We start from the raw sequence: 144,179 nt of genomic DNA on the forward strand, positions 1-144,179 counted from the left end.
AGCCTGTGTTTCTTTAATTATTAATTCTCCTACGTAAGCAATAATAGCTGTAGCCAGCAAATATATTATATGTTATTGTCTTTTGTAGATATTAGATGAGCGCCACAGATTACAGTGACAGGTTTTATGAAATTTAATATGATATTCGTTCATGAAGCATACCCTCGAACTCCACTCTAAGGACCACCTTGACATTATGGACTACTCTTAGCGGTATTAAGTGACCCCTACCAGCGGTTCTCAGCCCCACCTAGTGTGATTTATCCCCTTTCTAGAGGAGGGGAGGTGCGCATGCGCTCGGGTTCTCTCAAACCACATGTGTTAGGAGCATAGCTGCGTCAAGTTTGCAGAAATGCGAAGGTTTGGAGCGGAAGGAAAGTAGATTAATCGTCCATATTAAATCTTAAGGTTTGACAGAAATGAAGTTATATTAGAAAACTAAATATTAATTATTAAAAGAGTAGGCTATATATAAAAATCCTATATGGGGGAGCTCACTGAATAATATAAAGCTTTGTTAAAATGAACCTCATGTGTGGTCAAAAAGCAGTTATGTGTCTTTTACGCCTTGTTTTATCTGCTCATCTACATCCTCACACTACATCGCAGGACTTTCATTAAATAAGGCTACCGTGTTCTTTTGTCAACCTTTAGATGCACTTGGACACCTGTTTTTGTTCGCGCTGCTCACTGGAAAGTTTATTTTGAAAGTCTACTCGGATGTTGGACAATTCCAGACTGTCTGACTTGACCTCTGTCTCAATCGCGACGTTTAGCCAGCAGCGGCCGCTGAGTATCAGAGGCTGATCCTCCTCTGTGTCAGGGAGGCGTGCTGCGTGTGTTGTCACAGATCCACGAAACGCTGCTCGTGTTTTATTTCCTGCCCAACTCTCAGCGGGATAAAAAGCTCTCGGGCTCAGACCCAACATGGGTTAGAAAGAAAGCCACCTATGGATTATCCACTTTGCGCACTTCAGCGAGGATGATGGGGGGGAGAGAATGGACTTGTTTTCGCAGAGACATCCTGACAAAGACGGGGACTGAGAGGGACTAGAAACCGGGACTCGCTGCTTCTCTGTGTCTCGCTTTGCATCTTTTTAATTTTCTTTATTTTTTCTCATTTCCCAGTTTGTTTAGTTTAGTTTTTGTTAGTATTTCCCCGCGCGCGTGCGAGGCAGAAATGTTTGCAGAATTGCTGTGCGGCGCCGTGGCTCTGGTCCTGTATGTCAACACTCTGGGCGCCGATTTCTGCTACGATGACAGGTACTTGAGTGAATGAATGACATCCAAACGCACGGTGCTGTATCCACTAGCAGGAAACCTCATCAGTTCTGTAGAGAAGCGATGATTTACAACTTGGAGGAAGGAGGCATTTCATTGCGTCAGCATCAAAACAGAGCGTTGTGTCTATCACTACAAACAGTCCGCTTGAAGGCAGGTATCACGTATCGGTAGTTTGTGCTCTGAGGAGAAGCTGAGTGATGGAAATGTCCCACTGCTTTGAAAGTCACTGTCAGAGTCCACAGTCCAGACACGTGCTTGTTTGTGACATGTGTGGCAGCTGCCTTGAAAGATAATTCCTTTGGGCTAATATTTCAACAATACAGCTGATCTGTCTTGGATCACAGCTTGTTGTTTTTCCGTAAGTTGAAAAGTGTAGTCAGGCAGCGCGCCCGTACGCCTCAGAAATAACTTCTTCAAAGTCTCAAGGTCTTGAGATGTGCTGGGGAATCAATTGATCCCAACAGGAAAAAAAAACGTGCCTCATATCTCTGCAGCAGTTCCACACATGCACGAGTGTGCAGAGCGTTTTCTTATTCATTTACTTAAAAGAGGCAACGTTGTAACCCATTTCATTGGTTTGTGGGCTCAGTCGCTGTTATGCAGGGAAATGCATTACTCATAGCTGGCCTTTTGATATTTGATGGCTGAATGGTTGTCAGTGCCTCCGGCTCCTTACTCTCCATCCATTGCCTTGATGTAGGTCAGCTGCATGCACATTTTATGCTCCTATCACTGTATCAACATCCTATCAATATTACTACAGCCAGTATTCATAGTTGTCAGTCTGGGATGCTTTTTCTCTGAACAGAATATTGTGCAGTGCTGTGCATTTATTATATGTGTCTTAAAGAGAATACAGCTTAGTGTACAAACACTGAACGTGGTGTATTTCCTGCACATCTCTGCTCACTGCTCTGGATATAGAACATTTCCTGCTGAGCACATCCCCCCTGGTCTTTTTCTTTCTTTCTTTTTTTGCTGAAAGTGTGACACTTTTTCTTTTACAGTTGTGTGTTGCTGTGCGTTTTGCACTTGGTGCTTAGGTCGGGTGATTCACACACTTACATGATAGGAAGGTGGAGAGGTGAGAGCCGGCTGTTGGATAGCCCCTCCAAGTTTGAATGTAATACAGACGCCAAACCTTGATAATTCTATGAGGAGATGTTAACATAATTGTAAAATAATTATTTATTACCGCAGGAGTTTGGCTCCAAATTTTTTCTGGCTTTTTTGGTGAAACAGATGAGTGACCGAATTCGCCCATCCCAGCCGGGGTTTTGCTCTGACGTACAGTATTCTGTCTCTGACATCTTGTTCTATTGCAGGCTATCTGTCACATCCAGCGTTATCTGTTTTTAACACCGTGTGTTCCAGGCTTGCAATTAGCAGCCGTCTCCTGTCCCCCCCTGGGCTCCACCGAGAGCGAGGAGGGAGGAGAGAGGAAGGGTGTGTGCGGCGGTGCTGTATCATTTTAAGTACAACAGTCCTGGGCATACAAACTGATCTGACTTGCTAATGCTGGGTTAGGTTTGAAAAAAGATGATATCTTTATGCTGTCATTATGGAAAATACTAAATTTGTAATGGCAATAAATCAGACTTCGAGCTTGCCATTACTAAACACCCTGCAGCCTTTAGAGTGGATTTATTTAAACTGTGACACTAATTTATGCATCATTCAGATATTGTTTTTCATAAACTAAAAGGACACCAGAGTTACAGAATATAACGACGGCATGCCCCAAAATAAAGATTTATAGCTTCGATTGAACTTTTTATGGTAAACAGCTGAGGAGAAAAAAATAAATATAGCTGTTTTTCACAAGGCGGCATTGATTCCTGTCGGTGAAAAGATAGATTGTGTTTCTCCTTTGCTGCTGGCTGTGAAACTAATGCCCAGACTTAAATCAGTTTGTGATTTAAAATCAAAATTCAAGATTGCAGTGTGCATAAAATGCCTGGGAGGCACAAAGATGCCATAGAAGAGACACCTGAGGATTCATAGTCGCTTTGTAGCAGTGCTTTTTTTGTTTTCTTCAAATTCATTCTTCTCATGGTATCAGGAGTGCCTCGGTCACATGCGTCTTATCATATGTGTGTTCAGTGGTTACACATTAATAACTTTATGCCTGGTAACCAAGGCGGTAACCAAGGAAGTTCACATTTAAAAGGAGAGGGGAAAATTTTGTTTACACATGTTTAATTATTTTTGTCCAGAGTCTAAATAAAATAATTCCATGCAAGTCAGTTTTCTGACCCTGCAGCCGGTAATGCCCCTCATTTGATACGAATGACAGCGTGGAGAAGCGACCTGCTCGCCACGGCCAAATTCCCGCGGGGAGGGGGCTTTTCCTTTCCCTCCCTGGGACACAGTCATCATTAGCACATACACAGCTTTGACACCTGCACTGGAAAATGGGAATCATACGTCATGTAGTTCATATCAGCACTGCTGCAATCTACAGTTAGGGCTGAGCGAAGGAATGGGAGAGCTCAGATAAACGTCAGACGAGAAATACTGGTGCAATATTCTGTAAGCCGTGTGCACCAGGAACTCGCGTGATAATGAAAAGACCTCCGTGGTTTGATTGCAGGATTCTTTTATTCGGTTATAAAAACCTGTTGAGCGCAGGTTAATCAAGGTGACGGTGTTTTTAATGAAGCTTAAAAAGCTGCCAACTTCTCCATTTAGTAGCTGTAAACACTGGACTGTTTTTAAGATATATTTCACCCCCCAAACACACACACACACTGGCTTTATGGATTATTGTTCACTGTCAGGAGTTTGATGGATGTGATGAACTGCACCCACCTCATTTTTCCAGCCTCGTGTTATGGTGTACAATTTGACTGTGTGAGGATGTGTGAAGGTTGTGGGTCACGCTGAAGGACGCAGCCTCCCTGGGCATGGCCAGTGATTTATAATGGTCAGACAGTTGGTAACGGCGAGTCATCGTACAGCTCCACGCACTGAAAGTTTTATTAGAGAAGTTGGGATTGAGGGCAGAACCAAAAGCTGCTTTGCTGAGGCAGTTTATGTGAGGTTTGGGTGGTGACTCATGTTGACACCACCCAAATGTTATAGTAAATATGGTGAAGGAAAAAGAAACTATTAAATATTTGTTTTTAGTTCAGATTAATTCAAGTTTTCTTCAAGTTTAACTTCAGAGACGTGTAGACAACCTTAATCTGGCCTCTGAGGTGGAGACCAGAATACTTTGACCTACCTGCCCCAGTATAGGCTTGTCCATAGCTGTCTCTTCTTTGGCACAGTGTCACTGCAGTGATCTTGAACCCTACTCTCATAGCCTATACTGTAGGATTGCTGCTTAGCATTGTGGTTATCTTGAGGGCCCAAGGGCGGCAACCCAGCAGCCTGAATATCTCTTCTTTTTTTCCCAGTCAGGGTTTCTTAGCCTGCGCCCTGTAATTATCGTCCTGCCTGCAGAGAGGGACTCACGACATGGTTTCGTAGATGTAGCTACGCTGCTGTTTCTCTCTGCATCTTTTTTTCCCTCCGTCTCTCTTCCTTTCAGCTACCCCCCCAAAAACCTTTAGGCCCCCGGCTTCTATCATCCAGCGTCTCCAGATGGTCTCGTTCGGTAAGCAGTTTAGGGTTTTTCTCCCATCACCAGTTTCAGGGGGAGCATTTGAAGTGGATTCAAATGTAGGTTGTTTGTTGCTTGTAGTTGCCAGGATGGAGACATCAGAGTTCATGCTGACAGTCAGTGAAGATAGACAAAATAATATAATGCATTAAAACTCATGTATTTAGTTTTTCAAAGGGGCCATAATCACTGTTTAGAATAGATCGAATCTGTGTAATGCAACCAAAATGACAAACGTGCACATAATTATCACCTGACTCTGTGATACACAGAGCTTTCCAGCATTTTTCAACTCATCATTTATGTTACGGCCTTCAGATTAGCTGCTTTGATTCATTCTCACCGCTCTTATATGGTTTTCCATCACAACAGATTCATATTCCTCGATTGCTTTTCCCAGCACCAAGTATCAGACTGAAAAAGTGAGGCAGAAATAATATTGGAGTCAGGTTTCCTCTATTCCCGAACAATTCAGTTGAAGAAAATTAAAGCTCTTCTGTGTAAATGTGAAGAACTCTTTAATCTGTTAGTTTTAGGTTGCAGTGCTGTTCTGTTAAATTCAGTTAAATAAAACTTTACATATTAAGTCTTTTTAACTTAATGTCCTTTAACGGGAAAGAGTTCTCCACTCAGCCAGGGCTTTTCTAACATGTGGTAAACATTTACACGTGTTAGAAAGCATTAAAATAGACCCAAAAAATCATAGGTCTGTTTTTACCAAAGCTGTGATCTTTTCCTAAAACTAACCTAATCCTAACCCAGCAGTCATAGATGCAAACAAACATGAACCCCAATCTCCTGGGTCAAAGTCCTTCACGTTTGACTTGAAAGACTCTGTGATCTTGAAATTTTATGGACATTAACATATGTAATGATTCTTATCTTCAAAGTTATCGCAAATATATTAGAACAAAAATTTAAAAAAGGTATATTGCAAATTTAAATCAAGTTAAGAATGCAAAGAATTCGTTTTAAAAAAGCACAGATGAAAGAGCTGTAATGGTTTTCTTCAGTGCGACTCTGTTGTCAACGGTAAGAACCTTGGGTCCTGCATTTCCTTCCTTCGACTGCCAGACTGTATAATCTGCTGGCAGGATAGGAAGGAGACATGTGGGAGGTATCCTACTCACTCCTGGTGGCTCCACACTTTCTCTAATAAATATTCTAGCAGGAATGTTTCTGATTATCAGTTACAGATTTTTAGCTCCAGTGTGAGTCTGTTGACATTCCACGTGTGAGCGCTGCCAGTGTGCGGTGAATGTGACAACTTTTTGAAATCTTCATTACAGTATCTCTCAGATTTCCCTTCAAATGTACCAGAAAGAGAAAAGGAAGAAAGAAGATTCTTCTTTTAAAACATGACTCCTTTACACCAGCGCGGAAAGATCGGCTCACTTTCAACCACAGAAAGATTGGATCTCAATTTTCCCAAGTTCTCGTTTTCCAACAGATAGCCAGTGAGGGTAGAAATTGTTATTTTCTCTCTCACCACAATTGCAAGATAAGCTAGCCTGGCAGAAATTCGTTTGTTTCTAAAAATACCATTAATGAGGGGTTCTGATATGTTTCTTTTCTTTCCAACAAAACCCCACAGAATTGCTCGAAGCATGCGTCTTGGATGGAGTGAGTTCATATTCAGGGTAATAGGAATCAGCTGAGTAGAAACGATGCTACTCTCACTCCTACACACTGTCATTGGGCCCAGAATATGGCCACGCTGCATCTTTGTTACTGCACCGAAACTCCTGAAGTTCATTTAAAAAATGTTGGCTCTTATGTTGCATTCACTGTGGTGAGGACAGAAAGGGGGGAATAAGACAGAAAGACCTGCATATCTGTAAACATGCAATGGAGACTAAACTTGAGAAAGCGTTTCATTGGTGGATGTCCTAACATGTAAAAATGCACACAAAGAATATTCTGGTGGTTGAACCAGTAAAAAACATTCAGCAAACGGTCGTGTGGTTGTGGCACGGCAGGACCTGCTGATGCACTGAATGCTTCAGCCACAACTTCCTGTACAGCGTTTGCGGTCTGAGGAAGTTTGGGATTTTTTGGAAACTTTTTTTCCCCACAATGCTTTGTGTGACTTCTTGTAAACCACTAACTGTTAATTAAATACAAAGCAGATTTCAGCAAGACGGATTAAGAATCAATTTGAATTTAATGCTGTGAAATTTGGTTTTCGTATTCATGGTCTTTAGAGGATAAATTCTCAATTTTGCCAAGACTTGTGTATTCTCCCCGTACCTGCACGGGCGCTCTCTTGGTACTCTGCCTTCCTCCCACAGTCCAAAGATGTGCATGTTAGGTTAATTGTTTATCCTAAATTGGTCACGGGTGTGAATGAGAGCATGAAAGGTTTTCTATCTCTCGCTGACAGACTGGTGACCTGTCCAGGGTGGACCCTGCCAGCTGGGATAAACTCCAGCCCAGCATTTAGTTCATAGCATTGTTGTTCTGTGAGTATAGCCTCAGAAAACAATGACAACAAAGTGGCCTTGAATTTCTCTTACAACTATTAAAATATCCAGTAGAGCAGGGCGATATGACCAAAAATATTTATCACGATATACATTTGAAAATTGGCGATAACGATATAACTGACGATATAATTGATACGAAATACTTTACAACTCCACAACTTTATTAGTGCAAAAAAAACCCCATCAATGTATTTTCACTTAAACAAGCAAATTCCTCGCTGACAGTTTAACCAAAAGGCATTTCCAGTGGAAACTGGCCGACATATCCTCAGCATAACCATGTATAATATCCACAAAACCTAAAAAGAGGTTATACACACACAATACGGTAATATTATGTTGAAGCACAGTGCGTATCACTCCGCGAGGCTCCTGACTACGACAGCCGTAATGCTCCGACAATCCATCAAGCGGTGCGGCTTCGTAGCTTAGCAAAGTCGTACTAAAACATTTGACAGATTTTTGAGCGCCGTGCACATAAAATCGTTTCGAGGTCAGTAAACACAACCAGAGTTCATACATAAGGCACACGGGATTATAAGGGGCACTGTCGACTTTCAGAAAAATCTAAGGATTGATTTTAAGTGTGCCGTATTTTCCAAACAACACGGTAATAACGACGGCCCGCTAGCATGCGCTACCAAAAATAGTGCTTTGTTGTGTATCTGACGCACGAAAGCCAAACCAGTTCCACACCACTGAAGCTGCAGCATTTTTACAAACCAATTCTGGTTCATCCATTTCATTCAACGATCCTCTTTCGCTCTTCTCATTCTGCGTCGCAGCCATGTGTGTATGAAAACAAAGGCACTGCGCATGTGCGGCAAGTTTATCGCCGCTCGTCATCCACGCCTCCCGCTGAACGCGTAGCGCTACTTTGAAGTTTGTTTTTCGCGCTACTTGTACGGCACTATTGCCTGGCGGATGGACATGTGACCAACATACCACTCTTCAACCCTGATACTGTGTGTCTGATCACATGCCCTTCCGCCAGGCAACGTAGTGCCGTACAACAGCGGAACAAACAAAACAAATCGTCTTACGATATGACAAAAATCATGCACAATCTATAGAAAAGCCGCACCTGACTAAAAGCCGCAGGGTTCAAAGCTTGTGCAAAAAGTAGCGGCTTATAGCCCGACAATTACAGTAAATGCACTTAAAAAAGCTGCTTGTTTAAGTGGAAATACATTGATGTTTTGGGGGGGGGGGTTTGCACTAATAAAGTTGTGGAGGTGTAAAGTATTTTGTCTCGTGTCAATTATATCACCAGTTATATCGTTATTAGGGCTGAACGATTATGGAAAATAATCTAATTGTGATTTTTTGCCCCAATATTGCGATTGCGATATGCGATTATTTTTTAAGGTCTTTGTCTTCTGTATTATTAAACAAAGACAAGCAATACATCATATAGTATGGCCAATACTATATTACATTAATTTTAAACTGTTCTTTCCTGGAAGACAGACCTCTGTTATGATGACATGAGGTGATGCATGAATTGATGACTGACATTTTTATTTAACTTCTTCAATCACAACAGTATATTTGAACATCTGAGCATAAAGTGCTGACAAGGAACCCTGGTGTAAACATTAAAATGAAAGTCAGTACAATGTGCAGATTGCAGAAATATACATAAAAAAAATCAGTGGCTTTACCACACTCAGTTTTTCGACATCTGTGAACTACTAGACAGTCATTCAATTAAAAAATAATATTAAATAAATAAAACTAATAAATAAAAAATACACACATCTTACTGATCTCTGCAGTCAGTAACATTACACATAAAGTGCAAACATAATAGCAATTGTATAAACAACACACAAACACGCCTTTAAAGTTTAAAGGCGTGAAATTGGACGGTCTAGTTCTGATTAGCGTCACCGCTGTCTCGGTGGAGTTTAATAAACTCGGCCGTCTGCTTCTTGCTATCTAAAATATAACCAGACACTGGTGTAAATTCTCGACTGTCTCATACTTCTGTTTAATAAGTTTTCTGTTTGACGTTTAGTCAGCTGTGTGAAAACCAAGGAGGAACCCACCCGGGGGATTAATAAAGTTTTATTTTATCTAATCTAATAACTTTAATCTCAGCCAAACCGATTTACTCACGAACAAACAAAACACTGAAAAAAGCCCAACAATAACATTTTTAGGTTGTCTAAGTGACTTATATATTACGTTTAACCCGAGCAGCGAAACTCCGCGGTGATCTGAAAATGATGTGCCGGGAGTTGTGCCGTTCTCGGCCGCATCAGTAACCCTCGAGCTCCCGGCTAGCTGTCGAGCTGGTGGGTAGCAGACGCCTCTGAAAACGTCGAAGCACTTTTGCAAATATGGGATATCTTGATAAACCGAGCAGATATTTGATGTTTACACAGCTACTTTCTCGCCTGAAAATATGTTAAAAGTTTATTTTGTGACCCAGAAAGATTAGTATGAGTAATTTTAAAACTTAGTAGCGGCCGCCATTGCTGGAAACTGGAGTTTGGCTGGGCCGCGCTATGAATTCTGGGATATGGTAGTAATTTGGACAGCCTTCGGCGCGTCGCTGTGGCGTAATCGGTCTACAGGAGGATGCAGCCCATGAATTTGGACATGTCCAGAGTATAATCGCAGCCTTTGCGGTTAGAAAATTGCACTTGATCATGTCGCGATATTATCGCAAATGCGATATATCGTTCAGCCCTAATCGTTATCGCAAATTTTCAAATGTATATCATGATAAATATTTTTGGTCATATCGCCCTGCTCTAATTGTTACTAAATCTGATTAGGTTGTGCACACCAACAAGGCTGTAATGCTAAACCAGGTTTTTTTAAACCTAATATGTAATCCATCTTACACAGGGAGCATGCTCCTTCCTCGCTTCTGGACACACACAGGTCCAGATGGTGTCTAGACGTTGGAGAAACACGATACATACATGAGTCTTAAATACCTCTAATAGTTGATATGCTCCTAATCAAATGGCACGCTGTGATATCTGCATGCTAAAATGAAGGGAATACATTGTCTCATTGTAAGATTGAAGCTGATAATGAATATATAGCATGCCCACGAGTCCTTGAAAGCCACCTCTGTGCTCTCACCAGGCCAGATCGAGATACTTTATAGCTACTTTAAAATAATCAGGCTCTGAAGCAGGGTAATCACCCAACTGCCATGCAGTGGGATAAAAAATGGTCCATATGTAGCTGTCGGGTGTGCTGCCTGGTGGTGGATTGAGGCATTAGAGATCAGTTTTTAGAATACAACACAAGATGATGACCATAGTCCACTTTGAGTATTCTCATTGTCTCGGCTGGCTGTTTAATTAAAGTTGACAGACTGTCTTGCTTAATAGATCTTGCATGCACAGTGTACTGCAGACAGAACCACACACACACACACACACACACACACACACACACACACACACACACACACACACACACACACACACACACACACACACACACACACTAATTGCCTTAAACAATGTGTAATACCAGTCTAAATCCCACCCACGGTCAGTTTTGTGTGGCAGACATTCACGACCACAGTTCAGTGATGTGAGAAAGGCATTAACGCTGCCAAGAATCAGCGCATCGATTGGTAAAGGGCAGCTATAGGTTTTGCTGCCGTCGTTGTAAATATGTCTCAGATGATTAAACTCTGTTGGGCTAAGTTGGCAATGGGTCTAGACAAGGGTTTGGATTTCCAGGGCTAATGCTGGCTGATGGCTCTTAAGCCACGGCCACTCTCAGGCTCTTGGCTCTCTTCATATTAATGGGATTAACAGCACTATGGATGAGGGCGTGTAAGCAGAGAACCCCGAGCTATTAGAAACAAAAACTTCCCTGTCCCCCATATCCAACAGGGATGCTATAGTTTGGCCTTTTCATCAATGAAGAGGAAAAGGCTTCTTTTCACTGTGCCTCACCATCTCTGTGGCAAGAAGCACTGGCTCATTTCGATAAGGTTATGACACAAGTTGGCCGGTTCAGAGCCAGCACCTTTGTTCGTTGTAAAAAGAAAGCTTTGTGTGCTCCCTCTGTTCTCCCTGGACCCAGTGAAGGCGACCATTTGTCGCCAAATAGAGGGGAATTAATCCCCGTTTGTGTTGTCCTGTTGTTTATGAAGGACAAAGAATCAAGACCCCAGAGGTCACTGTTTGAACAGAGCAGAAAACTGCTGCAGCATTGTGCACCAAACCTGTCAGAACCAATTGGGCAATCCCATTACGGCTGTACGTGCTCTGTTACATGCTCTCAAAGTTCTGGCTGTTCTCAAGTGGTAAGAAGACAGAGGAATGAGGTCAGAGGATTCACGGTTGGTGATCCCAAAGAAGCCCGACTGTTATGAATATGCCAGCTAAATTATCCAGTGTCTTGGTTGTATTGCTGGAAAATCACGTCTGTCAGTGCACTCGTGACTTCCAAACTGAATACGAGTCACCTGCTTAAACAAAGCTGCCAGATACAGTAGGTTCATTTATTTGTTTAAATTGATCATCATAGCAGTTACAGTGTTTGTCATTTTCGAACCATGTTTTAATAATGAACAAAGTTCATTAGTTCAAAGTAAGAAAAGTTCATAGTCTAAGGGTTTTTTCACACCTTGTAGCTTTTCTCTGTGGTTTGTTTTCACACAGAGAAAAATCCAAGTGAATTCCACTAAAAATTACAGTGTGTGAGAATATTTAGAAAACACAGAATTTATGTTCATTTCATGGCTGCTAGCCTGTACAGAGCGTGACACATCTATAGTACTTGTAATGTACACCTGGTAGTCGCTTCACATCGAGGTCGGATCACGTTCAAACGAAGCGCACCGGAGTTCGAGCTGAGCCGCACCATCACCACGTCCTGTAAAGGGTCTGGGGCAGTTGTTTTGGTCCACACCTGAGTGCTCAGGGACGAAAACCAACCCGAGTTCAATTTAAATGCACTAAACACGGGTAATGTAGATGCCAGTGCTCTAACTACATTATTGCTAAAAAAAAGCAACATGGTATTAAGCATTGTTTTCAATAAATTGCATGCTCAAACAAGTCTTTTGTCTCACTCCCCTTCCTTCTTGGTGCGTGTTGAAGCTCAACTTGGAACCTTGTTAAGATCCAACCATGCGAAATATGATGATTTTTTTTGCCATTTTTCAAGTTGTCTTAAACCTTTGATCGGGACTGTATTTTGGTTCCGATGTTTGTGAATCAACCTTTGCTGCATTTAGATGGTGTGTTCGAGCAATGCTCCGTTGCTTCAGTTATTTTAACATTGCAGGGTTGAGGATTTCTGTCTGCTTTTCGTCAGGTTCAGGTTCATTCCTTTAAGGGAAACAAGTGTTAGAAATCCTCTGACTTCTGTTATTATTGTGGTTTAAGTGGTTTTCACATATGATTACAGTATCTGGTGTTTCCTAAGTGTAGTGAGTGAGTCAGATGCAGTGCAGTAGAGCCTGTGGTCTGGCCGGTTGAGCTACTGTGGGTAACCTGCTGCAGCTGCTGTTCCCCCTGGACCTTTAACACTGGGACTTAACAGAAGCCTTTTGTGGCACATATTCTGAAGTTGTGTGCTGTTTGCCATTGAGCTGAGGTTGTACGGAGGGCAGATTATTGCACAGTTCAGATGAGAAAAAGGAAATTGAGAAGGACTGCTTGTTTATGAGTTGTTGCACTCCTTTTCTATATATGTGGATGGAGAAGCTGACAGAGCAAATTGGAGACTGAATTCTTGCGGACCCGGACAGTCCCAGCAGTACGAGTTGCCTCCTCCCTCTCTCTTCCCTCACTTCCTACCTCTTACCAGACCACAGCAACGGAGGAAGCACATCTTTTCACAAGCTGCCTCTAATTGATACTGTTGAGCCCTGGGAACCCAGAGTGTGGTTTTAGCGCTCTGAAAAAATGCGTGCAAAGCACAACAGCCTGCAGCATGCCACCCTCTGGGACACCACAGGTTATTTACAACCACACGACCAGTCTGGTCCAGGACCTCATATAGTTTAAGTGAATTAAAAAAGGGGGGAAGAAAACTCCACCACACTTGGATGTGGCCTTTGCCAAGCCTTTCATCAAATAGCTTCACTGGGAGAGGGCAAGAGTTGAATCCAATCCAGAGCTGTAATCTTAGCCTTGGGGGGCTGCGCTCTAAATAGTTGTGTGCGATACGAAACTCCATACAAGATAAAGAAGTAGGTTCCTACTCTTTTTTCTGTTGGTACATGTGCTTTCCCCGGCAGCTACACCTGCAAAGTATTCAGGTATTTTCTTTATTTTTTTAAATAAATGATTTTCTGTATTTTGAATACAGCTGCGGGGCCATCAGGGGCATTTTTTTTTAAATTTTCTTTTTTGTGTTTGGACATGTAAAGGTGGAATTACCAAATCCAATCGAATGTGGTGTGAAATGACTGCTTCTAATGTAGCTTGTCATGGCTCGGTGAGGCAGACGAGTCTGACATCTCTCCAGATGGAGAACAGCTTGTGTTGTATAGTATTTCACGCGCGGGGCCAAGTCTGTAGTTCACTGTTTCTCTCTGTCGTTGTGAACACAATCAACCCGGTGACTGATTGATGGGATCGTGATTGTTTACAAGGTTGATTTCGGCGGTTTATTTTGGCTCGCGGCGCTGACCCTCGGCATTTGCGGCTGAGGTGTTTCTCTTCAACTTTGACCTTTTACGTGTGCGACTTTCGTTTTTCAGCCGTTCTGCCGAGTAAGGTCTTCATCTTCACCACGAGGTGGACTCGCACAGTTGGCACAGGTTTATTCCTGGTCAGCAGAGAAACATTTAGTTTAGCAAAGGTGTCCAAGACAGCTTTTCCCCCCTTTCTCCAACCACAGAGAAAGAAAACCACCATATCAAGCTCTCAATACTAAGGCAGTAAATTGAAGTCTGACTCTGGATTGTGAAAGTGTGGTGGTAAGTCTACATTTTTTTGCTGTGTGCAGGTCTTTTTCTGATTTAACTATGCAGTGCCTTATAATACTTACCTGATGAAATGTCAAGTGTGCCCCAAACCAAACCCCTTAGTGGCTTCTCCAAAAGAGTCCAGCATTTACAGAAGACCCACTTCTTGCCACCACATGAAGCTTACTGCGCCGTCTCGCAAAAAGACAAATGAGAAGAATGACAATTTTAATAAGAAATGTCTTGAGGCAAGTCAATAAGTGAGAAATCTTATCCTTTTGGCAGATTTCCTTCACTTGTGTAAAGAAAAATGCATTATCAGAACTGAACATGAGCACTTTCACTGCTTCCACCGTTTATTTGATGTAACGCCTAAACATTTCCTAATTAATTATACCCGTCGCTCTACTTTAACTGATAAGATTGGTGACTCTTAAACAATGCGAGTAAAGTAGAGCGAAAGTAAAGCAGGCAGGTAACCTACCTTCCTGTGCGCTCCATTGAGACGTGGCCCCTTTTCTTTGAGGAGAATAGACCTTGATTGGTGCTTCTGTTTTCTAATTGGCTAAACAACACATTCTGAAGTGCTGATTGTCCACAGGAACCCACCAGTTCATTGAGAGGTTATTGATTCTTAGCGAAGAGAAAAAGAAAAATCCTCCCATAGTTTCCCTGCGAGTGCCACAGACGGATGGTGCTTATTACATGAATAAGGATGTCGTTTGTTTCTTCCTCCAGCCGGTGCAAATCGTATTCATTCATTCAGCGAAGTGTAACCCTGCAAGGTAAAAATTACCTACTTATATTTCTGTTGCCTGCAGCGTCACAGTAGCCTACGTCTCCATTTAACACGTGTGGTCATTCCCCCTGTTTTTTTATGGCTTGATCCAAATAGACGCACTAACATGAGAATGTAAAATAATCTCTTTTGTGTTTTGCGTGTGATCTGTTGCATGTAGCCAACAATTATAGGTCAGATTTATAAAGGGGATTACTGTGTATCTGATACTTTACTGTTGGAGACGTTTGGCGGTAAATCCTGTGGATGAATGATGGATGCCAGTTGTCACTATGAACAGATGAGTTGGCAGGAACACACGCTGGCATGTTTTCCTGCTCAATGAGTTTTTAATTTGCGGTAACGACTTGACATCGGCAAATTATGGGTATTTGGAAATCAGAAAATCAGACCTCTGTGAAGGAGCGAAACAACTGTTTCATATACCCGATGAAGAGTGCCGATAAATTGCTTGTTTTACTTTCATGCAGCTTTGTTTTTCTTCTTCATCTTTTTTGGGGCTTATTAAAATATATTATTTAGGTCCAGCTTTCCTTAAACAGGCCGACTTTTATAAGTACACAAAATACATAAAAGAAGGTGTCAGGGTAAGAAAAAGAGACATGAAGCATTAGTCAGTACAGCTTCCACTTTTTCTACTGAGCCGCAGTTATTAGACACAATTTGCCTTCATGGCTAGTTTATAGTATTTATTTGTTTAACACATATAATTATCCCTGATTCTCAGTTTGGCTATTGTTGCACATTTGTATTGTTTTCAGTGTAATTGGCTGTTGTTTTCATAGGCACTTTGTGTTTTACACTAAATTACAAACTTGGCTCTCACTCCGTGCAATTACAATTTCCCCTTTGAGAGCCGCGATTAAGCTATGCTTGGGCTCCAGACAAGGCAAGCTTTCTTATTGCAATAATCCAAAAAAAATCTAGATTTTACATGGAAATAGAAATTATTTAGAGTAGAAATATGAATGAAAAAAAAAGCACTTTCTGAACAAATTACTCAAATTCCTGTCATCTCATGCTCAGTGTTGCCAAAGTCTAATAGTTTTTAAATATGCTGTCTGAGTATTGTTGGAAGGGACGCATGGTTAGCCCTGCCATCATCACATAATTATCATTATGAATGATCTCATGGCATTTAATAAGAAGACCTCTGGTTTTCTTCAAAAAGTAGCCTGTTTAACATAACATCCACGGTGTGATTGATAGAGAAAATGACAATTCAAAAAAATATTGCCTTTTTATTCAAGCAAGCCATCAGAACCTATTTTTAATCTCAACGTTGTCTTTTAAAAGTAAACAAACAACTGAAGGAACAATGGGCTGGGAGGTCGGTTCCTTCATCATTAATATGCAAATTCTCATGACCATTGACCAACAACCGCTGCAATGTACTGGTCATAAGATGAACCTGGAGTCAGCTGAGACTGAAGAAGTCACCTGGATGAGTGAAAACGCTACGTCCAGATGAACAGAATCAACTTTTGGGGATATTTAAACATGATCACAGGCGGGTCATTAGCTTCTCCTGAAAGGACACTAAAACTGGATCAAATCAAATACAAAAACCAACTAATAGGAAACGTAAATGTAGAAATAAGATGATGCTAAATTTGAAATAACAGTATTTCACAAGAAAAAAAATACAAAAATAACGTGCTCCATGGTCTACTAGGTAAAGTGTCGCACCATCACCACACAGTCCCAGCTCCTGAGTATGGACTGTCTCCCTAAGAAGCTTGGCTTTCTCTTGTAATAAAACAGACCAGTGCAGAAAAGAAATCAATATCTAAGCGTTTCACAATTTTACATCTTTTGTGGTAGAAAGAATTGTTATATATGTGTGTGTGTGTGTGTGTATATAAAAATGTTATTTTTACAAAGGAGCCCATTCTCAGACTTTGGTTTACTGTAAGGATGATTCAGCTGCAGCCACAGTGTAAAGTGGATTATTGTTTAATCTTTCAGTCTGTGGTTAATTGCCTGCTTTACTTCTCTTACTTTATTAAATCCATATCCTTTTGCGAGGGATTTCTTATGCCGGTGCATGTGCTATAGTCTGGATAGTTCTCCCATACAAATAAAAAAATAAAATCAACATCAGGCTTTTCTATATTCATGATTCTTAGAGTTGAAACAGAAAGCCTTGAAGGTAAGGTGCATTTGATCTCCAACACAGGTTTCATCACAGCATTGATGAGTGAGATGAAAGAATATCAGAACTGGTCAAACATCGTGTTCTTATTTAAAACATTGATCAAAGCATCGACGTGTTCCGTCCCAGTACGGGATGAAAACCCAGTTCTCCTCTGTGGGCATGCACAGCGTTATGGCCACAGCACAGTTACTCCCTCTGACAGCTCTAAACCTTCAAGCAGAGGTCACTCGCATATTCATAAACCTCAGCACAGATGACGTGGATGCCGAGTTCTAAATATTTTCACATGTGCATAGATATTGTGGTTTGTTGAGAATAAACAGCAACACAAATGATTTCAGAGTCAGCTGTTTCCTATATAAATAGCTCGTGGCAGATTTTGTATGATCCCAACGCAGAACTCGCTGCAGCGTGACAAGACGATGTAAAATCTGGAGCAGCTGAGAGCGTTCACCTTGTCAACGTAATAAAAACCACAATGATGCAAGTTTAGCCGTGTGTGGTGCAACCGCTGTCTGATCTGAATCCGTCTCCTGCCATCTTTGTGCAGTAGCCAGCATTAGTTTTACTGGAAAATTCGCCTTAAGTCTCCTCGGGATAAACTGTGTTCCTAATATGCTACAGTTTTCTGCTTTTTCCCCTTTTTTAAAGAAATAGAGGATGTTCTAAACTCCCCTCATTCACTAATGCTTAACAGGTCAGCCACACTTTCTAAGTAGAGAAGATCGTGTTGCATGTTTGGAAAAATGTGAAATAACAGGCGATGCCTCGTGGTGATTGTTAAGCTGATGCAGGTGAATAAGTTGTTCCAGGAATGCAGAAACACTTGCCTCAATCTTTCAGCAAAGATGACTAAATCTCATTTACGTCGTTCATAACTAGATGCACTGCTGTGGAAACATTTCCTGGCATAGCACCAGCATCAGTATTTTCTCTGGTACGCCTGCAGTGTTTGAGCTCATATTTACTGCGTTGTTTTCAGCAGCGCTGGTCTGTATTATAGGCTCAGGGCGATGTGTTTATGGCTGTTGGGACTGTGTTTATTTGTTCAGGATTTAGAGTTGTTTATTTGGGACCAGCAGCTTACAGTACGTCTATTCAGGCAATTTAGACATTTATGAGCTGGATATATATAAAAAAGAGCTTCATGTTCAGCAGACTTTACCTCGAGAGTTTTGGTATAGCTAAAACTTCTTTTGGTTTTAAGAAACTCGTGAAATTTCTGAGTTTGACTCAGAAGCAAGTAAAGGCATCCATTTTTGCTTCTAAATTAGAGTTCAGTGATTTGCTTAAAAATGTTACTAATCCAGGGTTAGTTTTAATTCACTAATTTGCTGCTCTAATGGGTACGTTTGCAGATATACTATCACTAAAGCACTTCTGGATGGATGCAAACTGCATTTCGTTGCCCTGTACCTGTGCATGTGCAATGACAATAAAGTTGAATTCTATTCTATTCTATTCTATTCTATACTGTATATTAGGGGTGGGGGAAAAATCGATACTGTGTAGTATCGTGATATTTTGTTTGCTAATAATGTATCGATACAGGGACAGCAGAAATCGATATTTTGTTACAAAAAAAGTTTTTGTGCTCTGACTTCAAAGCATGTTGATCCTTTTTCTGAGCAAGAATCCTGACATTCCTTCACTGTCCAAATGTGTTTAACTTGTTTTTTGGCAGCAATAAACATGACAGTTTACTTATTTTAATTTAAGACATGTTTTATTTTAATTAAGTTTAAAACTTTTTTATTTAAAGTAAAATTATATTTTGTTTTAATTTACTTTCAAATTCTTCAGTTGCTGAAGGGGCTGCATAGTTTTCATATTGCATAGTTCAGAATAGCTATAATTGTACCAGATGGTTGCATTCAGTTAAGTTGGACTAGACTGTAATACAAACCGTTCAGTTTGTCAACAATAAAACTGACTGAAATGAGAGAAAGACTGAGTGCGAGACTTTGATATTAGATAAAATCAATATTGATAAAGTTTACCTTTATGTACAGAATCTGAATATCGCAAAATATTTTTAAAAATTGCAATAATATCGTATCGTGCGTTAAGTATTGTGATAATATCGTATCGTGGGATGTTTGGTGATTCCCACCTCTACTGTATATTGTGTATTTGGGATTACTTAACAATTTTAACTCTGCAGATTTCAACTGAAAGAATGCTTTGTGCTACTTGTGGTTATTTGCATTCAGCACATGGTTAATTAACGTACCATTAAACATGCAGGTTACCAAGTTCTGTCTCAGCTTTCATAGAATTTAATTAATCGAAGCAAAATGATCTTAAAATGGGCTGGTTAATCAGACATTGTAAGTCATTGTGTTGGCTCCCTACATCAAGGATAACTGGTTGCCTATAACCAGCTATCCAGTACGGCTGGTACTACATGTGGCAGGATCCCTCCTGGCTTTGTGAAATGAAATGCCAACTACAGCCCTGAGGCATAGCTGACTGGAAGAGGGGAAAAGGAAAACCCATGACCCAACAGGAAGATCAATACTACACGATAAAGCTGTGGAAATGTTGCTGCAGCCCTTTGTTCTCATTCAGCCTTTGCTATCAACCAGCCTTTTTACCACATTACAGCTGGAATCTAATTGCCAAAAAAGACAAACTTATATCAGTGACATAGGCCATTTGTTTTCACTGGCCATGTGGTTTTTCCATTCCAAGGCCGAGAATAATTCTTTTAACTGCTCACCATTGTAAGTGATATCAAGGATATAAAATACAACGTGGATGCCCAAAATAGCCTTTTAATATCCAGCACCATGACATGGAATCACCACAAATAAAGGGAGACATCACACAGAAATCCCACATTAAAAGTTGCTGAAAAGATTCAAACTCAAGCCCGTCTTTACTATTAGAGATCGTTGAGCTCACATGTTTGGATCGTAGACTCATGTGGAGCAACGTGGTGTCCGTCCATTTTCCACCGTATACTGACATTTGCCTTCAGGCAAAGTCTGAATAATTTGTTGGTATAACATGAATAATACAAACAAAGGACACTGAGGCAGCGATGTTGTGGGCATGTTTTTTAAGTTTGGGTTCACCTTCATTTTGTCTTTGATCTATTTGTGGGTGCAGTGCACAGTCGAACCATGCAGTGTGGAATTTGGCAACATCATCTTCACAGTCAGCATTTCTCAGCCAAGAGAGGGGATAGGTCAATTGCAAGTGCACTTTTCAAGTCATAAAAATCCATATACAAGTATTTTTCTTTGGGGTTTTGAGAGAATTTTTCAGCCTCTGGAATGGCAGCTGAAGGTTTGGAGGGATAATAGCTCACTTTGCACCTCATAAAGTCCGTGAGCACACCTCAAGTGCTGCTGCTGAAGACCTTATGCTGAAGGTCTCTCAACTGACAGCCTCAGAGCAATCCTTGTAAGCTTTCAGAGGTGGAGAGGAGTGGTGTGCATCCTGTCTGCCTCCACACAACTGATACGTGTGTTTAACGTACTTCACCTTAAAACACACTTATAAGAATGATGAGACACTTCCATAAATTTAGAAAGTCATAGTTTAGCAGTCTTTTCCTTCTGGATGTCCACAGCTGCCAGTTGACTCTAAAAAGTGCCAGAAGGGTATTTCTTTGCCACAAATGCAGAAGTCTGGCTTAAACCCTCGGCTACTGAGCTGAACAAAATGTGTGTGCTGTGTGGCATTTTAACCCAGTTTGCATGACTTGAATTTTTAATATCTGCTGAGCTCCAGGAATGTACTCTGTTTCACTGAAATAACAGGGTTGGGAGACTGCAGAGTCTCATTGCATTTACTGCACTTGATTTTGTGGTTTGCAGAGCTTCGCTAACACCCACCAACATGTTTAGCACCGAGCTGGAATTGAACTTCGCTGAATGAATTATGACGAGATACACGGGCAAATGACCATTTGTTTGGTGCTTACTCTCACAGATGTGTACAGATTGGTGCTGTGTGAGTCTTTTGTTAAACTGCTCAAACGATTGGCAATACTGATTGATCATCTAAGCTGTAGGAAACACCAGAGACCAGCATTGGCTCTGATTAATGACCTTGATGTCACTTGCTTTGGTTTCATTGTTGCAAAGAACCGAGCTTTTCATCACAAAACGTGAAAATCATACTTAACAAGAATAAGAGTTTCTCGCCACGCTAGCAACTCTACGACAGTGCATGATTTAAAGCTAATTGAGTTCTTAACACACCCTTAGTTCATAATGAACCTCTGCTGAATACATTTCACATTTGCCATTTGCAGTGTAAATGCCCATATTAAAAAATGCTTGTAGTAACACAGCAACCACAGGACACTTAGATCCATTTATAAATTCACACTTGCATTCACAAAGTTCATATAGTTGGCTAGCATAATTCAGCCCTCACCCCACTGAAAGCAGCTGTAAGCATCCCAGTTTACCCAACTGGGAGAGGAATTTTTGGAAGCAGAACATGAACAACTTGTTAGCCACCGACTCCGCCCTTGGTGGAAAAGGGGAAAAGTTGAAACTGGCACAAGCTACAGAACTAGCATTGGTGGAAAGGTGGGACGGAGGGTGTGAACTTTTGCCCAGTGGTGCTTTGGACAAGAACCAATATAAAGAAGCTAATATGCTCATTAATAGCAGGTACAATGCAGATAGATTAAGAAAGTGAAAACATGTAGGGCAGGGGTGTCCATCTCTGGGCCTCGAGGGCCGGTGTCCTGCAGGTTTTAGATGTGTCCTTGATCCAACACAGCTGATTTAAATGGCTAAATGACCTCCTCAACATGAGGCCTGGTAATGAACCAATCATTTGATTCAAGTGTTTTGACGCAGGGTGAGATCTAAAACCTGCAGGGCACCGGCCCTCGAGGCCTGGACCCCTGATGTAGGGAGACGTGCTCCAAACTTTGTGTTATGTTCTAGTTTTTGTTGCATTTCAATCTAAAGTGAATTTGCTAAAGAGGCTCCCGAGAAACATTTCATAGATTTTTTTTTTTTATGTTTGGACGAAATGTGCAGGTTGATTAAAACATCACGCACCATGACAACACCTGTAACATTATTCTAAAAAGAAAAATGTATTTGTCTGCTCTTGGGTCATAAGTTAAGATATAAAAGGGAGGTGATATAGAGAATGTAGTATGCAGCCAAAAATGTTTGACTTAATCATAATTCTGGATTATATATGACTTACTAGGTAGGAGGCTGAAATGAATCCATCCTCCCATTTTTAATTCACTGACTTGTTTTAGGTCAAAACGAGCATAAAACCCTGCAGGTTCATATAACTGAATCCCACTGTTTTGTTTACATCTTCTTACCATTTTCCAGACCCTGAGGCAGCTTTTGGGTGGTTTGGGACACTTTGTTTGGACGACTAAAGCTCTCTAACTTAAAATATCTTAAAGTCAGTCACTTCACAACTTAAAAAAACACAATAGCTTGTGAGTATGGATACATGCTAGTCATACAATAGGCTTGAATATTTCATCACTACTTGCTCTTGTGAGAGCATCACAAACAGAGCCAGTGCAATTTCTCAGCACCTCGCCGTTTTGGTCAATACCACGCGTTAAACGCGCACTTTCTGTCAACATGGTATTTTTGAGATTCCGGCTTTCCCGCTCCTTCACAAGGAAATTGAGTTGACACAGTGAATTTCTTTCCATTTAAGCAACCTTAATACTTAATGCTGTTTTGTCTGCCCCTGGGGCCCGCTGAGTGCGCTTTGCACTTTTTCCGAGCTGGCACAGATTCTCATTACCTCTGGAAAAACTTCCCGTGCTCATGTAAAACAGTGTAACCTGAAGCTTGAAATATTTTGTGGGAGACTTAACATCGTCCGCAATCTGGTGTAGGTGCTCCCGCTTCCCAAGGCGAGTTGGATAGAAACAGTCCAGCAGAGGACGTAAAAAGAAACGGCATCTGTTACCTTTTAACACCTTTAAAATCTGGACAGATTAGCATCTTTGTTTTCTCAAAATACCTTTTGTTAAAATAAACATTGCTGTTACTTTGGCCTCTATCGCCTCACATGTAGCAGATATCAGGAAATGTGTAACTACTGTAAGCACTCTTTGCAGAGGTGAGGTTACCTGGGGAGGGCACAGGACTATCAGCTGCGCTGTTCTCGCCCATTCCACAGATTTTCTACTTCGACGCTTTATTTATGAACATCTTTAAGGATCGAGTCGTCTCCAAATAAACGCTGATGACACGGACCCATCAAAAGAACGGAATCGCAATATGTTTACAAGAAATCATCTGTTGTGTGCTGAAGGAAGTTATTTCTTACTCCCTGGTGAGAGAATCTATTTCCACCAGCAACTTGTCACGCCGGAGCCACCCGAACAGAAAATCTAATCCCAGCCTGCTGGATAATGGGCCTTTGAATCCTCGAGGACCAGCGATAGCAATTGCCTCTGAGTTCATTGGAAAGCAGTTAGAATTTAAAAATGTGTGTTTGTTTGGGTGTACTGTTGCTGTGTGTGTGTGTGTGAGAGAGAAATGGAGCTTATGTGAGTAGATGCTTGTGTGTGTGGTTTTTTTTTATGAGCTCTTTTGAGTGATTTCCCAGCGAGGGTGCGTTTTACAGCTGGATTCCTCCAGGATGAGTCTGACTTTTTGATTGAACAGCCCCACGGCGGCCTCTCAGTCCCCAGTCTAATGAGGATCACGTCTAACAGGTGGTCCCTCAGAGCACGGCGAAAAGAGGAATTAGCGGGTAATGCTTGTTTGCTGTGTGTGCGTAGAGACGGTTATTTATATTCCAGTAGCAAAACGTTTTTTCTGCATCCAGTACGAAAATGAAATCATCAATACGATATTTCTTGGACCGTCTGTCTGTCCAAGTTCTATACTATAAACGCTCAAGAAAACCTGAAAGGTGCTCTGTGTGTTGGCTGATGCTATTGACCACTGTGTGAGCAGGGCCGTGAAAACGCTGCCTTTTTCCCCGCCTCCAATTTGGACGCATTACAAACAGCAAATTTTATACAGGCGCAATTAAAAGTGTTGCTGGAAATGTGGTACAAGTGTTAATTGTTTGCAGTTGCAATTCCAGTTTATTCGCTTGTACACAACGTTCGTTTGACTTCACAATAAGTGTAAAGTGTTTGCGTGATATTAAGCAGTAATTGTGTCACACTAAGCAGCTACAAATTACTAACATACAGTACATAAAGCTGTTTCTATAAATTTCACAGTAGAGAGTACAAATGTTGTTGTTTCTCCACATTAATGCGATAGAAAAAGAAAAATGCCACACACGTAGCTCGCTGTTGTTTTTTAGGCGTTTGCTTTTACAGATTCATGTAGTCACCGACCGCAGCCGTTTAATCATGACTCGAGTATGCAGGGAATCAGAAACAAAAGCATATGTTTAGCAGGCCTTTTGTGAGATCATGAAATGATGGTGTGTTAGAATGCGCTCGGGGTGGGGTAGAGTTACATGCCCCCCTCTCTCTGGTGTTGCTGCTGCAGAGGACTTTTAATGCTATCTGATTTGAAAGCTTGTGCATAATTCCCATGGGGTTGTGGTTTGTAGGTCATTGTGCCATTATGGTTTGTTCCTGGTCTGTCTGAGGCAGGATGTATGCATGCGCCTGACTGTGTGTCTGGATGTGTGCGGGTGGGGGGAGGGGGAATGGGCACGGATGCTTCATCTCCTTGTCTGGTTAAAGCATCGTAGCTTCTCCATACGTGGAAACATCCAACCCACCCACCCCCCGCCGCCACGGGCTTGACCCACAAATCCCTCCTTCTAGGCAACAAAGGGATTATGGGGGGAATGGACTAATCTACTTCTGCGAATTTACGTATTTTGGTGTTTACCGCACAAACCTGGCATAGGCTTAATGTTAGAGTGGGAATAAACTGTTGCAAAAGTTGTTTGTATTTACAGTTTTTATTCTTTTTATTACCCAAACCTACAATTTCTGTGTTTTGTGCTTCCTGTGCAGGCGAAGGTAAAAAGCCCACTGCAGTTCTAATCTGAGAGCCTTTGTTTTCTTTATTTGGGATACTTGAGAAGGAACACTGGGCTTGTAAGGGGCCACCTGCAATAACAAATTACTCCCCAGTGTCTAAGAAACATCCAAAAGCAGCACTCTGGATGATTTTTGTCTTGATTTATTAATATTCTGCATATGCCCGAGTGTACTCCATGAATTATAGCTAGAGGTGCTGCAAGATGAAAATATACCTTTGCGAACAGCTTCCCAGCCAATTATATTCAGTAGCACATACCAGAAATGACAGTTTGTTACTCGGACGTATACTTGGAGAGCACCTTTCACCTCAGAATGGTATTTCTGGCCTGCTAACCTCAAGCATCTTTGATCTCCTCTTTCGGTTTATATCTGGATGTCGTGCCTTTATCTGACGGCGAGGTGGGAGTGAAATGATAGCGAGTGAGGGAGGCTGAATAAGGATGAACGTGTCACCTCGTCTTAGGCCAGACAGATTGCGCAGAGGCTTTCGAGGTAGCTGGCTCTGCAGTGTTGTTTAAATGTTCCTGTCTTGATGGTGTGATACAGCATCTCCCAGGCTAATTCAGACAGTCCAGAGAGAAATAAGCCATGCAGCAAAGGTTAGCACGCTGGAGTGACTGGAAGCAGATACAGTGAAGTCTTCTTGGCTGGGGTGACTTTATTGTTCTTCCCCAGAAATTCCCAGACGGTTGGAAATTAGCCTGTATGTTGTTTGCACAAACTCTAAAATGATTGTTTCCCCTCCACATTTGGCCTTGTGATGAAAGATGTGTGTGATACTCTGCTGGATGATATTTATCTTGGAGGGAAGAGCTTTGATTCTGCACCACAGGAAGAACATGTGGGCAGTTTTTCTTTTTATGTTGCACACAGCCGGATAGCGTTTGACTCATTTCCAAACTTAATCCCAGATGCCGGACATGGGTGGTCACACCCTTGGTAATGTTTCACAATGGCCGTTTAATGCCTGTTTTTTGTAAACCAGATATTGTTTTTGTGTTTGTTTATTTAACTGGCTGCCCACAGAAGTTAGCACTAAACTCTCATATAGGTGTTTCCTTTCCAAAGGATGCGACCCCAGAGATGCTCCCGTCCTTTATGCCTTCCATGATGAAAGCCAGACGGTGGGGGTGGAGCAAAACAATGTGGATCATGATCACATACTGTAAATACATGAAGACAATCCATTTGACCAAATCTGTTGTTTAAAATAGGCATTACTCTTCGTTACTTTTAGTTAAAGAAGATGATCTCTGTAAGATCAGAGCCTTCTTCTGTAGATGTGGGCGACTTTCTTAAGCTGACCGCCTTTTTGAGGTCTTCATCATAATATTCTGTAACAATATTTCTTGCCCACTTCATGATAAAATCACCTCATGGAGATCTTCGTGTCCATGAACCTGGGACTTTTACAAAACACTGGAAAAACAGACAAAATAGCTTTAAAGATAAAATGAACAAATTTACTCCTGTGTTGTTTTTCTGTTTAAAAAACTGTCTCAAAATATCCAGTTGAGTCGTTTTTTCATTAAAAAAGTATCTTAACAGAATTTCCAGTTTTTGTTTTGTCTGACTTAAACATCAGTTCTGACATATCTGCAGACACAGCCGTGGCCTGTTCGTGAGCCGATGGCCCTGAAAGATGCAGATATGGTGGCCTTTTAATAACTCCGAGGCCTCTCGCACAAGCGTGAGCCTCCCTGCTCCCTCAGCTCCTCTTTGCGCTCCGTATGAAATGAAAGGCCCTCTGGTGACTTGTTGATCTTGTTACTCAGAGTGTGAACGCACGGTTAGAATGACTTGTTCACTTCTTTTTTTTCACTCAAATGCAATTATGAGTAGCACAGACTTTAAAACTGGAGCTTTTACAGCTGCGTAACATTAAATATCATATTTTACAGCACTGAGACACACGACCCTATCCAAGAGCAAAAGGCATTTTCCATGTTGCAGTTTATTTAACCTTATCTGAGTTGAATTCAGATGGCTGGCTGCATGGAAACAGGAGTACTGCTGAGCTTCCTGAGCACATCCAGGCTACACTGAGGCATCCATCACTCTGTGTAATAAGCCGTTGAGTGCTGCTTGAAGTGTGCGTGTGTATTTGCAACACAGTGCTCAGTGCTGATGGATACCCAGTGACACTTGTAAGATACGGCCTAGACATCCAGGACGAGGACTGCGGGATCTCATGAGCAGCATCACCAGCCCGCTGCTCTGTGAACTGTTAGCAGCGGATAATGCGGCTCTAAAGCCTCTTGTGTAAGTGACCTGATCACCAAAGGCAGGGCAGGAGGGGACAGCGAATGACGTAAGTGTCCTCCCATTCTTCCTTCCAATTCTGCTCCGTTTTCTGATCCCGAGCACTCGAGAGGTCAGCTGCTCCTTGCCGTTGACCCTAATTCCTTAAGGAAAGGTTTCCTGGGAAGAGACACTTCTTGCTCCCTTCCCCCTTTTTGGCAGATGACCTGGAAACGGTACGGAGAGCAGCTGACGCAGACGGAGACTGCAGACGAGGCACTGAAGTGCCTGAACTGCGTCGCTGGTTTTATGGTGTGATGAGGGACATTGTTCCATCTGTTTCCTGCTCCTGAAGGCTGCAGCATTTGCAGGCAGATCAGGATGAAGACAAATGAATAAACGGAAGGATGAGTCATCGCTTTATTGTCATGTTATGACAAGTGTTTCTGCTTGAGCGTGTGAGGCTGGAAATATTGACAAGGCCGTTAAATAACGTTGAACATGTTTGTTTGTCAAGGATTTCTATAAACGAATGGGACAAACAATGGGCAGCGTCGCTGACGACGTGTCTTCCTATAACTCGGTTTCCGTTGTTGGCTTCATGCTAATTGTTGTTCTCCCTTCCGAAAGCCATTTGCTTATTAGGTAGGTCTTCTTCTTTCAGCTCGTCGTCTACCTCTGCACTCAAACCCATCTGTCTCTTTCTCTCATCGCGTTCTCTCGTCTTTCTTCCTCCAGCACCTGTCAAATCTATTGTCCTCCTCGGGAGAAGAGTAAACCCAGAGAGGCATGCTCCTGCGACCTGTTGAATGGCCCTCTCCCAACAGGGCAGGTTCCTTTGTTCCTTGAGCCTTTCTTACCAAGTCTTGAAGCAATCAGGAAGGGGGCATCCGTCTTTCCATTGAGGGAGGCGTGGTCCTTGCTGCTTGCTGGGTGTGATTACGGACCACACATGGTCGTGCTCCAGTAACTCACCAAGACCGGGGGCCTCGGTTTGTGGGCACAGACCCCGACTCTGCCTCCTCTCCTTCCAGCCAGCTTCATAAAGCACTCTTCTTCTCAGCCTTTTGTTAGGACCCTTTCACACAGCTGGAGCTATGCGGGATCCTTTGTCCTCCTATCTGGGGGCCCGGTGCCCCAGCGTCCACTCCCTCAGCTTTGTTCAATCCACCTACAATATGTCACCAACAAGTATTTCAGAAATGCAGTGAATACATGTCTTTCTGTCACAGTGAACAGAGCCTAAGTAAAGAAGAGGGGGAAAAGGTTTTTAGCTTCATGTTGCTCTGCTGATGATTGGGGCTGTTTATTGAGATGAGCTGATAGCATTGATGTAATAAAAGGACTAAACTACCATCTCCTTCGTTGTTTTTATGATCCTAGTGAATAAGGAAATTCAAATCTCATGTACAATTGCACTTCAGACAACGTCGCAGCCCGCATCAGTACGTAACTCCCATCACAGCTTTTTTGATCAAACCTGTAGACATATTTATCGTACTTGGGTGAATTAAAAAGCCAAAAAAACAGGCATCAGTCTTGCGTCTGCGTCCTTTATATCTGTCCCTCATGTCTCCACGTTTACTGCGGTGTCTGACTTTGCAAGCATAAATCTTTATGTGCAAAGTGCAAACCTTATTAAGTTTCCTTTTTTTCCTTGTATCTGCAGACTGGAGCCTTTTGATGTTTGACACAAATGTCAGTCAGGTTTTTTTCAGTATATTGCTAATTTAGAAAACTTCTGTCAAGGCCTGCAGCTAGCACCGGTTATTAACACGAGGCATACGGGATGTTAATTTATGTCACTTTATTTATAACCTTATTCTTATTTTAGAAGGATTTCTCTGTAGATATTTTAAAACTGTCATTTTATGGATCTCATTGAGTCATTTACCGGTTTGCTCTGGTTTACCATACGAATGGTTATGACTTATTGGTGCTGCCAGTCTGGCTGAAGAATAAAGCACAGCATACAGTTGTTCATTTCATCAGACCTCTGCACCACATGGTCCTTTATTGTTTCGCGGCTAACCAGAATTACACTACAGAGAAACCTCAAAGAGAACTTGGGTAGAAGAGACCTTGAAAAAAAGGATTTCTTGTTTAACCCGTTCAGGTCACTGTGCTGTCGGCAGCATTCAACGCAGTTTAAAACATACATTTTTAGCGTGTAAAATGTTAAACTCGCTTTACTGACCAACATTTCATTGCCAGACACGGTCTGTGACATCACACCATCTTTTACAAACTTTTGTAAATCTGTAACATTTATCTTTTATTTATTTTAAAATATGAGCTTACCACAGGGAAAATGATCCAATCGAGCAACTCCCCCTGTGGAGTCACATGGCTGATTATTTACGCAGCCTCTTTAGCAACCAGATCCGCCCTTAGGACAGAGACTATAGATTGATGTTGTGTGATACCTGCTCTCAGACACCCACCCAAACACATCGATTTCTGCTCACGTTAGTTCAAAGCCCGCTGACCTAAAGCTAACGATTAAAGCTAACGATTAAAGCTAGTGATACAGCCTCATCAACTGTTACTTTATTGATATTATTTCAGTGTTTTGTATTTTGTAACCCGGGAGTGTCTGTGTTCAACAGCTGGCTTTGGAAAGCCTGGTAGTGCTGACTGTTGCAGAGCAGCTCAGCATCTTAGTTTGGGATTCAATTTAGCTCGACAAAGGGAACTGAAGAAAATTGCCTCTGAATGTTATTGACTTGGAGAAAAAGATTAGCTGTGGAAAGTCTTTTGTGGAGCAGTGACAGCAGCAACAATACAATACAGAGAAGACATGAAGAAGACATGGCAGGAAACAGTACTGTTAATAGAGGAAGTTTCCCATTTTTTGCTATTTCAAAGCACAAAGATTAGATTAGATTGTTATGCTTAATTTTATGGGTCTTTCTCTGTTTGCTCTGGTAATTGTATCAGTGTAGCAGTATTCTTTCTTTTGTGATTAAAAAAGAAAAAAAAAAAGATTCATTCATCCATTTTCTTACCACCCGTCTAATTCAGGGCCATGCTGGGGGGCCGGAGCTCATGCTACACGAGAATGGAGCAAGAGGTGGGGTATACTGAGAAAGACCCACAGTCCATCACAGGGCTCACACAGAAAAGCAAGCAAACATACTCTCACACCTTTGGACTACTTAGAATGACATGCATATATTTAGACTGTACAAAGAAGCTGGTGTGCCCAGGCACAGGGAGATGATGCAAGAGTTCACTGTGCTAACCGCTGCCACCCAGGAGAAAACAGGACTGTCCAATAAAATCAAGGTGAGATAAGTGAATTTGAAATTATTCACCGTGTCAGTTGAGTGGGGTGAACGTTTTGTACGAAAATCTTCTGTGACACTGGAAAACAAAAAAGGAACTGTGTGTGGACAAGCTCCTCAGTAATAATTGAAGGTATGGCTTAACTGTGCCCCATCAGATTGTTTACTTGTGTTGATTTTTGCACTTTCGAAGTGGAAAAGTAAATGAGGAAATTCAGGGTCTGTAAAAAGCACAGGCCTCGGTTAAGGAGTCAGTGCGGTTTGTGCGATTTAGTGGCTGTAAAAATTCAAATGCGTAAATGAGCCTCTCACAAAAATCCAAATTGACACCATGTGGAAGACAAAGCATTTAAAAACACATAAGAGGCTATTTGGGTTTTTTCGTGGTTATGTTTATGAGTTTACGATGCAAAGCAGTCTCACGCAACGGAAAGCAACGCTGGAGATATTTACAGTGAGCTCCATTTGTATTAACAGACAACTTCAGGCCACGGAGATGAGCCTCGTTTTATTTCAGTCATTTTTTCCCATCTTCCATATTCATGGACAAACCTCGTTTATCAAGCAGAAGCTGAGACTGTTGTTGATCTTCAAAGTATTAACTTCAGCAAACTAATCTTTCGTTTCCAGTTTCAGTTGAAATTAATAACAGATTACTCTTCATCACTGTGCACAGCCTTACACTCACACTGGTTATCTAAAGGGAAGCAAACACTAATGCAGTCCAGTCTGTCATAGACAGATCTGTGCTGAGTCCTGACGGAGCACCGGAGGCCCATCCCTCCACATTAACACCGACAGCAGCCTCATTACTATCACGTGGCTGTTGATTTGGGCTCTCTGTGAATCTGCTACATGTGCATTCAATTAGCACTGGAGTCCAAATGGGAGCACTAAGAAAGGCTGGGTTGAGAGCAGTGTGAGAACACTGGCCTGTTGTCATAGTATCTAATCAAATTAGTCAGCGCTGCATCCTTGAATGCTGCCATTCATTAATGCAGTGATTCTTTATATATTTAAATTGTTGACTGCAGCATGTTTACTACATATAAGGCCCCGCCCTCTGCAGCTTTGTCATATTTGTTCGCATTTGATTGATCGCAAGACTTCTTGAAAATAGCCACTAACCGCTATGCCCAGAGAAGACGGGCTCTGTGAGCACGGCTGCATTAAAGGAGCTTCTTCATATTTAAACAGACATAGCCGTGAGATCTGAGACGAGGCGCAGCTGGTTCTAATACTGAAGATATAAGATGCTAGGGGTACTAAAGATGTCTTCTCCTTTCTGCTCTGTTGGCATTCTCAAAGGCCCTTCCTGCTCTTAAGCTCCCCTGCCATAAACATCACTGAACAGAGGTCTCTGCAGTGATGCTCCGTGATTCATGCTCAACCTTCGGGGCTGCTGAGTCTCGTAAAATGCCTTCGTGTAAAAAGGGAAGTATGATGGCAAAATGCTAGATAGATGAGCAAATGCACTCATGTGTTGCTTTTCTGCATACATGAACTCTTCCACAGGATTTTTCCATCTTGCTGTGGTTGTTCCATCCATCTGATGTGGGCTGGAATGAAAAGCTCCATGCTTCATCATACTCCCAACCCGAGCGAGAATGCCTAAATAGCCCAATAATGGCTGAAGGGGTCGTATACGCAAACTGAGGAAGAGTAGGTTCTCTGCTGCTTCGCAGTGTGAAAGATGCACCCTGAACACGAGAGAAGGAACAAGTCAAACTAATTTATTACCGTGTGCCCAAGAAGGTCAGAGCACGACAAAAGCCCCCTGTTGTGAGGAAGAGTGCTGTGAAGTGGCCCCCTCCAAGCAGGGCCTGTGTGACTACCACGGCATTAGACATGGGTCAGCGTTGGGGGAAAATGCAGTTGGAATAGTCTGAGGATAACAATTTTAGTCTTGTTGGGCTGTGACATTTATTTTAAAACACTCAGTGGAACTAAACTTAATGGAAACATTTCCAGATTTTGTCTTAATTTGGTAAAAAGCCCAAAAAGACGCCGTGCGATTGAATGTTTCAGATTAGCACTGACACTTTAAACATGTTAACATGCTAAAGCGAGCAGTTCCTTACAGAACAGTCGACACAAAAGAGAAGAGTTAGTGCCTGAGAAAGAGAGGGATGTGTGTGAGAGAGGGGAGTACAGGGGTGACCCAGCAGCTCTTTGCTGTCTCTCTCAGCCCTGCACATGCTGACAGATTTATTAGATGCAATAATCAGAGTTTATATCACTCAGCTCTGCACGGGCAGCTCCTCATAATTGTCTCTTGCACCTGGAATAAACCATAAACATCACACAACTTTACACTTGGCCCGAAAATGTGACATTTAGATGATTTACTCAGAATTCTGTGGCTTTGGACAGTGATTGAGGGTCCGTGTTGTCTTTTGAAGATCGCCAACATCATTCTTTAAAACGGAAAGACAATATTTTATCCTTGTGATGCATTTTTTCCCTGAACCGAAGCTATTCGGGGAAAATTTTACTTCTGTTTTTAAATGCACAGGTTAGTAAGCACACCCTTGGGATGCAGTACTAGATTGGCCGGATTCTTATTTTGTCAGTTCTGTTTTGGCCAAATAGAAGTGTGATTCACTGGTTGGTTCGATGGTTTGCTGAGCTGATCAGTATTCAGCTCACACCCTGCTGTGGCCATCCTGTACCCCACTGAAAGGCTGATCAGGGATGCTAGGCAGCAGGCAGGGGTATTCAGTGAGCTCTCTGCAAGCTCACTGGACGAGCCTGGCCCACTTCAGACTCAGTGTCCCAGTGTTTGCTTGTCTACTGTGCCATGAAATGGAGTAAGGGTCCATGACTGTGCCAGTGAAGCAATGCAAATACACTGCTCGGGGGGAAGACCTGGGGAGGCTTAGGAGTGCTGCTGGGTGATTTGGACACAGTGTTACTTGCTACACTCTGAAGACCACTTAGATCCTTTTGAATGAGTTTGTCTTTATTTTTTTATTGTGTGTGCATATTAAACATAGTTTTTAAACTTTAAGCGCAGATTAGAGCAAACTATCCACAGTACTGGAGTGCATGTCCATTAGAAGAAAGTAAGAATATAGATCAAAGGAAACGGGCAATATAAACTTGGGTGCACCACCAGTAATTAAACTCTTCAACATACATAGGAGACTGTAGAGCTAGGCTCAAATTATATCCACGTAATTGGCAGGAACCACGATTTCCCTCATCTCTAGCCGCCACTTTGCCTACAAAGCCACCGGCTCATCCACCCTTACCCTCATCAATTAAAGTGACTGAACGGGATCCACAGTAAGGAGTGACAATGCTCTTAATTTTCTTTTAATATTTATTGAACTTGTTTCCAATTTTCAATTCTTATCAATTACATTAAAATGAAGAAGACTGAAATATCCGTAATGTTCACTCGGGCCGTTTTAAGAAATGGTGTTATAAACATGCTAATCACATGTGTCAAGTGGAAGAAAGAAGCTATTCATTCATGACAATGGGGATTTTATGGTGGGCCCCAGCAGTGTGTTGGCTTCAGCAGATACCCCACAATGGCACTGGCTCTGTTTGTCTTCTTGAACTGTCGTCTCTTTTTCATGCATAATCTATGAAATCAGTCACTGGCTCTTTTAAACTGCAGTGATAATGAAATTTGGTTTAAGATGCAGAATGTGTGGGGATGTAAAAGCAAGCTAAATCAAATAACTTGTTTTTGCTCAGCTGAAATTACACTTACACGTTCTTGTTAATATTGTTTATAGATTTATTGTAGATCCCTGTTGTTGATGCTTGATTTGGCAACGATTTTACGCCAGATGCCCCTCCAGATGCAACCGTCCCCATTTATCTGGGGTCGTAACCAGCTCTATTTATTTCTTTATTTATCCTTCTAGTCAATTAAAAAGTAGAAAACGCACTCATGCATATACGAAGTGTAACCTAGTGGGAGAATGACCGGGTAGCGTGCTCATGAGAAGGAAAACTGGAAAGAACGTTTGGGGAACAGAGAGTGGGCTACCACTGCGTCTGAGTGGGGAGACCGAAAATACCAGTGAGCTTCGTTTAGATATCGAATCTCCACGATGACATAAAATTGGCAGATCTTCGCCAAACTCTCTTCTTTTTACATGCTGAAATCTTAATAAGTATTTTATTCTGAAAGGGTAACTTTGTCTCCAGTGTACCGGCGTCCAGGCTGAGAGTTCTTTAGTCTGATCTTCATCACCTGATTGAATTAGAATCCGATGAGAACGCCTGACTCGTACAAAGATTCCTCTTACTAGTAAAATTCAAGTGTTCCACTTTGTAAAATTGGTTATTGAAATGCTTCCTATTTGCTTCTTGAGTGCTGCTGAATATTTTTTCTTCATAGGCATACGAGGCACTTGGTACTTTACAAAAACCTTTACTCTTGTGTAATTTATTTCTGGTCACATGCCCAGCCTGGATGCATTCTGTGGGGAGAATGGTTTGCCTATTTTTATGTCATTTTCCTTCAGGCTTTGGAGGATTTAAAAAAGGAGGGGGGGTGGGGGGGGGGTTTAGTTTGGTCATACAGCTGTGTTTCCCTCATGGCTTCATCTCAAATTCATTGAGTACTTGTCATCAGGATTTTCCCTTTACATGTCCTTGGATTTCAATCTCCTTTTTAATATCCAGGCTCGTCTCCTATGTGCTGCTTAGTCTCAACCATAAAGAGCCAATCAATCTTGAATGTTCGATGGCCTTACGTGGAATCCTGCAGTCATTAGATGTGGATATTTTTCTCCACCCTGCTCCTTCTGCATTCTTATTATACATGAAATTGTTCCAGTAGCTCTTCTCTCTTGATCTGCCTAAGAGAGTAAGGAGATGGGGAGATTTCTCATGGATGTGCTGCTTTTATTCTGGGTTTATAATTGCATTGTGTGGTCATAGCAGACCTCTTCCAAGGCCGGTAGTCCACTCATCTTTAATATGTAATTTGTAACCAAACCCATGATAATAATCTTTGCTTCCAAAACACAGCATCAAAATGGGATTTTTCCCTGGCTCGTGACCCCTCGACCATATCTCACAAAATTCAGCCTTGTAGGTTCTCGCAGACAGGTAGACACAAAGAAAAGTAGGGATTTTTTTTCTTTCTTTCCAAGTCAACCATGAACAAAGAGTCTTTGACAAACCAGAAGGACTGACTGATGTATACGAGAATCGGTCCGTGCCCCGGCAGCTTTCAGAAGTGGTGTGAGAATGGAAATGATAATTTTTGTAAAGCGACGAGGAGGAGTTAGTCAGGCATGTGATATAAACAGACTCCATGCTGTCTTTATTTTCTCAGTTCAGCGGGGTCACACACACATTCTTGTTTTGGTGACCTTACACTTTTCTAAAAATATTGAGTTTAGGAAATGTTTTTAACATCTCTCAGGTTTCTAGTTTCACCACAATTATTCCAATTGGTCGCAGCATGCGTAGTAGAACACACACTCCAGGCTCACGAGCCTTAACAGCCTTTTTCTTCTTGTTAAATATTTCATGCTGTGTAAGTAAACACGCCGTTTCGTAAATAATCAAAAACTTTGCTCATATAAAAAACAAATCTCAACAGGGATAAAAGCGCAGTTTCTGACACGACCCTGTTTCAGTCCACATTCTGACAAGAAAACAAATGTGACCGATTAAAGCACGTGAATGAGATCCAGACAACTTGTGGAGGAACTGAGGATGGTAGCCAGAAGCAGATGATTGAGAAAGAGTAATGGGAGGTAGAAAAGTTTTTCTGAGGCTTCTCTTGTTAGTGGCCACATGATCCGTCTGTTCCTTCGGGAGTCGGAGTACAGGCTGGCGGTTGGAGGAGGAATGTGCTCTCGCCTGGAAAAGGCTCGCAGTGCACAGAGAGGTCCTTCCTGCTGCCAGCTCTACCGAGGAATGGGCCCAGCCAACAACAGAAACTGAACCTTCCTCTCCAGCTGGCCTCTTAGCTGGTGCAGCAATGGGGCTTCGTGATGATGATGATGACAAGAAGCAGTGGATTTATAATTAGAAATACACCGGAGAAACTGACCGTATCCAACCGTGTTCATTTATTGGGCGTGTTTGTGTAGTTGTTGCAAAGTGGATTGTGATGTCACACCTCCTCTTTCTCTGTATTCCTCGATTCCCTGCTTGTTGAGTGTGTTAGGTGCTCACTTGCCTCTGTGACATATAAGAAAGAGACAATCTCAGAAGTGAGCCCTGGCACGGTGGCTCAGTGGGTCTTTGCCTGCCTCACATCGGCTTCTGTCTGTGCTTTGCTGCCAGAAAAATCTGGTGTGGTTTTGAGGCGATATATATTCTATCTGGCCTCTTTGGCTCCACCGCACTATGCAATGGAAAAAGAGTACACTCTATCCAGAATGGCTTTGAGATGTAATTGAACCATAATGCCTCTTATGTGAGGATTTTGCAGAGGAATGAAGATCTCGCTTGACAAATGGGCCAGAGAAAACGAACTGAGGGGTGAAGTGTAGAGTTGGGCTACTGACTCGTGAGCCTGCTTCTTCAGTGTGACTGGAGAAGATTGGGAAAAAATCCAGTCATTTGTCTGCTGACATTCAAGGCATTTCTATTATATCCCTGTTGATTATTTCCATGCCCTTTCCAACATCCTGCAGCCTGTAGTTTCCTTAGATCCATCATAGGTGGAGCTATTTCTGCTCACCAGTTTCACAGAGACTGGGTGATGGATCATTTTGTGATTTGATGAATGCTGAAGTGCACCTCACCAAACTTCTCATGAGCTTTCTGCTATTGAGAGCTGGGCTTGTGCCAAGGTGTTCTGCTTAAAGTCTCAGAGTGGCCGAGGAAGCAGTTCATTACCTTTGAGACAACTGGGTTTTTATACATAAATTCTTCTCAAATTTGTGTTTATTTTAATCATATATTTAAAAAAACTGCTCGTCATGAGGTGTTGAACACTCCGTCTCACCTTCTCCCATCTGTCTCCAGACTAATCGTGTGTTAACCGTGAGGAGAGATTACAATGGGGTGCACTTGGCTTGTTATCACCTGTCATGCACCACCTATCACATTTGCAATTACACCGCTACGCTTTTTTTGATGTCTTTGTTTGATTTGAAGAGTCGATAAATCATCAGCAGATAAAAAGCAGCAGAGGTTTGACGAGCTGTCGGACACTTTGTAGTGTGACAGAAGAGATAGGAAATCAGTTTACATCTATGTAAGGACTCCCGTAGGGAGAAATGTGCCTTCCTTTGCCCCTTACTTGACCCCTGTCGGCCGTGCCCACAACCACTGACACACAGCTTGTGGCTAATGTAGCAGCATTAGGATAGGTCATGTAGCTTCAACCCTGTCAGGGGATGTCTAACTGGTCTTTTATTTGGTGGCCACGGCTGCCAGCAGAGGCCAAAATTACACATTAAATGTTTTAATTTGTACTTACTCATGGACACTTACCTCGATTTTTCTAAAAATCTGTTCCTTCGGTCTCTGCAGCAGAAATCAAACTGGTGTCGTCTCAGTCTACCGTATTTCTTAACTTCAGAAAATTACACACCGGATGTCTGTATTTGTGGGTTTGGGTGTGGTTCTCTTGCTTAAATCCCAAAGTGGTGGTGGCAAAGATGCCCAGTACTTAAAGTTCGCCGTTTGATTTTCTGTGTGAATGCCACATGACCACACGTTCAGGCATTGCCTGTAGAAACCCACAGCAGCAAATAATGTCTTCAGTTGTCACACGTTTGTTGAATGTCAGAGACCAGTAGTCTTTGTAGTACTCAACGCAACATTCAGATCAAATACTGATTGATCTGTCCGTGTAGATAACTATTTTCTTGTTTTGTTGCAATCAGAAGTTCTTGTCTGACCATTTTTTCTCTCTCTCTTTACAGCCGTGCAATTAAGACCAATCAGGACCTGCTTCCAGAGACGCCCTGGACAAACATCTTCTACGATGATTTCTGGGGCACCTTACTCACACACAGCGGCAGCCATAAGTCTTACCGACCCCTGTGTACCCTCTCCTTCCGCCTTAATCATGCTGTGGGTGGGCTGGAGCCTTGGGGTTACCACCTGGTTAATGTGGTCCTCCATGGGGCTGTGACAGGCCTGTTTACCTCACTCGCTCGCCTGCTGCTCGGAGGAGGACTGTGGAGCCTACTGGCTGGCTTGCTCTTCGCCTCTCACCCAATTCACACCGAGGCAGTGGCAGGTGTAGTCGGCCGAGCCGATGAAGGTGCCGCCCTTTTCTTCTTGCTGTCCCTGCTGTGTTACATACGTCACTGTAGGCTGCGGGGGTGTGCTGGGTCCTGGCGGCTCGTGGCCTGGTTCCTTGGTAGCTTGGGTTGCGCCGCCTGCAGCATGCTCTGGAAGGAGCTCGGAGTAACCGTTCTGGCTGTATCAGCGCTGTATGACGTCTGCGTTTTCCACAGGCTCAAACTGCGACAGATCATTGTGCTCCTTTACAAGGTAAACTGTTTGTTCTGTTGGAGGTTTTTGGCCATTCATGTTTGCAAAACAAGGTAAGCCTTTTAAAAGTGAAGTCCATGTTTAATCTGAACTGGGCTGCCCCCTTCCATATCGTCTCTTTGTGCAGCGATTCAGAAGGATCACTCAGTGCTCCTCTTATGTTTAAATTGCAAATTACTAATCCTCTCACAAGTGGGCTGTTTTTATGCAATGGACATTGGAGGTTTTCTCCATTTTTCTGTGTGTGTGTGTGTTTGTGTATTCAGATGGCGTGCAGCGATAAAAAGAGATGGAAATGAAAATATTTTTCAGGAGAAACAGCTAAGATAACAAAAAGCGATGGTCATTTTATATTTTCTTGTCGCCTTTGAAGCATCCAGCCATTAAGAAGCCCTTTTCCCCCAACAGCTCCTGTCAGAAGTATTTACTATTTGCTGTCTACTTCCTGTGACATCCCTGAATCCCTACCCATCATCACAAATTCAATGAGACATGTGCACAGATGTGACAAAAGTGTTCCAGAGGAGCCAATGAAAGGGGATCTTTCTTTTGGAAATGCTGTGTGGTAAGGAGGGACTGTGGTCAGCAAGGCCGTATGTAAAACATAAGACAGACAGATGAAACGATAAAAAGCAACGAAGAAAATGAGAAGCCTCTCCTTTTTAGTGTGCAGCATAGTCTAAAAATGATGGTTGCGGGACTCTAGCTTCATGTCCAAGCTGTCCTCTCATGATTTAAGCCTTATCAGACTCCCGGTGTTGTCTGGAATATTGCCCATCCATTGCGGCAGGCGGACAGACCTGCTAATGGCTTGTCAGGCATGGCTAGACCAGAAAGGAAACGGGGCCAAAAGGGCTGCAGGAGATGATGCCTCAAAGCTGACAGTTTTTCTACTTTTGATTGAAAGTCCAAAAACCCTGCTGATCCAATTGTCTTTGCAGGAAAACAAAATCCACTGGAACATAGTTACAGTTCTGGCACAGTGCAGGCCCTATAGATGTCTTTCATGGTTTGCCATAATGGTCAGCTAAATTGGCAAACATCACCGGGGTCAGATATGCTCTGCTGCTGCGCTGCTCATCCAGCGTAGCTTCTGTAGCTCGGTGTGTTGCCAAAGTGCTTTACATAAAAATGTTTTAAGCTTTTTACAGATATTAAAATAGAATAAGAGTCATGTATTTCTTTGAAGTAAACAAGGTTGCAAAATTAAAAAGAGAAGTGTTAAGATTTGTCTGCAGCATGTTTCTTTGTTTTTGCAGGAAATGACAAATAAAGGCCGTCCGTCCCATTGCTGTTACTTTGTCTTATTGGTGCTGAGCCAGTCAGAGACGTGTAAAATCGAAATACAAGGTTTTTTATCAGCTCTATAAAAGAGGACACGCCTGTGTAATGCTGCTACAATGGGTGTGGTGTGGTGTGTCAGCTTTTCTCAGTACTAAAGTGTTTATTTCTACTGTAGCTGTCATAACAGAATAAAGTCACATCTGTCATTTGCTTCAAAGATTGTCTTGCAGTTGTTTTTCAAGAATTGCAAAGCCACTTAAAAGTATGCAATTTATTAACAGTAAACTTTGCCCGAGTATCCTCGTGGTGTTTGCATCAATCAGATCACCTTTCTTTAAAGCAGTGTCACGGGTGCTCAGTCACTCAAAGTCAAAACAGCTTAAAACTGGTATGAAAAAATAACAGATCTTTGCAAGACAAAGAGAAGTCAGGTCGCAGTGGGTTATTGTGCATTGAGGAGACAAATAAGGAGCTGTGGGCTGTCAGGCACACGGGGAAAACAAAGTTTTTTTGAGGCAAGACTGTAAAAAAAAGCATATTTTTTGGAAGTGAGTTTGCTTGATTTTCCTAACTTTAGCTGACAACCATCATTATCGTAGCATATCATTTAGTCACACCACAGACAACATAAAAGCAAGAACAGCCAGAGACCTGTCATCATCACTTCAATCATGTTAACTCGAGACGTTTCCTTCTTATATGAACGTCTGTGATGAAATGCTGCAGTACTGTATTCTCGTGAGTACGTATGTATGCGAGTCTCGTGACCCAATCGCTTACCCAAATGGCAAACAGTTCATTACTGCACCGTGTACATTTGTCTCTCTCTGTCTCCGTGGAGCGAGGCAGTCACTTTGAGTAATGGTACGCGAGGGGGACTTATTCCTCAGGGCGAGTTGAGCCTTCAGCCGCCCATATGAAATTTAAATTGTATACAGCGTTGCAAATGACGATCGCAGTGAAAATAAATACAGTTTGCGCTTTAAATTGCGGGTTGAGATTTATCAGGTGCTGAAAATCTGGCTGCTAAGTACCCACAGTGGCACATTAATATTCTGTGATAAGAGGGAAACTAGGCATAAAATGCAAGAGAGAGGATCTGTCAGCCTGTCCTGGCTTTTTCCACGTTTGATTTCAAGGAACTATTCTTCATTCAGGTTAAAGAGGCGGGCTCGGTGAATGACTGACACGCCGTAATGGGCACTATATATTTTATCGCCAAGCTCCACTCAGCTGGAGTCATTTGACATTTAGTGTTGCTTATCTGATTGTGGCGCACAGTCAATTACATTAGAGTTTTATATCTGCTGCAAATCTCCCTTTGTGTCGTTGCGGCTTCTGTGTGCAGTTTAAAGAGTGCAGGCAGTCGAAACTCGGCGTCACTGTAATTCCATGTAGGTTCATAACTCATCTCATCGAGACTTTGACTGCAGACTCTCTGCATACAAATCAGAGGCAGGAGCTAATGCATGGGTATTATCTTGACTGATTTTTTTTTTCTCGTAATGTGTTGAAATTTGCATAACAGATCTGGGTGCATGAGAATTATGTGCATATGATGCAATATGTAAAACTAGAGCTACTAGTGTCTTTTTCTCTGAGCCTCATAATATACTTCCTTTCTGATCGTGCATGTTCACAGATCGTCTCCTCCTGTACTTTTGTCCCCCAAATAAAACAGTTCTTTCTCCCAGGCTTTGTGTATAGAAGCTGTTCCAGTGACTTTAGTTTGGAACTAAAATGAAATTCAGGACATATTAACTGCTGTAAAACTCTGGATGTGGAAAAAGGGGGTATGCATATTTGTAATTCAACTAGAAAAATTTGCATTTCCTGCGAAAATGCTGTGTGGATGCCGTAACGCTGAAGCTGTCAGCTGAAAATAGCTGAAAAAGATGAAAAGTTGCAAAAAATTGTATGGCGGTGAAGAACTGAAAATTCTGCTGAAAACAAGTGAAGAAGCAGAAATTTTTGCTGAAAAGTGGTGAAAAGCCAAAAATTCTACTGAAAGGGGTAAAGACGGAGAAATTTTTTCTGAAAAGTGATGAAAAGTTTTGCCGTGAGCAGGATTCAAACCTGGCCCTCCTGGTCTCAAGGAAGCTACTCATCTCACTGAGCCAAACTCATTCTCACAAAGAAGAGGTGCTGAAATGAGCAGAAGCTGCTGAGAATTGTGCTGATAAGAGGTGAAAAGGCTGAAAATTTTGCAGAAGAGGTGAATGAGCAGAATTTCTGCAGAAAAGTTTTTTTTCTGAAAACAGCAGAAAAAACTGAAAATTTTGCTGAAAAGAGTTAAAAAAGTTTAACTGTTAACTGAATGAAATGCTGCCATAAGCGGGATTTGAACCCGGGCCTCCCAGTCTGAGGACGGCTGTTCATCTCACTGAGCTAAAACCTAGGTCAACCCAACAAGGAAAATCAGTGACCCCACTGATAATGTGGAAGAAATGGGCAAAAAATATTGCAAAAAAAATTCAACATCTCAAAAAGTATAGAAGTTATGAGCACCAAAAGTCATAGCAAGAAAGAGCAGAATTTTTTAAGATTTGAACACCGAAAAACGTACGGAAGCAACTTGAAGATCAAGAATAAAGAGAAACAGGAACTCAATAGTGTGGATGCCCTTTGAGGCATCCACACAATTACTATTGGTTACCCACTTTCATACAAGAAAATAGGCTATTGCTGCTAAAGCTGGAAGTTGCAAGGGTTGATAAGCATATTTTTGCAATGTGCATAAAAAAAATCTGTAAAGAGAGAAAACCTAATGTTTAAATTCAATTATTGTTCATGAATTTGATTTATTTGCATTGTGAACATTGAATGTTTCACACATGTTGCATTTGGAATGAAATCAAAGTGTAGGACTCTTTCTGCTTATATTGCTCGCTGCTCTGAAAGAAAGACAATGAAAGAGATTAGAGGGAAACAATAGGTGCAGACGGTAATAAAAAAACAACAACAACAGGTGTTGCATGAGCGTTGATGCCAGATTCATGGTATCTGCAGGCGTACCCCTCGTCCCATCGCCCTCACCTCCAGAATGTAACATTGGATAAGCGGTTGTGAAAATGTCGAACTTACAGTTTGACATGTTTCTTTGAAGAATCTCGCCTTCCCTCACTTACTTTTCCTCCATGCAGTCATTAGCCTGTGTGCGATTACTGTTGACTGTACCAACACTTACTGTGTTAATATCTGTCACTACTGCCTTGTGCCTACCTTGGCTGCTAATTAGTTCTTTCTAAGACGTGTGATGTCTCCTAATACTAGAAAAAAAAAAGAAAAACCGTCATTAAATTGTTTACTCATGTTGACCTTTACAGTGTTGATACACACCAGTTGCTTTGTGCCTGATTAAAGCTTTTATGGCCATGTGTTGCTATGTGTCCTGCTACTCCAAAGGCAATGAGTTTATAGCATTCAAATGTAGCATAGTTGGCAGTGGCGCATGTGTGGTGTAACCACAGTTTATGTGGAAAAACGTGCTTTTTATGAGACTATTTCCTGCACAGTGTTAGCTAATAGGCTCATTTTCAATAAGAGATACTGAAACGCAATTAAGTGTCCTAATTTAGCTGAGGAAGGAATGCTTTTTAATGTGATCTGACGAATTTATTCCATAGAATAATGCAATAAAGTGTTTGTTCTTGGGACCTGGTGCTCTTTCTTTGTTAGCTCACCAATAAAATACATGTTTAGACAATTGAAGACAGTGAAACTGGCCTGTTTGCAAGTTCTAACAGTGGAGAAAAACAGGACCTGTTAGGACATATACTTCTCCTTCATGAAATGCCTTTCTTTTTATTTAAGGGCCCATTTTTCTTCTCTTTGAATCATGGCCATATTAAACATGTCCTTATTTAACCAAAAACACAGTCTTGATGTTTTTTCACCTTCCTGAAAGTATGCTGTATGAGCATTTTATGCGCCTGAGTTCTTAAGGCCCCGACACCACTGATACGACTGTGTCAAGAGCAATCCTTTGAAGCTACGGTGTCGGAATCTGATGCTTTAAGAGTGTAAAATGGATAAAGAGGAATTGTCTTGGTGATGTCATGTCAATATTGCACAAGCCATAGCAACTCCCAAGTGCACAAGAGTTCAGCTACATCTTTAAAAGAAACATGAGACAGTCCTCTGCAGTCACTTTCAACATCTGACAACGAGACCACTGGAAAGTCATTTCTAAATCTAGGATGAGACCCAGCTGGCCCTTAGCGATTGTCAAAATCACAAGCATCATTTTTTCCTCACCTCTTTGTTTTCTGTTCACGCTTGTATGGTAAGTGCACAAGCATAAGGCGTGTGTGCATGGATGGAACATGTCTGAAGGGTGAAAGTTTTCTTGGACTGAGTGCTCAGGTGTTGTGCAGGTGGTGGGTTCAGCGAGGCTTGACCTCATGAGACTGGAGGCGCATGTGGGAGATGTGAGGTCCGTGCACACATACAGCATGTACACGTGTAGTGCGTGTCTACATGCCAGTTTGTGTATGAAACTTATAGAGCCTGTATACAAATGTGACATCCATACATACCCTTGCTGTGCATTAGAAACACAGCCCACCCCACACATTTTACCTGGGGCTCCACAGATGCTCCTCCATGCTCTAATGGCTCCTGTCACAGTGTGATAGATGGAGCCTGGTGGGCTCAGCTAGTGCCCCCTGCCCTCACCCACCTGCTTCTCACGTGGGGAAATACATCCCCACTTCTGGTCTTGATTGGGAGACGGTTAATCGGAAGCATAGATAATGTAAACACATTCATAGAAAACCAGGATTAGTGCTTAGGCTGCATAATTTATGATGTTAGTTGGACATTTGGGGGAAATAGTATTTAATTAAAGACATGAACTGCTTTTATAAGATTGTTGTTGTTATTATACACCTGCAATTATATTAGCTTAGCTCAGCATAAGGACTAAAATAAAGAAATGGTTAGCTTAAATGTTAACCAGGAGAGAGTAATACATTGGGAAAAACATCATTTGATCTCAAACAGTAAGAAAATTAAAAACAAACAAAATGTTACCAGCTGAGCTTTAGAAGGGCTAACTGTGTTAGCTTTGACTTGAACCTTGACATCTTATTCCAAATTAACCACTTGCTGAAATTTCATTTTGGTTTTGTTAACATTCTCATAGATGTTCTCATCCAACTCAGTGATGCCAACACATTTAATCAAAAGTCAGAATTCTTATTTTAAAAAAAAATACTGGAAGTGTTTGCTGATACCTCGTCTAACGCCAAAAAACAGCTCACATGCTAGCAGTGCAATATGAGATAAATTCCACACGCGTACTACTGAGGCGGGCTTTCAGCCCTTGAATATCTTTCACTTCAGGCTAAAACAGTGCAAGTGCTACCACAGTGATGGAACCTGACTTTGGCTGGCTTTGGCTCAGCGTACCGATCATTAAACATAAGTGAACCTGACAGGCTCGTTGCCAGCGACAGCCAATATCGTGGCCCTGACTATGCTGACAAAAACAAAAAAGCAAAAGATTCATGCTGGTATAAAAACAGATGTGAAACAGTGCATGGGGCTTGAAATATTTCACACTGTCCCTTTCCTCGCTTCTTGCTGAAAACCATTTGTTCTTTTTGTAGCCGGCACGTCTCCGAATCGATAGCGGTTGTTATGTAAGACCTCGGCTCTAAAAAGGAACGTCCCACAGCACCAGTGTCCTACTCTATCCTTCAGTCTTGATGGAGATGTGTATGGATTTACTGTTCCTTCTGTTTCCCCAAAATCATTAAGCTTTCACAAGGAATAATTTATTCAGCCAGACGTATTACAGGGAGTCGCAGTGATGTAATTAACTTCAGTGTATTTGTTTGTTTGTTTTTAATGTTTAGTCAGCATTTAAAGTGAGCTGGCTCCTTCTTTAGATACAGTACAGTAAGGCTGACTGAGACTTTAAAGTTTTGCAAACTATAGTTTCAGTTTTTATCCGTGGCTCCTATTTAAGGATCCTTTTATGGTCTCAGCAAATCAACTGGCATATAAAATGAGTCAGTCAGAATTACATTTCGTCTAGACTTCCAGCTAACGTGCCGATATAAATGGACTAGCGCAGCCCTGTGTAAGCCTTCTATAGACACATCATCTCATGTATATTCTTGTTTTTGCCTCTCTTTGAAACGCTTGACTCAGTGTCGTTTAATTTAATTAGGGAATTTGAAAATGGTCACCAAAAATTACACCCCTCAGTTTTACATATAATATAGTTGTTTACAAAAGCGCTTTGTTTTCAGAGGTTTTGTGAGGTATGGTTATGCAAAACAATCAAATCACAGTCAAAATATAAAATGTGGAATGGCTCAGAGTGGTGTGGCAGGTTTACAGTACTCCTGGGAAATTTTCTCAAGTGAGTTGTTTGTATTCTTAGTACAGTAAATACAGCTTTTAGGAAGTCTAATCAAAACAAGTGTAATCAGATATCCAGGAAACTTTAAACTGCTGCCATAAATAAAATCATTCACATGCATAACCTGGGCAGCTTGCCACTGTACACAAACTGAAGCAGGAGAAACAAATGACATGAGGTCCAAATCTAGGATTATCAGCGTGGGCGTTCCAAGTAAGATGGACAAGAACTGATGAGAAACTGTGCATCTGCAAAAAAGGAAGAGGGCTGGAATGTGTTAGAAGTGTTAAAGAAGAGCGATGGTAATGGATGCAACAGCCAATGTCTGAATGTCGCTACCCATGAGCCTTCAATCACTGGATGCTATTTAGGAATACACCAAGCTGGTGATGTTGAACTCATCAAATCAGTCAGTCATGAAGGATCCCTCTGGGCATTTTCAAACCATGCAAATCATGTTTTCTTTTAGGGTTTGGGGGTTTTCCTCATCCTCAAAGTCATGTTGCATTAAAAGTCACACACCTGCATATAAGACCAAATTAATAGTGTTTTATCTGCACTAACGTTATAAGATAAAACTATAGGTGAAATTCATCCATAAAGATGACATCGTGGAGTCTGAAGAACTGATTGTTTCAGCTTTTCACTCCCAAACTACTCCAGTAAACTTTTCTCTCTTTTTTGATCTAATTATGTCCGTTTAGAGCTGCTGTTCTCCTCTCAGATTATATGCTCAGCTAGTATTGAAACAAAGAGTTTCATGTGGAGCCAGGAAATTTTCTTCCAGTGTGCTGAACTTGTGATTAAGCACATGCAGCTTGTTGGGCATGCTAACGCAGCCAAATGTTGCTCCTCAGCTGTTTGCCCCTCATTTCTGGCTGTTCTCTCTAATAATCTCCCGTTCCTTCTTGTTTAGCTGCTGAGTTGCAGGGTTTTTTTGTCCTTAAACATTCAGTCATCCGTTTGGTGTGGATGGAATCTGGCCCACACCCAGTTCTAGTTTCTCTGTAATGACACACTGGATTGATTGTTGCAGTGGTAAAGCCAAGCCACATTGAACAATCCATCAGTTGTAAACATGGGTTCAGATTGTGAGACGAAGCCTCTTCAACGATGTGATTTGTATTGAGGCTTCAATGGATTAAAGATACCTTTAGAACGTGTTAACTTAGCTGTAAAATATGTAATATCTTAAATCCTTTTATTGCAAAAGAGATGTCAGACCTGCCTGGTTTCTGTGCCAGCACATCTGTTAATTTTTCTGTCACTCCCCGACTCATTGGTAATCTCACCATACAGCTGTACTGAGATATTTTATTGAAGACCTACGGAAAGATGTCTGGGATGCCTGAATATTAAAGGTTTTTTTCCTTTTCTGTTTGATCCTTTTCTTTGTAATGTTGATCAATAATTCACTCTCTAGATCCCCATCTCTGCTTGGCCATTTTTGATTTAGTGTCTTTGCTGAAAACTACAAATTAAAGTAATTGCGTGCTTCTTTGGTGACTTTTATGATTCGCCATGGATTTTACCAGATGACGCATTCTGTGAATTGTGTGAAACAATGAGCTGAATCACTCAGTTAAGGTCTGGTGACTGTACTCATCACAACCCCAGTCTTTCCCTTTGAACGGTGTCCTGCTCTCCTGCTTCTTAAAAAAGTCGTTACTTGTGAGTGTCATAGTTAATCTGCCCTTCACTGAATGTGTCTTTCACTGTGATAGAGTTCACTATCGTAGTGAACGCAACATAAACGGTGATTTTTGGAGCCGTCTTTGTGTACTCAGGCCAATGAGGTGTGTGTCTGTTGTGCACTCTTTGATGTCTGTAGATTATTGTTGGTGCCGACATGTTTGAAATGGGTCGATTTTCTTTTTTTGTGCTTGTTTGTTCGTTGCTTTTTGTCTTTTCTCAAAGAGCATTTTGAAGTGTTTCTGTGGCCGACTGAGAGCAGGAGTCTCACTCCAAGATTTTCCTTTTTCTAATGTGTAGAAATGTTTGTACTCAATGAAACAAATAAGTGCACACACAAAAATACTGTTGTGTTCAAGAAATGTGCACATGAGCATATTTACTGTGGTATGTCAGTGAATAAAAATTATTCTAAATCAATGCAAACAGTTTCACCTTTGGGTAGAGTGCAGACAGTGCTGAGAGAAGAATGAACCCTGCACTGCTAAAAAGAAGGAGAAGGTCTGACTGTAACACCTGAAACAGTGCCTGAGGAGGAAAATGGGCAAAGCACACCCTCCCATAGTGTCTCCACGGCAGTGAGGATAGTTTAAATTAAATAATACATTTACATTTAATAAATTTAAAAAAATTCTAACATATTGAATTTCCCCTAAGACTCACTGTAAAAACACGACATTAAAAAAGGCTAAAAAACACTGGAAAACTATGACAAAGCATTTGTAGTAGTAGTAATATAAACAGAGCTCCATAGTGCAGTGGTTTACACATTTGCCTAACAAGCTAAAAATGCCCAGTTCAATGTCAATCACTGATGTGTGCTCATACATACATTTATACATATTTTATAAATATATACATATTTCTGTACATTGTTATCTGTATATGCAAATTTCAGTTGCTTATGTATATAGCACCACTTTGTTCCTTCATTCTATATTTGATGTACCCCTTGCTATAAGAGCTGTATAACACCCACATTTCTCATCTATGGGATAATAAAGGTTTATTCTATTCTATTCTATTCTATTCTATTCTATTCTAAACAGACGTAGTTTTGTGCCCTTCCCATTTAAGAAAACGGTGTGCACTTTTGTTTAAAATGATGATATGTGAGTGTAGCAGTGCAATATGAGGGTTTCAGTCAGGAGCAAGGTGCTCATTCAGACATAAAGCTGATTCGAATACTGTCAGATTAATGGAAATGTGTGAAAGGAGTGAGACTCACAAACAGCCGTCAAAACAAACTGATGATTCAGCTCAGATTAATTTTTAATTGCTTTTTATTTTGTGTCAACTCTTCATCATTATTACACAACAAGTCATCTTTTTGTTTTTTTACTTTACTCGGCTTCTCTCATGCTTATTACTGGCCAGTATTCACAGTAACAAATGACATGCTGTCACTATTTCTGTGGGCAACTGTAACAGGACACACCAGACAGAGTGGTTCAGAAAGTGGTTGACAGAAGGAAGAATACAATTTCTACAACCAGCATGTGACATTCCTCCGACAGTCTATCTGCTTAGATTTGGACCCTGCTCTGGCTTTGAGTCATTCATTCATGCACCGTAGGAGCTTACTGCCGCTCTAAACCCAACAACACAATGGCTCTGATCTCCCAAATGCATAGTAATGAGAGAGAATCCAAGCATGTACAGAATAAATCTAGTCTGGACACAACTGGCAACATTTTTACTTTTTTTTCATTTATCTTTAAAGTTTCGAACTTGTACTGTAAGCAGCGCGGGGCACACACACGTCTCCCTCCAGCAACAAAAAAATTCCCCCCCTTCAAGCTTGAATCAGCATCTTGTCGCAGCGAATCTGCAGTAGCGGTCACATAGTCTGGTTGGCCCTTGCAGTACAAATAAATATGGGAAACGAAAGCCCAGAAATCGGGAACAGTCGGTTTATTTTTCAAACCATTTCTGTGGTTTCACTCAATAAATATTGTCTGTGAAACGTTAAGGCTTTGAGTCCACTTTGGTTTTCCATTGTCATTATGTTCTTATTGTTTGGGCAGCCTGACCATTTTGCCTTTTCCAGTGTGTATACAGAGTATAGAAGGTGATTTTAGAGTCGTTTCATTCTTTGTTTCTCAGATGTGACCCAGCAAATAAACTGGGAAAAACTTCACAAACGTCACAAATGCAAAATGGCAGAAGTTAGTGAATGAAATGAAATTTTGTTTCTTCATTCAGCAAGTTTGTCATCCTCCTCGTGGATACAAACAGTACCTTCCTCCCTTTACGTGTAGATTTCATCCTCTCAGCTGCTCCCTCTGATTGTACAGAATAAGGTTCACCTTCTCTGTGCCATTACAAATCTATAGATGTCTGATTGCAGTTGATGACAGAATAAATGGGAGAGAGTGACTCTGTCTGACCTCTGATTGCAGCATGAAAGCATGACATGTTTTAGCCTTTTACAGTAAGGGCCTTTAAAGCGGCTCAGTTAGAAACAGAGTGAGCGAGGCTGGAATGTTGACTTAATGGTTTTGAGAGAAATGGATCCCATGTTGCTGCAGTGATTATGGTTAATAAAGGCTGACCGAGAGAGCGTGAACTGGCATATTTTGTCATGTATTAGTTGGAAATATTCTTGCTCACATTTGCTTGCTTTCATCATATAAATTCCAGGTTTTTCCACAGCAGGTGATACCACAGAACTTACAAATGAAAATGTTATTTTCACATTTAACATGTCAGTGTCTTTGATCAGTAGTGTGGTGGGATTCCCCTCCTGTAGGCCTCCTTCCCACTTTGTCTTACCTCCTTCTTCATTACAAACATATCTCTCTCACTGCAATGTACTCCACGTGTTTTGAATAATACTAATCATCATCTTAGTACTGACCAGTATTACAGTGATTATCAGGCAGCCATAAAACAGAGTCTCCGTTTTACAGGTAAATTGATGCATGGAGTATTTCTTCTTCAGTCACCTTTCTCACTCACTATGTGTTAATAGACGTCGCAGCAGATGGCCCCGCCCCTCCCTGAGCCTGGTTCTGCTGGAGGTTTCTTCCTGTTAAAAGGGAGTTTTTCCTTCCCACTGTTGTTCATGTGCTTGTGCTTGTTCATAGGGGGTCATATGATTGTTGGGTTTTTCTCTGTATGTATTATTGTAGGGTCTACCTTACAATATAAAGCACCTTGAGGCGGCTGTTGTTGTGATTTGACGCTGCATAAATAGAATAGAATTGCATTGAAATTACTGTTCATGCTACACAGTTGCACTTGTCTTTCTCAGATCAAGTCCGCAGCTTGATCCAACTAACTTGTTATATCTTACAATACATTTCAATGTACATTGCCCCTAAGTAATTTAACAGTCACCAAAAATTTGTAGTTGTGGAGGAGTTTGAAAACGAGCCACGGATGTAACTTTAAACGTAAAAGCCAAAGAGCATAAAAAACAAACATTTGTTATATTTCTTTACTATAGAATAAAATAAAAGGGTTAAATAAATAATAAAATAAAACAGTTGGTGCACATGTGAGAGAAAATTGCGAGCCGCTAATTGAGCTTTATCATCAGCCATCTGTTGGTGATCCATAACACACTGTTAGGAAATGGACAGGCTCGTATCTTGTCTTACTTGCTAACTATCATGTTTTACACCCAAAGTCTGTCTAACAAAGGGAGAGCACAGCAGCTGCAGCAGCAGAGAGATAGATGGTAAATTTGTGGTCCATCAACCACAAGCTTGATTAGTTGATCCAGCAGTTAAAGATCAAAGGCACGAGCACAGAATGTATCCATCAAGCCTGCAGAAAGGTTTATGCAGACTTTTTAGGGACTCGTACTAAATTCGAGCTTTCTGGGAGTGTGTGTGTGCACATGCGTGTGACAGAGGTAATACTCACTGATTGGTACCCTGAGCTCATTTTTTCTTTCATTATAAGTCTATCAATGTGAGGCAGGATCTTGATGAAAGGCCTTCTGCAGACAATTGATCTCAGTAATGATGAAGAGGTGGGGATAGGTCAGACATGCCACTTCTTTCACTGGATTTTCAGTTAGGTGCTCGCTGAAGTGAAAGCCAGTCACAGCGCTGCATTTTGATGGGCTACCTATATGTGTTGTGTGATTGATTTTTTTTTCTTTTATTCTCTTGTGCGATAGAATAATGCCCATTTACCAAATGCAAAAAAAGGCTTGTGTGTACCTTGAGAAAAGAGCGTTTTTCTCCAAACAAATTAATTAAATTTCTCCCTGAGGTCTTTCCACTTTTTTGCCACAAACCTTCATTCACAAAACTAAATGGATGTTTAAAAGAAAAAACCTGATTGAGTTTTCTTCTCAGTCAAATGAACCTAATCAAAGTGGAGACATGGAAAAAGGCAAGCACAAACAGGGATTCTGTAATTGGCCTGTTTTGCATTTTATCTCCAAGGATATTTTATTCACACGCATGCCTTATAAAGCCTAAATTGTTTCAGTTCTCAGCTGATTGCTGCTAAAACACAAAAGAGAAGAAAAAAACACTGCCCCATGCCTCCTACAGGGTTGTGCTCAACCACCTATTTCAGACTAAACTGGATTATTGACAAAAGACACAAAGCGGGAACGCCTTGGTTTTCCTGCATAATAGAGCCGTAGCGCCCTGGGAGCCGTTGCCTGGTAGTAATTGAACTTATGCCTTTGAACAGTAGATGTTTTTAACTGGAGGCATAGTATAGAGGATGCACATGTTTGTTTATTCCAGAGATTATAGCGACGGGGTTCATGTCCCAGAATATATACATTTTCACATTTTTTTCTTTTGCCACTTATATATTTTTTTAAAGGTCAGTGCATTTGGTGAAGTATGCCAGGAGGAGTAATGGAGTTACAAATGTGTACTGAAGCAAAATCAAAGGGCTGTTTTATGTTTTGGGTGCTGCCCGAAGACTTCGATATGCATAGAAAAAGTTGAACCTCAGTGCAGCACAAGAATTTGCATGAAACACCGCCTCAGTCTGCAGCACTGGCATATGGACGTGGTTAAGGAGGAGGTGTCTGAGTGTTAGCTGCTCTCTGGGAAGAGTCGAGGCATATCTGTTTGTCACATTTCCAGGTACGAATGATTAGAATTTAGGGCTGTCACAGGTGAATATGGACTGAACTGAAACATAGTTGCCACTTCATTGTCCAGTAGACAGCGATCTGCATCACGCCAAGAACAAAAATTATTTGCAGAAAAGTACACTGTAAAAAAAATCGTGATATAAAAGTATTTTACAGTTTTGTACTGTTCTTCTAGAATATCATTAAATTCACATAAATAGACTGATTCTATATTTCAAATGTAAATTAACGTTAAATCACTCTAAATGTAATAAAGTATAATTTTCTTGTTTTGTAAATGTATCTGTCTGTACATGAGCATATTTAGATAAAATACATTCACAAATGCATCATAATTTCACAAATATTTGTCCGTTATTTGAAAGATTGAACTGTTAAATGTAATTCTATGGAAAAATATATAAAATGATTCGTATAAACTTTTTTTACATCAAATAATAATTATTATTATTGTTATTTAGGGCGATTGTGGCTCAAGAGTTGGGAGTTCGTCTTGTAATCAGAAGGTTGCCGGTTCGAGCCCCGGCTCGGACACTCTCGGTCGTTGTGTCCTCGGGCAAGACACTTCACCTACCGCCTACTGGTGATGACCAGAGGTGAATTATAAAGTGGAATTGTAAAGCGCTTTGAGGGTCTCATAAAGCGCTATATGAATGCAATCCATTGTTATTTAAACCAACTGTGTATTTCTGTACATTTACGTATTATTATTCATATTGCTGCATTCATTGACCTTGTTTATAGGTAATTTCATTGTTTAATCACATTAAATTGTTCCTAATTTAATGTTTAAAAGCACTTGAAAAAGGCAAAATCCCATGCAAAATTAGGGCAACAAACTGTATTGTCATTACTGAAAATAACCGTATTTTCATGGGAAAGTTATTTTCTGTTATTTTCTGGTATTATTTTGGCGCCCCAGCTGCCGGAATATTACCGTTTTTAAAGGATTTTTTTTTTTTACAGCATAATTCATTAACAGCACTGAAACCACCTCAGAGGACATTCGATTGTTGTACGAATCGGGCGCCGTGACCGAGGACTCTCAGATTTGAACGATCTGTCAAAAACAGACGGAGCTTTTCTTCCTGTTTCTCCTGCAGTGCTTTAAGTTTGCAGCTTGGTAGCGTCTTGTTAAGATTTGCTTAAACCAGAGTCATCTAAAGAGTCTGTCAAAGATCCTCATAAATCCCAGCTGGATCTCCCTGAAGCAGTCATTGAGATGTATTAACACTGCTCAGCAAGCCTCTCTGTTAAAGTCTGCTCAAAGTACAGCCGCTGGGCCTCAAAGACCATTTCAGTCCACTTCATTTCTTTGCAGGGTTCCTGCTCACCTGCTTAGATTCAAAACTGGACGCAGCTTCTGTGATTTTAGAGATGATTAAAAGTGCCGGGGAAAAGAAGAGTTCATACGAAGTTCAGATGACAGCTTTTAAATCTGGGCTGTGGGGCAATCATTTTAAAGGACTGCTATATGTATAAGTGCATCTGATTCTCAGTGCTACCCAAAGCCAAAAAGCATGTAATTCATTCACATGTGCAGTGTGCAGCTCGCTAAGAACTTATCATGAGACAGACAGGTTATTCTGACTGGTATCGACATGTTCATTTTTGGGACTTCTTGCAGAGGTAATGATACCATGTATCATGTCTTTGCAGCAAATATGAACTAATGGCACAATGACTGACAAAGTAAAAGCCTTTGGTTCTGTGCAAAGGTGATACATCTCATGCTGACTCTAAAGCTCCCCAGTTAACACTTCTCACTTGTTTGATTTGTTTAAAATAAAATTTAAAAAGCTGTTTTATTTTTTAGGTTTAATTTAGGCCAATCAGCTGCTAGCTGTAGCTTCATATTTGCATATTTGAGGATCTGTCTCATTTCATTGTTTTATGTTTTATTTTGACCAGTTCTGTGCTTCGTCCAGCAGCGAGCAGATCATAGATAGTTTCTTTTTTTCTTTACTAGACCTTCTAACCTTTATTTTGACCTTACCACAGACAGGTGGTTAGGTCAAAATAATTGTCATTGCTTTTTATGAATTTGTCTAGCCTTTCAACATAAAATCTAAACTAGATTGATTTTTGTTTCACTTGAGTGGTTCATCTATTAGGATCCTGCACAGCGACTTATTGTTTCATTTCCCTAATTTGATGTCATTTAATAGCATCTAATGAAAATTTGTCTTCATCCTACCGTCTGCCCTGGATTTCCACAGGGAGCTGACCATAACGCTTTCAACAGTTGCTCAGATTAATGAGAAACTGTGGTCTGGATCTGACCTTTTGTTGCCAAGCGCCTAAACGACTTATCCAACAGTGGCATATCCTGGCACATCCCCACAAAATACTGAATCGCTGGGGGTTGATGTCAGGCCTCCGGTGAAGGGTTTGACAGAGCTGACCTTATGTGAGATCTTTTTTTTCATTCTTGTGATATTTCCCCAAACTGTTTTGAATAATATATCCAATATTCAGCTGCGAGTGTGTGTTGTTGTTGTTGTTGCATAAGGTGAAAGAAGCCATTTGGGAGTTGATTTATTTAACTCTTCACTGTATCACACCAGTGGGAGTTGTTACAAAGTACTTCTGTTGGTTTGCCTTTTATGTACGAGTCTTTTATATTCACCCTCTCCATCTCGATGCGCTGAATGTGATATTTTTCGTCTGTAGATCATTTCCATGGTGTCGCCTGCTGTGTTTTAAGCCTAATTTCCTGCTGCCTTTGTGTGGCAGCGACAGCTCTTTGTATTTGCAGTGATCATTAGCAGACAACAGCTGTCCCCAGAGGTTACTGAAGCCTTTCTTCACAGATACAATCTGAAATGACAACGGACAGGCGAGAAAATCAATAGTACAACCCCTAAGCAGTGGTGGCATGATGTCTATGATCACAGATGAGACATCATCATCCCCTTTGGCGTGTGGAGAAGGAGAAAGATCACATTCACTGTGGGTTCAGGATTGCCTTGGGTTTCAGCTTAAATAATTGGATTACAGCATCAATGATGCCCTGGTGATTTATATGCAGGTGGCTGAGACTCTTTGGGTGAGCTATCAGCCAATAGATCATATTTTGATGATCTATATTATGTGCGTTTGGGGTGTGAAATAATATTTTCAGTTTTTCATTAATTTTATTTCCAGGCCGTGTACAGGTTTCTGCTGTAGGACACAAACATGTTTTTTTTAAGTTAGACTTTCCAACATTAGCACATTAAAAAAGGTCGGTTGGTCCTAACTTTGGAACAGGCTCGTGGAGAAACAGAGCCAGTAATTCTTCAACGCTGTGCCAGCAAATGATTAAACAACCAAACACGCTATAAATATTGCATCGGCATTTCCACACAACATTTGGGAAAGTGTTTAATATTAAGCCTGTAACACGATGAATGGAGTTTATGTAGTTGTGTTTATTTTGTTATGTCTGCAGAGGCCATAAATAGAACATTAGGATGCAAGGTCACCTTTATTTTGAAAAATTCCCAAACTGACACAGTGTTAATGTTCTGGCTTTAATAAAACTTTATGTGGTGTTCCTCCTCTTGGAAGGCATGAAGTTCAAAGAAGGGAAAAAGGTGTCACAAAACGTAATTGCTTTTATTTCACAGCTTTCTGTGGAAGCACACACTGGGCACAACTGAAGATTTTGATGAAACACATTTCAAAGCTGCTCCGTTTAGTCAACGCTTTAGGAATGGTTATTGAATCATTCACTTTCCGATGACTCGCTGCGTCTGTAGTCGAAGCAGCGATTCTGTTCTTCCACTCGTTGGTCTGGGTCAAAGTGAAAGTAAAGGTCCGAGAGTCGCAAATGTACAGTCACTGAGAAAACAGTTGCAGTGTGAGCCTTTAATGTTTGCAGTATATTTTGTAACATTTCCTACTTTCCTTTCCTGCAGATTGACGGTATAATCTCTGCTTTTGGTTTTCTTTGTCTTTCAGAGAAAGAACGCCCACCTGCTGCTCAACGTGTTTCTGCTGGCAGCGTGGGGATTCTTCCTATTGGCCTGTCGCTTCTACTGGATGGGTAACAAACCTCCAAACTTCTCCAACTCTGACAACCCAGCGGCTGACTCGCCCTCGCTCATCACCAGGACCCTGACCTTCTTCTACCTTCCTGCTGTTAACTTCTGGCTCCTCCTCTGCCCAGACACACTAAGTTTCGATTGGTCGATGGATGCCGTGCCTCTGATCAGGAGCCTTGCTGACTGGAGGAACTTTCATACAGTTGTCTTCTATTCTGGTCTGTTGTTGCTAGCTTGGTTCGGCTTGTGGACACATCGTGCACCGAGGGGAAAGGACACTAATGGCAAAGTGCATCATTACACCAATGGCAGAAATGGGAGCAGTAATGGGCACAGTTACAGTTATAATGATTATGAGCACGTGAACAATTCCAATACGGATGCTCACATAAATAATACGCAAAATGGGACCAAAAAGCACTATGAGAGCAGGACTCTGCTACCTACCACTGAAAATGTTGTGGTGTTCTCACTGGGCCTCTTGGCTATCCCTTTCCTACCTGCCACAAACTTGTTTTTCTATGTGGGATTTGTGATAGCCGAGCGAGTACTGTACATCCCGAGTATGGGCTTTTGCCTGCTGGTTGCAGTGGGGATCAGGTCCCTCTACATCCGACTACGCCGCAGATCATCCAGAACAATGTTGGTGTACTCCAGCGCAGCCCTGGTTCTATTTTTTGGTGTCAAAACAGTTTTGAGGAACCAGGACTGGCAAAATGAAGAAATGCTCTACAAGTCAGGGATTTATGTCAATCCTGCTAAAGGTAAGATGTGTGCCTTTATTCGTATATGTGTAAACATGTAAAATCACACACACTTTATATGCAACCATTATATTTATTTGTCTGAATAATTCAAAGCAAATATTTAGGTGAGGTTTGATTATGTGCACCGTCCATTAGTTTGCTATCATCCTGAATAACTCAAATAACACATTTTAACTCTCAATATTCTTACGAGTCTAGTATTATTCTAATGAATACAACAGAGCTGTACTTTTTGATCTGACACTTTTCTTATACTCGGCATGCAATCTGTTTAATTGGAAAGGCACCATCTGTGACTGGCACCTTTAGTAAAAGATCAAATATTCTAAAGCTTCATATTAAAGGTCATCAAACAATGATTCTTATCCAAACCGAAGCTCTTGGAGCTGCTGAACGGAGAAGCAGGACAGGGCCCCACAAAGCAGCAGAAGGGCATGTTGTGTTAGCTAATTTCCCTTTCAGATTCTGCAGCGGCGCTGAGGCATGACAGCTGTTTGTTTTGGCAGGCCATCAGCCGAACCAAGGAGCAGAAATGTCCACGACTCACATTCAATAAAGTTAATATGAGATGAGAAAAGAGCCCAGTCTCATACACAAACACACACACACACACACACACACACACACACACACACACACAAAGTGTGAAATTGTGAATACACAGAATGTTTACGACACTTTTTTCACTGAGCATTCAGAGCAGGTGAATGAAGAAAGCTTTTATTTTTTTCCTGTTATCCTAGACACTTGTGTGTTTTAAACGCTGCACATTACAGCAGTGTAACCACCCGTTAATGGATTTTATCTTCCTATTGAATGAGTATTAGAGAGGGGAGATGGAATAATACCTCAAGGTTAAAAAGTACTACTCTTACACATTTAGAGCAGCGTGCACCTCATTAGGCGCATCTCTTGAGTCATAATAGTCTTTTATTTTTAATACTGTACACTTTATAAATTATTCCAAAGCAAATTGAAGAGATGCTAATGTTGCACGCTGCCATTAAGCATTAAATCCCATTATTGTACCTTTTTCTCTTCGTATTTATTACTTAGTTCATGTTTTCTGGATGTATTTCCACACTGCAGAGTATCTGCACAATATGTACAAAACATCTTGGCAGCCTTACATCTCCTGTCAGTTACTGCTCTTTGCTATTTAATGCCGTTAGCTATTCAATGGCGCTGTGGTGGTCTTCTTTTCATACACACTGGAAAAACTGGTGGTTTATACACAAAGCTCCCCCGGTGTGCCATCTCTCTTCAGCAGTACTGTCTTGGTATGCCAGCTGCAGCAGAACAACGTCCTCCTCAGAGGTTAAAAGGCACTGAAGCCACGGCAGCATGAGGCTGTGAATAACAAAAGAAAATGATTACTTGCCATAGAAATGTTCCTCCTGCTGTTATAATTCACCGACTTTTTTCTTTTTCTTTTGATTAACCTTTTCTTTTGTGACCCTGCGTGACCCGTCAGCATGGGGCAACCTTGGAAATGTCTTGAAGAGCCAGGGAAAGATGGAGGGGGCGGAGCAGGCTTACAGAAATGCCCTGTATTACCGCAGCAACATGGCTGACATGCTCTATAACCTGTGAGTGTTTTTAATCACACTTATTGTTGCATTCAATATTTTCGTCAAACATTGGCCCCAAATTTTTTATTTGTTTGTTTGTTTTTAATCTGTTGATGCTACTGTGCATTTATAACCATCTCATTGTCTTAAAACGTGAATGAATGATTGGAAAAACTCTCCTTTCTCATGTGTACATTGATCAGAGCTCCTCTGAGAGGAAGTGCCGTCTTGTTTTCAATTCCCCGGGGCGCTGTCCGCCTGACAGCGTTATTAATGATGCTGTTTTAGTCTGAGGGGAAAACACAAAACACCGGCCAGTACTCAGTGTGATCAAATGTCTGTGGTTTGCGAAACTGTTCCCTTCACATTTATCAGCTGGCTGATGTTGGTGTTTAATCATAACAGAGGCTTTAAACTGAAACGATCTCCTCTTTAGAGTTTTTAAAGCTCTAAATTGTCAGAACTGTCTTTTCCTTTGTCTGCTCCAGTGGTTTGCTGCTACAGGAGAGCAACAAGTTCTCAGAGGCACTTCACTACTATAAGCTGGCCATTGGGAGCCGGCCAACTCTGGCTTGTAAGTACAGCTCTCCTTTTTTTATTGACAATCTGCAGCACTTGTGGTCGTGGTTGTGCTGTGTCCAGGCAACAGCGAACACTGGCTGTGGTTATGTGAAGGGAAGGGAAGAGGTGGCAAAGGCCAGTGTGTGTACAGCTGAATTAAACCTTCGGTGCAGCTGTGCGACTGCTTTCAAAGCCTGATATGTCCACAGATAAAGCATAAACATTAAGTGATTTATTATGATTGAAGCCATGGTGCTTCTGTTTATTTTATTCTTGCTTTGTACATTTACTTATTTTTCTCTCCATTGTCCTGTCCTCCTCTGCTTTGTCTCTTCTTCTCACCACGAGTTCCTCGCAGTTTTATCCATTTCTTTTGTTATATTTTCACCTCTTTTCTTTTTGCTCCCTGATTAGTGTAAATCACATTCTTACCTGATCATGAAATAAATTAGCTCCCCGTTGTTCTGCGCATCAATCAATGACAGATAAACAGACAATCCTGAAAGTTTCTTCCTTTATTCCCCAGATTAATTATACACCTAATCAAGATCACAGTTAGACTAGAAAATTTCCATTCAGCGTGCAATTATCCAATCTGTTAACGCTGATAACAAGGTTAATTAATTACCCTAAGCAGCACACGTTTTGAAGGCGGATGAGAATGTGACAGCTAATGTGTGTTTTTTCAAGGTTACACTATTACTCACTGGCTAATTGGGAGCTAACTGGGCCAAACTGTTAGCTCCCAATAGTGCCTTTGATGAGGCACTATTGATTTGTGTCACTTTTTTGAGAGAAAGAATCAGTTGTTAGAAGGCTGACGAAATTGGAAAAGTTTTCCTTTGTCTCTGTTTTTCTTATCTGCCGTCCATCGTCTGCACAGCCTGTCGTTGGGAAAAGGGTTCAGATATTTACCATCAAATGCACAACAATAAGCAGAATGGGTAAAATTGTTGTAAGGTGGAAGAGTGAAGAGTAGAACATAAGCATCAGGATAACGATTTTCAAGGACGTTGGAGGGAAAAACAAAAACAAAAAGGAGGTTTTTTTTCTAGCTATTTGTTTTTGATTTGATATGTCCTGATTGATCTTCTGTTTCAAGTTAATTTATTCCAGCAGCCAGACTTGATAGGGAGTTGTTTAGAGAGGAAGGCCTACAGAGACTAATTACCCTTCAGCTGCGTATTGATCATTACTGTAGATGCCGTCTTTGACCGTTCAAGAGAAAGTTTAACGTACATTCAAAGTATCCCGCGGGACGTGTGCAAATATCAAACATACAGTAAAGCTGGAAAAGCATCAACAGTAGTTTAATGAAATTCATATGAAAATGATTTTTTTAGCCGTTGCTTCAAATCAACAGAGGCAAAAACAAGGACTTTGTTGGGAGAAGGAATCCTGGATCCCAGATAAATGAGCCACGCTACAATATTATGTGCTTTATCACTTTATATCACTGTGACTGGAGCGTCTGATGCCAGTTTATCATTGTAAGCACAATTATCACTGAGCTTTTATCGATCGAGTGAAGCGACAGGAACAGTCTAAGCTTTCTGTTTGTGTTTCGTTTGATCCCAACAGCAGCCTACTTGAACACAGGCATCATCCTGATGAATCAGGGTCGCCTAGATGAGGCCAAACGCACTTTCCTGACCTGTGCTGATATCCCAGATGAGAATTTGAAGGACCCTCACGCCCACAAGAGCTCAGTCACAAGCTGCCTGTACAACCTGGGCAAGCTGCTCCACGAACAGGGACACCAGGAGGTAATGACAGATTGCAGATCTCGTATGCTAAGAACATATTTAAGGCAATAATAACCTTATAGCATGTCATAATAAAGGTTAAGGATACAATAAAATACACCAAGTGGAGGCAAGAATACTGTTTTTTATTTATGTGAATTCCCCCCAAAACCCGCCCTTGAAACAGGAAAAGGAAATGTCTCAATTGCATTTGCAGTAATATAAATCGTTTTTTTGTCTTATCTTTGTTTTTTATATTTGTCTAACAAACAGATCCATTGCTACCATGGGAGTTGAAACAGTACTCCTCTGCATATGTAAATGTTGGAACCGAACTCAGTGAACTGAGATGAAATGCAGGCAGTTACCCAAGCAGCCTTTTGGGGAAACAAAAAAAAAAGCTTACTTTTATATGGACATGTTACAAAATGGTCTCAGTCATAGGGGACAAAGCGTATGTGCAGATACTCCTCAGGCTGTTTCTAACAAATTTTCTCTTTCATGCCCCAAAAGACCTCCAGCGCTGGCTAAAGTAACTGGTTTTCCACTTGCTGTACATTTATATTGAAAATACGCGCCGATGCTGCTGATTCAATCAGGAATGAAGCGGTCCTACGGCCGATTCAATAAAGGCCTTTCTAAATTGTTGGCATCCTTGAGGAACAGAGCATTCCCACTTCCTCTGACCTCTAACCGCAACATTTGCTTCAGCAATAAAATACTTTCAGGTCCTTCTGCCATTTAAACTCTGAGCGAGTCTGAGGTGACTTGCCGGACCAACACATTATACATGCTAAAGTCAACAAGCGACACGGCTCTAGTTGTCTTAACAGCCGTGACACTGAGGATAGAGCCTTTGTGCTCAGCTCTGTATGAAGCAGCCTTCTGGCGACCCCCAATTCCACGCTGTGTATTCATATTGTCATGGCCCCGGCTGCATGGGAGGAATGACGAGTTACCCCAGAGCCGGCTTCTCTAGCGGGGTCTCTGTGCTCTCTAATGCAAACGTCCCAAACCTTCTTTTTTGTGTGTTTCATTCACAGGAGGCCCTCTCTGTGTTTAAAGAAGCGATACAGAAAATGCCGCGACAGTTTGCACCGCAGAGCCTCTACAACATGATGGGTAAGAGCTGCTCGTGTTTCAGGACCATGAGCGTAATAGATACTGTTTTTACTGTGGAAGAAAAAAGTCTGTGGAGGTCTTGGAGGTATTATCAGCTGGTCATCACACATTTATGCTTCACAAAACACAAGAAAAGTACAAAGGCCGTGTACTTCCTGCATATTGTGTATTATTTTGGACTATATTTCTTTATTCCTTGCATAAACATTAAAGATCTGAGATTTCCAGAGCAGGCTACTATAAAAGGCAGTAAAACATGAAAACTTCAAAAAATCACTATTCAGGTCCATAATATCCTGTAAAAAGAAAGAAAGAAAAAATATTTGTGAGGCACGGTGTCATAAAAATTAGTAATACGAGCCAAAAGCAGGATTTCTGTTGGTGTTGCTGAGATTTTTTGGGGGGTCAAAAACAAAAGTTAGATAAATACACGTATAGCAAACTGTGCTAATTTAAAGGAACGAAGGCAGTGTGTGATCTGATTCATACAGTTAGACAGAGGTAGACAATCGGAAGCTTTACAATGTCATGTTAAACAGATGCTTTTCACTGCAAGAGCAACCCAGCTTGTTGCATTACAGCTGTAGAACAGCTGCTTTCAGCCTCATTATATCTGTGCACTCCATTGCTTTTTCTTTTTTCTCTGCCCTTCCTGCTTGTTTTTCTCTCTCTGTCTCTCACACACACACACACACACACACACACACACACACACACACACACACACACACACACACACACACACAAACACATATGAGGCTACTTATACACACACACAGAAAACCTGGAACAATAAGTAATCCAGACTAGGCAGTGCCACAGGTTTGCTTATGTGTTGGCAAAATGCAATGCGACGGAGCTCCTGAGATTATGTCAAAATGTTGATGAAAGCTTCAGGCCCCATTAAGGAGCAGCGTTGCGCCTGTAATGGAGGCACCGAGCCACAGATCTGTGATTTCTGCAGCTTAGCGTTGTTTCCTCGCTGAGCTGATTTGCACATTTGGCACACCTGCTCATATCTATTTTCAGTTTCACTCACTGCGCTGCTCTCATGCTGTTTGTCAGACGCCAAGGAGCAGAAGCTTTCATCAGAGGCGGACCTGGGTGGTAATCTGTACCATGCTGGTCTCGCTCCAGCTCTTTCTGGTTGGCTGAGGAATGTTCCACTCCGAGGAGCTGGTTTTCAGCTCCTTGGATTCGATGTCACTTCTAATTACACGTTAATGTTTGTGCTAATCTCAGAGGTACAGAGGTCTGCTGCCAGGAAATGGAGTCAAGTAATTTGGCTGCTTTTAAGCCAATCAATATAGGAAGAGGTCGTGTCAAAATGGACCAATATGTGCATTTTTAAACAGCTCAGCACCTTGGATTAGCTATAAGTCACTGCAGGTTAGATAAGCCTCTATATAAACATGATGATTATTTATTAACCTTCGAACTAATAATTCAGTATATACATTTAAAATAACCACCGGTGTAGGACTTTTACACACAGAGGTTTTCATTATGACCCAATGGAAATGGAAAGCTTGGTGTAATGCTGCCTAATCCACTCTGCTGTTGATGGGAGTTTTGTTATTATGTAGCTACAATCTGATGGAAACATGCAGCATGAGGCTGTAATGGTAGAGCAATAATAGCTACACACGGGATCGCTGCAGCAGGTAGCGCTGCATGTTGGATTTTTACACCTGACACAACCCCAAAGGGATTTTTGGCTCCTCTCATCATCAGAACAGGGATCTTTCACTAGTTAACCAAATGTGTAAACCACTACACTCTATAACTGGAGAAAAAATAACATATTAACATGTTTTGGAATAAAATTAATATGTATTTGCATTATTTACATGCATGCATGCATGCGTCTGTGTGAAAGAGGTATCTCTATGTTATCACTTATATGAGGAGGTGTGTTTTCATGAGACTAAAAGGCTGTGGGCAGGCGTATGTCACCTGTTGCTTATCGCTGTCTTTTCAGTAAAGCGATTAATCTGAATCCCCACTGAATTCAAACCTCAGTCTCCTCTTGTCTAAACAACTCTTTCAGTCATTTGGCAGTTCATAAGACTTGGTGTAGATTGAAATATAAACCATATTACAAGTCATATTTTAACAAGTGGGCTTTATTCACACTTTCCCCCTAAATACATCATGATGTTGATTTTTACTGTGTTGCGTTACCAGCCAGTCAGTTTTTTCCAACCATGCGAGGGTTGCTGGATAGCTTTGTTATTTCAGGTGTTGCTTTAGCAGGCAGAGGGTCAGATGTGGTGGTGGGGGAGGTATCGGATGATGTCTGACAGGTCAGGAAGAGTGAAGGAGGACAACGGGAGAAATCTTGTCCTATTGTTCTGTAAGCATTACGGTGAATTTCTGCTATAATCAAGCACACTTAGCTGAAATGAATTACTTCAGGAAAAACCCTGAAATAAGAGCATAAATAATTTCTTCAGTATGAATCTAACATGTTTAAGCAATTGCAACATCCTCCAAAGCCTCTTATTACTCCATGTGTTTAAAATATGATGAAAGTGCTGGAAGAAAAATCATTAAGTTTGATGACTGGATTATAGTCTGAATTTGTTGCCTCCCTGTAATAAAAATCAAAAGAATAAAAGACAGCTGTGTGATGTTTTAACCTCTGACACTTGAATTGATCCCTCATGTGACGCTGTCTTTGCCATCACAGGAGAGGCCTACATTAGACTGAATAAGCTGACTGAGGCTGAGTTTTGGTACAGAGAATCGCTGCGAGCCAAGCCAGACCACATTCCTGCACATCTCACTTATGGGAAACTTCTCGCAATGACGGTAACGTTGTTTTTGTTTTGATCCTCCCTTATCTGTGTTTCCATTCAGTTTGCTATCATACGTTCTAGTGAGTGTTCTGATTAAACACTACCCTGCGACCAACTTTATTATTTAAAGGTGTATCCCACATTTAGTGTTTGGTTTATGAGATTAATTTAAAGTTAATTTCTACTTTTGCTGTTTTATAGCATCTTTCTTTGCTTTGGAGCAAATACATCAAGTTTCAGGGCAAAACAAACACACTGATGTCCTCGGGGTCATTTTAGCTTCTCTGTAAAGTTTAATCAAACGAAATGACTTCCTGATTTTGTCGTGCCTCCACATTTGCATCTTTAATGTGTTACTAGAAGCTACTAAAACAGTATTCTTAATCAACTGCCTAGAGAGCGCTCGAATCTCTACACTAAATGGAAAGAAAGCTAACACTGCCCGGCATCTTCCAGGTCAGCAAGTGAAAGTGAAACCTGTCTTGTGTTTTACTAATGAAAAAAATGGAGGCGTCTCCAGTATAGGAGCAGTTTCCAGAGTCCTTGAGTTTATGAGGAGCTGGTCGTGCAGTCGTTCGGTGATCGACTGCAGCAAGACGTACATACTCGGAAAAGAGCTGAGAAAAAAAGTAGTCTGATCTGAAAAGGACTGTCAGAAGACAAATAAACAAGTCAGACAGAGGCTTGCTTAGAAGGTCAAAAAAAGGGTGGAGGCCTTGTGTTCAGCAGACACCCCTTTCATCCACTGCCTGGGCCCTAATGAGAGGAGCCGGCAGCAGTGATATCTGGATTTCCAGCAAACGGCTGCACTCTTCCTGCCCCTTTTTTATTTCCTCCATGGAAACAGAATTCTTTTCAAGTTTGTTTCATTTATAGTTTTTCCTCAATCATCATTTTGTGAATATCCTCACTGATAGGTGGAGGAATTTAACAGGCAAACCAATTTTTCCACAGTTTTTAGACATAATGTTACCCTTTTTTGTGTCAACACATATAAAACCAAAAGCCTTGGAAATAAACTTGAAGTCAGTTACCACTTATATATCTGCATGGCACTGGCTACTGCCAGTAGCTAGTGAGCATAGCATAGCACATGAATTGGAAATAAAAAGCTTGGCTTCGGGGATCACTAATTAACACGTTATTTTTGGGCTGTTTAATCCATACAAAAACTGAGGTGTAAAAACCACACTTTGTGGTGTTATAACATTTTTATGTGCCAAAAGTTACTGAACCCAGCCAGGAAATAGTTTGGCATATACCCCTAAAGAAAAAAACAAAGAATGTGTCTTTTTTTTTTCGTGTGTTTTGTATAGACTGTAGGCTTGGACGGGCCGACTGCTTCTGCATTTTTTGAGTCTTCAGAAAAACCACAAACTGTCTTTCATCTGAGTTGCTGAAGTGCTGTACAGTTGTGGATCATTGTTATTAGTCCTCTGCACACTGGCGGTGGATTGATTTGCCGTTCTGTCCGCTGACCGGTTGCCAGCTGAAAGAATAGATCAACTGGCAACGCAGATAAAACTCACTTATTAAGTTGACATGATCCCTGTGAAAAATTCAATGGAACCAAAACCCATCAGCAAGGATGGTTTCAGGGAATAACTCAATACTTTAAAGGAGAGTATTAAGACTTGGTAAAGTTGATTCAGAGAAGAAGTCTGTGAGCTGTGAGGAGAAACTTAGGAAAGTGTTATTGATTTGGGGGAAAGTAGAGTTCAAACCTTCGGGGATAAATCTCTGTAGCTCTCTGACCATGATGGATGGTTTAGGGGTCTTGAACCCCTGTGATCCCTTGAGTGCAAATGAAAGTGCGATCAAAGACGGGATCTAACTTACTTGGATAGGCTTACAGTGACTCTATTCTTTAAAGGAATTTCTGAAAGATTTTATTGAAATGTGTCAGACAAATGTTACCTGTGAACACAGGCTGTTGTTTAATATGTACCGACTCCGGCGTTTAATGTGATCCAAAGCAGTGCAGGAAGAGCAGCCGTCTGTCACCTCCCACCTCTGCCCTCCCTGTGCAACAACTGTGAGCGATGAAGACACTTCAGATGCTGTCAGGGACTTTGAGGTTCAGATCCCTCTGGGAGAGGCTGCAATATAAGGTTTAGCAGCAGGGTCAGAGAAGGGTGAGTGGTGGGTGGCGGAGCGAGCCTTTCTGTGGCTGCTGAGGCGCAGAGAGCAAAGAGACGGCGTGGATGGTGAGAAGAACAAACAGGGGAAGAAAGGGAGAGTTAATCACACAGATCAGTATTGCATGCTCAGCCCTGCTGACCCCCCTGCACCTTCACCGACACCCTAAAGAAGCAGGATGTGTTGTTGGTTGTGCATAATTATAATTATAATGCTCACAATATTGGATTCAGTCATTCACTTGTCATTTCCACAACTAATACAGTACAGGTTTCATTCATAATAACCTCGACACTCACAGAGCCAGGGATGCATCTGCAGTTTGCCCAATGTTATCAGGAGATTTGAGGTGTGAGGCGTGCGCAACTGAGCTCAGCGAGTATGCGACAAACAGGAGAATATTGCACAATAAGTCACCTTGCTTAATAAGTAGATATCTGACAAAGCTGTATTCCCATATACTCAGCAGATGTTTGTATGTTTGCATGCTAAACTAGTGTTGGACAATGACAAACAGACTTTAAACAGATTCTACTTACCATTAAACCTAAACAGCCACATCAAACTATCTTTTAGTTTGCTGAGAAAGCCAAGATACGATATCTCCACATGGTAGCGACTTGGTTACACCTTTAGCTCATGTCCTAAAGCACATCCTGCTTTATTAACTGTTTTACAATGACCAATGAAGTGATATGTTTACTGGAGTAATAAACAGAGTACAGTCATCATTTATAGACGAGGTTCCTTCCATCCCTTTCTCGTGCTGCATTGGTCGTACCTTAGATGAAAGCTATTCCTATTTATTGCCACTCATAATCATAATCATAATCATAATCATTTCGTCTGATTAAGGGGATTCGGTGAAATTAAAAAGGGTAGCACAGTTATTAATTTTGACCTATAATAAATGATTTTTTAACAAGTAATAAAAAAAGAAAAAAGTTGTTACATTTTTGAGGTCCTACCAACATCTCGCTTATTCTGTGTATGGTCTCTGTTAATATTCTTAATGTGTCACAGCCCACATCTTTCATGCACTTAGACCTAAAACCCATTTCAGTCTGTCAAAGTTTAAGCTGTAGAGGTTTAATAACTGTAGGTCTTTGTTGAAAAAAGCAGCTGGCGGTAAAATGTCTGCATTCCCCCATCTGTGAATATAAGTATAAAAATACACAAAAGTGATGCTTTTCAGAATAAAACTTCAATCAGCTCTGTTAAACGTGTCCTTGGCACAGGCTTCATTTTCTGCAGCATCAATGGAAACTACACTCAGATGTTTACATTAGAAATTTCTGTATTTATTGAATCTACCGCTCACTGAAAATGAAGTCTGCAGTCATTAATACGATATAGGGCCCATTCCTTCTGTATGACTGAACTGAAGTTCTGCGCTAAGTGTCCCACTCATTCACGTTGTTTTTACTGGCTTTGCATAATCCAGTAATGCCTTAGTATATTAGTCTTCATGAGAAGGCTTTATCTCTCTCTCAAATGCATACTGATGGCTGCATTATTAATGCATCAGCTTTTATCGATGAGTGCACATGGTTAATTGTTGATCAGATGACATCTGGTGCCCAACTGAGATCAGCGATGTGTCAGAGTCCCAGTTGGCACTTCTATTGGCCAGCTGCTCGGTTCTGTTAGAGCTGTGATTGGTTACATGTCACAGTGTAAAGGGCCTGAGGAAGCTTTTGCGGTCTGCAGGGCTTCAGTGTGTCTTCTTCACATCATATTATGCTCGCCCCCCCCTCCGGTATGGATTCTTTCTGGAACATAAAAACAAAAATAAAAATCATATGTGTTTGTGTGCAGTACACCTGTACTTGGGGCATTATAGACACAAGCCTTTCTGTTTTCTCCTCTTCGCTACTCACTGTCTTGTTTAATAGCAGTTAGGCCACACACACTGACAATCTGCAGCTATGCTCCGGAAGTGCTCTTTGCAAAGATAATATGTTTAATGAATGAGACTTTACCCTGTCTGGTCTGCTGTGCTAAACGTGACAGCGTCTGCTTTTGTGGGACGACACATGAGCCTGACAGAGTAACAGTAGCGATCCGTGTGTTTCGTGTCTATTTGTTAAGATTTATTGTTAGAGTACGTCTGTGGTTGGAAGAGGGACATTAGGTATACACAGAGGTATTTTGGCTGTTGAGTCGAGTGTGGTGTTTTTAGACTGAGTAGCTTTGAGGAGCAGTTGAAACAATAATGACTGTGTTTAATCCATCTCTCTCAGGGGCAGAAAACAGAAGCGGAGAGGTACTTCCTCAAGGCCATCCAACTCGATCCCACAAAAGGCAACTGCTACATGCATTATGGTAAGCACGGATATATATTTCCCTTCCAGTCTGACTCACACCAGATTTCTTTTTACATTTCAAATATTTGATTTGGAAATTTCACGCATACATGCTGCACTTGTGCAAGACGAGCACTTGTGCACCTTAGCCGGTTGTTTGTACAACAGAGTTGGCTGACCCTTCTGCCATTTCTGTTTTTATTCTTTTTGATTAGTCGAGAGTCACAGGAAGCAGGGTTGATTTCCTTAGATTGTTCACTGATTTGATGGGTGTACAGAACGTGACAATTTTAGCATATGCCTCTTCTCAAGCTTTCCATTAATCAGCAGTATTACCTCCTGGATTTAATTTCTTTCATAGTACCTTTGAGTTTGTAAAAGCATTTAAAGCCTTGTCTTTGTGATCACCAGGTCGCAAGTGACATTTAAGGAAATTGGTTAATGGTGGATTTTTGCATTTTGTTGAGTACTGTGTGTGTAGGTTAATTATCCAGCCAATCAGGATATGGATTGCATTGATCCGAGCACAGAGACGGTGTTATTTCAAGAAATTACTAAACGGTACTAATAATAAAGGAGATATAATATCCATATGGAACATCCATATAACATCATTTATCTTATTTCTGTTGGCCCAAGTAAAAATATGCAGCAATTAATTTCTATTTCTTGTTCAGATCACAGCTATGGTTTAATTTACAAATATATCTATTCACAGCTAAACACATCAGATCTGCCATATACTGCTGGGTTTTCATTACTTTAGATTGACTAAGTTGTTTGTTTTTCAAAATGTTTTTTGTTTCTGAGACCGAGTGTCCTCAGGCCTGAAGAAGACTCTTCAAAAAAGGTCTTAGAGTGCACTAAAAATCATGAATTTAATTTAGCTGTGTTTATTTGATCATTTTCACTTGCCTGCCTTAGGCAGCAATGCTAGTGATGTGTTTTTTCCTATGTATTAAAAAAGGCATACACTATCCTGCTACAAATGGAGTTTCAGTCAGCATTATTAGAAGTGTACTGCCTCATTTGGGGCTTTTGAATTTTAGTTAAAAAAAATATGTAATAAGTAAAGAAGTTAGCTGATTATTGCTTTCATCCATCTATTCTGCTGGTTACTAAGGTAAATGAATCACTTCCATTGAAGAATTGAGTCATATATGCCTGGGAATAGTATTAATAGGTGATACTTTTATGTTTAGACTTGCATTTCCAACTACTTAGTAAATTAAAGGGTCAAGTAAATTAATTACGCATGCATTTATTTATTTCTTGTCCAGCCTAATTGTCACATGAAAACCTCGCGTGGCGTTCCCCAGGGGTCAGGTCTTGGTCCCATTTAATTCTCTTTCTATACACTGTGTAACATAATCTGTAAATAATATAGTGTTAATGTTAGTTTTAACTGTTAGGATACTCAACATAAATAACATGAGTTTTTTTACTTAGCCCGAGTTCTTTTTCGTGTTGCTCGAAGGAAAGAAAAAACCCCAAAACGTAGAAATCTGTCCTCCAGCATTAGCTAGCCCGCTCACAATCTGGGTATGAGCTTAAACTGACAAAGTCGTACAGCCGTACTTTCTCCAATTAAGAAATAATGCAAAAGATAAAAATTATTATATTTTAAGTAAAAGCATATTATTTTTGCTGTTGTGTATCAAAGTCGGGTCCGTTTTATTAGTTGATGTGTTTGTCTCTGACAGATTTGATTTCATTTATCAAAAACAGTGCAAAACTGCAGATCTGGAGGTTTTTAGTGCACAGTTGCAGCCTAAAAACTCACTTAAAATACAGCTCTTGCCTTGTCCTGCACTAAAGGCTCCAGTTTCATCCACAGTTATTAAAAAAATGCGCTTGGGTTCACTTGGTGGTTTAGCATCCTGGCACAGCATTGGAGCTTACCAAAATCAACAGTGTATTAATTCCCCCTAAACCTGGCTCTTACCGAGGGGTCCGCCCCGCACTCGGCCTTGTCAGGCTTCTATAATCCCCTCTCATTAGGCTGGTCCACAGAGGTTAACTGCAAGGAAGGCGCACCCGTAATAAGACATAACCCTCCTGCTGAAAACATTTTTATCCAAAGGGAACAGATCTATCAAGGCTGATAATCTGAACAAATGAGTCTGAAAGATGGCCAAGGAGAGATTTTATGCTGCACTTATATTTAATGTTTCATCATATTGTCACAAGTGCAGACTAGTCTGTCCCTCTGCCCAGGCCAAAAGAAACACTGCGAGGCCGTGTATCCCTACGTGCCCCTGTGGGGATCCCAAAGTGTTTTAATAATGGTGCTGTTCCCTTCTGCCCTGCCAGGTCAGTTTTTGTTGGAAGAGTCACGGCTGCTTGAAGCAGCAGAGATGGCAAAGACAGCTGCACGCCTTGACAGTGGGGAATTTGATGTGGTCTTCAATGCAGCCCACATGCTCAGGTATGTTTTTGATTGGCGTGATTTTTTTCTCTTTCTTCAGGTTTGATGATTTCCTTAGTGCAAGAGCATGCATAAAGACACTGGATGTATTTTATTCTGCCTAGATGAGATGGGTGGGCCACAGTTTTCTGTGGCTGAGTAGAAAGAAAGCTGTGTATGAGAGAGGGAGGTCTACTGTCTGCACGTTTTATCCAGGGGCTTACACCATTCCTCAGCCTCTGTGATTTACTTGGCTATACTTTGTAATCCTCTTCTCTTGCTGCAGTGCCAGCTCTAGAACTCCTGGTTTATCTTAGTGTGTAGTGTAGCTATATATCTCAGAGGGCTGTCTCTCAAATTACATATACCACTCTGTCTCAGTCTTCCATCACTGGCCAGTGCTCATATTTGAGTGCATAATTACAAATTAGTGCAAAGTTCAGCTGTTGAGGCTAAGCAGGAAAGCCCACAAACTGTTGTTTGTGAATGAGAGCCATGTGTGGGATTGTATAAATACAGCTATGTGCCAACTTACTGAATGCTTCCCCCCTCCCCCTGAATAAACCTCCAACTTTATATTAGCCAGTGTAGCGATTTCCTTGTTTAATTAGTCACCGTGGGCAACTCTCTGCATATTTGTCAAAACTACGACTGCCAGCTGTAAAGAAAGATAACTCGTGGACAAGTGCTTCGCTGGACTCACCAGAGATCTGCAAAGTTACTGTGCTTAAGAGTACATCAGTGCACTCCCACTCAGCTTTGTTCAGCGTACCTCTGCTGATCGTGTAGTATCTTCACCACCAACGGTTTCAGGCGTAGAGAGCCTCTCCTAGAGTCCAAACTCCTGGCAGCTAAGTGAGCATCAAGCAGCGCTCGGGTTGAACTCATCTCCGCCTGCTTGGCATGGGGTCTCACTCCCTCCACAGCTCGTGTTCTTTATGTGTTTGTCTTGGACGTAGATGTGGAAAGCCCATCGGTTGGTGGGGACACAAGTGAATCTGCACAGGAGAGGGGAAGAGATTAAAAGGGGGAGCAGTAGCTCTCAAATTTGCAAATGTCGTTTATTACCCCTTTGGGCTTTTGGTTTTGACTATTTTTCTTTCAAACTAATAATTTTCATCTGCTTCGTTTTAAGAGTTCTTTTATTTTTTTCACTACGAATGTAGGACAGGAAAAGTTGGGCAATAGTAAGGCCAAGAGGTACATGCTTGTACTTCCCATGAGTATGTCAAATGCCAGTGAAAGTGAAAAATTACACTGTGAAGTCGTAGAGTAAAGTACAATCTGTAGATTTCCAAAGGCAGCCCTGGGAAAAGCAAACATTATAAAACACACAAGCACTTTATCCACACGCAGTTTACCTCATACCATAACCCCTTAGTACTGTACGCTGCTATCGTGCCATAATCTTAAACCGACTATGAGACCAAATGTAAATTTTGTGAAATATTTGATGACTGCAACTAAGTGTTGAAATTGCAGCCCAATGTCAGGCTTACAAGCAGAATTTGTCTTTGTTGTGATCTCCTTTTTTTAGGTGGCATTATTAGACAACAAGATCACTGGTTTTTAATTATGGACAAGAACTTTTTATTATTTTTTTATTTCATTAATGCCTGTTTTTGTCATCAGCCTCTCTCGCAGTTCCTGTGCTGGTATAGACTTACAATAGCTCCTATTCCAATGGTCGGCCTTCACTGTCTACAGTGCTCTCACAACCCACAGTCAGACGGCTCTAGGAGGTCCTGTAGCTCTGCTGGTTACAGTGTGGCAGCTTTCCAGTTCTCCTCTCTTAATGTGTTTATAAATGTGATAATGATATTATGGAATTAGATTTGTGCATTTTTCATCTCTGAAGGATCTGCTTTCTAAATATTATGCTGGCAAACAAACATATGGTTGTGGTTGGATGTGAAAGCCACATTTATAATCTCAGGACAAATTCAGCAACTCGAGTTGGTGTTTGGATCCCTGTTGGAATGTAAAATGCTTCTTTCTGAAACAAAAAAGGGAGAAACCCAGCCATAGCGTATTCTTCTGTATATCTGAATATGTAAGCAAACACAACGTATAACTTATTTAAGATCCATTTACAACACTTTGGCAGTGTCAGTTGACCCACTGTGGTCACAGACTTGAATATATCAACAACTACCATAAAGTTTTGTACAAACAGTCTTGAGAGGAAGAACGACGACTGACTGGGGGGATTTTTTTCTATAGCACCACAATGATCTTCTTATTCACGGCGTAAGCTGAAGTGAACTGGAATGGACTGACACCAAATGATCACTAAACGTGGACACCCGTCAGAACATTAGCATTTAGCTAACACCAGTATGTAGCTAACGTTAGCCTCAGAAAGCTACAAGCTATTTGCATCGCATTGTTTTTCTGGAGGCTCTTTTCCTGCTATATAAAATATAAGGTATAGGTATTTTTTTCTAACTCTGAATTATAAATCATCTCCTTCATCTGTTAAAATTAAAGGATTAAGATTTCACAAAACCAAACATAGATGTATACGCAGGTCCAGACTTTTCTCTGGAACTACGCAGATGACGATCTCATAATAAAGCACGACAGCCTAAATGAAAGCATGGCTATAAAAGCTTCGCTTCCTTTGATCATTCTGACTTAAGGGGCTCCACAGCCGGCCGCTGTTGACTCCGTCCTTGACTATGTCAGTGTTAAATTGTTTTTAATTGGGCAATTGTTACCATAAGGGCACAGCCTGAAGCTGTGTGTCATAAAGGTGATTTCTGATATGCCAGAAAGTTAACAACAGGAAGTGTTTTGTGACCGAGGAGCCACCGGCTTATGTGCAGTAGTACAGTGGGTTATGAAAGAAGATGATGCAGCCGTGTTGTAACTGTAGTTTTCGTGTCAGGAACAGTGTGTTTCTGGTTCCAGGGACTCATGCCGACAAGCCATCTGCTCAAAAATCCTTTTTGTCACAATTTGGCATATGCAGCATATTTTGGAGCATTCAGTTTGTACGCTCTGCTGTTCTGTTTTGGTTTTGGGGTTTTTATTGATGGTATGATTACGTTTCTGTTTAAATGGTGTTTGCACAGTTTAACTATCGCGATATCTATCAAGTGTTGCAACCCACATTTTTCCAGACTAAATGTAAACAGATATGTACAGTGAATATTCCAGATGAGCCTCGGTTTCTTGGTATGCAATGAACTAGATGTCCTGACCTCAAGGTTCAATTAGAACAGAAAGTGCTTGCAGTGCACTGCTCAGCACAGATGTTATCGAAAGATGCTATCGAACGAGAAGCCTACGGGCGATTGGATTGGCTTTTCTCATCCCTCATGCTGTTCCTCTGTGTTACTTTCTCACTGACCCTCGAGCGCTAGTAAACACGAGGGGTTCAAGGCCTCATCCGAAGCCAGCAGCAATAAAAATGAGTAATGACCGCCTCTCTGTTTTCCTTTTGCAGACAAGCCAGCCTAAATGAGGCAGCCGAGAAGTATTACGGACAAGCAGCGAGCCTGAGACCCAACGTGAGTAAAACCACAGCTAGCTAATCTTCCCCCGTTACTATTTACTCTGATGGACAATGCGCAATCGCAGTCTGGGTGGCTTTCCAGTATTATTACTCTCTGATCTGCTTTTGCACAACACCATGCATTGTCAATGGAGCTCAGACAGATGAATGCTAGGTTTTTACTATGCCCAGAGATTTGCTTGTCCAACATCCATCACCAACTTCAAAGGAGAGGCCAGGGTAAGCAGAATGAAAAGAATAATGATAATAACACTGAGTCAGGGGACTGTGACGTCTTGAAAATGAATGGGATCCAGTCTTTGAGAGCTCTGACAGGGAGGGTCAAGTTGTTTAAGTGAGGGTCACAGAAGGAGCGAAGTATGTTTGGCATGTGGTCACCCTGTTTATTCCTGCGTCTTGATTAAAAGAAATCAGTTTGGGATTAATGATCAACTATATCTGAACAATGATATACAGACAAAGCAAAGTCTAGTGTTAGGACCACATAAACCCTGGGATAACACAAACAAATACTGACAAATGGAGCAACCAAAACTTGAGTATAACAGAGGAATTCGATGTTTTTTCCATACATGACGAAATTCAAAGAGCGTAACTGTTCAGATCCCTGACCGTTCCCACTGATACTTTTTCTGATGTCTAAATAATTACTGTTAACTGCCTCCACCCAAAATGCACAGCCAGCGTTGATTAGATGTTTATAGGCCGCTTATTGTGCTCCACATTGCCGACAATAGACCGAGGTAGAGCTGCTGTGTTTTCCGTGTGCCCAGCTAAGTGAGGAATGAGATGTGAAATACTGTTCTTTAAATAACAATAATAATAATTATACATTTTTTGCTTTTAATGAAACCCGTCGGTATTGTACATCAAATATTGCAGTTTTGATATATGACAGGATGATTTATGAGCATGTTTAAAGCATAACTGGGTTCTGAAAGGTTTAAAGAGTACAAACTCATTATCGATAACACATCGATTTTGTGGAGTCTCACATCAGGTTCTTGTCATTAATCCATAACAGACTCTTACATACACAACTACAGCCAGTTTGGAGTTAACAAGTTGGCTTCAAACTGTTTGGAGAGTGTATGAAATACACACAACACCATTTCTGTGTCAGTGTTGTTCAGTTCGTCTGTAAATTAAAGTCTCGAGATGTTTGTGTACTCCGTAGTCCTCGTCCACATGCAGTTGCATCGTTTTGCCCCTGTCGGGTCCACTTTTTGGGAAACTTTTTGTTATTTGTGTTACTTTACAGCTGAGGCATTATTATAATTTAGCATCTTCATCCATCTTCCTTACCTGTATCCTTTGTTCTTTCCAATGTGATTTGACTTAAGCCACGTACGCTGTCTATCTTCATTTGTCATTTCATGCTTTACTGCGACTTGACTCTTTGCTCTCCAAAGGCCCTGGTGTTTTATATTAGGCACATATGTCTGCTTGCTTTCAGGGAGAGAGGACACTTCCTTCCATTCAAAGGATTTAACAGTCCTACAGTTCCCTCAATCTAGATAAACTAAATCGGGTCGGATGGTTGCTTAGCATCAGTTGCTCTCTATAACCTATGACATCTGCCCTTTCAAAGTTTCCAACTTTATATGGATAGTCTTTGCTTAAATGGCTATTTAAAGTCATTGCAGCCAGGTCATTCAACACCTGGTTTTACACTGAACATTCACAACCTCTATAGCATATGTTGCTTTACAGTCTAGGCTAATATGCTCTGCATCTGGACATGCCTCTGCTCCTGCATGCCTATTTCAGCGAGGGTGGGGAGGCAGCGAGGTTACAGAGCAGCAGGAAATGAGAAAAAAATAAAAGCTTTTGACAAGCCAGTGTTCTGCAGTGTGTTGCAAGGGCTAGGAAGAATGCAGAAACGGGGGTATAAATCACAAACGGCTTAGATATATGAAGAAGGGGGAGAAGCAAAGGCTTTTAGTAGTCTTTAGCTTTGAGTCTGCAGGGTAGACTTAGGAGGGAAACAAAATTCGGGGATTGCTAAGTTATGCATGGGTGAAAAGAGCAATCTTTGAAGCTATGCTGCAGCTGTGCTAAGAAGAAAACCAGCACTCTGTGGATTTTCTACCCAGGAGTCACTGCACAGTGTTTCACGTGTTACACCACTCATCAGCAAGTGTCCTGGGGAGCGGTAAAAAGTGTGAATACAAGCTTTGTTAGCTTTCTGGAAAACATTTACTTCTATTCTCCAGGATCCATCCATTCAAACCCTGACTTTGACTGGACAGAGTTTGTTTGTTAAAGTCTTACTGCCCACCTGCTTCAGTGAACTCACACATGTATTAGAGACTGGGGCAATGACATTTTTTGTTTTTTGTTAACACACAATACATCAATACATTGTGGCTCCGTTTATGTGTCGTCACTGTCACTGTCAACTGTGTCCATCTGTATAAGAAAAAATACTTTGGCTCACAATTTTCAGACTTTTAAAATGCACCAACTTGTAAACTGAAGCCTGGCGGTTATTCTATGATTTAAACATCCAATGATGGGTCAAAAAGAAGGTAATTTAGAGTGCCTCAGAACTACCCCAGCCATTAAATTCAAGAACCCTGGCTGCTAGCAGAACAAATTTAGTTTTGCCAGGATGCTTTAAATTAAAAGAAAGACCCTCTCCAACGAGCTACAGTAGAGGTCTTGGTCGTGTCAGTCCTTCCTTTGGGCCATGCATGTGTTCTATGTTTTACATTTTATGTATGTCTTTTATCCTGTCTTCCTTCTCTCACCCCAACCAATCACAGCGGATGGCCCCGCCCCTCCCTGAGCCTGGCTCTGCCGGAGGTTTCTTCCTGTTAAAAGGGAGTTTTTCCTTCCCACTGTCGCCAAAGTGCTTGCTCATAGGGGGTCATATGATTGTTGGGTTTTTCTCTGTATCTATGAAGCGCCTTGAGGCTACTTGTTGTGATTTGGCGCTATATAAATAAAATTGAATTGAATTGAATTGAATTGAATGTGTTTACAGCAGAAAATGGTTTTCTCTCAAGGGGACTGTGGTATAGTTGGGCTATACTGGTTGAATTCTGCCAAAGAGAAAAGCACTCTCCTTCTCATTAAAATGGAGATCATGCATGGAGCATCACTCATCCTACTCTGGCACTGGAAAAACTGTGAAATGTTTTGTAAGCGAACAGTCCAGCAAACGGCATCGTTCACACAATTCCTCGTAGTTGGGAATATATGAGACAAAGGCTAACACTCTTAGGAGAGCTTCTGTGCTTAAAAGTGTGACACTTAAACTCCAGATTCACATTAATATAAGAATGTAAACTGTCCAGTTATTCATCTGGGGTTGTTTATTTGGAGAGTTACTTAAATGTTGATATAGATTCAGTGTCATCTATTCAGTTTTCATCTATTATGATTTCTCCGTTCGCTCTTTCAACAAGAGAAATACTTTGGGTTACCTAATGGACCAAAAGAAATTGTTCACCTCTTTAAATATCATAATCATGCATGTTTTAAGTCAGACGTGCATGTGATGATCGTTATAGTAAAAAAGTCTTTCTTTTTTTTTTTTTTTTAACATCCTCGTATTCTAGGAATTACAATTATAGAAATCACAATAGTCCGAAGCAGTAGCCTCACTACACGATTAGACATGTTTTTCACATTTCAAACTGAAATAGTGATCAGATGTGGCCCTTCCCTAGCCCTGGATATCCTCCTGACATGATTGCACCCCAGACACATTTCCTGTAGTTTGGTCCTCATGACTCACTCATTGCACCGCTGATGATTTTGCCCCTCGGCACTAACGGGAATAAACAGTATATTCATCTCAACCCACTTCAAAGTCGCGGTCGCTCCCTCTGACATCTACGGCCACAGACAAGACACAGAGACACGCAAAGCAGCATGGTTACCAAACTCCAAACAGGGTCTGGGTGATCAGACGAACAGAAACCACTGTGTTAAAAAATTTCTTTCTTTATTTAAGCCTCACCTCTGGCATTTTCTCTTGCTTTTGTCATAAGAGACAAGTTACTGTTACTAATTTTTTCCATTTCCATTAAATTATGTACATCCCAAAGTGTGAACAGATGGACTTTATGTGCATTATTTATCAGCCCGTGGATGTAGTAAAATTTGAATTTTTTATTAAAACATATCTCTAGTTAAAACACTGTCCTTATGTGTATGTTAGCTCCCGTTTGCTATGTCCCAGGCAGCTGTGTTTGTACCAACTACACTAGTTTATAAACTGTTGCATTGTCTTTTGAGCTTAATCTCTGAATCCAATTGGTCTTACCCTAAAATAACTAAAATAACTAAGATCGCTCTCTTTTTTCTTCTTAAATTTCAGTACCCTGCAGCTTTGATGAATCTTGGGGCAATCCTCCACCTCAATGGGAAGCTGCAAGAAGCTGAAGCCAATTACCTCCGAGCACTTCAACTAAAACCAGATGATGCCATCACCCAGTCCAATTTGCGTAAGCTGTGGAACATCATGGAGAAACAGGGCTTGAGGACCACGAGCCCCTGAGCTCAAGAGATCCCGCCTACTCGCCATCTGCACACCAGACCCGGGAAAAGGACAGCCTACACGCTCCTCATTTGCTCCTGTCATCCAGAAAGGATGGAAGAGACTCAGGGAGAATGTTTGCTCAAAGAGGCCGTGACTGTACCACACAGCTCTCCTAGTGACTCCTGAGCTTCGCATACACCTCAGGCCAGCAGCTTTCCTCACAATCATTGCTCACAGTTTGGCAGACGTTATGTGGTATTTGGACTTTTAAGTACTTTTTTCAAAATTAAGGCTTTTTTTCCTTTATAACTAAAGCACTTGAAGTAAGACCAGGTACATCCTTTAACATTTGAGATGAGTTATACTTAAACTAAGCAATTCTGCTGAAAGGTTTCTCAAAAAGAATTGTTGAACTGGGTAAAATTTAATATTAGAGATAAAAGAGAGGAAAGGATCTCATAACGCTGCACTGGGGGGGAGCGGGTAGTTTCCAACACCATTAAATGAAGTTCTTGGTTTGACCAAATACTCCACTTTGATCATGAAGACAGTACATGAAGAACTAACAACATTCAAAATCACAACTTAAATTTATATCTCAACTCTCCAGCTTGTGTACTGATTCATAGTCTCGGTGATGAAATTTGTTCATTAGAATATACACACTTTGCTATTATTGCAAACCATTTGTAGCACTCTCCTAATATTCGGTGACAACTTGAAAAAGGGAATTGAATTTGTTAGCCATTGCAGCACAACGGTAGCCTCTGCAAATGTTCCGCTTTGCAAAACCCAGCATATTTTGGCAGTTAAGCTCAAAAAGTGAAGAAAAATTTGCATTGTAATGACTTAAAAGGTGTAATATCTTTTTCATGAGTGTAGCAGGAAGTGTTTTTATCATTACAGATCTTCTCTGCATTGGTTAAGAAGTCACCATGGCAGTTAAGAAACTATACATAGAAATGTTAAGCTACCTTCCTGTGGAAGTAACAGACAAAAAATAGGTAGGTACTGTAGATTCAGGTACACCGCCTTGCTACATGCCCGAAGCTTTTATAGAAGAGTGTGTAAGGACCTTAAGCAGATGAAGGAGTTCTTCTAACCAAATACAAAAACTATGCTGATGCACACCTTTTAACCACAGAACAGTGCACAGTCATGGTGCATTTGAGGGAAATATTTTAATGCCTTTATGTTGATATAAGTAAGTTTAGTGTGTGTGTGTGTGTGTGCGCGTGTGCGTGTGTGTATAAATTAATTCTAATATATACCTACATAGTGTATAGTATCAAAAAAATCATCGAAAGCAGCAAAAAAGTAGCCAGACACGAATTTGACTGCGTTACTGAGCAAGTTTGGCTTTTTACATTATTACAGTATTTCTCACATTGTCAGTCTTTCAGTCTCATTTGTACATATTCTGTGTAATTTGTTTGTTTTATTGTCAGCAAGTGAAACAGCACCTTCCCAGAGGTATCAGCATGTACCATATTTAGAATAATTTGTTTGTTATTGGTTCACAAACCTCTCAGCTATCCGTGTCCTTTGTTTATTTCATTTTAAGTTATTGCTCTGTGTTAACTAGCAGCAGAACCAGCTGGTACTGTGTTTTTAGATGTAAAAAGAAGGAAACGACAGCTGTTATGTTTACTCCTGTGGTCATTATGGAGTAAATACCCAGTTATGTGGCCCGTCGTGGGTAAATACAGAGCAGCGTCTACAACGAATGGTAACGTTTTTTGAGTTTATGTCATTTGTTACAGTCACAATGCTATAACACCATTCTGTTTTTAGCTATGATGAAGATTCACAGTTCACATTAATTCCTAGCACCGTATGTCACACACATCAGACATATCGTGTAATTATCACATGTATATATAAAGTGTTTATGAAGAAACACTGTCAGCTTGTTTTAATGAAGGTGTTTGAGAAAAAAAATGTTTCACTCTGTGTCTCTGCTCAGGGATCTCAAGCGGTGGGCTATTGCAGAAACTTGTTCACGGAGCGTTTACTAAATTAAAATTTATTTTTGAAAGTTGTTGTATTTGTATAAATTATCGAGCGTTGTAGCCCCATTTTTTCTCCTTTTTGTATTATAAAATGAACAATGTGCCAGAGTAGACCTTTCTTCCCAGTGGTGTTTCTCTTTGTTTTGTTTGTCTGCTTATCTGTTTGTTTGTTTTTCCACAATAAATTGATGGTGTTCTGCTTTGACGAGTGCCTGTGCAGCCATTATTGCTGATTAGGGATGGGTATCGTTTAGGTTTTATCCGATACCGGTGCCAAATCGGTACTTTTGAAACGGTGCCAGTGCTCAAACGGTGCTCAAACCGGTGCTTAAAGGATGGAGAACACAAAATTGGTCCAAAAACCTCTCATGTTCAGCTGGTTTTTTGTAAAAAGATAACAATGTTAGCCTTTTCTGCAGCTATGGGGCATATATGGTATCACTCTTGGCTGGAAGCAGGGGCTTAAACAATGGAAAAAACACAAACTTTATCCAAAAACCTCTCATGTTTAACTGTTTTCCACTTTTTCTTTGGTCATTTTAGCCTTTTTGTCCAGGGTGAAGGGAGTATCTGCCATCAAACAAGAAGACAGCCGCATGTAACTACGACGGCGTTTGCTAGTTCACCTTACTGCATTAATGTAATAACGTGGTTAGCCTACTCAATGTAAATTACACACGGACAACATGAAGCTACTCACGCAGAGAAGAACGGCTGCTGCTGCATCATCATCCTCGTCATTTCTGCTACACTGGCAGGGCTAGGGGCCAGGACTCTCCCCTTCGGGTTTTTGGGGGATGTTGCTAACTCCGGGTCAGATAACAGGCACCACACCCGCAGTAGATGTGCTCGGTGTGAGGTCTCACAGCAAGCTATCATACGGCGCATTTCTCGGCTTTAAAAAAAACGCTATGCGTCGCCAGGTGTTTCATCGGATTTGAGGTGTTACCTCCTTTGACAGTATCACAGTATCAGCTTAAAGCACTTGTTGCTGCTGAGTTTGCATATTTTGCTGTGAAGTACAGCCAGACTTCTGACCGCTTCGCCTTGGGCATTTTTAATCTGTAGCTCTGCTCTAGAAGAACGTACGTACCTGGCCCCGCCTACTATCCTCGGAAACGTAAAATGATTGGCTAGAAGTGTGTCACAGCTCAGGAAAAAAAAGCACCGAAATAAAGCACCGAAATGTGCGCTGCTTTTCGGTCTGGTTACTACCGTTTATGTCAGAACCGGTGCCATCATAGCACCGGACACCGGTACCCATCCCTATTGCTGATAGTGTAGGTCACAGATTGATATTAAGGTTTTGCCAGTCACACTTTGGAGCAACAGCTTGAGTTTTACATCAAATTTCCGTTGTATTAAGCGTTAATGGGGTGATCTTCCATGCTGTGGAACAGCTTTTACAGGGTATATAAAGTTGCCCCCTGTAAATTTGCTAAAATGTGTCATAAAATCAACTCAAATGAATTTCCTCTGCTTTGATCTTTGTACAACAAAGGAGACATGTAAATATTGCCATATGGAAGGGGTAGCAGTGTGGAGCCACATATGGTCGGTGTGTTTCGATTCCACCCGTCCCACAATTCAGACCCCGTTGACAAGTAAAGGGCCTTTCCCTGTGAACGAAGCAGTCTGCCTTGTGATGTTTCTCACATGTTCTGCTTGGAAGGTCTGCGTCCATGAACCGAGCTCACCATGGTGCCCAGATTTCCTTATCGAGCTGGAATGCATGGGCGCTGCTTGCACTCACAGTCCAGTTTGGCTCTTCTTCTCATAACACAGGTGCGCTTCACTTAATCTCTGCATCAAATAGCGAAAGTTGACAGTTTGTTGGGTTGTGGAGTCACGCCGCAAATGCGACGTAGTTTTATTTATTGCTATGTGAAACAGTAGGCATTTGACTGTCTTCCCATAGCTTGCTAACTGTGAAATTACACGTCAGCTCACATAGTTACCATTCCCTAAAATAGGGAATGTCATGTTTCCAGTGGAGTCTGCAACCAGACAAGTAGATTTTTATGCAGTTATTAAAACAAGGCAAACATGAACTTCTGATCATAGCACTGGTAATAAGGAAAGGGAATAATAATAAAAAAAGGGAGACATGGTGGCGCGGTGATTAGCACTGTCGCCTCACACCTGGCCAGGGTGTGTACACGTTCTCCCCCGTGTTTGCGTGGGTTCTCTCCGAGACGTGCACTTAGTGTGGTTAGGTTAATTGGTAATTCTATATTGTCCATAGGTGTGAATGTGGGTCTGTCTCTATGTTTTAGCCCTGTGACAGACTGGCGACCTGTCCAGGGTGTAGCTGTGGTAGCTGGGAAAGGCTCCACCCCCCACGATCCTGACAAGGATAAGCAGATGGAAAGAAGGGAAATGGACAGATTATGACAAGGCACTGAATTTTCAGGAGGTTTGAACAAGTGAGCTGACTAAAATAAATAATGTTTAATAATTGTTTAAATCTGCTTATTAATTATTTCATCCCATTTTTTTAGTCATAGTTGTTTTTGTCTCAAAATACTTAAGAGTAAACCCGTGCACATGTAGGAAAGATGTAAAAGTCTAGAGTTAAAGCAGGTTAACACATGTTCACTGCAGTAATGCACCTGAATCCAGGTTGTGCACCTGCACTGTACAATACTCTCCTCGCTTGTCTGTTAGTGTTGCCAAAACACTTAAGCTAGTGTTCCTAAAATGAGGTAAGAAGACACACAGTGAGCACATAACTTTGGATTTCTGTGTCAGTGGCCTTTAAGCAAACAGTAGTGTTTCTGGGTTCTCATCTGCCTTTAAAGCTCTCAACACGTGGGTGTTTATGCAAGCACATAATACTGCGAGTTCTCATTAGTACTTCGCAGCTTGGATGACTGTGGCACCAACAAGGCCAAATCACTGACAATGTCATTATGCGGTGCAGAAACCCTGCAAATTGATTTCAATTAAGAGTTTTAGACTGATATAAAGTGACATGGCCGTACCATAAATTATACAGAACTGATTTATATTTCATGCTAAAAGCGACATTTCTTTAACAATGTATGTCAGAATTGCTTTTATATTTAATTAGATGTAAAAATGGTTTCCCTGCTTCTTTTATACGCTCCACATTTCTCTCATTGTAAGAGATAAAGGATTGTCTGAAGCCAGGCCCCAAGGAAATCAGAGTCATATGACTTCTGCTCTTATGACTTTAGTGCGCTTCATTGCTTGATATGATCTCTCGCACTCTCCAACTGTTCAAACTGGGAGAAAGGAATTCATTTTATTATGCTGTGATCTGGCAAATCTGCCTGCTGTTATCAAGCAAACATTTCGTGGTATGTACCGATGGACTATCGCTACTTTGATCTCAAGCACCTGAGCCAGGCGCTCACAGCACCCGACCAAGCTTGTTTGGAGTGGTTCACTGTGCGTGATGCAGAGAAGTCTTCCCCTCTGGACCCAATACCCACTGTTATTATTTGATAAAAGAGGCATTAGGATGAAGCTCCTCCATGAGATCTAGATTTTGCCTCATATTATTGAAGCGTTTTGATGTCCAGAAAGGAAATTGTCTTTCTTTGGCATTTTACAGCACATGTTGTACTGCAGCTGTTTATACAGGAGCTACTGTTCCTAAATGCAAAGAGGTAAAATGAGATATGGTAAAGTATGCAGATTCCTTTTAAAAACTTCTTTACCTGAGTTTTTATAATTTGTAGAACAAAAAGAGTTAATAAAGGCTAATTGGCACTAAAACCACAATTTTTCTGGTTTTTGCATTCTGCTGATATATTGATTACAGCATATGCACAGCCATACAGAGAACCCAGCATGTCTGTAGACTCTGTCGGCTGTAGTTTTATTTACCGTATTTTTCAGACCATAAGGTGCACCCAATTATAAGGCACATTAAGCGAAACAAAACAGTCAGATAAGTCAAACTTTACTCAACTCATTCTTCTTGCTTCCTCCACTTCCGTACCATTGATTCGTTAATGCTGAATTCTCAGTCAGCTGCACTATTCCCATGTTGTTGCAGTATATTACTGACTAACCTCGTATTGTGGATGAATTATCTCAGTTGTTCTCCTGACTGAAGTTTGGTCCGTTTACAGCATCCTGCCATGCAATTACATTTGTCCCTAACCATCGGGAACCCTCACGTTAACTTTTATCGAGTGGAAAAAAGTTGGCGTTCATCCTCCAACTTTTCTGTGTTTATGCTATGCTAACATAGCTGTGTAGCTAGCTACCACGTAGCACATCATTATATACCAGCTAGCTCAACTTCAGTAACCCTACAAACGTCACTGCTGTTTAGTTTTCTGTCTTCATTTATGTTGGAAGTGAGAGCAGAGCTGTACGTTTGAATTTTTCAGAAATCTCTCAGTCAGAACATGCTATATCATGTTTAGGTGGAAACTAGCAAGCTAACTTCCTGCTAACTTCTAACTCTGTTAAATTTAATAAATTCTGTTTTCATCGATGCCTGAATGTTAAACTTAATTGTTACACCTGGTAAAGCAGCAACACTGATCATTTTATTAAAGATGAAAGAATTTAGACAGTTTTTCACTCTCAGTGATGCTGCAGTGTAGTGATGTGTCGGTCGCGAACGAAATGGCTCTTAGATGTGAACGACGCGAGCCGGCTCCTTATCGCCAGCTGCGTTTTTTCTTTTTCTTTCTCTCAACAGAGCGGGAGGGAGAGAGAGAGAAAGAGAGCCAGGGACAACAACATCACATTAGAAAGGTATAGTAATCATCCACAACTATTTTCAGTTGCGGATGATAAAGGATTATTCATGCAGGCCCATATGACAGAGAATATGCATCTTCTTTTTGTTTTCATATTTTAATTTATATTTAATTGTGTTGTGGTTTGTAGTGTTTTGTGTTGTTTCATTTTTTCAAGGAAAAAGCTGAAAATTTAAATAGTTAAAAGTTGAACTGTGACTAGTTGGTTTTTGTATTATATGATTTATTTATTACATTTTATGTGGAGTGAATAAATAAAAGTATATTTACGGTGGCCCCTAGAGACAAAGGACGTACAAACTCCAAAACACGTAAAAACTCAGAAGCATGTAAAAACTCCAAAACACGCACAAAAGACAACAGAAGTGCTCCAGGATGCTAGGCCCAGTGTTGAGCTTTTGTTACTTAGTGGCTACACAAGTCAGCAAGTACCAACGACCGGATTTGGTGTGTGGTAGTAACAGGTAAATGAACTTTTTTTTTTTTATTATTTGAATATATATGAGTGTTTGTGTATAAATACACAACACACATATGCTTTCAATTGTTTAATTTAAGTGATCTAGTAGCTCTGTTTTGAAGTTCAGTTAACTCTAGGAATGTGTTTTGGAGTTTGTACATGCTTTGTCTCTAGGGGCCACCGCATATATTTATATATAAACATATATAAATAAAACCACTTTTTTTTACATTAATAATTCCTTTTGTGCATAATTTTATATTATTGTTAATAATTAATTAATTAAAGCAACAAAACAACCTGAAGAGCCGGTTCGGAGCCGAAAGAGCCGACTCTTTTTAGTGAGCCGAGCCGAAAGAGCCTGTTCTCTAAAAAGAGCCGGAAATCCCATCACTACAGCAGTGTTCGTTTGACTTTGGGACCTGAAAGGGTCAGAGTTTAGGACCCAGATTACTCCGCGAGGCCCCTGACTATGTTCCAACAATCCATCAAGCGGTAGCTTACCAAAGTCGTACCAAAACATTTTTGACAGTTTTGAGCGGCGTGTACCACATAAAATCGGTTTGAGGTCAGTAAGCACAACCAGTAGCGGTTTTAGATACGGGCGACACGGGCGGTTGCCCGGGGCGGCATCGTGGTGGGGGGTGGCATCACGGGCATCGGCAAAAAAAATAAAAATAAAAATGCTCGTACTCATGCTGCTCCGACGTCAGCGAGGGAATGGCACAGGCACCGATCGGTTTTCTATCGCCCATTTGCTGGGAGTAAGGGCGCCCTCCTGCTGCTTCCGGCAGGGGGAGGAGAGGGCGGGGCGGCGGGGGATTCTCTGGCTGGAGCAGCATCTAATAATAATCAACTCGCAAAATAAAACAAAATAAAAACAAACCAACAAACACGAAAACACCAGACATTATAATACAGACTTATAATTTGCACCGATGTTTTTTCGAAATTCTGTACACAAAAAGTGAGCGCGAGAACCCTCGGTGCGCCTGCTCGCTGCTGAAGTCAAAGTAAACTTTATTGTCCACTACATACAGTCCAGTATATAGAGAGACGAGACGACGAGGTTCCAGTTACAGCAGTGCAAGTAAACAAACAATATATATAAGAAGAGTAAGAAAATAAATATACACTTTAGGACTCGGGGTAAAGGGATCAATAACAATTTAAAATTTACAGTTTGATGATTTAAAGTCTCACACACAACCCGTCAAAAGGGGAGGGAGACCTGCTACTTCCAAATAGAGCGCATTTCATTTATAATGTTGTAAATCCAAGCCCGTTATGTATTCATGATTTGAACCTTGGGTTGTGTGAAATCCCAGAAATAAACCTTAGACAAAGTGAATCTGTGAACTAAGGTGTAGGTCTGTTAGATCATGTTGTGGTGATCCTCGGGTTGAGGGATGGGTGTTCATACTGGAGTGCAAAATTAAAACCAATGGAAGATGGACAAGAAAAGTTCAAAGCCATCAGGTCCTCAGTTTAGAAAAAATAGAAGAGGAGGAGAAACGAGCAAAAGATACAGGTAAGCAGATGTGTCATTGGATAATGGCAGGTCATCCTGAAACAATCAGAATCAGAATACTTTATTAATCCCTAAGGAAGTTATGTGGGTTACAGTTGCTCCGAGAAGAAATGGTAAAAATAGTAACAGTAACAGACTAAACTCCAAAGAAAACATTATATTACAGATTTTAATATTAATTAGTCATTGTTAATTGTTGATTTGCCCTGTTCTAATTGTATGACGAATTATGATGGCTGTTTGGTGGCCATTTGCATACTATGCATACTCTCTCTCTCTTCACATGTGTGTGTGTGTACAACAGTTTTTTGTTAATGTACAATCCTTAATATGTTTTGTGTGTGGGAGGGGGGGGGGGGGGGGGCAGAGGGAGTGTTCGCCCAGGGCGCCAAACAGGCTAGGACTGCCACTGAGCACAACCAGGATTCACACATAAGGCGCACTCTCGATTTTTGAGAAAATTTAAGGATTTTAAGTGCTCCTTATAGTGCAGAAAATACGATACTTGGTTTTTCTCTAATGTGTCCAGAAAGCACCAAGTGAGCAGACCATGAGTGCACTGCATGCTCGAAGACGTATATTATTCAGCGATGATTTGTTCTTTTCTCTTTGCCACATAAGAACATAATTCTATAAAACAATCAATTAATATTCTCCTCACACAACATTGCAAGTTTGTCCCCAAACTATTCTTTCTCATGAATCCCGACTACATTCATTTAGTATTAAATGAGAAAACATTCATCAAAGTGACACTGTCAAATCCTTCACTTTTAGGATTTCATGCATGTTTGCGTGCAGTGTAATAATACCCAAGTGGAATGAGTTTTTGATGTTATCATTGAAATTAGCGTACAGAGTGCTCTGGCACACCGCAGGAAATGAGCACATCGGGTGGCTCTCTGTTGTCCACGCCATAAATCTTCTTTTCAACACTTACAGCGCTTGACATTCGGCTTTAGCTTTCACACAAGCAAACTGACAAGGCACTATGACACTATGTGTTATTAAAAGTTTAAAACTGAAGTTGCTGATTCGTGTGATTCCCACAAATCAGATTTAAATTTTCAGTGCCACGTCTCACACAATCCTCCAAAACCCTAAGGAGTTGTAACTAATAACTGATAGTTGTTGATCCACTCCAACAGGGCATACACTTTATCCCTGTAGATACCAGCTACTGCAGCGAACACACATTCATGCCTGCGTGTACACGATCTTGCATGGCTAGTTATGTGTGCTTGTGCAGGTGGACATGGTTTGCAGAAAAAAGGAGTCTGAGACACAACCCAGATCCCCATGTCCCGCAAATGGCCACCCCTGAAGACATACAGAGAGCTATTAACAAAGAAATCCCAGAGGCTTTCTAAACTCACACATCTCAGGAAACGGTATCGTTTTTTATTTCTACACTGACACAATGTACTTTGTCTTACTTCTTCCCCAAATGCTCAAGCTGGAATAATACCATTTTTTTGTAGAGCTATGACCGCACAAATGTGTGCGTATGTTGTCTGTGTTGAGGCGAAGGAGAAAGCAGGTGCGGTCTGTGCATATCGAGATGTCAGGATTGATTAGTTCCAGAGAAAGAGACAAGATGGGAAGTTCCAGTAGTGTATTGTCAAAACAACAGGCTCTTCCCCACACAGCTGGATTTCCACTCAGACCGTCACATGTACGGCTCACAGGCTTAGAGGATCCGTGGGATAATATTTATCGGTGAATGGTGTGCGAGCCAGTGTGGGCTCTAAACTCATTGCTGTGCAGCAGCATGATAAAAAGAAATTACTCATCTGACCGGGGTGATTCCAGGTGATTTAACACATGCTGATAGCTATAGCGGCGGTCCTCGGTCGCTTAAACCAACAGCGCTACTAATCCACTGCAGCGCTCGTGAGATAGGAGATCAATAGGTTAACAAAACTGGGAGGATTCTGTTTTATTGACTGTTTTCTTTTCTGTATTGCATTACAAAACACTTTCATTACTTGATTCTTGGCACAAGTTTAATTTAGAGTCAATTACAAAAGGGTCCACTGTTGATACTGTACCTTTGAAGAAAAGGCTGCAGATCCAAATGTGCAAGCTTGCCTTATCATCTATTTTCTTTTTGGGTACTTTTGTCACAGTTATGTCATACATGTAACTTCCCTTTCTGCTCTTCCATAGTTGAATAAGGATGCTGTATGGAGGCAGTACTATTTTTAGTGACGGATGAGATTCTGTTCAGAAGGGTGTAACAGGACACGGTAACCACACAGTGACTCGCTCTTAATAACTATTGTGATTTTTTTCTGGAAGGATATTCAGAGTCACGCGTCTTTCTGCTGTATTAACTGTCAGCCAGTTCACCACAAACATCACATTTAATTGCAGTGATTTGGAAGCCAGTTTGACGTCTTTATGCTCACATCCAATCTGAATGCAGATGTGTTTCTTATTTATGCCACTGCTGCTGCTGCCAGAAGCTCTTTACCTGGAATGGCTTTTGCTTATATGCACCCTAGACTTTGTTTATTCTACCTAATATCAACTGAGAGGTGATTTGCAAGTTATTCTTTTTTTTACATTCTGCTGCACATCCTGCAGGATAAGTCCAAATGTATTGTATCTTCATTTGCCATCATTTGCGTTTGTGCCAAAACACATTGTAGTAATTTGCACTGACAGGTGATAGTTTTGTGTATTCATAGATAAAAAGTGGTGTCTTTCCTCCGGCTCAGCAGCGCATCAGAACAAACTAAGTAATATTAATAGAGTTTCAGAATGCAGCTTGAGTCTTAATTTAGTGATTTTCTTGCACTCAGTCATTCTGCTATGCCTTTGTCTTTTCACTTCATTACTTCATTGTTATTTCCAACCCTGCCAATACCCTTGAGCTGCTTTCCTTCCAGTAAGATCAACTGATCTTAATTACTTTCCATCTCACCTGTTTCCACCTAATCAGCCTCAATATATTTACAAGCTCCTCTTAACTAATGTTTTGCCAGATTGGCTTTATTCTTCTGTCATTGTTTTTTCTTGTTCCAAGTCTCTTTATTTGTGCATATTTTATTTAAATCTGCCTGCCAACCTGCAACCAGTCTTATGCGTCATCCTTTTGTATCTGACTGCCTTAGCATCGTGCATTTCTGTCCAGTATCTGAGTCATGAAACAGAAGTTCTTTCACTGAGTGATTCATGACGCAAATGGCTAAGCCTCTACAACTGGGCAGGTCTCCCATCTGTCAGCGTAGTGTAGCCTTGTCACTGGAGTACAGCCACCTCACTTAAACAAAGGCTCCACTGATCTCCTGATTTCTCCTTCCTCCATTACATAATGTGGTCCTAATGAATCAAACATTAGAAGGTAATCACAGTATATAAACACCAATAAACACCCACTTGGTAACTGTCAATGGAGAATCTGTAACTTTCAGTCACAGCTATGTTTTTTTACGTTTTAAGCTGTTGGTGGCAAGCTAGTTTGAGATTGGGTGCAAAAGATGTTCACTGGAGCTGGAGCATCACGACATGCAGGATGACTGCTGACAGTTCAAATAGAAAGTGACATATATGCACATGTATGCTTTGGTGAAGGCTGTAGAACTAGAGAGCATGAAGACACATAACTGATGATCAATGTTTGACTTGACTAGAGCATATAAGAAACTAAAGTTAAATAAGCCACAGTCTCAGAAAAAGAAATATTGTTATGCTTTGTCCACCAATTTTTTTCCACATCTATTACATAATGAGATATGGCCCTGGAGCTCACCTCTCCCTGGCCTTAAATACTTCTAATTGCTGATGGGAGTCAGCTGTACAAAAAAAGGTGGCACTTGAGGCAGGAGAGACAGCAGGACACACCCACACAAGGGCAACTACAGGAGGAGGCCCTGCTAGGGCTGTAACAGGCTTAGACGAAGTGTACCTTGTTATCTGAAAAGCAAAAACATAGTTTTCTTATGCTGAACAACAAATCATAAAGCACATTTTCATCCCCTGAAGTTTGGGTATTTATAATAATCGCTGTTGACGGGACACTTACAATTATATATCGCAATTTATCTCCAGAAGCTTCTGCCAACATGACGTGTGCTTTTGAGACAGGCTCTGGGATGAAGTGGAGCGTTACCAGATGACTGGGAAATGAAATGAAATGGTGAGGGATGCTGCCAAGAAGGTGTTTGGTGTATTCTCTGGCCAAAGCAAAGATGACAGGTGGACGTAGCGATGGAATGGCAAAATACAGGAAAGCACTCAAAGGAAGAGGATGATAAAGAAAAAGTTTGATAGTCAGGGAGATGAAGAAAGTAGACAGGAGTACTGGAAGCTGGACATACAGCAAAGAGAGAGGTGGCAAAGGAAAAGGCTCATAATGAGTTGTATGCAAGACCACTAAGGAAGGAGAAACGGGCTTGAATTAATTGGCTAGGAGAGATCGCAATGGAAAGGATGAGCAGCAGGATAGGGTGATTAAGGATAGAGATGGAAATGTAATCATGAGTGAAGAGAATGTGTTCAGAACATGGAAAGAGTATGTTAGAGAAGAGAACAGAACAGATGGAGGAAAATTAGTGAGTTAGTAAGTGCAGAGGCAGAGAATTAGTAAGAAAGAAGTGAGGCCAACCACGAAGAACGTGAAGAGTGGAAAGGTGACCGGTTTGTCTGTGAGAGAGGGCAATGAACTTTTTAGACTGTTTCATGCACTCATCAAAAGTGAGAGGATGCCTAAGAAAGAAAAGTTGTCAAGAACAAGGGTCCTGTGAGAAGCTGTAGTAACTGTTACTGCTGGTATGACTTCATGCCAAGAAAGTGCACTACAGATGAAATGTTTGGTTTGAGAGTGTTGATGGAGATGCACGGAGAAGGTCGGAAGAAGCTTTAGTACAAGGGGTCTGCAGCCATAGAGCTTTGACCTCAGACCTCAATGAGCTAATAAAAAGCTTTAATAGTTTTTTTTTCAGTTGTGCTGTTTCTCATTTTATTAGCTCATATTGTAGATATACTTGACAAGTGAATTAATTAGATATGTTGGGCAGTAGAAACTGGCTTCCTTCCTCTGCAGTTTACTGCAGCCATACTTTAAGCAACACAGCACAGCATTCTCTCACTTAAATAATTACCCTCATGATTCTGTCTTCCCTTCTGCTGAAGTCTATTTCTGTGCTTGCAAATCCATGCATGTGTACTCTAAAATGTTGACTTGCAAACTGAATTGAGGTCTTTGTTTCTGTGCTCTCTCTCTCTCTCTCTCTCTCTCTCTCTCTCTCTCTATATATATATATATATATATATATATATATATATATATATTATCAATGTAATTCTTTAGTGTTCTTAGTATTTTTTGCAAAAGTGCCATCAGTCAGCTGTTTCGTGGCTGGACCCCCTTAGAGTAGAGTTGCCCAGCTTATTTATCCTTAGTGCAGTGGAAATGGCTGATTAGGTTCCTCAGAGACCCATTATAGCAGGCAACCTGTCACACTCAGCCACTGCCACCATTCATCATGCAAATTTAGAACACGACACTACACTCAAGTCTGCTATGGTCTGCTTTATTATACCCGGATGTCAAAAACCAGTAAAAAAGAGTATACTGCTAACAACTCTGGACACTTCCTTCAAAAAACACCCATAATAAGAGAAATGGGACACCAATGGGTGAATGTCAAAGCAGCAACAGGTTTCATATCAATAGGGTTTGGTTAGGCAGCTTTGACACCCTCCTTAGTCCTGCCCTGTATCCCTCCTCTTTGCAGTAGCTGACCCAGGGAGCTTGGTCTTGGACAGATGGCTGGCCGCTATGTGTTATTCTACACTCGACTGGTGAAGGAGGTAATTTGCAAATAGGCTTCAGGATGCTAAGCACTGGGGTTCCAGTCTAGAGGCCTCCTGACAGATCTGATATGAATTCCAATGGAAAATCTCTCAAAGTTGCGGTTTGGACATCTACCAGTGGGCCTGCCTGAGCTCCAGAAAAATCCAGGGGTCTGTTAATTCTGATACAAACAATATGTTTCCCTTTTCTGATACACTTTTAACATGAAATTCTCACGTGTTGATGATTATGACTATTTACCACTGGAACTTAAAATCAGTGACATGACCACCAACTTAGACGTTAAAACATTTGAGAAGAAAATACTACAAATACCTTTCCTGCAGCAGATTCGCTTGTGTAATTGTTTTGACCATCATTGTTTCTCTTGAAAACTTGGAATCTGCTTATCACAGAGTCTCCATGAAGCATTTGGACCTTTAAACGTTTGAGCATGAAGAAACCATTACAGTTCATATTTGAGCCAATGAAGAGTAACCCGATTTACATGCAAAACCACATTTCACTTCCCTGTTTGCTGAGATTACACCTGATTCACATCAGTTAGCTTCACACACATGCAGCCTCTTTTCTCACATGGAAAGATCAAAAAAACTGAACATCGGCTCTTTTTTGCTACATGACTGATTGTAATTGTTGCCTTTGATTGTGTGACATTTACCATTCACAGCCATGCAAGTAGTTTGATGCTAATCACGAGAGTGCTACTGCATCTGTTGTCAAACCAGTCAAACACAAGATACCAAATGCAAAAGCTGTAGATTGTGGTCATTTACAGCATGAGCGCAAGACTAATGAGGCGGTGCCTTGTAAACACAGTCCACGTTTTGTGAAAAATGCCTGTTGTATATTGAATGGGGTTGAAATAATAAGATCCAATGTGGGGTCCAGCTGTCTGCTGTCATGACACACCAGAAAAACACTTTTTCTTCTTTTGAGTAATGTCATATTTTCCTCTCCTAAAGTCAGATGTTGTGTACAGTAACAATTATTCATTTATAGTATCAGTCATGACATGAATGGATTTGATGTGTTATTCCATGCTGGAGGAAAGACTTGCCGTGGAAGCAATCAGAAGATGTTTGGTAAAATAATATTTGCTTATTTGTTTTGGAACTGAGACAACTGGTGGTTCACTTCTTACCATCATTGACATTAAGGCTGTCAGCAGCTTTACAGGCACTTGAATTCAACAAAAAGTCTCAAGCCTAGATTACACTCAGATAACCGTAGTTATTGCTGTTATGTTTCCTTGATGTCTGCTTGTCCACTGCCAAGGTAGCTGCATAGTTGGTGCATTGTAATGTAAATTTACCACAGACCAGGAAGGTATGTACACATCCACACAAACCTTCACACTAACAGTCTCGTGATGACATTTACATCACTGAGACCCAAGTAGAACCTACTGGAATCATGGACATGAAAAGTATCATCCCTGTTTTATATGAACAAACTTTAAGACTGTATAACAATATCTTACATGTTGCATATTATAGAAATGCAATGATTTAATACACAGGCAATTAAACTGTTCTTGGTTAGAAGTCACCGTTATAATATTCTTATTTGTGGTGCAACATACACTACAAGAGGTAATTACAATCTTTTCTGGTAAAATTATTTCTAAAGAATTAACTGCATGGATTTAGATTAAGTCGGTTTACCAGGAACCTTAAAAAGCACATTTCTATGCCTACACATTTGTAAAGGGATTACATCCATGTGTCCTAGGAAATGCCTGTATCTGTCAAAACTGCTGATGGCCAGTACCAAAACCGATCCCAAGAGCAGAGAACCCAGAGTGGAGGCAGCAGAGAGTTTCAACAACCTTTATTTTACTAGATGCAACCACAATGATAACATGAACTGACACAATGTGGCATTGGACGTGATGATAACTTGGCGTGGGCCAGGAAGGGGCACAGGAGCGAATCAGGTAATGTCTAGTGGTCACACTGAGTTCAGTTTTGTGTTTTAAACCAGTTAATAGGATTTTAAAATTGAATCCTGCTTTAATAGGATTTTCTAGGGGAACATACTGCTGGCCCTAAATTGAAAACTGATTTATGTTTTACAACTTTGGAGTTTTTATTCTCTGTTAGTTAGAAACATACAGTAACTCTTTTTTTTTTAATCTTAGCAATGTTTTAAAGATGGTTCTTTGATTTCTTTACATACAGAATACACTTTGTCATCGCAGAGTGCACTCATCAACGTATTTGATGTAAAACATTTTGCTCTGTGTGCTTCTGCAAAATGTGGTTTAACCTATGAAAGATACTGTGGACAGCGAGCTCTGTGACCAAGAGAAGAACCAAGTATTGCAGCAAACACACAGTTTAGAAGTTGCAGCCACCCTGTGCACTACTATCACTGTTATGTTGCTAATTGTCTTTTTTCTCCACGTGAAACTGACACACCCCAATGAATTTATGAGCATTGAATTTAAGTGTGATCTATTCTTCATTAATTTCAAACTTCTTTGAATACATCAAAACCTACACCATCCGCACAAAGAGGTTCATTGTGCAAGCGCTGCTGTGTAATTATCCCAGGTACGGTCAGCTTCACAGAGCAGCTCTTTGTATGATGGACACCTGGTGGAAATATAAATAGGGAGGATGGAGGTGGTGGAGAGGCAGAGCTGCTCTGCGCTCTGAGGTTTCTTTTTTTCTCTGTGTGATTTACTGTTGGATTTAGGGCTCTGCTTAGACTGAATACATTAGTAGACAGCATGTAAGTAGGTGTGGCTTCACTAGAATCCAACAACCCTTTTGATCCAAGTGCCATTTGGTTTGCCAGACCTATGACCCGACAATGATGTCCAGTGACCTGAGAGGTGCTAAAAATGTTCCCAAGCAATTACATGTTCACCACAATTTCCTGGAATTCCCAGAAGATCATAAATCACTGCTGGGTCAGTCAACTAAAACGCTTGTGTTAATAGAACCTCAAGAGCAAATGACCCTTCAAATCAACATCTGTGGACCATGTTGGACAGACTTTCCAAGCTCTTAGTGCTAGACACCATATGTGAAAGGTGATGGTGATTCACAAATGACTAAACAAAGATTTAATGTGCAGGTGAAATGAAAACAAAATTATATTCTGCCACCGTGGGAGCTGCCTCGAGGGTGTTGTTATATTTTGTTCTTGCTGGCCTTTTCCTCAGCGGCTACACAGGCTCATGCAATGACAGTTGTTGAGACACCAGATTAGCCACCACAATTACAGCAGTTTAGCTAATCAGATAATGTGGAAATCAATCTGTTTTAATTTTATTTACAGTGCTGTCCAAAGGTCTGTGTGGGAGCCACCTTTAGATTTTGCTACCAAGGAGTCAGACTTTCTTTTGCTTTTCTAAAGTGACCTTGAGCACTGGTCTGCTTTTTCACTCTTCTTCAGTTTAGTCCTTGTACCAGACAGTTTTTAGAGAAATGTTTTGGTTGTTTGTTAAGTCATTTAACACTGAGGCACAACTTAGCAAAGAACCAATTTTGAATTGTGTCTTTAGGCACATTTTGTTCCCAATTCTTTAGTTGAACCCAAAAAACAAAAAGGCTAAAAATAACAGGATTAAAACTGCATCATTAGCACCAATGAGGCAATAGCGAAAGAGCTATTAGGTTGAAAGCCTCATCAGAAATAGTCTCAGTGGAAGGGCAACTGTCAGGAAACAGGAAGAAAAGGCTGGGATATGTCAGATTACACAAGAAATGAAAATCAGTCTAATGGAGCGATAAATCAAACTTTGGCTTAAATCGGCATAGTTAAGCACAACAGTGAGTGTCTGTAACAATCAGTAAAACACGGTGGAGGCTTGGTTTGAGCCTTTTACACCATGACAGTGCACCCTAACAAACGGCCACTCCACCGCTATCAGTCATGGATCGGCCTCTCCGGATCCCGGACCTCAACATTACGGAAGCAGTGTTGGATCATCTTGAGAGAGAACACAACAAAGAAGAGCTTTGGGATGTCCTTTAATGACAGTCCAAACTTTGCACGATACTATCCACAGCCCCACTTCATATCTCTCATAATCATATTAGGGCAGCGGTCCCCAACCCCCGGGCCTCGGACCGGTACCGGTCCGTGAGTCGTTTGGTACCGGGCCGTGAGAGTTGAGGCTCAGGTGTGAAATGTATGGTTTTCAGGGTTTTTATCGGTTTTCAGTGTTATTTTCTTATCGTTTTTATCATTAACTCTGTTTTCCTGGGTCTTTTCACGTGTGTTATGAATAAATCTTCTTTTTTTCGGTACCGGTACTAGTTTTATTTTGTTGTATTTATCCGCGACACCTTAAAGGCCGGTCCGTGAAAATATTGTCGGGCATAAACCGATCCGTGGCACAAAAAAGGTTGGAGACCGCTGTATTAGGGCACTTTCAATTGTAGAGTGTCAACAATAATTTAAAGGAAATCCTAACTCCTCATCCGGTCAGGCTGTGTCAGAGTCACCTTAAACCCATTTGTTCAGATTCCTCATTCACTAAAGTGAGTTACTGTGCCCATCATCATTGCTGAACATGTAACCATGGTGACCACGAAAGACTGTGTGTGTGTGGCAGCAAAGAAAATGCTGAGAAAGGCAAATGGAAGAAGATGTTTTTAACATTTCCATCCAAACCATAGCCTTTTGTCTACACTCACCCAAGCAGTTCTAGCGCCTTAACCTAACGGAGCATCATTATTGCAAGTTGAATTCTGCAATCCAAACTAATAACAACAGAAAAAGAAGTCAAAAATAAAAGGAAAAAGAGCTGCAAACGAGTAGCCAGAGACAGGCCCCGGACTCTTCTGAGGGTTGTGTAATTGTGTCTTGTATCTTGAAAAATCCACAGTATTTTCCATTTACACTAATAGGGTGCCCTTTGTGTTAAAATCCGTATCTCAGAAAATGTTGTTCATATTAAAATACGAGAAAATAGTCTCTGACCAAGACTGAGAAATAATGCTTAGAACCGATGATGTGTTTCACCAAGCATTAGGTGTCAGTGTGGAGAACAAACTGGTCATCTGTGAGGCTGAAGCACCGTCAACAACGTGACTGGTTTGTGTTGAAGAACGGTTTCGGTATTTGTGCCGTCGTACTGGCACGTGATGCTGAAGAGAACAATAGCGGAATCGTTTTCCCACACCCAAACTTTCACTCTTCCATTCTGTGGTTTTGGAAGTTTGATCTTCTTGTTTGGAGATATAGCATAAGATTATGTTATATGAGAGTAGCAAAAGCCTTGAAATGACGGCCTGAACCAGCTCACAGGCTTTGTTTCATAAACACCGGTGCTGTGGGGGGATGATGTGTGTCTCTGTTGTTTGCTTTCATGGAAATAAACTATTGCAATCAGTAAAAGATTCAAACCATTTTCTGTTCCCGGTCCAACTGAAATTGTTAGAACTTTGTAGGAAAGATGATTGTATAAATCTGTAAGGTAAACACAAACATTCAACAGTGCCTGCTGCCTCACATGAGTACATAATATCTTCGTGGGGGGATAATTTGTATGATCATTTTGTATAGCAGATGAAAAAGAGCCAACATGCAAACAAGTTTTGGTTTTTTTTTAGCATTTTGCCATCACGTCAACTTCCTCTGCCAGATCTTTACATGTGCCTGATGTTATCAGTGAACAAACAACCAGTCAAAGGAAGATAATCTAACAAAGCGAGCTTAGCATCAGAGATCCGAGAAGCTTTGCCCGGATTAACCAACGAAGATCGAGTTTCTTATCACATTCTGCACTAAACCAAAGTGGATCCCAGCTGCTATGCTGCGATTGTCCATACTGTAGAACAGCGGTCCCCAACTCCCGGACCGGTACCAGTCCGTAAGTCGTTTGGTACCAGGCCGGGACAGTTGAGGCTCGGGTGTGAAATTTATGGTTGTCAGGGGTTTTATTGATTTTTTTTAAATAGTTTTTTTAGCGTTATTATCATTAACTTGATTTCCCGAGGTCTTTTTCCCGTGTGTTATGAATAAATCTTCTTTTTTTTGGTACTGGTTTTATTTTGTTGTATTTATCCGCCACACCTTAAAGGCCGGTCCATGAAAAAAGGTTGGAGACCGCTACTGTAGAACCATGTACACCTCTACTTTTGAAAGCGTGCTTCTTTTCTGGTCAAATGTTAATCCTTCATAGTTTGTTTAGACACTCAAAATGTGAGCTTAGCTTTCGTTAGCATACTGCAGAGGCATTTCAACGAGGGCTGGGTATCGTCGCTGATTTCTAGAATCGATTCGATCCACGATTCGATTCAATTCGATTTTAATCTGGGAAATTTTGCCTCAGACAGTCAGAAATATTATAATTCAGATCAGTACATTTACATATTTTTGTATCTATAAAAAGGAAGCTGACACTCGCAAGACTTTATCAAAGGTGTGAGCATCACAGCAGAGGCCTTTGTGTCAAAGTAGCTGAAGATAAAACACAGAAAAACATGAAGGTGATTTTCCTGGCCTGGGATTTTATAAAAATATTCTGCAGTACATCAAAAACCAAAGAAAACCATTAATCAACTTATGAACATTACCTCTGAAGTTACAGCGGTTTTGTTAGAGACACGGCTAAGCATTTTGCCTTTTGCATAATTTTAAAACGTTTAAATTTGTTCAGAAGCCTGTTGAACGGCAGAAATTAGGTTTTATTTTCGGAAGTAAGTAAAAGGGAAAAAAAACATCGGCCGACAGCCTGTAAACAACGGTAGACTTGTGCGTGACAAGCAAGCGAATAATGCAGAAAACAGATTTCGGGGATAGACGGGAAACTGTTCTTGAAGAGAGAGAGAGAGAGAGAGAGCTGTGCATGAAGTGTGATTTTTTTGTGGTGAAAGCAAAACAGCAAAAGTCAGAGTGAGTCCATGACGATGTTTATGTGAAGCGTAGTTTGGATCTTCTTTTGCTGCTGTTCGGTCAATATTGTTTGGAGGGAGATCAAACTAACAGCTTTAGAATCAGCGCAAAAAGGGCGTAAACACAAAGCGCGGACCCGCCGAAACATCAGAATCAGCGAGCTGTCGGCTTTCAGCCCCGACCGTGTCCCTGCCGTCGGGTGAGAAAGGCGACATCTCACTGATTCTGATCCGCAGGGTCTGCGCTTTGTGTTTACGTCTTTGTGCAGAATCTGTGTACCTGCTCTCATCTACTGTCTTAAATGTTTGGTGGTTGTCAAAATTTTGTGACGTTTCACCTGAGATTCTGGAATTTGGGGCAAAATACATTTATATAAAAAAATTGATTCAGGAGTTTAATGAATCAATATCACGTTATCCAAGCCAGAATCGATTTTAATCGATGAAACGATTATTAAAACCCACCCCTAATTTCAACAGTTTGCCACATGCAAAAGCTTAATTTAGGGTAGGAAGGAAAATATTACAGGAAGGTGATTGTGCTTTTAGAGTCTGTCGTGTTTTAGAAGGATCGTGGCAAAAGAAAAACACGTTCTACTCATTTGGTAGAAAGAAAAGGTACAGTGGAGGAGAGAAATTATTAACTGCATTAAAAAATGGATGCAAACAAGGACAGAAATGGCATTAACCATTCTTTTTTTGCATGACTCTGCCTCTCAGATGGATGGATGGATTTTGCATGGCTGAATATAAGAGGCAACTATATTTTGTGTCTACTTCAAGTAGTTTGAGGTTTTGTGTTAGCATTTACTATCATTATCACACTTTTTGACAAAAGGCATATGTCTTTGCAGCAGTAAGAGCGTAAAACAAATTGTCTTAACCTTCAGAGCTGATGGTATCAAGCATGACTTACAGTTGCACCCAGATTCAAGGCTGTGGCATGCACCTCTGCACATGAATCAAATATATTAGTTTCCAGTTGCTCTCCTGATTTACTAAACACACTTGTCTGCACGATCATCAACAAGAATTTGACGCTTCACCATCTGTGTTTTATCATCGGCATCCTTTCCCATCACTGCTCGCAGTTTTTTGGATAAACAATCCCAAAGGTTAACACGGGGGAGAAAAGCACAAATGCATGAACAAGGTCTGGTTCAGTAATCAGCTTTAACAGATGTCCACGGCTTCCAAGAAAAAAAAATCATTTGGGAAATAAATACAGCTTATTTCTTAAAAGGTTCCCAGTAGGCATGACGCTCCATTTGTAGGAACCGGTTTTCCGAGAGGCGAAGATCTACACCGTAGAATAGCGAGACGTGTTTGAAAGGCTCCTTTTCACCCACACCTGAGTGCTTACAAACTGGCAAAAATCACAGATTGCCTAGTGTTTCATCACAGCCTTCATCCAACACAAGCACAGACAAACCTATAGTGTGCTTGGTTTTCCAAGACTTGGAGACCACATTCTCATGCAGACATGGTTCATTATGAATAGGTTTGTGTATTTAAAATTAAATCACGAGCCTCTTGTTTCTCTCTTATGTTTGATAGTTTGCAGAAGCCTAATTCCACACGGAACACAAAAGTACTGTTCTTAAATGCATACTGTTCCAATCTCAAGTCGATGTGCAGCTGACCCAGTCTGACACTTGTTGCATTATTTGTTATTCGTGAATAATGAACCAAACATCACAGCAGTCTTGTGTAACCCTTTGACACAGCAGATACAAAAATGTGCACAGTTCATTTTAGGGAGCCAGAGGATTATTCATTTCTCTCTGTGTGACTCTTCTTCAAGTGAAAAACTGCAGCCAATACATGGATGCTTTCAATGAAAGGTTAAAAAAATTCACCATTAACATCTCGTAAACGCTTCTTGTGAAAGTAAATAATATTTCATTTAACATTTTAATGATGAACGTGTGTGAAATGCCCTGAGGAGCAAGAGAAAGTTTCTATTTGTGCCAAAACTAAACAATTGTCTATTTTTTAAATTCTTGAACTGCGTTTCTTTTGTGACAAAAGTATTTTAACAAAACACGTTTGTGTTCATCTCGCTCCCAATAGACCGTATTCGTGTGTGCACACTTCACTAGCTCAGAATATTGGGAAGTGAAATAGACCAAAAAGTCCTTTTGGGAATGCTGCTTTGCCATTTTGCTTCATTGTACTAGTATGCAAACTTGAATATTTGCAGCATTGGGAAGGTTACCTTAAAAGTGTATTCCACTACAGATTACAGATTGCATGCCCCAAAATATTTTGTAATATATTCTGTTAAGTTACTCAATGTGAGTAACGTATTCTGAATACTTTGGATTATTTGATATATTGTCATGCTCTTTACAACCACATGAATGTACTATTGCTGTGGGATTTATTACTATTACTGAAGGCTACTCGCCACTGAGCTAACATTGTTAGTTAGCGTTAGCTGAGGTTAGTTCATAGACTGCAGGCTGTCAGACTTGATGGATAGCATTAACAACTTGCTAGCTGCAAATAATCATGTGCAGCTTTGAAAGCAATAGCAACTAGATTTTTGAATCTTAATATAAAATGAGTAACAGTAGGGTGCACATTAGGTAAGGCTGCACTTTTTGCAGTGATCTCGTATGAAAATCTATTTTTCTATCAGTAATATGTTTCATTTCTGTCTGCTTTCAGAATTGCACATGATTATTTACAGCTAGCAGGTGTTAATGCAGCCTTCAGTAATAGTAATAAATCACACAGCAACAGTACGTTGAAGACACTGAAGTGACATATAAGCCAGGTAGCTACCACAACTAAAACAAGGTAATTGCAGCACCGTAATGTTAGTTTTATTTTATTTTTTAAAACATACTTCCAAGATGTAAGAGAGTTTGCATTGAACGGTCAGATTTCGCCCATCACTTTCTTTTTTAAATGTAAAGTGGTGTCAGAATTCCTTTAAAAAGACAGGGAAACAGCCTTACTCTAACTATGCTGGTTTAATTATGTCTGTCTAATAAAAAATATAACTTTGCATTGCTTGCTGCCTTTGTGTGCGATTAGTAGGTTTGTAACCTGTGCTAACTCTCAGCAAGGGACTAAATATTTTGCTAAAGCATCGTAGCGATGTGAACAACCTTTAATTGTGGGGTAATTTTACACATTCTTCTTTGTTTGCCTGAATGAAGCTGATGCTGCCCGCTGTGAATCGTGTTCTGCCCACTCACTAAGTTTCTCTCTGTGTTAAAATAAAGAGCTGGCTTTCACACTTGTCATTCCTTTGCTAATTCAAGATCAGCCTTACACTCCTAATTACTCACTCATTCATCCTCTTCACACAGTCTTTCTTCCATTCTGTTTCACTGCAAAAGCAGCCAGGAATGCTGGGAGAGTGTCCTCATTATAGTGGAGACAGCAGTTTGGGAATACTTCTTCAAACAAAGGTTTGGTAGCTGCTTTACTTGGAGAGATACAATCAACCTTGGAGTGTCCCTGTGGGGGAAACACTAAAGCTGAGTTATGCGGCTGAGTGTGGGAAGAAAAGTGTAATAACTTTCACCTGAATGCTTCCACTCTACCAAACACCACGGGTTTGTCATTCACAGGCATCAGACCCCCCCCTGTATTCAGAAAAGGAGGCCTGCAGGGATCTAGCACTAATGAGGCAGCAGGCATTTCTTTGGCTCGCTACAAACCGCTGTGTGTGGACCCTTTCGCTTGACTACAAGCTACACCCGGTACCAGCTACTATTTCTCACAGTGAAAAGGATTCACAATTAATGATGCAATTATGCTAATGATGTTGCCAAGCTACTAGTTTGCTTCTCCTCCTACTAAGTATCAACGCTATGAAAGAATAGCACAGCGCAAGCATATAGACCTTATATTAGACTATATATGAGTTTATTGAGAGATGGGGTGTAGTGCAATGCTGATAATAAATTGCTTAGTTCACATGAACATAGATGGTCCGCCAGGTAGGTGTACTGAAATTTATTTCGAACGATTTCTATATTCCATATTTGCTCTGTGACATTGTTCTATATTGCTATAGCCATAGCAAATATTCTTGCATGATACTGCATTTTCCTTTTATTAAGCAAGGCCCAAACTTTTCCAGCCACCTTTAATTTGCATTCACCTCTGGAGAATGTCTGATTTACTTTTTCTTGTCATTCATGGAAAATCTGTGCTTTTCATCAGACCATATGTGTCCACCTTGGCCATAAAGGCAAGTGAAAAGGCTTCATAAAAGGCATGCGCCATTATGCATAATTTCCTATTCAATGACAAATGACCAATTAATGAAAAGAGGCCAGCAACTGTTTGTGATGTCGCCATTACGGTGGTCATGATGGAAAGCCAAGGGAGTAAACCATGTTTTCACTGGCACCTCTACTATCACGTAATTATAATCAGTTTATTTCTTCTATTTCGACTCAAAACCAACGCTTAATTTTGTTCACAGTTGAGTTAACCTTCCAAATAGCACCATAAAAATGTGCCAGTATCAACAGCAGACAAGTCAGCAAACTGTTTCAAGCATTTAGGAAATACAGTTTCAAGGGAAACTGTTATTAAAAGCATTTTTTTTCAAAGAGTAATCCCGCTTGTTATTGTACACTTTGAAAAGCGTAGAAACTGTCTCAAGAAAAACATCTAAACTTAACATCTCTTGGATTTTATTCACACATTTGGTAAAAGTACATTAATTTAGAGCAATGCTGAAAGTGCTTCAGATGTGTTTTCTTCAGAAAGGAGCTCTTTTGGTTTTAAGCATCGCTATATGTAGTATAGCTTAATTAAAAAAGTTATGTAAAGACTTGGATGGATCCAGAAGGAGCTGTGTTAACCCTGTTAAGTGTTTTAAGTAGCATCATTTGAGTCAGCATTGCAGCTAATTTAGGAAGTGATCAAATTTCCACACTTACTATTAATTCAGGGCTACATAGCAGCTAATTTAGTCAAACAAATTGTAGGTAGCTGAGTTTCATTGTGACTGGCATATGTACCAAGTTTGAATCCACGAGTCTGGCATTTTGGTTCTTTCTTTTTGGTGTAATCTTATCCTGTTCCAAAGGGTAGGCTAAGCCTAGCACTGACATGGTTAGCAAGGTGCATCAGTAAGTCACCTAGCAAACCAAAAGTTAGCATTTAGTAAACTCCACTCTAACGCAAAACGGCACTCCTTTGCTGTTAGAAAGCTCCCTGTTTACATGTTGTTTACTTGGCTAGAGTGTTATGGTTCATTTATTGATAGTATTTGTGCCATAGACATTGATATGTCCAAATCAGCGGTCCCCAACCTTTTTTGCACCACGGACCGGTTTAATGTCAGACAATATTTTTAGGGCCGTCCTTTAAGGTGTCTCGGATAAACACAATAAAATTAACTGATCCGACTAAGACAAAAACTGTGGTATTTTGTAAATATAATAATAAACGCGAATTCACTGTGTAACTGTGTAACTTTATTAGCAGCGTCCTCCTGAAATGCACCTACAACATTGAGAGTAACATCCTCCTCTGTGCCCCTTAATGCAGCGGTCCCCAACCCCCGGGCCTCGGACCGGTACCGGTCCGTGACTCGTTTGGTACCGGGCCGCGAGAGTTGAGGCTCAGGTGTGAAATGTATGGTTTTCAGGGTTTTTATCGGTTTTCAGCGTTATTTTTTTATCGTTTTTATCGTTATCGTTTTCACGTGTGTTATGAATAAATCTTCTTTTTTTCTGTACCGGTACTAGTTTTATTTTGTTGTATTTATCAGCGACACCTTAAAGGCTAGTCCGTGAAAATATTGTCGGGCATAAACTGGTCCGGACCGCTGTCTTAATGCTTTCTGGTTGCTATGGTAACATGTAAATACACGGAAAAAAAGACGCAGGGAAACCGAGTTAACAATAAAAATCCTGAAAACCATAAATTTCACACCCGAGCCTCAAACGACCAAACGACTTCAGTCCGTGGCCCGGCGGTTGGGGACCGCTGTCCTCCATCATTGAACTCACCATTCTATTCTATTCTATTCTATTCTATTCTATTCTATGCTAATGCTGACGCTCCTTGAACACAATACATAGGGACTCGATGGCTGCCGGTCTGCCTTCTCACTGATAGCCAGTATATTCCCCTTTGTCCTCTCACCAGCAACCTGTGTTTTCTTGGTTTATTGCTGTGTGTGAATGCGAGAAGGTGGGTTCTGCTTACATTATGTTGTGTAGGTTGAATGATATTGTGTGTATTTGTTAACTTGTGAGTATGCTAATGCTATCTTATGCTAATGCACTATGCAAGCTATTAAGCTAAATGATGCTAGTTATAAACCTTGTGTGAGGTGATTGTTGAAGTTGCTGATGGATGTGGGGGCTGATAGTTTCCTCCTGTAATCTTGGTTCTAGACTTATGTTTGGCTGCATTGAATTAGTGGGGATAGGTTAATTTATCTATCTAAATTGCCCATAGGTGTGAATGTGAGTGCGAATGGTTGTCTGTCTCTGTGTGTGTTAGCCCTGCAACAGACTGTCGACCTGTCCAGGGTGTACCCCGCCTCTCGCCTTATGACAGCTGGGATAGGCTCCAGCGCCCCCCGCGACCCTGAAAAGGATAAGCGGAAGTGAATGGATGGATGCACTGAATGTTTGACGCATGGTGTGCTTTATGTATCATTACTACAGACCACAGCTGAATGAATCAACCAAACTTGGAATCTGCCTCCGTGTTCTTTAACTGGAACACACCCACCATGCCTTGCTACTCTAAATCAGCTACCCTCCCGGAGACAACAGTCTCTCCATTTTATTTGCTATTCACTGGACACAGCCGTAATTATGCACAGGTTAAGACCTTAATACAGTTGGACAGAGAAATTTATAAAATTCAAAAAAAAAAATCCCCCATGAGGTTAATAGGTAAAGACATTATCTTTTGCATCAGGCTGTAAACAAGTTCATTTATGGTGTAAAGTGGTCATGTTAATATGGGACCTACGGGGACTGACTCATATTTGGAGCAACCATCAAGCAGTCGTTTAAAGAACTGCAATATTTGGCACTTTTGCTTCAATTTCTCACATGCCTCGCTGAAGTTTTGCCACTTTGTTTTGTTTTTTTTGTGTGCAACGCTAACTCAGGTGGGGGCTTGTTATCGTGCTTTTAACGTAATATATCCTCATGTTAAGGAAAACAAGGAAACAGCACATTGAAAAGCTAATCTTATTAATAATGTAAAGCTGTGCAATCCTTAAAAATGTTCTTTTTCTCTCACGTTTGTTTTTATTTATTTATTATCAGTACGGCTTTGCACAGATACAAAAATCCCCCCTGGTTTCACAAGCTTGTGAGTTTCACGGTTTAGAAGTCACAAGCTTTTGCAGAGTGAAAGTGTTGAAGATTTTTTTTTTCTGTACTGTGCAAGTGTTTGTCTTCATTACCATAAGCTGCAGTCAGTTGCCATTGTTTGCTGTCTTGGCTTTGGAATCATCTGAAATGTTCGATGGCCAAAACAGTCAGCTTGGATACGAGCAGCTAGTGCCAAACTGCTGACCACGCCCACTAAACAGCAAAATCAAATCAACACATTTGTTAAATACTTAAACTAAGCAGCTCTTTTCATTACAAAGACAGACTGAACACAAGGAATTTGTGATTTTTTTTATGCTAACTCAAGACTTACTGAGAATAATTGTTTAAGCATTTTTGACAGTGTACCATTCAAAATTAAAATAACTACACAGTGCGCAGCCAAGCCTGTAAACTATAATTCAGAAACATTTCAGTGCTGATTCTCTTGGGCGGTTGTGTTTTGATTAAACTGAGAACAGCAGTAATTGGAAATGTTACACCTGTGAGTTCCTGCATAATCATATTCCCCATGTGAAGATCTTTCTACTCCTCCTCATGTTATTAGAGCCAAACTATTTGTGCGCATGAAGACGTTTGTATAATTGTTTTGCTGTGGTTCATATGGGCGAGTAAAGGTTAATTATATAAACAATGCACACGGGATTTCTAGTTGTCAGCAGCATTAAAATGTTGAATTAACTGGCTATTCATTCTGTGACAGCGTAGTAGGGACATTCCAGGTAACGCAAATAAAATATGGAGAGGGAGCAGGAATGTAATACATTTAAATGGAAAAAATGTATATTCTCTGAGATTAGTGAGTCATTTTTTCATGAAACAAAAGCTGTAAAAAAAAACACATTTATTAGGCCTGCAGTACATCATTTAATTAAATCTAATTTATCATCCGGGAAACCCCTGCAATTTTATCCCAGAATCACCACAAGCATCACAATATTGAAGCAACATTGCCATTAATTAGACTTGGAAAAATAATATTGATTTTGCCTTTTCTTACTCACACCTGTGTGTCATTCGCTGTTGACGAGGCTCTGTGGTGTTTTCCTTTGCTTGGATCAGGTGATCTTAATCTATCCAGTTACGCTACAATAGGCCTCGGCTGCTGACAGCTTCCCATGATGCACCGAGCATTTTTTCTTCGCTCACATCTTTCCACTCTGTGTGTTTATACGCCACTTTTCATTAATCATCATCATCATTTGTCCTGTCCTGCTACCCTGACCCCCAACCGGTCGCAGCAGATGGCCCCGCCCCTCCCGGAGCCTGGTGCTGCCAAAGGTTTCTTCCTGTTAAAAGGGAGTTTTTCCTTCCCGCTGTCACCGAGTGCTTGGTCATAGGAGATCGCCTGATTGTTGGGTTTTTCTCTCACCATTTCATTTACAATAAAAGTGTCTTGAGGTAGCTGTTGTTGTTTTTTAGCACTATATAAATAAAAGTGAACTGAATTGAACTGCCAGGCTGATAAAGCCTTTGCAAAGTGAGGCCATGTTGTTCACTGACCAGAAAAATGCAAGCAGAGCATTTTCCCTCATAAAAGAGAATTTGTGATTTATTTATTTTTTTATCAGACACATTTACCCATTGACCAAGCTCAATAATAACGGTCTTAATAACAAGTTGTAGCTTTCAAAGTCACAGAAACAGGATCATGTCTTGTAGTTTCTGCATTTTGTTCCAAGACCTTATCATTTTATTAGTTTCTTGCATGATGCTTTTTGCTCATTTTGTCTTTAACAAGCTCAATGCCAGGTTCTATTCTGCTTCACTAATAATAACTGTCACATTACGCAACATTTAAAACCACACTACACAAACGGAATAATAGCTATCCAGAGCCTTACAATCAGTCAGGAGAAGAAATGAATACTAACTAATGGCAGACAATCCCGTCTGTGTTTGTAAGAGCTTGTAAATGTTGGGGGGAGTCTGCTGAGGGGTTCCCATGAGATTTCCCTCCAATGAACAATAGCAAGACCGCCACAGTGTTTGCTCTTGTCAGTCACCTGTCAGACGACAACACAGACCAAACATTCAGCAGCAGCTTGAATCAATACCAGATTATGATGGGAGGCGAGTCATGCAGCAACTGAGCTGCCTCACTTCTGTCAAGGTGATACAAAAGCAAAAAGGCTTGTGACCTTTTTTTTTTGTAGATCTTGGAGTAAAATGGCTATACGGGTAAAAATGCATTCAATCAATTAATGTATATTTCACTTTAAATTTAATGTTAAACTATATAATTTCATTACCAGCTCTGTAAGAACAAAGTGCAATGTCATCTACATGAAGTTGTACTTGGGGACTACCATGATTAAACTTGATGTTTACTCTTCACCATGCTAGGTCGCATTTCAATCAATCAATCAATCAATCAAAGCTTTATTCGTCACATGCTTTGCATTTCACACAAAGCCTGTGATTAAAAATAAAGAATACAAATTTAAAGTAGAATGGGAGGCAGAGCCTTCAGCCTCCAGGCCCCTCTTCTGTTGAGCCACCTCCCAGTTTAGATTGAGGGAACAGACACCCTCTCTACGTTTAAGAAGATGCTTAAACTTTCCTTTTTGATAAAGCTCTGCATGTATTTCTGGCTCTCCCACACTGTGTCTTTGTCCTGTCTTCCTCTCCCCGAGTGCTCCTGCTTCATGTCTTTCCTTTTCACATTTTCATATTTTTCCCTAACAGGGTTTCTTTGACCACCTAATTTACATTTCAGTGGCAGTTCTTGGAGAAAGACTAACAAGGAGCCTTCAAAGGCTTTGCCCAGGGCTTCTATTCAGATGTGTTCCACTGTTTGACAGATGAAGCACTGGTCAATCCCCACTCCATTTCCTTTTTCTATTGTAGGGAAATGCTGTCTGGCTGACTCGCTGAGCGAGCTCCATGTCTTCAGGTCTATTACAGCTTCACAGAGCACTGCTCCTGCTTAGACTGAAAGCATGATTGCAGCGTGTGATGACGTTTGACTCAGTGTGAGGCAGAAGTTTTAGTCTGTTTGCCGTTAGGCAGAAAAGAAGGAATCTCCTTAACTGAATCCAGGGTTCAAATAGGAACAATAAAAAATGTCTTTGTGTTATAAACAGGAACACTAACACTGCAACAGGTGGCTTAATGCACACAGATAAAGATCTCTGGCTTAGAATGATGAGTAACCAAGGTAAATGAGTGTCCCCTGCCCATCTTTTCAAAATGTGTCCCACTCACACTGTGACATTTCAGTCATGTCCCCCATAACAGAATGTCAACCTGGGCGCTGTATACTGGGCCATTAATCTTCCTAATTGAATAAAGATGAAGAGAAACCACTGTGATGAGAAAGGGCAGAAGAGTGTCTGGGGTGTGATTTAATGACCCGAGTGATTTATGGCAGAGGATAACACCCCTCTTAGGACTGTGTGGGTGGCGTGTCAGAGGACAGCTCACAAAAATGCCCTTTCCACCGTCCTCCCTTTAGTACTCAGGGAAAGCGCCCCTGTTGCACCTGAGCATCGTAAATTTCAAGCCCACAGAAGAGAAGACTGGCCCAGAGTGAGGAGCAAAGTTTGTTTCGTTCGTGGCATGCGTAAGTAGTTGGAAAGGAAAAATAGCATTGATTTGATAAATTAAGGTCAAACATTTGTTGAATACACTCTTTTTACAGCTCATTAGTATACAGGCCCGTGGCACTGACCTCCCACATCATGAAGACCCTGGAAAGGCTCATCCTGGACCAGCTGCGACCCATAGTAAGACCACACCTGGATCCCCTTCAGTTCGCTTATCAGCCTCGTCTCGGAACTGAGGACGCCATCATCTACCTGCTCAATCGTGTCTACACCCATCTGGACCAGCCGGCGAGCACTGTGAGGGTCATGTTTTTTGACTTTTCCAGTGCTTTCAACACCATCAGGCCGACCCTCCTGGGTGATAAGTTAGCAGCGATGCAGGTGGATGCTTCTCTGGTGTCCTGGATTGTTGATTACCTGACAGGAAGACCACAATATGTACGTCTCCCACAGTGTGTGTCTGACAAGGTGATCAGCAACACAGGGGCACCACAGGGGACTGTCCTCTCCCCCTTCCTCTTCACCCTCTACACCACAGACTTCAGCCACTGCACAGAGACCTCCATCTTCAGAAGTTTTCTGATGACTCTGCGGTGGTTGGATGCATCAGCAGGGATGATGAGACAGAGTACCGGGCTGTGGTCGACTCCTTTGTCACGTGGTGTGAGCAGAATCATCTGCAGCTCAACGTGGCAAAGACCAAGGAACTGATCGTGGACTTCAGGAAGACCAGGAAACACTTGACCCCTGTTTCAATCCAGGGGGTCAGTGTTGACATTGTGGAGGACTATAAATACCTTGGAGTACACATTGACAATAAACTGGACTGGGCTAAAAACACCACAGCACTTTACAGGAAGGGCCAGAGTCGTCTCTATTTTTTGAGGCGACTGAGGTCCTTCAACATCTGCCAGAAAATGCTGAGGATTTTCTATGAGTCTGTGGTGGCCAGTGCGATCCTCTATGCTGTTGCATGCTGGGGGAGCAGGCTGAGGGTCGCAGATGCCAACAGACTTAATAAACTGATCCGTAAGGCCAGCAATGTTGTGGGGATGGAGCTGGACTCCCTCAAGGTGGTGTCGGAGAGGCGGATGCTGTCCAAGATAAAGACAATGTTGGATAACACCTCCCACCCACTCCATGACATGTTGGTCAGTCACAGGAGCTCGTTCAGTGAGAGACTGAGATTACCGAAAAGCACCACTGAACGACACAGGAAATCATTCCTGCCTGTGGCTCCCTGTTCAACGCATCCACTTAACACACTGTTTGCTGCTACAACTACACATGTTTCTTTTCCAAATATTTATTTATAAGTGACTTATGTATGTATGTATGTATATATATGTATATATTGTACTATTCTTAGTTAGCGTATTGTCTGTCTTGTCTTAATGTTGGTTTAAAATGGAGCACTGTAACAAAAAATAATTTCCCCCAGGGATCAATAAAGTATTCTGATTCTGATTCTGATTCTGATTAGATTGTTTCATATTCTGTATGGTATACGTCTGCCCCGGTTTGATTAAGACCTCACCACAGGATGAATAAATGAGAAACAGTGCTGGATTCGTGCTTCCTGATTTATTCCTGTGACCGAGTTTAAGTGTGTATATTGCAAAGAGGCGGGTCACACTGCAGTCTGCAGTTTAAAATCTGTACGTTTTCTGGGTTCTTTAGTTTTTCGAGCAGGAAGGAGTAAACGAGCGCACACCTGTTTTTAAAAACTAAAACCTGCTTCCTCCTTCCCCAAACATTTCAAAGGGAGGCTAATGACATTCACAGACTCCGTGTGATTACATGGCATGTTAGCGCTCCTGAGCACAGTCATGTCTAAGGCCTTGAAGGGAAATATATTTTACAGCAGGGGCAGCCTGACGCAGATGTTAACAGAATCACCATCTGCCTCGAGGTGGTCTGTAAGTCATGCCCTGTTTGTGCACAGTCACGGCATGAGCTGTCAGTTTATTCATAATGAGGGAAAGGGTTAAATGTGCTCATAGAAAACATTGCACGGGTAGCACACGAGCACAGCGACTGAGACTTCTCTTTGTCTTAGCACTGAAATCTATCGCAGTGACTGCAGGTTGGTTATTAATGAGCTTCTCAGCATGTCTTAGCCTGCGGGTGCTATCACACAGTGTCTGTGAGTGTAATATTAGATTCTCAAATACAGCAGAGATGTTGCCACAAGTGTCTTGCTGCAGTATTTTTATACGAGCTGCTGGCTGACTATGTGGGCTTGTTTTAATATCTGTGAATTTACCTTTAATTCATTTAGCGATGCCATTATTCCAACTTCAAGACATTTGGCCTTAGCAAGCTAAATATGCAGGTATATACTTCATCATTAAAGTTTTCTAACAAGTACAAAATGCAACATAATAACTCAACGATCAGCCAATGACGATGCAGCAGATCTTTGTTGCCAAGTGAAGTGGGAAGAGTCCTAAACAAGAGGAAATGGGCAGCAGCTGTGAAACGGCACAGCGGTACCCTTGGATGACTGGCACTAAAAGCACGGTCGGCTTATTTTTAATGTTGCAAAGAAAAGAAGAGGGCAGTGTTTTTAGATTACAGTGAAAATGCCTGTAATAGAGAAGATGACAGGATGAAAAGAAATGAGCCAAACTACCTGTGTCACAAAGCTCCTCTCCTCCGTTTCATGCAGTCTGAGTATCATCACATTTGTGAAGCTTTCACTGGAAGCTGCTTGAAGTCTCATCAAACACCTCAAGGCCTGATTGAAGTCAAAGCTGTAAAGCTCTCCAGAAGAGTAATTACACCTTAGTGGCAGTATTCTCTGCAGCTGAAAGTTCCCCTTCAGCAAATTCACATATATTTGTGTCCCGTATAGCCGCATTTACAGAAGATGAACGGCAGGCGCTCGCTGCAGGCGAGGAAAAAGAAGCGAGAAATTCCCCGATACAGGAGAAAGTCTACTGGATCATCTCGAGCATGATGTTTTATGAAGAACACATGGCTCGCATTATCTTTAAAGATACTCCATCTTTGCATATACCTCATAAATATTGAATTAACCCCATTTCTAAGTGTGGTCTGTGTCAGTGCCATTTACAGTAATAAGTAACTGTGTTAAAATGCTGAGATGGAAAAATGATGATAAGTAGGATAAATGCTGAGTGGGTTTGTGGTATCGACTAAATATTGCTGAACATTTGCTTTTGAGAAAAAACAGCAGATTTGGTGACACTTGCACAGTTTTTCTAAGAACTATTATGTAACATTGATACTGTCTGTGTACGTAACCTAGGTTACACGTGTGATCAAATTATATTTTAAAGTGCTAATATACTTACCTGGAGCACAATTTTACTTACAATCTTTTAAATCCAATCAAGCAGACCAGTAAAGGATTTAAATCAGTCATGTGAAATTAGAAGTGAAGTAAAGTGGCCCACAGAAATTCTTCTTAATACAGTTGCTGTAAAAATCCATTGCAACCACCACAACTTTCATCTTATCTGATTTTACCCTTAAATTGTTCAAAGATGACTTATCCAGGCTCCATGAAGTTGCCAACATTTGTTGTGCAGCTAAAGCAGAACCACCCAATGAAAAAAGCTAAAGAATAAGCCTCCTCGTGGTATTAAATTGATTAAAAACCTGAATCAGTCATGTTCCTTAAATAATATTGCATTATATCCCTCATCAAATCCCAATTATGTTGCGGTCTGTCAGAATTTCCAGTTTTGGGAGGGGTTCAACCTGCAGTCTATATTAAAACTCTTAAACTTTTAAGCATGTTTTTCTTCTGTCCCTTTACGATGTTTGTGGGTGAGGAAAGTTTCTCATTCTGTATTCTAACGTTACATCCAAGGGTCATGTGGTTTACAATGATGTGAGTGGTGTTACAGTTTCCAGCAGCAGAGGGTCAACGAGGATAATAAATGCTAATCTATTAAGTATAATAACATGCTCTGAGAAGATTGTACTGCTGCGGTACTGAGATGAGCTCTGTGACAGATTGGCGACCTGTCCGAGGTTCACCCACGGACCAAATAAATGGATAGAAGGACTTTGAATGTAATATAATATAATACAAAGTAATACGTTATTTAAAGCCAATAAAAACTGCAATCTTAGATTTGTGTAAATCTTGTGTAGATCTAAGTAATAGTCCAGTTTTGCAGCTGTTTTCCCAAGAAAAGGATATAAAAGAAAGAATGGTTGCCCGACTCTATACAATAAACGAAATAAAAAGACATTTATAATTATAAATACTGCCCTACTTCCATGACCCTGTAGAAGTCAAATACAAATAAAGTGCCTTCATTTATCCTCAAAGCTTCCCTCTGTTATAGCAACACATAAGGAGAAACTCTGTTGCTTCTTATGCTTAAACATTACTACGAGTCTCTAAAGATATATCTCGACACATAGAGGTTATGGAGATATGGAGTCAAGTGTTGGATTGGTAGTAAAACTGAGACATTCCCTTATTGAGGTTCAAATCAAGCATTTTTACTCAACTCTATCTTGTACACATGCTCCAGTGGGGTCTTAGCTTTTGGTTTTAGTCTCACTGCAGATCAAGAATTTAATACGATAATCTCCTCTGAAGTCTTCCCGACGCTGCACCCGTCCCTGGATGTCACTGTCATTCAATAAGACGCTTTGAAATATTAGGAACATTCAGATAATTCGCAAATCACAGTAACTGAAGACTCCAGCCTGACAGGCTACGTCAAAAGGCCTCATTCCAGCTTCCTCTTGCACCAGTCCATCAGTGCATAATGATTCATTATGCGCTAATCTGATCGTGCTTACTGCTCTACCCTGTCTTCACTTTACTCTTTTTCTGTTCTAATATGTTCATGAATTATGTATTAGTCCATATATGGCAGAGGTGGATTTGTTGTGTTGCTGCTTCCGTTGCAAAAGAGTGCAGAACACTGTAAATTATAGATCTCGTCATCCTTTCTCGATCTCTGTGTAGTCAAACTGCTGAAGTTCTTTTTTTGGTTTGTTTTTTTTTTTTTATTGCGCAAAAATGTTAATATATTCCAAAAATAGTGAGAAACTTGGGTGTTACATGTTACTCACTTACTTATTTATTTCAGAGTCTGTGTTGAAATGGGATTTTGTTGCTTCAGCTATCTGAAAGTTTATGTCGGCACATATTACATGAGCTCCACATCACTTCTGGAAATACTGTATTATTTCAAACCAAAAAATGGTTTTCTCGTCTTTTTGCTTTATGAGTGTGTGTCAAGACTCTCATATTCATCAATCAACCACTAATATTCTATAAGAGCAAAGGCATGCAAGGTTGGCAGTTCTTCCTTGATAAAGATGAAGACAGATTTCTTTAATATCTTTGCCATAACACAGCCGTGACACCTTACCCTCGTCTTGCACTTCGCACTGATATTTTTCAGTCAAAGCTGATTATAGTTTTCGGGTAAGCGGGCCACAGAGGGAAAAAAGGGAGCAAGTGTCAGTTCGCTGGACAATGAGATAATCCGTCAATTCTTTTGACTGCTAGAGGGGAAAATAAGGGAGAGGATAACACAATAGAGTGCACTTAGAAAAAATGAGAAATTAGGGAAGTAAACGTTTGATGCATTAACATGTAACCACCTTGCCGTACATAAACAAAGACCAAATGCAATCTCGTTCATTTGCAACTACCCTAGAATAATGCTTGGAGAACCTTGTAGCTTGACTGTGTGGGTACAATCTCCAGAGCTCATCAGATGACGTCAACAAGGGCACAAAGCCCTGCGCCAAGGGAAGGACAGACCAACCTCCGGCTAAAGGCGAGCACAATCACATTAGCCATCTCTGCTTTTTCTAACCAACTTTGCAGACTGAATAAACCTAAAACTAGTGCAAGAGGAAAAGGAACTCTTGGCATAGTCAGTGTTTTAACTTGATGGCACCCTTTTGAACACAAACTCCCAAGAAACTCTCCACATACTGCATGCCAGCAAAAACATATGTTGGAGTATGAATAATAGTTCAGCAGCAGAACATAATGTAGTCAGATGCCATGCGATGGCTTGTCTTGTTGTAGGTCTACTTGTTCGATGTCTTGTCTTGTTTGTCAGACCACTTCAGCTGAGGTTTAGCCACTAGTTAGACAGGAGAGAGAGAGGTGTAATTATGCATCATAAATTCTGTCAAAAATGTATTTAGCCAGTTGTACTTTATCATAAATTATCATCCATTTAAGCTTTAAAAGGGTTTATAGCGTCATCAGCAGCATGTACCCTTAACATTTGTAACATTTTCTTACCTTTACTTCTTTGTTCCTTGGATGCTTCTTGGAGACAGAGGCAGTGAGTTTCAGGGAGCTAAAACATCAGTATAATTCAATTTGTTGAGGTTCATTTCAAAGAACGGACCAAAATGCATGAGACAGGAAGCAAGTGTGCCAAACACAACACAAGCTTTATTTGCTTAAGGCAGAATTAAAAAAACACACAGAAACCACACAGGCAAACAAATGGAGAAGCTTTGCCACAAAAATTCTCAAACAAGACAAATAGAGTGTAGGTTTCAAAAACACCGAGGCACAAAACGAAAACTGCACAACAGGTTATCCGACACGGAGCGAGCGAAACCTAAAAGTGTAAATGCTGTTCTGTAACCAAGCAACTAACTGTGCACTAGTTTCTCCATGGCATCCACACATCAACAATAACAGCCACAGATTACTAAATTAAGTAGGCCAATGTGAGTGCGCTGCTGTTTTTGACTAGCTGACCAGAATCGAGGAAGGAGAAAAAGAAGAGCGTCCATTACAAACCAAAAACCATACAACAAATTGTCAGATCCAGTGAATGTTAGAGTCTCTTGTGTTATGTGAATGATTTTTGAAATGATCTGCAAATGTCATGAGTCTGAGGGCTATTTCTAAATCAACCCCAAATTCCCACAGGGCTCACATTTGAGTTTTAACGGTAAGTTAAAACTCAAATCCAAAAGATGTTTTATGGAAAACCCTTGGACTAAATACAAAACAAAATCATAATAGCACTTGAATAATTTTCAATGCAAAACTGATTTCTTAGACGTTCAGCAATGGCAGTGTGGTTAAAAACATCCTAAAGGGGCTTACGGGGTGAGAACAGACTGGAAGCTATTAAATCTTATATCTGCACCACACTCGACATATAAGAAAAACAGGACAAAAGAGAGAGGTTGGCCTTTTAAAAACCAGCCTCTTCCTACCCACAAGAATGTGAGTGAACAGTATGTTTTCAATTACATGAAACCAGCTCAACCATTGGTTGCTTCATTTAGCTGCCTGTTACCGAGTACACATAATGCTCTTTTTCCTCACAGAATCACAGTTGAGAAATAAAACACACCTTTTGTTCCCTCGTTGCTAATCAGACAGAAAAACTTCTCACAAGCTTCTAATTTTCAGATCAAACCGGCTGAGGATTACTGGACTTTCACGCAAAAATAGACTTTCCCTCCTTCAGGCAAAATGCACATTTTTGTGGGATCCAAGAAAAGAAAATGCCACAGTAACAATTACGAAATCTTCACATTACATATGGTATTATTTTACACTGGAAAAGCAGTGAATAATGTCAGTAAGTCAACTCCTTGGTGTAAAGAAGGAGATTCAGCAGTATTTGACATCGTGTATCGGCACCACAGACATAAATACTTTCATGCGACTTTTATGAGCAACATATTTCATAACTGTGCATAAAGAGGGTAACAACAAACGATGATCTGCATTTGTAATTATGGCAAAACTTGGATTCTTAAAGTTCTGTATTGTGGTTTACCAATTCTCCTAAATAACTTATAAGCCCAACAAATCTTTCCCAGATTTTCTGTGCGCCAGAGAGAGATTTGTTTAATTATTTCCCAAATGACGGGACCAGCGAGCACAATGTGTGTTATTATGCTCATCCACTGGGTGCTGATTTTCATGTTGTGCCCCTTTGCACTCGGGGTTTCAGACTTTGTAATTTCCCCCAGGTCTCTTGAACATGGTTGTCAGCTTAACTCTGGCTCATAGCTGGGAAAGTGTCCACGTTCTCCTAGGCAGACATCTCATACCCACTTGCCTTTGGCTTGGAGACAGCAGGCTCCCAGTTCCCAGACCAGCTTCCTGATCTCCATGGAGGGCCCGGCTTGGTGTGTAGCCCGGGAATAGAGGTTGAGAGGTTGGAGTGGGGACAGAAAGGAGGGAGTGGAGGCGAGGGGGAAGAAGAAAGGGGTGCATTTTGAAGGGATATTTCCTTTCATAGCTTCCGCTCTTCTCATTTTCTCCTCATTATCAAGATGGCTGGTGCCAGACCTCCAGCCTGATCCAGCTGAGGTGAGAGATGATATACAAAGTGCAGACAAAAAACTGAAAGTGGCATGTGATCATTTTAAGATGAGGGGAAATGCCAACTGTGGTACTAAAAGCTCTGCTTTGGATTAGGCTTTTCATAGTTTTCCACCAGGAGGGGTTTCAGAAAGAACACTAGCCCCTTTATTTCAAAAAATACAAACAACGTATTTATTCATCTGCCCACCCACTTCTCTAAACCTCCTTTAGAATAATCCTCATCAGCAGCTTATTCCTCTTAACATCTCAGCATGTGCTGCACCTCTCTGACTTCAGCTGCCGTGCTGTTCATAGAGTCCCACAAAGGCATCTGCACTACCGCTCACACAACCTTGAAGGCAAAGGTTTTGTCATTTTTCAGTTACGCTGCACATTGTAACTGCGCATACATCCACCAGCAGACTATTGCCCTCGTTCACCAGGCCTCAACCTACACTGTGAGCTTGTGATGAGTTGTGCAGCTACACCAAGCATTTTTACTGGGGGGGGGAAACATGGGCAGGGAATACAATTATTATAGACAAAAGCGGCTCTGCAGGGCCACTGAGGGACGGAGGGGTTTGTCTGCCACAAGGATCCACAGCACAGTGGGACAGCAAGCATTACTTGTGAACGTTCCACAGACATTCCAGACATGTGCATGCATTGTTATAGAAACCACTGAGTTCTTTCCTATTCTTGAAGTTTCATCTTCATCTGGGTGATTTGATTTCTCCTTGTTGCATCAAAGTTGTTTAAATTACTGCACATCATGTGTGTTTCATGCTACTGTAAACACAATCGCACTGATATCTTCAAATACACTCTTTTTTTGGATTAATCAGTATTTTCTCCCCCATATATTTATCATGTTTAGAACTGCAAGTCTAGCCATATGGAAAAGAAATAGTAAAAACTTTACTCATGAAAGTGGCCACTTTCTCATTACTTTCATATATTGTTTTAGTAAGTATCCAAAACATACAAGTTTCATTATATAATTTTTCAAGGGATCTTATACAGCGGGGAAAATAAGTATTTGACACATCAGCATTTTTATCAGTAAGGGGATTTCCAAGTGGACCATTGACACAACATTTCCACCAGATGTTGCCATCAAGCCAAATATTGAAGTCATACAATCAAATCAGAACATATAAGTATACAAGTTAAACCATAATAAATAAAGTGAAATGACACAGGGAATAAGTATTGAACACACTTTATTCAATACTTTGTAGAAAAGCCTTTGTTGGTGATTACAGCTTCTAGACGCCTCTTGTATGGATAGACCAGTCGTCTGCATTGCTCAGGAGTGATTCTGGCCCATTCTTCCACACAAACGGTCTTTAAATCTTGAAGGTTCCTTGGGCCTCTTTTATGAACTTTAATCTTCAGTTCTCTCCATAGATTTTCTATGGGATTTAGGTCAGGTGATTGACTGGGCCATTCAAGCAACTTGATTTTCTTTCTTTGAAACCACTTCATTGTTTCCTTGGCCTTGTGTTTGGGATCATTGTCTTGCTGAAATGTCCACCCTCTTTTCATTTTTAGCTTCCTGGTAGATGGCAGCAGATTTTTATCCAGAATGTCCCGGTACATCTCTCCATTCATCCTGCCTTCAATAATATGAAGTCTGCCAGTACCCCTTGCTGAAAAGCAGCCCCAAACCATGATGCTTCCACCCCCAAACTTGACTGTTGGTATGGTGTTCTTGGGGTGGTGAGCAGTGCCATTTCTTCTCCAAACATGGTGTGTAGAATGACTGCCAAAAAGTTCAATTTTGCTTTCATCTGACCATACTATAGTCGTCCAATAATCCACAGGCTTCTCCAAATGCTGTTGCGCAAATTTTAACCGAGCCTTGACATGCTTTTTGTTCAGCAATGGAGTCTTGCGTGGTGAGCGTGCATGGATGCCATGGCGGTTCAGTGCATTGCTTATAGTTTTCTTTGAAACAACAGTACCTGCTGATGCAAGGTCTTCCTGAAGTTCTGTCCGAGTGGTTCTTGGCTCTTGGAGAACCCTCCTGATTATTCTTTGGACTCCTCGGACAGGGATCTTGCGTGGAGCACCTGATCGTGGCAGGTTTATGGTGAACTGATGCACTTTCCATTTCCGGATAATGGCCCCCACAGTGCTCACAGGAACATTCAGCATTCTGGAAATGCACCTATAACCATTCCCATCAAAATGCTTTTCAACGATAAGATTACGAAGATCTTGAGAGAGTTCTTTGCTTTTACCCATCATGAAGTCTTTCCTGTGTGCCTTCTGGGTAATGAGGAGCCTTTATAGGCCATCAATTAGGACTAAAGCAGCTGATATCAATTAGTACTGATAGGGGACAGGATTTCTCTATCAATACTGACAGATTTCAGGTGATCTCCTGGCTTTCTATGTCATTTTGCCCCTTGTTATCTCCATGTATTCAATACTTATTCCCTGTGTCATTTCACTTTATTTATTGTGGTTTAACTTGTATACTTATATGTTCTGATTTGTTTGTATGACGTCAATATTTGGCTTGATGGCAACATCTGGTGGAAATGTTGTGTCAATGGTCCACTTGGAAATCCCCTTACTGATAAAAATGCTGATGTGTCAAATACTTATTTTCCCCGCTGTATCTGTTTTCACTCTTGTATGCTTTTCATACAAGTTTCACACAAGACAGACACAAACTTTATAAGATTTATATATATCTTTTCCATATGGGTATAATCCTGACTGACAGCTCACATGGTCATTGTCTTCCACCGTGTAGTCTGTCCTTTATAATTAAATCGAATTATTTAATTCTTTTGGCCTTTTTCACAGTCCGTGAAACATTCACGGTGCCAGGGTTTCGTGCTGATTGTTGAGTTATGGATCCCTGTGGTGGTTACCACACGTCTACTCATGCTGAGCAACAATTCTTGTTTTATTTGAATTCTCCACTGCTGTTTCAGTCTCTTCACTGTGTTTTAATCTATGTTTCATTTATATGCTTGTACTTTTTTTTGTGTACTTGTCCCTGACCTCTTGTTCAGTGCTAGCTTACTTAAGTGTAAGTTTTCTTTTGGTCATTTCCTGTTTTAATTTGAAAGCTGCTGTTCTGTGTTACCTCATTTTAGTTTTGCTGCTTTCTTTCTGTTGATTGTCTGCTTCTTGTTTCCACCTGCGATGCTTTCGTCCTCTGTTCTGCCCTCGCCATTGTTCAGTTTTGCAATTAGCCTTCTGTGTACACACTGCCCACTCCCTTCCTTTGTCTGATCTTTTCATTATCAGTCTGAATTTTTGTTTGTTTGTTTGTGTCCCCTCACACCACAAACCCACTCTCCCACCCAGTGTGCAGGTTCCTTTTTATACTTTTGCTAAGCTTACAACACAGTCAAACAAAACCTCTGCACGTTTTATTTTGTGGATTTTATTTTGATGGCAAATGCAATTTCCTTACATCTCATTCTAACACTCACAGTGAAGCACCATATCATGCAATGTTGCATGTAGCTGTGAAATATTCTCAGAAGCCTGAAAAACTATAGAGTAAGGCTGGACTGCAAACCTCTCTTTCTTTTTCAGACAATAAGAAATCTGAAGCCACCAATAAGAATTAGCAGATTACAGCATAAGAAATACAGTAAAAGCAGGGTTGATCATTACCTTACATGAAGCTACAACTCTGGTTTCGCTGTGAATAAAAAAAATCCTCCAGAATCTGATCACACTGTGTGCACTGACTTTTAAAACTGCCTGAATTTCCCCTGCAAATCTTTTTTTCAGGATAACATGTAAGCTTCACTGTTTTAAATTCACTCCACTGTATGAAAATGGATTATGTGTTAAATCAAAAGTGACTGTCAAGAAAACAACACAGAGAACCTGCTGACAGGCCACGTACATACAAATAAAGACACTATTGATCCGGCGCAGTTTATGGCTTTAAAAACAGGGTTTCCATCTGGCCAGCATTAATGAGGTTTGCCAAACTTTGCAACCCAAAGTTACCGCGGTCTCCCAAACAGCTAACAGTCTCTTTGATGCTCGAGATGATTTCATTATTTCAAAAAACCTTTGAGATGTTTACAGGACTTGGTGATAGTTTGTTGGGTAAATGGCCTTAAAGCTACAAACATTCTTCTGAAGTGGTAGCGCGCTCGGCTCGGTATGTTACTTTAATGTGTGTGCGGGTCGTCGTAATTACTGACATTGCTGCCGTTTCCCTTTGCTACAAGTCATCGTCATGCCTGATTTTATTGCTAATTATAAATGCAAGCAGCATAACAGTAACAACTTTGAGAGTGTGCTATTTTGCAAGAGACACAGTGACAGGATGGACAACACAGAGGGAGAAACTGGAGAGCGAGGCTCATTATGCAGCTCTGACCTCTGAGGTCAGGGGCAGGAAGGAAGCTGGCAGACACAGCACTGAAATGTTTTTAAACTACAGACTACAGACAATGGGATTTATTGTTTTCTACAGAAACGCGATGTATATAGGATCTTTTAACAATAAAAATCAGTGTTTATATTCAAGTTATTTGGAATCCAAGTAATAACTGAACAAAATATGTCATGATACTTACAGTGACAGAGGTTACTCCCCCTGCATTACTTACAATGCAGAAAGTATCTACTAGGAATGTAAAAAAAATTACATTGCATGTTTTCTGTATTTATTTGTGATGCTCTGCAAAGAGCCCAAAAAGCTGCACCAGGCTTTACATACATAGCCAGTGATTTACATCAGAGTCGCTGCAAACGCTTTGGCAGAATCCCAATGTGTTGTGAATTGAAAGTGGGTTTTTTTTTTTCTGTGAATAAATGAATGTAAACTGGTTGCACCTCCCATGAGACCAAGTCATTAAATGTGATGAAGCTCTGCTGGAAGGACAAAGGGGGGTGAATAAGGAAGGGACGGAACGGGGAGGAGTGAAAGGGGGGGGTGAGCAGAGGAAGGATGCAGTGAGATGAGAGAAAACACTTTAGCTTAATTAAGACTAATGTGCTTTGGGTAAGACTCATCATGTTTGGGGAGAAATGGTGTGGAGAGTTCAGCACAGCAGGGGAACGTTACAGTAGAGTTTCACAACAGATGAAGCATGGCTGGATGTAATAAAGAGTTTGTTGCCTGCAGCGTTGATCATGTTTTGCCACATCCAGCGGGAAGGGAAGGTCAAGCAACTTTACCGGAGGACAATTAAGACTTAAAAGCACAGATTTGTTTCAATAAATGAACTCGCAATATATGTGTATGTCAAATATGCATGTGAAGCCTTTTTCCAACACGTAAGCATCGTCTGCCGTTTTTAAATGAGCCGATTTAGAGGGTGAGGGTGAAAGGGTGAGACTGCATTGTTTTTAAACATGTGGAAATTGTTATGATGATATAATGACCTTAAATTGTAATGGGTATGCACCACATTTGTCTCTAAGTAAAGCCAACAAAAACCAAAGTCACCATCGCTCTAAAAAATCATTTGCAAAGACTAACTGCTCTGGGAATGCACAGCAAACGACTGCAGACAAAGTGAGCACTTTTGTCTTATTTGTCTTTGTGGAACTATGTTTAAAGAGCCAGTGAGATGACCAGATATACTGTTCCTCCCTTCCTATGTGCAGTTTGTGTAACTTTTAATTTACTGCAAAATATGCGTTGCAATAGCACATATATTAAAGTGATATATGTTGGACATACATAAAATAACAAGGAGTGCACCAAGCTAAATACATAGTGGACTATCTTGTTTGTTTGAGACGGACTAAGCACTAATCTCAGAGGAGTCAGTTCTAACATTTTCTGCCTTTAACAGCAATATTTGACAATACTTTACATGGTAAACTAGAGAGGAAGAGCGGGACGGATCCATTTGATTTAACTCTGTTTCTTACTCTATTACTCTATTACTCTATTACTATTTCTTCATGTTGCACTGCTGCTCAAATGTGCACCTTCTTTGGTTTGTTTTCTTTCTTTCATTGGCTCTCTATATGGCTCAATACTGCATGGCACTCTGTGGTTGTGATGGGGTTTGTCCTTTGGTCAGTCTGCAGCAGTGATACAGTCGGTCACAAGAACTTTTCGATGGAGTGCTGTAATGATGGATATATGATCCCCTAACCTTTCCTTTAGTGCCATGATGCAGTTGACAAGTCTTAAGTTACTCAGCAGCTTTGGGGTCGATTCTGACATCGTAGAGAAGTTAAGATGAAAAACATATTTTAAGATTAACTGGATGAATTCACATGATGTGCAAAAGAAGAAGACCTTGGCTATTAGTCCGAGTCATGAGGGAATGAATGGTAAATGATTCTTACATAGCGCCTTTCTTTATACAACATGCCTCATTCATACTTAAGTGCTTTCTAACTAACATTCACACACACATTCATACGCCGATGGATGCGTCGGAGAGCAACTTGAGGTTAGTATCTTGCGCAAGGATATTTAGCATGCAGACTGGAGCCAGGGATCGAACCACCAACAGTCCGATTAGTAAACGACCTGCAGTATCTCCTGAGCTACAACCGCCCCTATAAGAAGAAACATGCTTATGATCTGAATGAATGTGATGTGAAACCGGTGATAAACGTGGTGGGAGGAAGCATGGACACTAATTCTGAGGCAATGTCAAGAGGAAACAGGTGGAGGAGGGTTGCATCGATGTGAACCTGTCCAACACTTTGTAATATGGCCAATTATGCAAATCTCACCTCAAAAGTGCAGGTGTGTTTATATTTAAGGCAAGATTTCAAGTTGTTGTTTCCCTAACCAGCGCTGTCTCCAGTGTGTTGAGGTTTAAAGTGAACAGACAAAAGAAAAACCACCGCTGCCTTAGAAATGTGGCAAAATTTAATTCCTTTATTTACCCATTCTCTTCCCCACTTATTCCATTTCATGGGATCTGGTATCAATCCCAGCATGCACTCTGTGAAAAGTCACGTTGTGGCAACGTTTGATTTAAGCAGTGTGAGGTCTGGAGTTTTATTGCTGTCTGTGTCAAACAGACAGTGAAACCAGCGTAACTGCTTCCTCAAGACCTCTTCAGAGACCAATTTTATAGTAATTTAGCAACAGATGATTGGCACTTCAAACAGGATACACACTCTGACGCTGTCCTTAAATCTTTTTAAATACTTATTAACTCTGCTCTTTCATTAAATGTACTGCTAACGTGTTTAGAGACGCCCTCAAAGAAAGATATTTGTGTTTGTGCCTTTAATCAGACACGCTAGGAAACATCTCACGGGAAAGTGTGAAGTAATGATGTAACACAGGGTGATCCCCAGCAGTGTGGTGGATTTATGCGATTATGACACTCAGTGACTCTCATACACAGATTCTCATCAGCTGCTGGAGTCCACGCTGGCTGTGAAGACCAACCAGCTGCTCTCACATATCACCTTTCCCTACCACACCAAAGGAGGAACTCTCTGGGCCTGCTAATATCCGTGTAGACACAGCAAGCGAGGAAAGGTCACAATTCCCCACTGGATGTTAATCGAGCTCATCAAGCATACCATCAAAGCCACAAAAACACACATGAACCTCTTCACGTTTTTGTTTGGAAAAGCAGTATTCCTTCAAAAGTATAAAAATCGGGTGATTAAAGTAATAACGTAAAATGTAATTACACCGTGCACAGTGATCTGTTTTTGTTCTGGAACAGTCAGACGCTGCTAAATTGGTTTCATTTATTATTTTAATCCACATCTGCAGTGCATTCTAATAGCATAACACTCGTGATTACAGCAGCCTAGACGATCTGGGCCTTATTTTACGTAGCATTCCTTTTTTCAAACATAATCCCAACCATTTTCCCTACTTTAAATTCCATCCACTTAAAATTGCAACTATCAACCGGTCCGACTGCACGATTAATGAGACACTGCAGCAGATGAGGAAATTACACAAAGAAATATTGCTTTGCAGACAGTAACACTTTAGTCACGTATATGTTGCACATGTTGTTGGTGACCTGCGGCCCACCTGTATCAAAATACTTTTAGTATTTCCTACAACTAAACAGCAATGCTCCAGCTTTAATCTGGATCTTCCAATTGCACTTTAATTAAATCCCTTATTAGAGCAAATATTGTGCTTTTTAAATGTAAAGTTGTGGTGGATATCTTTTTCATTGACTTGGCATTGATGTGTTTCTCGTCAGCACTCCAATAACAGTAAAAATCCACTTTTTACAGTCAGTGTATTGTTCACATCCTTGTTTTTACCCTCGACAAACCATTAGTCACACTGCTGTCCGTTCAGTAGGAGACCCACTGTCCGTGGTGTCCATCTGTTATTGTTTATAGCACGCTATTTCTGCCTCGCTAAATCAGACAAAGTAAAGGTTCAATGTGCAACCGGGGGCTCCCCGAGGATATGAAATTTAACAGGTTACTCGAGATGGTAATTTTTGGCAAGTAAACCAAAGAACTAAATACAGACTCAGAGTGAACTAACCCTCCTTTGACTGCGTGACACAGTTAGAGGTCAGACCACAGAAAGAGTGAGCCGGCATTCCCGTAGACAGAAAAGTTATTTTGACCCAGTTTCATGTGAATGAGAAATTATCCCTAAAACAGCACAAATCTGATTCCAGTAAAGCAATGCCACAAGACCAGCACGGTCATCCCAGTAGAGCATTTTCATCATTGTTGTCATTCACCTTGAAAAACTTGAATGAATTTAAAGATAAAACACTGAATATACAGTTAGAACAAGTTTGTGAAGTGAGAGCTGTACGCGTGTATGCTCCCTCTCTCTTTCAGCTAAATACTGTAAAACTAAGCAGGTCGAGCATTTCTGTATTAGTGGCATCAACACAAGCACTCTAACATTGTCTATGATGACTCTGATTTCTCCAAGTCATGAAAAATGACTGTATTCCTTTGGGCTGTGAAAGCATCTTAATCTGCAGCTCTTCAGCATAAAAGTCAGAAGTTATTTTTAAAGAATATATTCAAGATGTCATCTGTAACTGCATCTGTGCCTTTCGCTGAAACCACCCTGGATGCTCGCACACACAGCAGGAACCCGAGTGCAGCAGTAACCTCATCACTCTCGTTGCATTAGAGATGGATCCCTACATTTAGCACTGCCTGGGTCTATGATTTCATTACAGATGCTTAATTCAATACTAACAACTCAAATGACTTCAGGTCAATTACTCAATGACAGCGCTGCGGGCAACACCATCAGTCACTTACAACTAACCTTCATTTCACGTCCTGTTCACTGTCAGAATACACTGCAAGTTCTCCTTGCAGGTTTTGATCTTAAGTTGATATATACCACTCACTCCAGCATAAAGCTTCGTTGCCAAGGGCACAGCTTTGAAAACAATCATTTCACATTTATTTCCCAGTCCTTCTAGCGTTGGATCATTTGTGTTTTTTGTGTTTCAGCAGGTCTGTGTTAACAGATGGACAAAGTCAGGCTTGTCCTTTAATAACCCAAGGTCAGCCTGTATCTGACGCACAGGAAGATGTTCAGATGGACACACACAGTGAAAGAAGACATAACCTAACATGACTCGGAGATTACAACCATGCTAGAGATGCCTTAATGCCTGTCACAAATTTCAATTTCATCTGGGAACCACGAAGGGCTTTTTAAAAATAAATAAATAAATGAAAAGTCGGCTCATTAACTATTGTTGTTTTTTTTGTTTGTTTTTTTTGTTTTGTTTTTTGTTTTTTTTCGCCTGTCCCATTTGGTTCTTTAGCCATCAGAATTGTTGTCTGAAGACCAACAAGGATACCCAATGGATTTACTTTGCCAAATGGATCATCGTGGCATTGCCGTATTGGTCCATTTGGTCGATCTTTGTTTTTATTATTTATTATATTTTATTTTCAGATGTTACAGACGGGACAGACATGAGTGAGGGATAGGAAAGGGAGAAAGAAAGAGGAAGGAAAGGAAAAACAGAAGGGGAGAGGGACAGTGAGAAAGGGGGGGAGAAAAAAAATAAAAATCTCCTGGATCACCTGTTGAGAGAAGAATAGAAAACAAGCAAAAAAGACAAAAAAAAAAGAAACAAAGCAACATACTAAACACAACACCATCACATTAATCTAGCTAAGTGTAAACAGCAGTAAATACTAAATATTCAATGTTGTTGTGCAGCACGCAGGACAGATGTGCTTCGAAGTAGCAGCCAAGAAAGGTGTAATTTGGGTCTACGAGCAGTGAACATCCGTGTGCATACCTGTGTGGATCAGCGCGCTTGCATTCCAAAGGTTTCTCCATGTAACGATCTGCTAGGGAGTGTGGGGGGGCCACAGCCCCGTCCTCCAGGGTGTGAAGCAGGTATGGAGGAGATCAAAACTCCAGACATCCAGAGGCCCCCAGAACACAAGAGACCAAGGAAGACCAACAGAGGGGCAGCCGCGCCACTGTCCCAGTAAGAGCTGAGGAGAGTCCCAGATGAGGGCTCACTCAGCAGCCGCGGAGCAGAAGCCAGGGGGAGTTGCAGTGACGCGCCCGTGAGCTCCGCCGGCAGCCAGCCGTGCCTGAGTGACCGAGCCCCAGGCCGAGAGGCCGGGGGCACCCCACCTCCGAAGGGGCCCGAGCGAGCCCCAGGCTCCAGGCCCCGATAAGCGGCCACCAAGGAGTGAGCCGGTGTGTACCTGGACGCCCACCCCCAGACACAAAGAACCACCAACGCACCGACACCTGAGGGAGTCCTCCACCGGCAGGGGAAGTGGTGGTAGGTGGAGATAGGCCTCCAAACCTTGGAGGGCCTGAGATGTCCCCAGAGAGGTGGCGTCTGATACCCAACCTGACATATAGACACAGACATACAGGCACACACAGACACAAACATCCATTCCCACCCTCATGCTCTCATATGCACTCACTCCACACTCAACCAACGTGGAGACAGACATAAAGAGACGCTGTACACACGATCACACTCCCCAAGCGTACTCTAAGCCCCGGGTCTAGGTACCCTTGCCTCTGGAGGGGGGAACTGCACCCAGACCCAGGTGGTGTTACCCTTTTCCCTGTGGTGGGGAGAGGCAGACCACCCCGACTCCGTAGCAGCAGGGAGGCCCCACACCCCAGACCGCAGTCGGACGGCCAACTCCACCTAGCCCTCCTGCTCCAGCAGGCCGCAGAGAATGGGGGTGAGAGAAGACTCCAAACCTCCCTCCACCCGCTCATTGTAGTGTTGATGCATGTGTGTTCTAAGGTGCATTTAAAACCCAGGAGGGCATGGAGCTACCTGCCAGAGAGCAGCAGGTAAGCACATGGTCCCTCCTGATAGCCCTCAATGTCTACGTGTATTTAAAATTGAGAGGTGGGCAACGACGCCAGGGGTGGGGTGTACACCCTGATGGTACTTTGGATTCCGTGTATCGTGCCCACCCCCAAGATCCTATATGTATGTGTAATGAGAGTGTGAATAATGTGAATGTCTAAGTTGTGGGATAAAATTGAGGCAGAGGCAGCCAGAAGGGGACAGGGGGGGGGGGTAGCCTCCTCTGCACCCTGGTGACATACCCCTACTCCAAGGCCCTGCATGTGTGGGTGGTTGTGGTGGAGCGGGAAGAGGGAGGCAGCTGGAGATGGGGAGGGAAGGAAGGGAGGGGCAGGTAACCCCTCCCTGGGGCCAGCTCCCCCGCTGACCCCAGTAGGCACTCCCACACTCCGCGACCCGCCAGGGAAAGGGGGCCCAGGCCCATCCAGACCGGGGCCCAGTGCAGCAGCGCCTCCCGGCCCCACAGAGCCCGGGACAGTCCACCCAACCCCACCACAGAGAAAACTGCACCCACCCCACCATCCACTCATCTTCCAGACTACATAAGACAGTAAACGCCCAGGCTGAGATCTTCCTCCACCTCTCCTGTATCTCCCCCTCCTGCAGAGAGAGTTCCTGAAGAGAGGAAAGCTCCAGCAAGATGTGACCATCTCCCCCACCAGTTGAAGAGTCCCCCAGGCGGTTCGACGCACCGGTGGCACCCCGCTCCAGGGCCGGGCCCCCATGCACCCACCCGCCCACAACCCCGGCAACACACCAACCAGGACCCAAGCCCCCGAGGCCCGGCCCGGGCCCCAGCCCAGAGACGGAGCGCCCCCAGAACCTCACGCCCATCCCGGACCCACCCAGGGCCAGCCAGGCTACCAGGTCAGTAACCCGCGTCCGTCAGCATTAGCTATTGTTGATAAATCTTTCTGAAAAGTCAAAATTATTAACAGGCTAATGGCAGTAGTGGAAATGTTGGCTTAAACCTCTGGTGAGATGGGATCTGAATTCTTAAACATCTTTGCAACATAGTATTTGTGCAAAGCAGTGGCTCTATATTGCATCCCAGCAGCCATGGCTCTGGCATGGCTAAGAAGGATGAAAAAGGCTGGAAAGCAAAATTCAGGTTAAGTGGAGAAAAGTGCAGAAGACAGGCTGAAGAAAACAATTAAAGCTGAAGGGGCTAACACAGTCCCCATCAGCCTGTGAAAGACCTTATACAGCAAGACAGTAGCCTTAATGGTAGAATCAAGGTCCATTCGAAGATTGATCACAGTGTCAAAGAAACTGGTAAACATATAGTCTGATGAGCTCCTACTGACATTTAAGTGAGCTTGAGGGAGGGAATCGAGAAAATGTGTGTGCTCAGACGTCTGTGAGAAGTTTTTCCTTCAGTTTTCTTGTTCAATATCTTCTGTTATGGGCAGTAAAAGATTAAAAGAACGATTAAAGAAATCTTTTCCATTATGGGCAGTGGGGTGAAATGCAGACTCCCAGCTCCCAGCAGGACCTGCAGTCATAAGTGAGGTAATGGCCTTGAACTGCAGGCGTCTGTGCAACCTGAAAATGAGCCCTACGGTCACTTGCTCAGATTACTGAGCCATTACTACAGCTTAACTACAAGAAAGCAGTGGAACTGAACTTACTTCAAAGGGATGCGGTTGTAAACTGTCATCCCTAAGCAGTGTGAAAATATAAAAAAAATAGTTTTGCATATATGTCAGTGCTCTCAATTTCAAGGTCGAGACAAATGAGGGGGAAGCTGCATAAAGAGGGAAGAGGAGGATAAGAGGATGGCGAGGAAGAGGGAAAAAAACGAAAGACCTAGGATTTACATAAGTGAAGACTGTGGATATAGCTAAGGATTTACAGACACACACGGGATATTCTAATACAAGTACACACACCCACAAACTCTAACAAAGACTCAAAGAACTGAATGTGAGCAACGAGGGGTGCGAGGCCTCGCCACTGCAGACGGCTCATCTGTCGTCCTTGAGATAAGAGAGGGATTCAGGCACGATGGGTTCAGACTGTTTCTGTCTGCAGGCTGAGCATGCGAGACGCAAGTTGTTGCATAAAAGCTTCGAATGAAACAACAGGCATTATGCAGAATTACATATTCAAAGATTTTCTTGCAGTTTAGATCTGACAATGTTAGATGGATGTCATGCAGTCAATGTAAAATGTATGTTATTATATGTACGCATTAAAATATCTATGAAAAATAGCACATATTTCTTTCATCTTTCTTCCATGACTGAGACCATAACACGTCGGTGCGTTCAGGAAGCGTTAATGTGCCACATATACCGACTGCAAGTTCAAAAACTGGAGATTTAAAAAAGATCAGAACATTTCTAATTTATTAGCAGCTAGTTGAAATTTTTATTAGATTATCGAAATGCCAAAATATTACCTGATGGTTTTATAGCGGCTTGATGATTTTATGGTTTTAGTGCGCTTGTGCAAGAGTGTGTCCATGTGGCGGCAACACGTCAGGAAAGCGTTACAAGCGTAACTTTTTTAGCATCAATGTGAAAATATATGATTTTGTAAAGCAACTCTAATTTTGTTGCTAAAAATAAAATTATATGCAAATAGTACATGATTTATTACATGTTCATATGCATACAATGAGCTTTGTTCCATGGGACACCTTCAGCTTGTAGGAACCACGGGGACCACAGCCAAAATGCGGGACACCAAAAATCACGTTGGATCTGAAGTTTAGCTCTTTAATCGAGGCTGTGTTGATGCGCATGTTTCAAGGAAAGAAAAAGGCGCTCGCATGAACAGGTAAAATACACAATACTGTATAAAGAGAGGGAGAGCTGGTGTGGAGAATTCATCATGTGAGAGTGATGACGGTGGATGAAAAAGAAGTGAAATTGTCATTGCTCAGTAACCAAGAAAAATAACAGACAAAATAAGCAGTTATTATCAGAAACCCAAAACAATGACACAGCTTTAGTAAAGAAGACAGTACACACATTTCTACTATCTGTACTTTATTTTATATTCAAGAGACGTCTCCTGTTTGTTCCCATTGCATTTAAGCTTTGAGAAAGAATACCAGGATAGCATATTTATCACATGTATTCTCTTTATTCTGAGACAATCCAGCTGTTGTTCATGATGGGAGTGGATATTTGTTGCAACCCAAACCCAAATGCAACAACATAGGTCATTTGTCAAAGTATGGTAATTGTGTTCCCACTGGAATCCAAAGTCCGCTCTGTTCCCACAATGCTATTTTTGTAGTTTGGATGCAGACTGTCCCAAAAAGTCACATTTCAACTGCATTTTAGGGGATTTTGAACTTCTCCATACAGCTAATTACAGTCGTGCCTATGGTCTGTGTCTATAACAAACAGATGGAAGTTGAATTAAATGGCTGGTGATGTATTACCGTTGCAGCAAAAGGCCAGGAGAGTGTCCCAAAAGACAGAAATGATGAGGAGTCAGTATCCCTTTAAAAACAGGAGGGTGGCTAAACGGATCATAAAATGGGTTTGGCTTGAGGACAGCAGCATACAATACAGCACAGTGATGACAGATGGTCTGTGAAAAAGCTGGGATGTCTGCTGCCAGGCTGTGAAGTGGCAACTGCCCGTGATATGCTGAATATAGTAACCGAAAAGAGAAAATGCTGATGGGTCGATGTGAAAATGTGAAATTATCAACACTGTGTTTTTAGAGACATTTTTACAAATGTACATTTTTAAGACTTGAGAAGAAATTTACCGAATATCTTGTTGCAAGTGACAACAAATAAAATGAAAGTTGCAAAAATTATTTGCAAATGCAAATGTTTTCACATAACTGAAAATAAAAACAGAGGAAACAGGTCAACGTTTTATCTGGACGTCGTTCTGTGGCAGGACGCTAGCTGGAAATTGATGCTGGCATACGGTGCCATCTAGTGGACAAACATGGCTGGTACAGCTATGATTACGATGTAATCTTTAGTGACATTTAGACGAATATAAGTAAATATTTTGTGTCATACGATCTGACAGATGGAAACACATATTTATTTATTCTTGTATGGCTGAATTTTGTGCAGGAAACTTTCCAGTTCATGGTGACAGATTTGTCAGCATGCTGTTAGTGCTGTAAGTATACAAGATCCCAAAGGTAGTCTTCTCAGTTCAAATCTGATTACTGCCATCGAATCGTGAAGTAGTACTGGAATGGCGGTCACAACATGGTACACGAAACTTGATTGTGCCCCAAAGAGTTTGAATGGAATAATCCCCACAGCGTGAAAACACCACCAGCAACGTCTGCTGATATCAGAGCCAAACTCCACCACCTGCAGCCTCAGTCAAAGTAATACACTCATGCATTAAACACTCCTGTATCAAATGTTATGTTGACTCTTTGATCACTTCGGGCTCAGATTGTGAATTCGAAGAGTCATTTCTTCTCGCTACAGCTGTAATGAGCAGTTTTCTGACCTTCTATTGGCCATTTTCATGGCTTCTCTTGTCAATGAGGCGTTCCTTATAGAGAGCTGCTGATCTATTAGTTCTCAAATATAAGATATAATGTTGAGACTTCTTTCATCTGACCATCTTGTGATATGCCGCTGCGCTCTGTGTACCGCTTGGTGGTGTTAGAAAACAGCTGTTTTCTATGATCATTTTTAAAACATTATAAATACAATTCAAAAATATCTACTGACACAAACTCTTCTTTTCATAGCAGGAAGACAACAAATCCTTGTTAAAATCAAAGATGGCTCTTTTAAACATATGAGGAATCTACCACTATTGAGGCTCACACATTTCATGGACACCTTTGTGTAATAGTACACAGAGACCTCATTGCCTTGTTATCCATGGAAAAAGACTCACGTAGCTATTTTACTTTGGTAATAGCAGGAATCCCCCTGGACTAAGAAAAATACTCCAATGCAAGCCAAAGTCCTGCACGTTTTCTTCCATTTATCCAGTTTAGCAATCCAGGGCCCTGTAGCCTATCACAGCTGCCACAGGGCAGGCGGCAAAGTTCACCATGGACATAGAGAAGGACAACCATTCACATGCATGAGCCATTTATAATCACCTGTTAACCTAAAAAGCTGTGGGAGCAAGCCAAATCCCTGTTTTAAATCCCCGAGTCACCAGTAACAGGTACTGCATAACTGTGATATTAAAATTCCAAGAATTACATCTTGCAGCAATGCTTTTTTACTGTTTTCCAGATAAGTATTTATCTGTGTTGCTCAAAATGGTAACATGAAAGGTCAGTATTACTTCACGTGCGATGCTACTGGGAGAGATGTGAAGTCACTTGGTGCACAGTTCATAATATACTGCAGTCGCAACCACTGGACAGTCTCTTTCCCTGTCGTGTGATGGATGTCGTCAGTCCTCAGGCATGTCTGGCAATCCTGTTTCTTTTCTTTGCCATTGCAGAGAATTATCTGTTTTATTCCTAATAATCTAAAAGGCCAAATTTGTCTTAACACTAAACATCTACCTCTGAGTCACTCACTGAGTACAGCAAGAAAGCAAATTATTTGGGGTCCTGTACAGCCCAGAATAACATTTTTTATTGAATGTGAAAGAATCGTATGTTTGTTCAAGTTCTAGAGCTGTGGTTCTTGGAGGTCTTACAGAGGTCATAGCTCTCCTACCAGCTTCAGCACAGCCTGCGTCTGCATTCCTCTGCAGCAACACGACCGCCACATCTCTGCCACTGAAACACATTCGACTGCACTAACATGACGCATACCAGAACTTTGTGCTGTGCTCAGGCGTTGGCATCAATTTGAACTCCTACATGGAACAAATTGGGACTAAAATAGCGCTACAACAGATAAGTGATATTTTGTGTAGAAGGTGAACGGTGCCAGGCAGTGAACAAAGTGCCTCTTTGTGGTTTCTGCAGATGTTTTCAGTGCGGACTTCAGGGTGTACACATTATACAGTTAGAAATAATCACGTAGCCGAGTTTCATGTTCATGGAGTGTGAACTTTTTACATTTCTCATACTGAAGAACGGAGACCAAGCTGTTCAGTGCTCATCCTGGCACCGTCACATATGCTCCAGCTGAGGTACACCAACTGTTGGTGGTAAATACATAGCTCATGACTTTATAAAATATATGTATGTAAGCACATTCTTTCTAGAGACAGTTGGATGAACAAATAACTCTTCATTTAACAGCAAGTGACAACAACTTTGTTACATGGCAAGTTGTTTCTAAGGCTGAAGAGCCTGTGAACACTGTGCATACTGGAAATCAGCATATGCTTTTCTGGTTGCAGCTAAATCATGACATGAATTGCAAAGGTTACACTAAATACAGATGAGAATTTTAGATTTGATACGAAGTTTTTCTGTGACATTTCAGTGAGAACATATTTGAACAAAGAAAATCGCTGCTGCATCCATGAAGAGGACACGAGACAAACACATCAAAGTTGTCCACATGTACAAGAAATAGGGGAGACCAGAAAAATGGTGCAAAAATAAGAGGGTGCCTTTGAACCTAATGATAACCAGATGGAAGCATTGTAATCCTGCTCATGAGAGCAAAAGAGAGAGAGGAGGTGGAGAGAAAACACAGTTCTGAAGGCAGACCGAATCCGAGAACACGAGTGATGAATAAAGCGTGCCGTCTGATGCTGTGTGTGGCTCCAAATGCTCAGTAAATTTAGAGACCTCTGTGCAGTTTTGCAACCAACATCAGGCAACCATGCTGCCCTGGAAGATGCTTATAGTTGCTCTTTTCTGCTGCTGCATCGAGGCAGGTGCCACACAACATCGGGCTAATGGTAAGACTCAAAATGCATGTATGTAAGTTTGCTACAGAAAAGCAAACAGTTCAGTTTCTGCAAATACTTTTTGAGTATTGGGAATCTTTGCTGAACACAGAGTGATCCTCGTTCCTCACCTGTTCTGTAATCCAGCACCTAATATGTGAGTTAAATAGTTTTAAATGTCTATTTTTAGTCAAAGCATGTTTTAATGTTGGCGGCTGCTCTGGGATCACAGATCAGCTGCACCTGTTTCTAATGGGAAACAGTGGCTTTAGCTGTAAACTGATCTGAGAGAAGGAGGAAACACTGTGAATAATAAAAAGCTTACAGCAAAGATGATCAGATCAGCTTGTGACAGATGATTCTTTCTGCCTGTGGAGTTTGAGTGTTTTTGTAAATCTTGATTTCATTGCAATTCAAAAAAAAGTACGCCACTCTAGGAAAGCGATTAAAAAGCAGAGATGAGTGTGGGTCACTGACATGAAGGCAAGGATGAAAGCAAGTAGGGATGAGAAGCTGCAATCATCAGGATTAGATTTATTGGGCTCTTTTTTAAGATCAGCTGATAAACATGGGCACCATGTGCACTTTAGTGTTATGATGTTACACCGCTTTGGGCATTTATCCCAGTGTTTCAAACAACTTCCTCCCGCTGCGATGTGAAGCTGCCAAAGAAATAAAGTTGGTCATCGAGATTTAAGACTGCAGTTAAAGTCCAGGATCTTTTTTGGAGTTAAAGTCTTAGATGAATAACTTACCATGGCGCAGCACCAGTAAAAACCATGCAAGTGGAACCTCATCCAACCTCACGTGCTTGAAAAAATGCTAATTTTAATAATTTGCTTATATAATATAATATATATATAATTATATCATTTAATATATGCTATTTAATAACTAGGAACATGTGTCTAGTTGGCTGTTTTAGCTTGTTGCGTTGTTACCTATTGTTTGTTGTCCTCTTCTATTGTTTGTTTTAACTGTCTCATGTTTTTATTGACTGTGAAGCACTATGGTCAACACTGTTGTTTTTAATATGTGCTATATAAATAAATTTTGATTTGATGTATGTACATGAAAACATTTCATGTAAAACTGTGCAATAAGAGAGAAGGAAGCGAAAACAGTGTTTGCTGTGATATCTTCTATCAGCAGAACATAAAAGTGAAAACAGGTTTGGATATGCTGGCGTTTAATTACTATTTTATGCAGCTAATTATGAATTATGTCCTGACATAATCGTAATTACCTAAACATGTAATTCAGAGTAATATGTTTCATGAAAATGTTTAATCGCTGTGAATTGGAGAAGTTACTAAAAAGGAAACGCTATCCTGTTCAATAATGCAAGCTCTCGCCGGCCTTATTGAACTGAGATTAATGGAGATCGTTAGCTTAACATAATGACCGACTTGCTCGGTTGATTTAAAGTCTATTAAAATATCATCTCGTTTCATCTGCTGAAATAAACACATGCTGTGAACGTGCTGGCACTGGGTAAGTGGCTCTGGCGTATCAATAGCAATGAATTTCTTAATGTGCTTCCTTTTTTATTTTTTGAACTGAATCACCACTCTGCCGATATTACTGCATGCCGGAGCAGTTTGCTGTCTGTCTTTTTGCACGGTTCCCTCCTGTTTTCATGCTTTTAGGAAAAGAAATTCTGTCACCTGGATCTCGGAATTGCAGAAACTCCACTTTTAGGCATTAATAAAACCACGCCATTATTGGATGTGAGAGACTGGACAATGAAAACTGTAACTTTGTTCCTTTTAAACATGTTAGTTCCATCACTGTCAGCTCACTGGGTCCACCACTTTGACCATGTAATCTAGATTGATAGAATTATTGTGTAGTCATTCATGCTCTTCAGTGTTTTAATCCAGTGACCTCCTGGACTTTTCATGTTGTTTTCTGTTTTTCATGAGATTTTCACATCACCCTACAACGCAGGCTCTCGAACTCTGGTGGTTTTACACACTGACATGTGGCACCAACACCTGGACAGAGTTTTGTCAGATACCTAATGTTTCCATTAGACTCGCTGAGTTTAATCCTAATTAGTGAGCCTTTTCTGAGGGAAAGCAGTTAAAAGTAAGGCAAAGGAACAATTCTGCTTTTGTAAAATTCATATTCAAGTTAAAAAACGAGAGCTTCTGAATTGCATTTGACCCATCAACTTGTTTTTAACATCCTGGCTTAAATCATAAGCATAAGGAATCCCATATACAGCTCTGTACAATCATCTGGAACTTGTTGTACAATCCATGTGCCACTCCACCTTTGATTTCTGTTTCCTTTGAAGTTTGAGGTCATGTCTCATTGTCTGCTGATAGGATTCATAAGAAAGGTTACCGATCACAGACTTTAAAACACCTATTATAGATTATCTGCTGCTGTGAGCTGGATGAACCTGGATTTCACATCTGTCACAGGCTTCACCTCACAGTAAAATCTGCATTTCATTGTACCATGCAGGGATTATTGCTTACTTGTCACAGGGATTTCCAGCTGAAAAGATTTAAACTGTCTTTTGGATGCATAGAAATAATCCAGATGTGAAACTGCGCATGCTTTCATAACACCCTTGATTCTCATTGTCTGTGTCTCTTGGTGCACCAGCCTTATTTCCAGCTGCAAGTAGTATAAAAAGAGGAGTGACAGCTGCGGTGAACCCCACTTTCATCAGCTCCATCAGTGATGCTCACCTGCTGTTTGAGGTAAAAGAACAAACCTTTGAGTTTTTATGAGTAAAAAGCAAACACTGACAATGTAACTATTAACAGTTACTTCTTTTCTTGTCACTAAATACAGATACTGATGTCTGGCATACAGTTTGAATCCAGTGGAGCGTTTTCGGTCACAGATGCTGAACTAGCTTCCCTTCAAAAGACAAGAAACCTGGATTTCATCTGCGAAGAGATCATTCCGAAAAAGCTAACAGACATATTGAGGCTCATATCCGGTCTTTCAAATCATACTGGCTACCTGCATCAGCACGATTTTGAGCGCACTGTCTTGACTTTGGTGTACACTGCCCATCAGATGGTCAGCTCCGCTACTGAATACCAAAGAGACGTGTGGGCAGAGTCCTTTGTAAGCCTATACAAATCCATCAAGAAGGATCTGACACTGAGAAACTGAGTAAGCAGTGGTGCTGTGACACAATGACTCACTGTTTAATATGCACACAGATGAAAAGCTGAAGTGTTGGAGCTTGCAGCTGGATGGCTGACAGATCCTGATGGAAATGTCCTGTCAGTAAACGTCAGCATGAATTCGTAAAGTGCACAGAAAGAAAATAAACACAATCATTGTAAAATATTAACTGTTACAGCAAATGTTCATCCAAACATGAGGTACTGTATATGAAACAAATTCATATCTTGAATGTAGCATTAAACATTGTGGATTTAATCATGTTCCTGTCATTTCAGCGTTTGTTCACTAGCACCCAGATGTGACGGCATTTCGAGACTAATATGAAAGAATAAAACATCAAGTTTTGAACCAATGAGAACTGCAGGTCTGGATTCAGATGACTGCTCAGGTTTTTTAAGATATACATCATCAACAATTATCATATCACCAGTATCACCAGTTTACAAAAAAGTCTATCTATACTACCTTCCCAATCAAAGATGAGCCACAACATTAAAACCACTTCTCACGCTGTGGTAAAACAGTCTCCTCCTTAAAGGAAAGTGTTACTCGTCTACAACAATGTTTAGTTGGTTGAAACGAGCGAAAGTCGCTTCCCCATGAATGCCAGAAACGAAGGCTTCCCAGCAGAACATTGCACTGTAATGAAACGATCACTTACCCACTAAGTGGTTGTAACTTTGTGGCTGATCATGTACCTCCCAGTGCAGGATATAATTTGCAAACGTCACCTTAAAAGGTCCTTTAAATACTTTGCACCGTGTTGTTATATTAGAGTGCCCTTTACAAGGTCCAAACTGAGCTGCCTGTGATGGAACTGGTTTTGGAAAAATCCCCAAAATGGCACGCTGGAGTGAGTGCACCGCTCACAGGCCAGCTCCAGTAATAACTTGTGGAGGCTCTTGTTGTCCCAATGGCTGTTTAGGTTCCACGGAATTAGCAACTGCCCCGCATCCATCTGAGGAGTTGGGCATGGTAGGAGGACAAAAGGGGATGTACCGGAACCAGGAGGAAGAACACAGATGAGAGTTGATGCCAAAGGGAAGGCTGTAGACTTTTCCGCTCTCCAGTGTGTTGCTGGAGTCATCCTCATGAGCCTTGTTCCAGGCAAGGATACCTCGTTCATGCTTCGATCCTGTTGGACATGTTCAATGTTTTTAAAAAAACCTGACTCTGGATTATCTCTATTTCCTGATTTGGTTTGTTTATCATAAATGTTGACAACACTGTGTTGTTGATTCTCTAATAGAATATCTCTAAAACATTGTTCTTTTAAATTTAGCTGAAGTGAAAGACACTAATGAAAGGTTA

General features: G+C 41.1%; 2 protein-coding genes and 1 long non-coding RNA gene across 4 annotated transcripts in view; 2 read left to right on the forward strand and 1 right to left on the reverse strand.

The window, feature by feature from the left end:
- The first annotated feature begins 805 nt into the window (after positions 1 to 805).
- tmtc2b (transmembrane O-mannosyltransferase targeting cadherins 2b) lies at positions 806 to 83,288 on the forward strand. The gene is made up of 12 exons (XM_026176644.2): positions 806 to 1,263; positions 38,610 to 39,186; positions 57,558 to 58,404; positions 59,882 to 59,996; positions 60,467 to 60,552; positions 62,121 to 62,305; positions 63,328 to 63,406; positions 66,099 to 66,220; positions 70,590 to 70,671; positions 72,966 to 73,080; positions 76,511 to 76,574; positions 80,910 to 83,288. Exons 1-12 carry the CDS (start codon positions 1,181 to 1,183, stop codon positions 81,087 to 81,089), a joined length of 2,535 nt encoding a protein of 844 aa, XP_026032429.1. The 5' UTR covers positions 806 to 1,180; the 3' UTR covers positions 81,090 to 83,288.
- On the forward strand, positions 27,733 to 28,819 carry LOC145429825 (uncharacterized). The gene is made up of 2 exons (XR_013910157.1): positions 27,733 to 28,108; positions 28,202 to 28,819. It is a non-coding gene; the product is annotated as an uncharacterized LOC145429825 (long non-coding RNA).
- Positions 83,289 to 142,861: 59,573 nt separating the features above from the next.
- Positions 142,862 to 144,179, reverse strand: part of slc23a4 (solute carrier family 23 member 4) — a 7,515-nt gene continuing 6,197 nt past the window's right edge. For both annotated transcript variants that reach the window (XM_026176647.2, XM_026176646.2), the window contains exon 13: positions 142,862 to 144,003. In XM_026176647.2, coding sequence (XP_026032432.2) covers positions 143,735 to 144,003 — 269 coding nt within the window. In that variant the 3' untranslated portion in view covers positions 142,862 to 143,734. The remainder of the gene's footprint in view (positions 144,004 to 144,179) is intronic.

The sequence above is a fragment of the Astatotilapia calliptera genome, chromosome 7 (genome assembly GCF_964374335.1).
Source record: "Astatotilapia calliptera chromosome 7, fAstCal68.1, whole genome shotgun sequence".
In the NCBI taxonomy this organism is placed as follows: Eukaryota; Metazoa; Chordata; class Actinopteri; order Cichliformes; family Cichlidae; genus Astatotilapia; species Astatotilapia calliptera.

Coding starts and splice junctions, on each gene's coding strand:
- tmtc2b (XM_026176644.2), top strand. CDS start 1,181: ATGTTTGCAGAATTGCTGTGCGGCGCCGTGGCTCTGGTCCTGTATGTC. Junction 60,553..62,120: donor GAGCCGGCCAACTCTGGCTT/GTAAGTACAGCT, acceptor TGATCCCAACAG/CAGCCTACTTGAACACAGGC. Junction 70,672..72,965: donor CAACTGCTACATGCATTATG/GTAAGCACGGAT, acceptor CTGCCCTGCCAG/GTCAGTTTTTGTTGGAAGAG.